Source organism: Pecten maximus, chromosome 13 (genome assembly GCF_902652985.1).
Source record: "Pecten maximus chromosome 13, xPecMax1.1, whole genome shotgun sequence".
In the NCBI taxonomy this organism is placed as follows: domain Eukaryota; kingdom Metazoa; phylum Mollusca; class Bivalvia; order Pectinida; family Pectinidae; genus Pecten; species Pecten maximus.
The window spans coordinates 18393556-18537734 of NC_047027.1; the positions used below are offsets into that span (position 1 = coordinate 18393556).

Sequence of the window (144179 nt, forward strand, 5' to 3'; positions counted from 1 at the left end):
ATATCCCTAATTCCTCGACTCCATCCTGTCACACTTCTTTCCCCTTGAGATCTGTTAATGTCCCCTTGAACGACTCCATACAACAAAATTTGTTAATGATATGCTACCACATAACACACGTGATGTGCTAGAAATATGCACATATGTAGTTAAGAACAAAATATCGAATTATCATGTAACATACTGTATAATTTCAGACTTTATGCTATAATACTACGCTCAGTTAAATATTATGGTAAGGAAGACTATAGTTAACTGAGATGAAATATATATATATTAATTAGCTGGCAATATTTAACTCCCTGTCATTTTGATAAAGATATTGTAATTATAGGATATATAATGAACGAAGTTATACAGAATGTTTTATAATACAATATTCAATATAGCGAAGAAGTCTATTTGTTCTCTTTGATGGACTTGGATCTTTCCCTTTTAGGTTCGGCCAGAAGCAGGTCTTACGTATTCTCAATCCTTCTGTCATCTCTTTATATCATGCAGGTCGCGTAATAGTTCTAAGTTCTATCAGTTGATCGTTGTGTTATCAGTAATATGTCTTTGTTCTAGGATTGTATAAAAACCGACCTGATAGAACTTACTCAGTTAGAGTCTCAAAATATGTCTCGGTCTGCCTGTTGTCCTATTTGACTGGCTCACATAAACCAAATAATCAAAGGTCAGTGTCCTCCAAGACAGGCCTTTTAATAGCTTGTGTACCGACTAATGGAGCCGAAAGTACCTTTTGCGGCTCATCGCTGTGTTCCCTCTTAATCTGCATCCATATTACCTCTGAGGCTTGTTTGGAGAGTTTCCGTAGGTTTGATTTCGTTTATTTTGTGTAACGTCCTATTAACAACTGAGATCATATAAGGACGGCCTCCCGTGCGTGCGACATACATGCGTGTGGTGAGTGCGTATGTGTGTTTTGTGAGGCTGCGGTCCCCCGAGTTAAAGGTGCAACTGATATTGAGCTGGTTTGATAAAAACCGTGCTGAATCAGAGTTATCGCCCCTCACTTCACTTCACTCTTTCTGTGACACCCCTTTATGTGTATTCTGGAGCTAGGGTTTAATGTTTATATTTTGAAAGTTTTAAGATTAATATTCAAATCCTCCATTTTTAATAACAATGACATTAAGTGCAGTCTTCATCCATTCAGATTTGTCCCCAATGTACAACTTTAATTTGCTATGATTCTGATTCTGGATATCTCGTCTCCTAATGTAACATCTGTTATCTGCTGTGTAATGACACCTGGCTCAATGTGAGCAAGTTTTGATGATGTGCAATGATGATGTTCCGTTTTTCATTTAAACACCATACTGGATCTCCAATATTATACGAGATGTAGCTCATACATGTATCTGATGCAACCAACTTTAACTTTCTGAATTCACTCTGTCAATTTATTGTTTAATTATAACTTATATCATGTTATAGATTAGCTCCATGGTTTGACTCAAGCAATAGTTGTTTTCCATTTATAATGTTTAAGTTCTGAGGGGTATTTGAGTGTACATTTTGTTTGGTATATATTCAGTTATACTTTGAAGGGGAAAAATAATATTAGTGGTACTTGATAATCACGAGATATGGAAAATTGTGTATGTTGACATAGATATAAATTTAGGTGGAGTACACAGGTTTTAATGTAAGGAACCTGAGCAAGGGACTTTTATATCCAACAACGTATATAACGTGGTTATCATAGTTTGAATTTGTTCTATAGTAAATAGGAACAGTGGTCTAGTGTTATATTTGGTTGTCTGTAGTGGGAAATAGTCGTGTTTGTCCCATCTACTGTGTTTTCGTGTTTATTAATGTTCTTTAAACATACATCGCGGCCCTATATGTATATACTGGCTTAACGGGTTATTGGTGGTATCTAGTGTGACAGTCTAAGACCGGACCTCTGATGTGTTACACATTCACCTCCATAATTATTGGGCACACGAAAATGAAAATACCGGAACAGGTATAAGTGTTAAATTTGATTTTTTTTAACCCAAAACACCTCTCCCATTAAGAACCCGGATCATAGTCAGAGATCCATTTAGGCCTTTAACCAAGTAACCTTTATTTGATTTTAGGATAGTCGACTTCTTGTTTTATTCTGACCAACTTTGCTTAACAAATTGAACATCTTGACAAAGTGTTATGCCATTCCTTTATAAATTCCGGCCTATCACAAGGAGATTTAACACAGCCTGCCAAAACACACATACGCTCTCACCACACGCATGCATGTCGCACGCACGGGAGGCCGTCCTTAAATGACCTTAGCTGTTAATAGGACATTAAACAAAATGAACCAAACTGAACCAATCCTTTATAAATCCTAAAGCTAGGACCACAATTTGTGGACGGATGGACGGTCATACAGAGATGGAGACTGTCCTTAAATGATCAAAACTGTTGCAAGGACGATAAACGATACAAAACCAAAACATTTGCATTGATTTAATCTTCGAAATTTTGAGCAGAATGTGGATGATTATCTTTATAATTTGAAACCACACAATGAGTTGTATCACGTGTACTTCCTAACAATGGACACGATCTATAGCCTTTGAAAATATGTCATGCGACATTGCTCAAGCGATATCCCGTAGAAGCTTAAGGGAAAAAAACATCGCCTGAGAGCTTCAGACAGAAATACACCATAACAATTATAATAAGTAACTTAAGACTGCGGTGTTTAAAATTAGACATTGCGTAGTGCGTGATGCACGTATATTCTATCAACCTTTTCTGTGAATAACTATTATTAAAAATATGATTGAAGACATTGCCATTACAAAGCCATGACTATCCGAATGTGCAATGAATATAATACATAATTCGTTCCGTATTTGTAATTAAGTATGTTATTGCTCAATAAAGAAAGCCTGGTCGTCGGTATTTCATTAAGGCAGATGTCGTACTAAGCACCTGTTGGTTTATCATTTTCGTCAGGTAGAGAACTGTTAAAGCAATCTGATTAGAACGTTCTAACTATAGGTGAAACAGAGCGTTGAACAATATAATATTTGTTTGATATATATTCAAATGATTGGTTTGAACTACATCGATATAATGCTGATATCCTCATTCATAGAGGTCTAATATCAAAACCAACTATCTATAATATTTATCTGAAATGTCAAATGAATGCCTAAAATATATCTACATTCGAATGACTACATTAATAAACACAAAGCAAAAGTTTAAATGTATTTGTATTGTTTCATCAATAGGGTATTCACACTAAATACGTGACCTTGTCTTAAATGTGCTTGCATCAATTTAAAAACTTGCGTAGGCAGTTGAAACATGATATTTAACTGAAATTAGTGAACAGCTGCATATTACATATGCAAATTAGCACTGCCCATTGAAATTACTTGCAAGATTACCTTGAAGATTTCACATGTTCCTACATATATGGCAAACAAGGAAGTATGGTTGTTACGGTACACAAACACAAAACAAGAACAAATTGGCTTTATCATTGTCATGTGTAAATGTCATTCTAATACCCCGTGTTGAGCGCGATATATTGCTCGAGCAATATCCCGTAAAAACCGGTAAAAAATATTAGTCATGTGCAATTTTTTCTATGTTATCATGCTTCGGTATGGAATATGTATCTAAACATTTTACAGCGTTAATGGTGCCACACATTGATTGACCAGGATGAATAAGAAAAGTAATTAATAACCTTGATTAACAATATATAAATGATGAATATTTAAATGATCAATTCAGAACATCAAAAACAAAACTAAGGCTATGTTTTTGAAAGAAAGATCTTTTGTATGGGATAAAATGTTCTAGAAATTCTGTTAACCATTCCTAGCTACCAAACTGAGTATCTAATCATATGTCTATATGTATACATAAAGAACAGGGGTTAGAACCGTGAATTACCCGACTGAATTTGAAATGTAGGCAACACTGTATACTTTGTTTGGTATATTGTTAAAAATAGATATGACGACTACGTTAAGCATGTCGGTAATAAACCTTGTATAGAAAGTCCATTAAACAGGTTTTTTTTTTATTAAGATGGGAAAACACATGCCTAACATGGAATTAGTATATCATGATATACAATTAATTTAGCAAAACACCGTTCTTTCATAAATACAATTTCAGTTCGGTCCGCCTCTATGTAACTAGTAACCGGTGCAGGAGCGGATCATATCATTTGTTAACGCATTTGTGTTATATCACGTAACATTGGCCGTGGTCCAATGTCTTTGAAAATCTGTTATGCGACATATTGCTTAAGAAATATTCTGTACACTCTTTTTAGAAATCACGGCCTCCCAAGGCACACGCAGGGATCTTACACACAGGTGAAGCCGTCATTGAATTGCCCTGGCTGTTGATAGGAATTTTATAATATAAATACAAATTAGCACGTATGTTTGTGTTTCTGGAGTTGAAGGAAGGTTTTAAAAGCTAAATCAAAATAAAGCCAAAACACTGTCGGTGAAACCCAAATCGCCTGCATAATAAATGCAGTTGTTTTCATCGGTGTTTTCGAGATCACATAGCGTCACCAGATAAAGGGGGATTCCTGAATGTTGTTTGTGTCAACTATGTCAAACTGTTAGTTACCCGACTGAAATTGGATTTTTGGTAACCATGATACTTGTACATGCATGCTTTTGATATATCGACGATATTAAAAATAGATTTGATGTATGACGTTAGGTATGTTGGTAATACACCAAGAATAGATAGCCCATTCATCATTTTTTTATTAATAGCAGGAACACACACGAGTCTACTTAAATCGAATCGTGTTGTCTTAAGGGTAATCTATATAGCAGAATAATGTTGAAATTCAATCACGAATAAATATAATAAAAATGCACAAAAATAGTCAATATGTAATATGCCAAAATGTTTGTTATGACATGTAGTTTCTTAAAATTACCAAGAATCTGCTGAAGGTGCTTTCAGTTTCTTCTATTGAGTTTGGTTTGGTTTGTTGTTTTTGTTTAACGTCCTATTAACAGCCAGGTTCATTTAAGGACGTGCCAGGTTTTAGAGGTGGTGGAAAGCCGGAATACCCGGAGAAAAACCAACGGCCTACGGTCAGTACCAGTTAAAGTGTCGGTACACCTTAACCACTCGGCCACCGCAGCCCCTGTTCTATTGAGTTACTTTGTGGTGAGATGAAGCATGGAATAATTCTGAGAAAAATTACTAAACCTGAAAAATAGCCAAGCACTTATGCTTACAACTGTCTTTAGCACAGGATAGGAGCATTTGTTTGACCAGAGGTTAAATAGGTAACTTAAGTAAGAATTGGTGTTCAATATCAAGAAACTGTGGAGAACGACATATTTCAATTAATTTTATTAGTATTTTAGAAAGCACCATCTAATTATGGCTGCCCTGCAGGTAGGGCGTAAGGCCTTCAGTTGAGCGTTCGCCGCTCTGAGGAAGGCTTTGGGCTCTGTCCCCTAGCCGAGACATACCAGAGTCTTTAAAAATGGTAGTTGATGCTCCTGCTTAGCGCTCAGCATATTAGGAGTGGGACGACTGTAACCGGGTGGGGTCTGCTGCTGGGTGTCTTCGGCAGTATGCTTCAGTGAGATAGCACTGTAAATCGGCAAAAGTTCCGGCCTATCACTAGGAGACTTAACATGAACATACTGCAGCCTCCCAAAACACACATGCATGCATGTCGCACGCACGGGAGGCCGTCCTTAAATGACCTTAGCTGTTAACAGGGCGTTAAATTAAATAAACAAAAAACTAAACCATCTACACAATGTAATTATGGACACACCTGAATAAGATTTATTAGTATCTTATATACGTCCCCTCAATTTATCTTCGTCTGCAGGGGCTTTGTTTATTTTACAATCAGTGTTTACCAGGTAGGTACTGTTAATATGGTCATAACGACAATAGTGAGTATTTTGATCATGTGAATTGGAAATACGCCATGAAATGTTTTGTTAGACCAGGATCCAAATTGCTTGAGCAAGATTGTATTTAAAATGAAATAATATGAATCACGTGACACCTAACGGATTTTTAAAGGCTGCCGATCGGCTGGGAAGACCATTTCTGAACTGGGAATTCAACTTTCAACAGAATACGTGTTTGAAGGAGCAGGAAAACAAAACCCACTGTCGTCCAATATTGGCGGAAAGGTTGGTAGTGAAAAGCACGTCTTTCTGAACTTGGGATTTAACTTTTTATAGAATACCTTTGAAGGATAAGGAAACTGTGAGTAGATTTAGTTTGGTTTAATTTGTTTAACGTCCTATTAACAGCTAAGGTAATTTAAGGACGGCTTCCCGTGTGTGCGACATGTATGAGTGTGGTCAGTGCGTATGTGTTTTGGGAGGCTGCGGTATGTTCGTGTTTAGTCTCCTTGTGATAGGTCGGAACTTTTGCCGATTTAGAGTGCTACCTCACTGAAGCATACTGCCGAAGACACCCAGCAGCACACCCCATCCGGTCACATTATACTGACAACGGGCGAACCAGCCGTCCCACTCCTAATATGCTGAGCGCTAAGCAGGAGCAACTACCATTTTAATGACTCCGATATGTATCGGCTAGGGGACAGAACCAAGAGCCTTCCTAACAGCGGCGAACGCTCGACTAAAGGCCAAAAGTGAGGCATTGTCAAGTTAGACATTAGGAAGAAGAAAGTTGTTTAGAAAGAAGAGAAAAGATAGGATCCCAAATCTAATCGCCGCTTACGCATTGGGGGCAGCAGGTACAATTCTTACGCCCTACCTGCAGGGCAGACGGTAAATTAGTCAAATGTACATATATACCAGCCAATGAAAAGGCGCTTCATGATATATTTTCTATCGAGATATGCAAACATATTACGCTGGTTTATTCAGCGGTATCTTAATGCTATATTAAAAGCATATCTAGAAATATAAAGCTTGGTCCACCCGTGCCCTACTCTCGAGTGCCTTATAAGTGTTTATATGGGGGATGTTGGAATGTTAAACATGTAATTTAAGGGCCATACAATTTTTTTTCCTTCAGATGTTATACTTATAGATTTATAACAGAATTGGACTGATTGCACAGAAAATACTATACACTTTATCAAACCTACCTACCGTCTCCCCCTTCTTACATTACACATTCATATTTACTGAAGCGGGAGCGGAGGATAATCCTCAGTGCATAGCATGCTACGAGCCATTTACAATAAAATCCGTTTTAATGGCCTGAATTAACTTACAACCAATTTAAATCAAATCTCAGATCTCTACTTTCGACAACTAGCATTAACGATTTTTTTCTTGAAGAATGTTGGCGTGTTATTTAACCAATGCCACTTGCTTTTACTCTATCTGAGCGTGTTGATCTCCGTTTTCTGCATGTTTTGTGATAATGTACGAGTGTTTGTCGATATTGGTTTTCATCATTTTTGATGGTCTTGATTTAAATTGATTATATTTATTAGCCCTGATTACCTTTACCGGTGTTGATGGGCCGTTAAGGGTAGTATATAACAGTAAAAAAATTGCTTGTATGTTTCCTGCATGGCGACATAGTGTTGAAATAGTTTATTATAATAAATAGTAATTAAGAAATTACAATATAAATTGATATTTGATGTTTCACAATTTTGTTGATAAAAATGTGATGCATTGAAAACTTTAAACGATCTGTAACTTCTCATTATCATTTGTAAATTCTGTCTAAGTATTACAATGATCAGGTTTGTACAAAATCATTTTCTTTTTAATATTATCTATTCAAGTAACTAATAAATTCAAATAATAATCTCGTTTTTAATATTGCGGCGCAAAACAAGTTAAAAGGAATGAATAGCGCTTCTTATCTTATTAAAGATACTGGTCACGTACTTATTAAAATGTTATTGCTGAGATGAATGTAGTTCGGCCACTGCAGGTAAGGTAGAGGTGCAAGGTGATTTTTAACTATATCACACATTGTGTGCACCAAGCCCCAGTCGGATTTTTTTAATACAGGTAAGTGGTTCTTTAAATTGACACAGGATTATTCTATCAGTTAGTGTTACCAGACTTTATTGATACATACCCTTTATTGAGCTTGTACAGGGTGTACATAGGCCTAATATCTATACAATGACGGCCAAAATGTGCAGTCGTACGTCAAAGGTGTTTGCGTATTTGACCCGAAGTTTCGGGTTAATGAACGTCTTGTATATCAAATACTACTAATATATCAAAACCAACCAGCTTTTTTAATACCGGTATCCTGGACGGTTTGGTTTGGTTTGGTTTATTTTGTTTAATATCCTATTAAACTGGGACAACTGGTTCGCCCGTTGTCAGTATAATGTGACCGAGGTGGGGATGTGCTGCTGGGTGTCTTCGGCAGTATGCTTCAGTGAACACACATACGCACTTGCCACACGCCTGCAAGTGAATTATAGAAAACTACTTGACAAAATTAAAGAATTACCAATATGTTGTTATAGCTATTTTACAAAATAGTTTTTCTTCAAAATGTCATCTGCACACATGTAGCAATTAGTAACTTTTGAAATATCTTTGCTTTAAATACTACACCAACATATTTTGTCCTTTCCCTTACATATACCATATAAAACATTGTACAAGAAACCAATTCTGACAAATCTATGCTAAAACATTTTGAACTTGTATGTATTTATTGTGTCGCACTAAGTTCAGATTCAATCATATTGGGGTGGGGAACCATGTAGTTTATTTTTTATTTTTATCTTTTGAACTTATTTCAACTTATTGCTTAAGGTATTATATACAATTATTTGACAAATAATGACGAGGATTTAATTATTGCAATTCTACAAAATAGTCTTCTAAATGCCATCTGCACACAGGTACAGGGACTAGTGGAAATAGTTTATGTTTCTATTTTTTGGGGGTAACGCCCTCATAGGCAAATATTTACATTAGGAAGCATGTTCTAAATAGCTGGCCAAAGACCGCCGTTAATTTCCATCCAATTCTATTGAAGAAACAAATTCAGAATTTTGAAACTGCATAAAATATGGGTTAAATTTCATATTGTAGAATTATTCTATCAATTTCAAGACATTTAAGGGGGCCGCGGTGGCCGAATGGTTAAGGTGTACCGACACTTTATCACTAGCCCTTCGCCACTGGGTTGCGTGTTCGAAACCTAGGTGGGGCAGTTGCCAGGTACTGGCCGTCGGCCGGTAGATTTTCTCCGGTTACTCCGGCTTTCTGTCCTCCACCTTCAAAACCTGGCACGTCCTTAAATGACCTGGCTGTTAATAGGACGTTAAACAAAAACAAACCAAACCAAAAAGCAAGCCATTTCGAAATAAAGAAACACATTTTCCAATAATTTTCACTTCTTTGTTACAGACCCGTGTACGCTCGCAGTTCCGATTTAAGCGTAGCGTTTACGTAACAATTCCGTAACATTTCCGTAGCGTTACAGTATAGCACTTCCATACCATTTCCGTAGCATTTCCGTACCGTTTGCGTCCACTCACCGTAGCATTACCGTAGCATTTGCGTTTACCTATTTTCACTCGCAGACCGTTTCATAACCGTTCGGTAGAACATTTTGCGGAATGTATTTTTTATCGAAACGAAATTTAGTTAAATATACTTACCGAACGTCAAAAAAGAAATGTAGCGACAGCAAATGATTTTTATAAGGAATTAAATTAATGAATTAAAGAATGAAATAGATACGGCTGTAAATCTGTCTGTATCTTTGTATAGAAAAAAATAACACTCTCACAAAAAAACAACTCAATTCACATGGTTCATCGATCTTAGTGTGATAAAAAATGGCGGATCCTAGTAGTAGTCGACGCATTACGATGGAAACCAAGATGAAGATCGTGTCAAATAAACAATATTACCTTTACTGTGCTATAGTCTAACCTTTAAAACAGTTGCATGTAATATGCAATGGTCAGGCTACATGTATAGGGTACAAATGGTCCAGACAGTATCACACAGGTAAACTAGGGTAGTTAGACTTAATTGTCAGCAATGATACTAGTGGGGTGACACCTAAAGGAGTGTCACAGAAAGAATGAAGTGTAGTGAGGGGCGATAACTCTATTTGAGCATGAAAGACAGATAAATACAAATAAATTCCCTTCCTTTAGCATTAATACCTTCACTTGCACCGATTTTCCTCACTTCCACTGAATTTCCTCATTTGCACTTAATTGACACACGCGACATTTATCTAAGTTTAAAATTCATACTGGCCTGAGGAAATTGAAAGTTATGGGGGTTACCAGTGCAATAATTCTCACACATTCTACAGTTTTTTTTAGAATATCACACTTTAATTGATTATGAGACATCAATTCGCATCTATCCAAGCATAAGTTCAGGGTCTCTGGTGTGTTGTTCAATGAGGTAGTCACCTCTTATACAAATATATACCTCCGATACAGTAATATATTACTGGTACCTCCTATATAATAATTATTCTCAAAATTCTACAGTTTTCTAGAATATGACACTTTAATTGATTATGAGACATCAATATTGGCATCTATCCAAGCATAAGTTCAGGGTCTTTTGTCTGTTGTCAGGGTTCTAGTGTGTTGTTCAATGAGGTAGTCACCAACTACTACAAGGAGACCAAGTCTCAAAATGATCTTGCATGACTGAACCATATGTGTGGTGATAAAACCAGCAGACAAACCAAACTAAGTTCAGCTCAGGAACAAATGCACTTGCAGTATTCTAAGTTTTAAAAATGTCATGCATCATTTGAGGTAAAAATCATCCAGATCAATAAGGGTAAAGTGGTCTTGCCCAAAGACACAACAACAACAGCACATACCGGCCTGATTGTCAGCTTCCCTTTTCTTCTGCAGGATAACTGTTCAAACTTTTCTATACTTTTTCTATAAATATAATATTAACAGACTTGGTGTATTTGGTTAAACGTCCTATTAACAGCCAGGGTCATTTAAGGACGTCCCAGGTTTAGAGGTGGAGGAAAGCGGGAGTACCGGGAGAAACACTACCAGCCTACAGTCAGTACCAGTTAACTTCCCCACATAGGTTTCGAACTAGCAACCTAGAGATGGAGGGCTAGTGATAAAGTGTTGCGACACCTTAACCACTCGGCCAAATCGGCCCCTCAATAATAAATAATAAATAATTAATAAACTTTCTTACAGTGGCAATAATACCAAAGAAGTGAAAACTATGGAAAATGTGTTTCTTAATATATAAATGCCTTGAAATTGAGAGAATAGTTATACAAAATGAATTTTTTTAAAGTAGAACATAGAGGGTAATTACTTGCGGTCTAAGGCCTCGTTTACAGTAACTGTTTAAAACTTTTTAATTCTTATTTGTCACAGTTGCAATTGTAAAAGATGTGAAAATTAAAGAAAATGGTGTTATCCCAATATCAAAAAAGTTTTATATTAAGAGAATAGTTCTAAAATGTGAAATTAAAACCAGATTCCATGTAAAGTTTCAAAATTCTGAATTTGTTTCTTCAGTACAAAATAGAGGGAAATTAACTGCGGTCTTTGGCCAACTATTTAGAACATCCTTAAGCTTCCTAATGTAAATATTTGATTACATGTATAGTGGTGTTGGCCTAAAAAAGAAAAATATACACTTTTTACATGTACCCTAGTCCCTGTGTTACTGTATTTTACCTGTGTGAAGATGACATTATGAAGAAGACTATTTTGTAGAATTGTTATCATAAAATCATGGTCATTTTTTGAATATATCGAATAATTTTCTATAATATACCTTTAGATAAGTAAACATTAAATTCAAAAGATAAAAAAAAACAACTACATGGTTCCCCAACATTGAATTTAACTTTGTGCGACACAATAAATACATGATAGTTCAAAAAACTTAAGTATAAATTGGTCAGAATTGGTTTCTTGCACATTGTTTTCTTTGGTATATGTAAGTGAAAGGTTGAAATATGTTGGTATGGTATTAAAGCAAAGATATTTCAAAATTTACCAATTGCTACCTGTGGGCAGATGACATTTTGAAAAATAACTATCTTACAAAATAGTGATAACAAAATATTGGTAATTATTTAATAACTGATTAAAAATTAAGATAAAACAAAAATACAACATGGTTCCACACCCTAAATTAGTTAATTAACTATATATAATGTGATATAACGGTTGACATAATTTTAGTAACATTTTGTGTGAACAGGTTTCTCGCACATGGTTTATTTGTCACATGTAAGCAAAGGGTTGAAATATGTTGAATATGTCAATTATGGAAGTGATGATAAAGCAACTTATAGATACTTGAAAATTTACTAATTCATGAAATTTCAAAGTCAACTATTTTGTAAAATTGTTATAGCTAAAACTTGGTAACTCTTTGATTTTGTCAAATAATTTCCCATCTTATACTTTTTTTGTAATAAGTTGAAATTAACTTAATTTCAAAAGATAAAAGATGCATGACATCTTTCTATACACCAAAAACAACTGAATTTTACTTAATGTGACATAATAATTGACAATATTTTAGCTTCAAATTGTCAGAACAGCTTTTTTGCATGTTGTTTTCTTTGGTGCATAAAAGTGAAAGGTTTAAATATATTTGGAAATTTATTTCATTATGTAATAATGCAAAAGATGTTATAATTTGTCACTGTCCTAACAACCATCTCAATAAAGGACAGGTCAGAGACTTCAAAATTTAAAGCATTACTATAGATATTTCATTAAAAATTTGAAAAAAAATTCTATTACTGAAAAAGAATTGTTCAGTATACTGCTAGGGTGTACGGAAGTATATGTATAGTAGTTTCTTGAAAGTTCGTGTCATTGTAAGCTGATATGTATGAGATATGATTCGTGGCTCCTCAACATAAACAAATATCAGCTGATCAAGACATCAAAAGCATCAACTAACGACACAGTAATTTCATTAAACAAACAAACAATAAAGAAATTAAATAATTACATATTCAAACGTCGCCTGTCTCTAAAACGTTAATGAGCATGTAGCTTTTACACTAGGCCTGCTGCCAGTACTGGAACGGAAGCCTACGACTAAGTACGAGTTTAGATTTGTTATCGAACGCTGGTCTGGGTCGACGATGAATACTGATCCTGGAAAGTAACTAATATGGTCATAGTAGAACAACTGTAACCTCCAATGTCACATTTAATATGATAGAATATCAAAAAGTCCTGGTCCTGACGGGAAAATGTAATACAACTCACTTAGACTGCAGCTAAAGCCTGGAGTTGAACGAGTAAGCGGCGTGAAGTCCCAGGTGTTGTTCCATCCGGAACTCCTCGGGGAATCATTTCAGAGATAATACCCGATGAGTTCAGGATGGCTTTATTTCTATAGTCGTCCTTTATATATATGTGGTCAAGCTGACCATTCCAAGTGTGTTAATGTTTTCTATTACATATAAACTTCATACGTCAATTTTAACGGACCTGTTGATGTTAATGCAGGCTTTAAAAGACATCATCAAGATGATTAGCGCAAAACAAATATAAACAAATATAAAACCAGTTGATTCGTAATGATTTTAATGCTTATAACTGTGTATGCCGACCCGGTCTATCTGTTCAAACCGTGCTAAACGGAAAGGAAACGCCGGTCTAGCGTCATCAAAACTGGCAGCCTATTTATAGGTAAATACCCCAGTCGAGTGGAAAAATACTGAGAAGGTCGAAAAAATAGGCCATTTTCAAAACAATCTTGTAATCGTTCTGCTGAAGATATCGAAAAACTAAACAGATAGTTTTCTTCAGGAAACATTTATCTCTTTGTATGTGCATTGTATATATATATGGATTTCTTTCTGAATTTTGAGGGCGATTTAAGCAGAACCTCTTGGTCAAAATGTCGATTTTGGCATGTTTGACCCAAAATATGTCATAAATAACAATTTCCACAGGGATACCAGATACATCCAGACCTAGATCGAGTCGATTTTTACGATGGTTCAAAAAACCATAAAGATTGTATGTGCCATTTTTTCCACCCTCAAATCGCTACAATAGCCGGCAAAATGGGTGAATTAGCCAATACCTTCATTTCGCTCCGCAAGGAGCGATAACTGAGTTATCGCCCCTTACTACACTTCATTCTTTACAAACAACACAGCATGTTGTACACGGGTTAACTAAAAATAAGGTATTGTGTGGACCAAGTGATACTAGGTGTGAAAAGAAGAACAATAAGAGATAATTATGGCCTACAGGTAAGGCTATAGACTGCTTCATAAAACTTCCAACTTTAATGAGAATGTCATCGTGATCTATGGAGTTATTCATTATTTATTTCAATTTTAAAACCCAAAGGTCTAATCACAGAATTGATAGCAAATTGATAAAATCAGAGACGTATTTATCACATATAAATATGTGATATATATATATACGTCTCTGATAAAGTATAACAAGAGTAAATTATTTACATAGTAAGAGCAAATACGGTATATAAAGTGCATACACATGTGAGGTAAGAATTGTACCTGCTGCCCCCATTGCATGGTCGTAAGAGGCGACTAAACTTGGGATCTTATCTTTTCTCTTCTTTCTGAACAACTTTCTTCTTCCTAATGTCTCCCTTGACAATGCCTCACTTTTGGCCTTTAGTTGAGCGTTCGCCGCTGTGAGGAATGCTTTGGGTTTTGTCCCCCTGGCCGGGACATACCAGTCTTTAAAAATGGTAGTTGCTGCTCCAGCTTAGCGCTCAGCAAATAAGGAGTGGGACAACTGGTTCGCCCGTTGTCAGTATAATGGGACCGAGTGGGGTGTGCTGCTGGGTGTCTTCGGCAGTATGCTTCAGTGAACACACATACGCACTTGCCACACGCCTGCAAGTGAATTATAGAAAACTACTTGACAAAATTAAAGAATTACCAATATGTTGTTATAGCTATTTTACAAAATAGTTTTTCTTCAAAATGTCATCTGCACACATGTAGCAATTAGTAACTTTTGAAATATCTTTGGCAGTATGCTTCAGTGAGGTAGCACTCTAAATCAGCAAAAGATCCGGCCTATCACAAGGAGACTTAACACGAACATACCGCAGCCTCCCAAAACACACATACGCACTAGCTACACGCATACGTGTCGCACGCACGGGAGGCCGTCCTTAAATGACCTTAGCTGTTAAAAGGACGTTAAACAAAATAAACCAAACCAAACTAAATAGAAATCATCCAGACAATCAATTATGTCTTGTTATCAACAGTAAAGAAGGGACCTAATTCTGGAAAAAAATCTGTGTCCGACATAAATCTCTCAAGTGAGACGTTAAAAAACTGTCAGGAACATGACGAAGGAAGTTAAAATTAATTAGGACTCTTTTAAGAACATTACAATTCCTTACAATAATCCAGCATTTACAGGGATAAAGCAGGGTTGAGCTACTCGACCTAGTCAAAAAAAGATGTGGAACTAAAAATTTAAATTATCCTATTAAAGTTCGATCAAGTAGGCTAGATACAGATTTGAATAACAATATATGTATCAATGCCTACATTCCAGACTAGGTAAGTTGAATTGTTGCAAATTTACATGTAATATAGACTATTATCGTTAAATTTTGATTTAAAATACAGAAATAAAAAAAATAAAAAAAATGTACAACTTCAATCTGGTGTACGAGTGTTGCTTGAATTGGTGACCATATTTCAGAGCAGCAATCTAACTGACTGCACTAATGTACAGAGAGCGAATAACATTTTCAAAATCCAGATATGTAGATTGGCATGACCTTACCAACCACTTATCTAACATGTAATAAAAAGTTAAGATTCGGAGTGAGCCATACACCCAAGTATTTAGCATGTGTTTCTTTCTTTGGAGATTCCTCACCCAAGCTGTCGGGATACTCAGTTGTATATCTTTTGTTGCTAAACGTTATATATTAATATTTCTTTATATTAAACGTACATTTTTAAGTTTTACACCAGTCGTAGACTCTGTCAATATCGGATAGGAGTTCACCACAGTCTTGAATATAACGTGCTGCTTTACAAAATTTGCCATTATCGGCAAAAAGGAAAGTTTTGAAAAAATGTAAAAGAGAGGGCGAATCATTTTAATCGAGTAGTTTCAGGACTGATATCATACAGATATGTTTTGTATTATCACACTAACATGATCATCAAAGTCCCTATCGCGGAGTTCGCCGAATACCTCGTCAAAGTTGGAATAGGGAAAACTTTTCTTCGTGGCAACGTTGCTTTACTTCGTTAAGAAACACATCCGCTGCTAGTTTGATAGAATTTTATAATTATTGGTATGCACAAAAATATTTCCTTCGGTGTCTTTTCTAAAAGTGTTATTAAAAAATTAAAAAATAACACACACACCCTCACACATATACACATATTTAAATAACAACCATTAAAGACACTTGTAAATACTTCTATTATTAAAAGCATACATTTGTAGGTTAAACTCTTGAGGTGATGGTTCATGATATATGTAGACTTAATAAATTTCGGTTTTTACCGTGAATATCTAAGATTTGTTATGATAAGTAGCCTACATAAATTCATTTGAATCATTATTTTATTTTATAAGTCATATTCAACTTGACATTTTCATATTTTCTTTCATGAAAGTAAGAACAGGCTACTGCTATAGTTTAAAACTCACTCAGGTGTAATATTTGACATGTTGGCCAGGTAATACAGGTAAATTTCTGTATGTTGGCTAAGTGAGAATGGGCCATAATTGGGGACAGGTCACCTGGCCAGGTATACCATGTGCCAGACACATTGGCAACAGGCCTTTTCTAGATGTTTGGCTTCAACGTAATGTACATGTAGTCTGGACATGTACATGTCTCAAGATCTGTCGTCAGAACATACAATGTATGATATCATATAGATGACATGTAGTGTAAAATACAATTTTAAGTTTAGAATAACAATGTAAAAGAAACTTTAGTAAATTAACATTCAATAAAAATTTAAAATATTAATATTTTGTCTGACAAAATATTTACATGAAGTACATGTACACCTGAGTCAGCCATTATTAGGCCTCTGAGACAAAATGATGTGTTATAATAGAAGCATGTAAATGATTAAAATGATCGCAAACAGGATCAAAATTAATTTTAAAAGTAGATTCTTCACTCTTCACTGTTGAAGTCTATATATAGTGTAACAATGTATTACCGGGTTATGTCCTTTGTGATAATAAGTTTTAAAAAACCTGTTGTGCACTAATTAATGTTTACTTCAGTACCTTAAATCTCGTGCACTCCTCACTTCTCCTAGGGTGTAAAGGTTAACTGATTGTCACTCTACGGAAGGTTAGATAATAAAACATGTCCATTAATAAAGACTTTCAGCGTGTTATCCATTATCACGTAAACACAAAGAGTCTGCTCCATTGCAGACGTGTGATATACACGTATCTGATTGCACATGTACATTGTGTAATTATATAATTATTGATGCCTTGTTTTTAGTTGTTATCCCTCAGCAAGAGCTTCCTCTGATCCGACATCAGACTTTTAAACAAATCCTCAATGCTTACACACCAGTAATATGTACCAGTGATTGTTATATATAGACTTGCCAGACATGTGTACATGTACTTGACTTAATTGCCCCCCTAACTTGTTGCCATGGGTACTAATCCCACCTCCCCACCACCACCAACTTCACCTGATGGCCATGGATATCCACTTGATTAGGAGTCATCGGGATCAGGTGTGTAAGTCATCATCACACCTGGTCAGTTTCTCCTTTTTACAATTAGCCCTATAGGGGGTCTATTCATAGCCTGGTCAATCTGTGTTCAGAATTCTTGATCTGTTTACCTGTACCTAAATTAACACTTTGATTATAAGTTTTTCAATTAAATTAGTTTATTACTTAAAACTTACGGTTTATCGGTACAAATGCAGTGAATAAATGCAGTGAAAATATAGATAAATACATAAAAACAAAACAATAAAGTAAAGTAAAGAGAGTGATTTTATTTTAAAATTAAATGCTATCGTTTTTTGATGCCGAGAATAATAAATTTTCCTAAATTTGAAAGATCCTTATATGACCTTAATATTTCCGGTTTCTAAAAGTTTTTAAAAAATTTTGCATACTGAGGTTTTCTATAGTAGTACAGCTTGATAAAACGTTCTTCCACTTCCCGATACAACATTCACTCCATCAGACACCATTTCACTGTCGTTCTACGTGTTCGCTTCGCCGAGGATCCGCTTTTTATAAGAACCAGACAATTTATTCAGAAACGGTCGATTATTTGTGAGCGTCAACCGTAGCATTACCGTACCATTTCCGTACCATTTCCGTAGCATTACCGTACCATTTCCGTACCATTTCCGTACCATTACCGTACCATTTCCGTTACACTTCCGTAGCATTACCGTGGCATTACCGTAGTACTTCCGTAGCGTTTGCGTTTAAGACGGAACAGCGAACGTACACGGGTCTGTACTATTCTTGCTTTGAGATAATTTTTTTTTTTTTTTTTTTTTTTAAATATATATTTTATAATTGATTTTTTTATATTAGATATTTATCACTAGCCCTCCACTTCTGGGTTGCTAGTTCAAAAGCTGTGGTGGGCAGTTGCCTGGTACTGACCGCAGACCGGTGGTTTTTAGGTCACCTGAGACGAAGTCTCAAGTGACCTATTCTAATCGCCTTTTGTCCGTCGTCGTCCGTCGTGCGGTGTGCGTCGTGCGTCGTGCGTCGTCCGTCGTGCGTCGTGCGTCGTGCGTCCGTAAACTTTTTACATTTTTGACTTCTCCAAAACCACTTAACAAAATTCAATGAAATTTGGCAGAAAGGTTCTATGGCTGAAGGTCAACCAAAATTGTGAATTATATGGTCCCCATCCCCCAGGAGCCTGAGGGGTGGGGCCAAAAAGGTCAAATTGACTAAAACTTCAAAAATCTTCTTCTCTACTCTCAGATATGTTGGAGTCAAACACTCTTTATAGATGAAAGGGTCTTGTGGTGCTTTACCAAAATTGTGAATTGCATGACCCTGGGGTCTCACGTTTGCCCCTGGGGAGGGGGTAAACTTTACTATAGTTTATATAGGGAAATCACATTTTTGACTATTATTTGTTGGATTTGTATTGGAATTCATTCTAACTTGTATCAAATTATCAGCATGGGATGACACTTTGATGGTATGTACATGTTGGCCCTAGTTGACTCCCAGGGGCTCGTGGGCGGGGCTAAAAAGGGTCAAATTGACTAAAATTTCAAAAATCTTCTTCTCTACTCTCAGATATGGTAGAATCAAATACTCTTCATAGATGGAAGGGTCTTCAGGTGCTTTACCAAAATTGTGAATTTCATGACCCTGGGGTCTCATGTTTGCCCCTGGGTAGGGGGTAAACTTTACTATAGTTTATATAGGGAAATCACATTTTTGACTATTATTTGTTGGATTTGTATTGGAATTCATTCTAACTTGTATCAAATTATCAGCATGGGATGACACTTTGATGGTATGTACATGTTGGCCCTGGTTGACCCCCAGGGGCTGGTGGGCGGGGCCAAAAAAGGGTCAAATTGACTGAAGTTTCAAAAATCTTCTGCTCTACTCTCAGATATGTAAGAATCAAATACTCTTCATAGATGCAAGGGTCTTCATGTGCTTACCAAAATTGTGAATTTCATGACCCTGGGGTCTCACGTTTGCCCCTGGGGAGGGGGTAAACTTTACTATAGTTTATATAGGGAAATCACATTTTTGACTATTATTTGTTGGATTTGTATTGGAATTCATTCTAACTTGTATCAAATTATCAGCATGGGATGACATTTTGATGGTATGTACATGTTGGCCCTGGTTGAACCCCAGGGGCTGGTGGGCGGGGCCAAAAAAGGTCAAATTGACTGAAGTTTCAAAAATCTTCTGCTCTACTCTCAGATATGTAAGAATCAAATACTCTTCATAGATGCAAGGGTCTTCATGTGCTTACCAAAATTGTGAATTTCATGACCCTGGGGTCTCACGTTTGCCCCTGGGGAGGGGGTAAACTTTACTATAGTTTATATAGGGAAATCACATTTTTGACTATTATTTGTTGGATTTGTATTGGAATTCATTCTAACTTGGTTCAAATTATCAGCATGGGATTATAGTTTGATGTTATGTACATGTTGGCCCTGGTTGACCCCCAGGGGCTGGTGGGCGGGGCCAAAAAGGGTCAAATTGACTGAAATTTCAAAAATCTTCTTATCTACTATATGTTAGAATCAAATACTCTTCATAGACTGACCCCATTAGGACTGATGGGTGGGGCCAAAAAGGGTCAATTTAGTTGACCGAAATATTTCAAATCTCAGGTTACCGTTAAGGCCCTTTGGGCCTCTTGTTCTCCGAGTACTCCGGCTTTCCTCCACCTCCAAAACAATACACATCTGTAAATGACCCTGTCTGTTAATGGGACTTTAAACCAAATACACCAGGTTTATTGATATTCTATATATATAAGAAGCATAGAAATGTTTGAACAGTTATCCCACAGAAGAAAAGGGAAGCTAACAGCCAAGCCGGTATGTGCTGCCGTGGTTGTGTCTTTGGGCAAGACCACTTTATCTTCATTGTTTTTGATGGTATGCGACAAGCCTCTTGCATGTTGTTCGGTGAGGTAGACACCAACTGCTACAAGGTGACTCTGCCTCAAAATGACCCTGGCTGTTCATTTGGTGATACACAAAGCAATAATAATAAAACCCAACATATATAAGAGTAAGACATGCTTCCATAATTATAAGAGGTTGAAGAATGTACTGAAAATAGGATTATTTATGCCTGATTAAACTTCATTTATATTAACTGTTGCTCAAAAGCACATAACAATAACTCAAAACTATTAAACACGTATTTTGTCATCTGTGATGAATAAAGGTTGATGATTCACTCATATCTGGTCATGATATTAAGATTGATTATAATGAAATGACAATTTTTTTTATAACAAATCCAAAATAGCTTATTGAGTCTGCCCTGCAGGTAGGGCGTAAGAATTGTACCTGCTGTCCCCATTGCATGATCGTAAGAGGCGACTAAACTTGGGATCTTATCTTTTCTCTTCTTTCTTAACAACTTTCTTCTTCCTAATGTCTCCCTTGACAATGCCTCACTTTTGGCCTTTAGTTGAGCGTTCGCCGCTGTGAGGAATGCTTTGGGTTTTGTCCCCCTGGCCGGGACATACCAGTCTTTAAAAATGGTAGTTGCTGCTCCAGCTTAGCGCTCAGCAAATAAGGAGTGGGACAACTGGTTCGCCCGTTGTCAGTATAATGGGACCGAGTGGGGTGTGCTGCTGGGTGTCTTCGGCAGTATGCTTCAGTGAACACGCATACGCACTTGCCACACGCCTGCAAGTGAATTATAGAAAACTACTTGACAAAATTAAAGAATTACCAATATGTTGTTAGACTTAACACAAACATACCGCAGCCTCCCAAAACACACATACGCACTCATCACACGCATACATGTCGCACGCACGGGAGGCCGTCCTTAAATGACCTAAGCTGTTAATAGGACGTTAAATAAAATAAACCAAACCAAACCAAAGCTTATTGAGTATCGCACAAATCCCTATAGACTTAATCCTGGTGTATTTTACCCGCTCTGTTAACCAGTAACAGTATCGATAGAAACTCAAAATTTGGTGTGTGCCTACCCTGAAAATTGTTTTCCTTTTCAAGGAAGGAATTTAAAGTCAAGATTAATTGTCTGTATAATTTCAGAAATAAAAAAAAAATCCCTACCTTCCTACCCATTTTAGGTCATCTGACCCAAAGGGATCATGATCTATAGCCATCGTGTTTCCTTCGTCGTCGTTCGCCCTCCGTAAACTTCATCTTGCACTCTTAGGATTGAGGTGAAACTTGCCTGAAATGATCCTGATATGATCTCGACCAAGTGTTGCTATTTTTTTCGACGGGTGCGAAACCCATGATCATTGGCGCTTGAAAATCACATTTTTAACTTCTTCCCAAGTTTCACCTATGCTATTGAGCTGAAACTTACCTGAAATTACCCTGAGATGATGTGTTGTTATCTTTTGGATCGGTGTGAAATCCAAGTTGACCTTCATCTTGAAACACACATTTTAAACTTCTTCTCCAGTTCCACTGGTGCCACTGAACAGGACATTGGTGAGGATGTTAAGGAAGGGGGGCTACTACGCGTTGTTATATTTCGGCCATATTGTAACGGCATGTCGTCCTTAAATGAGCTTAGTTGTTAACGGGACGTTAAACAAATACAATTGTAAAACCAAACCAAACAATTTGGTCAATTTTATATGTAAATGCAACCTCATGGATATTATTGCCATAGAACCACGTTGAGGCTCCTTATTGGTCGAAATATTGAGCGATTTTGATGAAAAACAGGACTCGTGCGTGAAAGCTCTGAAATCAAGACGGACTTTCTTATATCATTTTGAGTATTTATTTTTATCCGTCTTTCGTACTCAAAGTTATCGCCCCTCACCCTACTTCATTCTTTCTGTGACACTCATTTAGGTATCACCCTACTAGTTAAGAGAGTCGTTTTACTTTATATAACATATACCATGCTTTTGGAAATGTATCATCTGTGTTTTGACATTCTTTATTCTATAGATCCAGATATGGATATATTCCAGGATAACCTGGCTTGGGATCCGGATCAGGATTCGTTTGGAAAAGGAGCAATTGAATGCAAGGTAAATATATGAGTGTTATATCCCAGAGTTAATCTTATTGATATGTATCCTGCATTCTGTAGTTAATATCCGCGAATTATCAAACATTACCTGGCGTTAATGGAATATCTTTTTATGGCTTTAAAAACTACAAGTTTGTCAATAAATAAACGACAGTGCCCTTGTTGATATATCATTGATCCAGTTAAAACATATTTGCCATCAATCATCATTGGAAACAAAATATCAGTTAAAGCAACTATTTTGACTCGCACATATGGTACTGAGAAGGGAAAACAAAAAATTAAATTGATGTATGCTGAGATACAATTATCTGCATTAGTGATTCAGTCATTATGTGTCGTTCCGTTGAAAATTTGAAATGACTGATTAATGATCAATTCTTACAGACATACCTGATACAAATATATACATAGTGAAAATAGCAGTAACTGGTTCGTATGGTTTCACCGAACCTTACTAATTCATATCACACAGTGGCATTATGATGAAGAGGAGCATGATCAGGATTACGACTATTTTGGTGAGGCTTATGGCAGCGATGATGATACTGATGACGAAAGTGGCGATGATGATATTGATGACGAAGGCAGCGATGATGATATTGATGACGAAGGCAGCGATGATGATATTGATGACGAAGGCAGCGATGATGATATTGATGACGAAGGCAGCGATGATGATATTGATGACGAAGGCAGCGATGATGATATTGATGATCAGAAGGATGTGAGTGACATAGTTTTCGTGTTTACGTTGTCATATTCCCATTTCAGCTTTCGAAGTGTTAAACGTCCTTTTAACAGGGCAGGTGTGATGAAATGGGCATTAAAAAAGAAACCTTTTTATATACGTGTCACATGTTTGACTATATAGGCATCAGTCATATTTAACTGATGATCATTAATAAAATACGGTTACAACTGTGGAATTGACAGCAGTCACAGATATACATTCAGTTACTTAATATCAAGTCTAATGTTCAAAGGGGGTCGATATATCAAGTACATTCGTTTGTGTTTACCCGAGTCTGACGTTTGGTGTCTACTTTTGCCCTCTCTTAGATTATTGCACCTTTGCAACACTTTTGACCTTAAATCTTTCCTTTTTCTCTGGGTAGTATACATTATATATCGCCAAGGTAAATCGACTACGACGTATAAGTTGTCAGTACGAATTAACTATATTAAGGATTGGATAGGAAATGGAAGGACGCTGCTTATCGTGCGTTTTGTTACGAAACTACTTATATGATATCAATTGCTTTTACCTGTCAGAGCAATACATGAAATAACTTTAATGATATGAGCCATCGAACGTTTGATATACCGAAGTGTTACACAGTTGTACATATTATCAATATTTAATCAAAAGCTACAACATTGTGATAATTTACATTTTGATACATTGTAATTTAACTAAATAATTGTTCATCTTTCGCCTTCAGCGCCTACATAAACAATCGATGCAATTTTTGGCGACTTTTATTTGACGATGAATAATGTTTGGTTGAATTTCATTCAAATTCAGTAACCGATACCCTTAATTGGTAGTTTTACATTTTGATGTGCTATCATCGATATAAAGAGAAGCGATAAATTCATGAATATTGAAAGTGGATAAAAGCTTGAAAATAATTTTGATAAAGTATATCAGTACATATATTTCGTCCCCTTGTTCGAATAAGATATCGGCGACTTTCACCTGTCAGAGCAATAACACGACCATTTATCATTATATTATACATGTCATCACTTTCAATGCTTGGCGGGTATAATTTCTCAGGGAGATTCGGAATTTTTGAAGGTAACCGTTGAGTGGGACTAAACATTTTGAACTTGATTCGAGTTCGATAACCTAAACTCTAAATGACTGGCTTTCCTAATTGATGGGCTATAATCGATATAAAAAGATAGAATGTCATTCATAAATTCATTAATGTTAAAGGTGGATTAAGTTTGAAAAAGAATCTGATGAGTATATCGTTACATATTTCGTCGCCTTCATCGATTATGATATCGGTTGTTTTTACCTGTCAGAGCAATACATGTAATAACTTTAATGATATGAGTCATCGAACGTTAGATATACCGAAATGTTACACAGTTGTACTTATTATCAATATTTAATCAAAAGCTACAACATTGTGATCATTTACATTTTGATACATTGTAAATTAACTAAATAATTGTTCATCTTTCGCCTTCAGAGCCCACACGAACAATCGATGCATGGTCTGGTGAGTAAGCGTGGGGTGTAATTAAATTTTACTTGACGATGAATAATGTTTTGTTGAATTTCATTCAAATTCAGTAACCGATACTCTAAATTGCTAGTTTTACATTTTGATGTCCTATCATCGATATCAAGAGAAGCGATAAATTCACGAATATTGAAAGTGGATTAAAGCTTGAAAATAATTTTGATAAAGTATATCAGTATATATATTTCGTTGCGTTCATCGAATAAGATATCGGCGACTTTTACCTCTCAGAGCAATAACACAATCATGAATTATCATAGTATACATCTCATGATATCAAAACAGAATTTCTGCAAATTATGCAAATTATATAGTCCAAATGGATTCCATTGTTTACACGATGATATTAAATGTATTCCAAAAATACAATAATTGTCCTACCTTTAGTTTCAGAACAGGCACACGGAAAGATCAAAACGACATTTGGAAATATATGAGGTAACCGTTGAGTGGAACTAAATATTTGAATTTGATTTGAGTTCACTAACCTAAACTCTAAATGACTGCCTTTCCTACTTGATGAGCTATAATCGATATAAAAAGATAGAATGTCATTAATAAATTAATGAATGTTAAAGGTGGATTAAAGTTTGAAAAAGAATCTGATGAGTATATCGTAACATATTTCATCGCCTTCATCGATTATGATATCGGTTGTTTTTACCTGTCAGAGCAATACATGTAATAACTTTAATGATATGAGTCATCGAACGTTTGATATACCAAAATGTTACACAGTTGTACTTATTATAAATATTTAATCAAAAGCTACAACATTGTGATCATTTACGTTTTGATACATTGTAAATTAACTAAATAATTGTTCATCTTTCGCCTTCAGAGCCCACACGAACAATCGATGCATGGTCTGGTGAGTAAGCGTGGGGTGTAATTAAATTTTACTTGACGATGAATAATGTTTTGTTGAATTTCATTCAAATTCAGTAACCGATACTCTAAATTGCTAGTTTTACATTTTGATGTGCTACCATCGATATCAAGAGAAGCGATAAATTCACGAATATTGAAAGTGGATTAAAGCTTGAAAATAATTTTGATAAAGTATATCAGTATATATATTTCGTTGCGTTCATCGAATAAGATATCGGCGACTATCACCTTTCAGAGCAATAACACGACCATTTATCATTATATTATACATGTCATCATGTCAAAATATAATTTCTGCAAATTATATAGTCCAAATGGATTCCATTGTTTACACGATGATATTAAATGTATTACAAAAATACAATAATTGTCCTACCTTTAATTTCAGAACAGGCACATGGAAAGATCAAAACGACATTTGGAAATCTTTGAGGTAACCGTTGAGTGGAACTAAATATTTGAATTTGATTTGAGTTCACTAACCTAAACTCTAAATGACTGGCTTTCCTACTTGATGGGCTATAATCGATATAAAAAGATAGAATGTCATTCATAAATCCATGAATGTTAAAGGTGGATTAAGTTTGAAAAAGAATCTGATGAGTATATCGTTACATATTTCGTCGCCTTCATCGATTATGATATCGGTTGTTTTACCTGTCAGAGCAATACATGTAATAACTTTAATGATATGAGTCATCGAACGTTTGATATACCAAAATGTTACACAGTTGTACTTATTATAAATATTTAATCAAAAGCTACAACATTGTGATCATTTACGTTTTGATACATTGTAAATTAACTAAATAATTGTTCATCTTTCGCCTTCAGAGCCCACACGAACAATCGAAGCATGGTCTGGTGAGTAAGAGTAGAGTGTAATTAAATTTTACTTGACCATGAATAATGTTTTGTTGAATTTCTTTCAAATTCAGTAACCGATACTCTGAATTGCTAGTTTTACATTTTGATGTGCTATCATCGATATCAAGAGAAGCGATAAATTCACGAATATTGAAAGTGGATTAAAGCTTGAAAATAATTTTGATAAAGTATATATATCAGTATATATATTTCGTCGCCTTCTTCGAATAAGATATCGGCGACTATCACCTGTCAGAGTAATAACACGACCATTTATCATTATATTATACATGTCATCACTTACAATGCTTGGCGGGTGTAATTTCTCAGGGAGATTCGGAATTTTTGAAGGTAACCGTTGAGTGGGACTAAACATTTTGAACTTGATTCGAGTTCGATAACCTAAACTCTAAATGACTGGCTTTCCTAATTGATGGGCTGTAATCGATATGAAAAGATAGAATGTTATTCATAAATCCATGAATGTTAAAGGTGGATTAAAGGTTTGAAAAAGGATATGATGAGTATATCATTACATATTTCGTCGCTTTCATCGATTATGATATCGGTTGTTTTTACCTGTCAGAACAATACATGCAATTGTTTATATTATACTATACATGTCTTGATATCAAAACAGATTTTATGCAAATTATATAGTCCAAATTGAGTCCATTGCTTACACGATGATATTAAATTATAAGAAAAATACAATAATTGTCCTACATTCACTTTCAGAACATGTCCACGGAAAGATTACAAGGATATCCGGAAATCTTGAAGGTAACCGTTGAGGGGAACTAAATATTTGAACTTGATTCGAGTTCACTAACCTAAACTCTAAATGACTGGCTTTCCTAATTGATGGGCTGTAATCGATATAAAAAGATAGAATGTCATTCATGGATTCATTAATATTAAAGGTGGATGAAAATTTGAAAAAGAATCTGATGATTATATCATTACATATTTCGTCGCCTTCATCGATTATGATATCGGTTGTTTTACCTGTCAGAGCAATACATGCAATAACTTTAATGATATGAGTCATCGAACGTTTGATATACCGAAATTTTACACAGTTGTACTTATTGTAATTCTTTAATCAAACGCTACAACATTGTGATAATTTACATTTTGATACATTGTAAATCAACTAAATAATTGTTCATCTTTCGCCTTCAGGGCCGACACGAACAACCGATGCTTGATCTGGTGAGTAAGCGTAGAGTGTAATTAAATTTTACTTGACGATGAATAATGTTTTGTTGAATTTCTTTCAAATTCAGTAACCGATACTCTGAATTGCTAGTTTTACATTTTGATGTGCTATCATCGATATCAAGAGAAGCGATAAATTCACGAATATTTTCTCAGGGAGATTCGGAATTTTTGAAGGTAACCGTTGAGTGGGACTAAACATTTTGAACTTGATTCGAGTTCGATAACCTTAACTCTAAATGACTGGCTTTCCTAATTGATGGGCTGTAATCGATATGAAAAGATAGAATGTTATTCATAAATCCATGAATGTTAAAGGTGGATTAAGGTTTGAAAAAGGATATGATGAGTATATCATTACATATTTCGTCGCTTTCATCGATTATGATATCGGTTGTTTTTACCTGTCAGAACAATACATGCAATTGTTTATATTATACTATACATGTCTTGATATCAAAACAGATTTTATGCAAATTATATAGTCCAAATTGAGTCCATTGCTTACACGATGATATTAAATTATAAGAAAAATACAATAATTGTCCTACATTCACTTTCAGAACATGTCCACGGAAAGATTACAAAGGACATCCGGAAATATTGAAGGTAACCGTTGAGTGGAGCTAAATATTTGAACTTTATTCGAGTTCACTCACCTAAACTGCATATGGCTTGTTTTCCTAGAGAAGGTGCTATGATAGATATTACCCCTTCGGGCAGGTGAGCTTTTGCAGTGGTGCGGTGTCCATTGTTCATTCAAGGTCACATGGGTCAAATAGGCTATAATCTTCAACAAACTTCTCCATAACCAAAAGGCCAAGGACTTGATATTGGGCCTGTAGCATGCTTTGGTGAAGGGCTACCAAATTTGTTCAAATAAATGACATTGACCTTCATCATTTAAGGTCATATGGATCAAATAAGCTCATATCTTTGAATGACTTCTTCTCAATAACCAAAAGGCCCAGGGACTTGATGTTAGGCCTGTAATATCCTTGGAAGAAGAGCTACCAATTTATTTAATGAATGACCTTGACTTTCATTCAAGTTTACAATGGTCAAATAGGCTATGATCTTTAAATGACTTCTTCTAAATAACCAAGATACCCAGGGACTTGATGTTAGGCCTGTAGCATCCTGGGAAGGACTACCAAATTTGTTCAAATGAATGTCCTTAACCTTTATTCAAGGTCACAAAGGTAAATAGGCTATAATTTTCGAACGACTTCCCCTCGATAACCAAAAGGCCCAGGGTCTTGATACATGTATGTAGGCCTGTAGCATCCTGGAGTGAGGACTACCATGTTTGTTCAAATAAATGACTTTAACCTTCATTCAAGGTAACAAAGGTCAAGTAGGCTATAGCCTTTAAACAACTTCTCAATAACCATGAGCCCCCCGGGATTTGATATTTGGCTTGTAGCATGCTAGGGTGAAGGGCTACCAAGTTTGTTCAAATAAATTACCTTTACCTTCATTCAAGGTCACAATGGTAAAATAGGCTATACTTTTAAACAACTTCTCAATAACCAAAAGGCCAAGTGACTTGATATTTGGCTTGTAGCATGCTAGGGTGAAGGACTACCAAGTTTGTTCAAAAGAATGACATTGACCTCCATTCAAGGTCACATGGATCAAATTATCTATAACCAAGAGGCCCTTAGACTTGATATTGGGCCTGTGGCATGCTGGGGTTAAAGCCTACCAAGTTTGTTTAAATGAATGACCTTGACCTTCATTCAAGATCACAGGGTAAAATAGGCTTAAATCTTTAAACAATGATTATGCGATATACTGGAATGAAGGACTAGAAAATGTATCGATATAAATAAACCTATCTTACACCGATATCTTGATAAAGTGGTAATCAGTATAGTTTCTGTAGAAATTACCTCAATCAACTTCAAATTTGCTGTAGATCCAAATGAACGATACAGGCCCATTGGACCTCTTGGTGTTTTTTAGAAGCATCAATTTGGTGAAATCAAACAAAAATCATTGTATTGTTCATGTTATTAATGCGTATTTGTCATTTTAGTCGCGTCTTGAAAGATTAAATATACTTTTCACATTTCAGATGCATATCATATATCTTCTATCTTAGAATTGATCAGTTTCTTATTTCATTTAAAAATAGTTCGACATCATGAACAGTGCAACTACAAGAAGGAAAAGGTCAGAATGTGAAATATGGACGTTAACCGAAGGAATTTTATTTTCATTTTTTTTTCTGGCGACTGCCCATAGGACAGTCGAAACAATTCAACAATCCGGACAAACAGTCAAGAAGCTAGTTAGTGGAGAAGTCTACTCAGTGTTCAGCTTCGTTCCGTTTCGGTCAACGTTGATCTTTACTCTCTGTGACTACACAGAAAACATTTTACTGAGTCAACATGGCGGCTGGTGTGTCTGCTTCTGCAGTGGACTCAGCATTACGAAAACTTATATGTTTTAATGTCGGAATGTTGTGTAATCACACATCATCCGATAACGGGAATAACAAGGTAGGATTTCAACTCACAAAGATTGACTGGAACAAGTACCCAACTTCCTGGCCAGAACATATATGCTTTAAAAACCCCAATAAAGCTACTAAAATGAACAAAGTGACAACTTCAGAAAAATGGGCGATGCTTTTCGCATCTTTGTCATGTCTTCTGAGAAAAGATATCGACAAACTCTTAGGGAAATATGATTATTTCACTTTGTGTGTCGAACTTATGGCATTAGAAAATAGTAAAGTAGACATTATGCATACTTGTAATGTTCTTCGCGCACTCATGAAACAGGACCTTAACGTGTTAAAAACACCCTGGGCGAAGGAAACGTATTCCAATGGACTGCACATGATTGGATTATCATTGGTGGAATCGGCTGATAAGAATCACTCCAATTTCCTTACATTATATGACGACCTGGAAAAGGTATACATATTCTGTAAATAAATGTTATTTATTTTATGTTTCCTGCGTTCGTCTTCATGTATAATTCCATTATATGCGAGTTTTTTTTTTTAATTAATGTTGGTTTGTGCTTACGTTGTAATTTAATTTTGATATTTTGATTAATTTTGGGAGATTATTTCAAAAAATAAAAAGATTTGCTGTGGAAAGTGAGATCATATGATGAATTAATAATAATAGATATTAACAGGCATTGATATTGTCTCGATAAATCTTACAAATTTCATGTTTTTTAAATTTGTTTTTAATATCCTGTTTTAAGCGGCGTCTGTTCATAATTTTACGGTCACCTTGTTTATTTTTTCAGGAATGCGAGAATGGGCAACTTCCAGACTTTTTAAGACATTTGAAAACGTTTTCTTCTATGAAGTCATTAGATGCGGTAGGTAGTTATAAACATTTTAGGCAAAGAATATATAGAGAATTAATTAATAAAGTATGGTAACAACCAGTTTTCCTCTGCATGTAGGGCGGAAGCTTTCGTTTGTTTGCTCAGTTTTTTCGGCCCATCGACAGCCATGGTCATTTAGGGTCAAACAAAATATTGTGGATGTAGATGTATATTTTCTTTCTAAAAAAATCCCTTTTCTAATGTCTCCCTTGACAACTTTTGACCTTTAGTTGAACGTTCTCCCCTGTGAGGAAGGCATTGGGTTCTGTCCCCTGGCCGAGACATAAGAGTCATGAAAAATGGTCGTTGCTACTCTTGCTTAGCGCTTAGCAAATTAGAAGTGGGACGACTGGTTCACCCGTTGTCAGTAAAATGTGACCGGGTGAGTTGTCCTGCTGGATGTCTTCAGTAGTATGCCTCAGTGAGGTAGCACTGTAAATCGGTAAACGTTTCGGCCTATCATAAGGAGAGTTCATGTAAACATACCGCAGCCTCTCAAAACACTTGCACATTATTGATAGGACATTAAACAAACAAACCAAACCAATCTATGTGCCAATTGTAATATATATATAATACTGGTATGTATATCGACGATAAACATAAACTTTGTCAAAAATTAAAACATTTTTTGCATCTGGGTATTTCATCTACGACGTATTGTTAAAATATGTTGTTCTTCTTCCTGGTGATTATAAGGGGCCGCGGTGGCCGAGTGGTTAAGGTGTCCCGACACTTTATCACTAGCCCTCCACCTCTGGGTTGCGAGTTCGAAACCTACGTGGGGCAATTGCCAGGTACCGACCGTAGCCCGGTGGTTTTTCTCTGGGTACTCCGACTTTCCTCCACCTCCAAAACCTGGCACATCCTTAAATGACCTTGACTGTTAATAGGACGTTAAACAAAAACAAACCAAACCTATAGCTAGTGATTATACAAGCAAGTCATGTATATACTACTGTATACATATGTAACATGAAGGTACAGCTTACTATCTTAATCATATATTCTCTTGTAGAGTGAGATACGTAATTCGCATACTTTCGGTATGTATTTAAGTATTTTAATTTCGTTTCCAACCTCAAAAGATTGTGTAGCCGAATATGCGCATGCGTATCATTGCACATGTGGCCTGTTAACTTTTATTATTTCTCATTGAATTATCATATTATTTAAACTTTATTAGAGAAAGCAAGCCAATGAATTGCGAGGCGCCGACAGCGTCGAGACATGATATTCTAGTATAAGAATGGTACATGCAATTCTGATTAAGGTTATGTTTTTATAGGAATCCGCTCTAGCAGTTGCGAAGGAGTGCTTAGAACAAGAAGCTAAAGCGACAGCAAATGCCACTTCAAATCAAGGTCAACAAAACAGTCGTAAGGTGAGTTAAATGTACCTTTACTTCTATCACCTTTATATCATATTTGTGAAACTAATGGGAAGTCAACAATGTGTTGTTATTTTTCGGGCTCGTAAAATGTTTCACACGGCAACCATGACGCCAATTTTGTAAGATGGTTGCACAATCATGGTTTTCCTGAGCAATGACTGTTTCAGTCAGAAATCTAAGATGGCCGCCATCAACACATTTTGACCTTTTTTAAAGTGCCACCAGTGGGATTAAACTTTCTTGACATGATCTTGAGATGGCCATAGCCAAGTTTGTTATTTTTCAGCTAGGTCTGATATCCAAGACGGCTTCTTTGGCCACCATTTTGAAAAACTACTTCTCAAATTCCTACAATTGATTTGAAATCAAACTCGCCTGATATGATTTTCAGATTGTTCTTATATTTTTCGGGTTGCCTAGTAATCAAAGATGTCCGTCAAGTAAACAACAATAGTACTAAGTTTTTAAGCTAGGTGACTGCTAATGTCCATGGGTCACTTGTTATTCCTTTAAATCTAGGAGCAACTGACATTAATGTTCTATTAGTCTTGATCTAGATATTATTTTATAAATACATTGTAAGCTGTTCTATTAGCTTTCAAGGTGTATAATAATTGAGCAAGCTTCAGTTTTAAAAGTAGTTTCCGATTTTTCGATTTTGTGTTACTGAGTTTTTAAACGACTCGGTTTGTTCACAGAGGCCGACTTCATCTTCAAAAGCTCCAAAAAAGACGAAAAGAACGAAAGTGACGTGTCAAAAATTAAATGTGCCATCAATACCGACTTCAAAGTGCCCAATTCCACAAAAGAACGCGCCATTTACATCAACTACCCAGTGTCCAATTCAACAAAAGAACGCGCCATTTACATCAACTTTACAGTGTCCAATTCCACAACCTATTGCGTCACTTACATCAACTTCACAGTGTCCAATTCCACAAACGAACGTGCCATTTACAAGCATGTCACCAATATCAAGTAGAGCGTGTCCAACCTCACACACGTCCACGTCATTGACAACATCTACAACGTGTTCATTGCTACAAACGAACGTATCATGGACGACATCAACCAAAACGAATGGGGCAAAAATACCGTTATTTGGGACAAGCGACCCTTTGCTTTCCAGGTCGGGTGCACATCAGTCGATTCTACCAACGATTACATCTGATATATCTTTACATGAGCAGGCTCAAAAAACATTCACCGATGGGTCCATGTTGGACCAGGATTCCTCTTGGAGACCTAGCCAGGGGTACTGTGATACAGTCGATAATCTATTTCCATTACCTGATCCTTTCTAACTAAATTTAGGCAGACTGATTGTGTTCCTACCTTGTTATCCCCTATTAGAAAAAAAAGGGAGAGTGACTCTTAATCCCTATGTGTAAATGACTTCCAAGAAGCTTTTACGATGGATTTATCCTCAAAAGGATGTTTTTGCGTAATTTGGACTACTGGCTAGCAATTACGACAAAGATCACTATTATTCCTGTAATTCAGGATTGTTTTCACTTACTTGTGTATATTTAGTGTATTATTAACCATATTGATGCTTTGTTTTTCCTAATCAAAATATATATTGATACTAAAATTATAAAAACAAAAAACAAAAACAAAAACAAAACAAAACAAAAAAATTAAAAAAAAATAATAATTAAAAAAAAAATATAAAAAAAAAAAAAAAAAACACAAAAGAGAAAAAAGTACTTTAGAAAGATTTTATAAACAAAAATACGATTACAAAGTAATATATTATCTTATCAATTTATATAAATGTGTGTAATTCCTCATACCCATATTTATGAATTTTGTGCTATGTATGACCATTATTTTTAGAATGTATTGTTCAAATGTTGCTTATGTCTGAAAATCACTTAAATAATCTGTCCATATAGAAAAAATGTAGAAAGTCAATTAACGTAGAAAATCTGTCCATGTAAAAAATCGTTTGAAAATGTAGAAAGTCAATGACTATTGAAAAATTTAAGTAGAATCTACCAAAGAATACACAATTAGCAGTTTGGGAAAAATTATTTTACTTAAACCTAAACAAAAGTGTACATTTCGGATGTTTGTAGATTTGAATGAGAATAGTATGTTCATATCACTAATTCATTAAAACTCTTTTTTAAAATGACAATTGAATTTAAAATAATTTGTAACAAAGGCTGATTTATATTGATGAAGTTCTAGTACAAAACGAAAACTAAGATACACTTTTTACGAGGGGACATCACGGTCAGTCACGTAGATATTTACGAAATAATGACAATGTCATCTTTAAAGGAAATGATTCTTCAAAAATACTTAATACAGTTTATATTGTAGCTTTTGGCATTCAAAGAAGAGCAATGCCATTAATAAAAAATAATTGACTGTTTAATTATCTCTCCAGAACCAGCAGGCCAATAATCTTCGAAATTAAGGAAACGCGATGTTTAGATGCCTTCAATATCAGCTGCATTTAAAATGAACACTTTACCTTATTTGCATCAGCCAGTCCGTCCGTCAGTCCGTGCGTCCGTCTGTCCGCTCGTCAGTCCCTCCGTTCGTCAGTATACCTGATTTGTCTCTGTCTATGCGTAAAACCTTGTTTGGTTTAGCTCATGGACTTGTTTTCTTTTCTCCTTTTAACATGAATTAAAGCCCGGTTGAAAGTATCAATATGAAGTCGTTTGGATACGTATTAAGTAATTCCTCAGTGATTAATTTCCTTTTCAATACTCATTGCCAAAATCAAATTTGGTTGTGGCCACTGAAATGATTTGTTTACTGCTTTATAACATAAATTATATTCCGTTTCGATAAAAACAATTATCTGATTATGCTTTCATTTATTTTTCAGCTTTTTGGAACAAAAAAAGCAAAACCAAAATAACAAAAACAAAAAACTTTTCTGGAAAATACCATGGCATCGTATTGAGGATTGTTTTCTTTTTCTAGCCTTTTCAGGTAGTAGTGTACAGTAAAAGTGCACAAATTCTGAAAATTAAAGCAAATATTTTTGATATGTAAACATAGCTAGTTAACCCTACATATTACCTATAATAAAGTATATAAATTGGTAGTTCATACAACATTTGCAATTTTGAAACAGCTGGAAAGGAAAAGTATTTTTACTTTTTTTTCAGACCCGTGAAACCATGGTCATCACTTCAAAAAACCTTGAAATTGTGTTTTGCTACCAAAAATGACACAATCCCTACACATTTTGTTTCAGAAACTTATTTGTAATTAAATATCTCAATCATAAAGACCGAATTAATCATGCTTTGGCATATGTTTATCATTAGAATTTTCTGCCATATTTACCTCGTCTACTACACACCATTTTTTGCCACAACTAAAATTAAATTTCCTGTGTAGACAAACTGATATCTAACGCAAAAATAGCATAACTTTTATAATATGAACTTTTACAGTGTTTCTGTATATTGAATTATTTCAAATTGTTTGTGTTTTTCTGTTAACTGGATGATTTAAGAAAATATTTTATGTCTATTACATGTAAATGATAATCCACCCATATGTAAATATTATTCTAATATTAATATTTTATAATAAACTGCTATAATACATACGGTGTTTATTGTTCCTTGAAGGTTCCACTAGATATTCAGATTATCTGGACAGGAAGGGTCAGAGTGACCTGTACCCATCTTGTTACGTCTGTCGTCTCGCCGTGTATATTTAGAACTTGTTGATGTGCAGTAATCGGATTGTAATCACACTTGGCCAGAACGTCCATTCAGGAAAAGAAAAGTTTTTAAAGTAAACATTCTTTAGAAATATAGAATTCTAAAAAGGTCATTCTGAATACTAGGGGCAATGATTCTGTTTAAAGACGCCAAAGGCTATATGTTCCTTGGTGCGTAATGCTCTGTTCAGCCCTAGTCCATTGTATCCCCTGTTTGTCCCCAAGAAGGGGTCATACTTCATGAAAGATAATGAACAAATCATATCTGCATATTATCTCAACATTTATTAACATTAAGTTCTCTTATTGGGTGTATTATTGCCCGAACCAATTATATATGTCGTAAAAAGAGATAAATTGTCATTTTCTTCGAAAATAACGTATTACAACAGAATAGAATTGTTGATAATTCCTAGGTTGGAAAGGAATTCCTACGCTGGACAGGAACTCCTAGGTTTGACAGGAATAACCGTTGTTAAAACAAAGTTTGTTGAATCGCCTCGTTGGGTGCCAATTTAGGCCCTTCTGCGACCCCTTATTGATAAGCATAATGGATTGTGGGCTTATAGAAATTTCGAATTTCAAATTTCAGGGGTAAAAAATGTAGATGTCATTAAGTTCATAAAAAATCAATATTGGAGTAAAAGTAATTGTTTTTTGCAGTTTTTGCTTGAGGCGTCGGGTTTAAAAGGATTCAGTTGCTAGTAGCAATGATACCTTGTAGTTTGGTAATAAAACGTAAATACACAGACAAAGACAAACTGATATATATACACACCTGAGGTGTGGGGTGCATTACAGTGTTAAAATGTGAAACGTTCTTTTTCAAGTATTCCCATATTTTTACGCATTTTACAAGAAAAACAGGAGGGATACCGTAGACATGTATGCCTTTCACAATTTATTTTATATATATACGTGTATATATATCTTACAGCTTCTAGCAACCAACCTGCTACATTTTCTCTCTCTTTTCTAATCATAGTGGATTGTTAAACCAGACTGAATATAAAACCGAAATGAGTATACATTTGTTCGCATGCTGGTAAAGGTAACTTCATTAATTATACGGGAGTGGACGTTTAGGTCATGATCCCCAGTACAGTGCCGCCTAATATTGCCTTTAAGTCATTATAAGTTTATACATGAATGTTTCAGTAGTTTTATTAAAGTAGTTGATGAAAAAGCGAATAGATGCTAAACTAGGTCACTGTGGACTATCCTTTTCAATTTTGACAGTTTTCACCTCTTTACTTGATACTTCAGTAGCACAAACTGCAAAAGCTATTATGTTTACTCCAATTGATTTTGTACGAACTGCCAAACTGAAACTTTCATTTTTCATCCTTCTGACCTTTGACCACCGGAATTTCTCACAAAAAATTGATGTTTTCAATAGCACACCATATGCACTGCAGTTGACCTTAAACTGTCTTCCTGCAAAAACAAACGCTAGACACTGAGGGGCAGCACAATGAAGTAACACCCTTCCTTGACCGATGATTTAAAGGTGAAACATTTATATTGTTATGCTAGAAGTTAAATTCTGGACAACATACTGTTTGATAGCTGGGTGAACTTCTAGTATCGGCCGCTATCGTTTCTATGTTAGGTTCTTTACACAGTGAGAGAAAGCTACGTCTGACGTTCCAGTTGAATAAGTGAGAATTGAGGTGTGTTTAATCGGCAATGTTAGGGCTACAACGCTTGCTCATCACCGGAACCAATACAAGCCATACTTAGGGAGGAGAAATCGTATATACAGGTACATGTGTATATATATATATATATATATAAGTAAAATAAAAAAAAACCTCTCCGTTAGCGCTTTCGTCGGAGAGTTGTTTTTTTATTTTACTTTTATAATTCGTCCGTAAGGATAAAAACAATTTATTATGTATATATCAAATTTGAAACAGCTGTACTATTTATGTATCTTAATCATTGATCTACTGTGTAATCAGTCAACCGGTTAAATATACTATGCCCACATATGACACCGCCATCAAAGTGAAACCATCGGGAGATCGCCGAACCGGTAAGGTACATTTAAACAACTCTCTCTCTCTCTCTCTCTCTCTGACAATCTTTTCTCGTGGATGTTTATTCCATGTCATTTCTTTCTTTTGCACGTTAATTTCCTGTTCTTCCATGTAATACGGCTTTTGTTACATTTATTCTAGTGAAATATTCATTCTTCAAAAGTGATATTTTCCACTTGTGAAAAAATCACCTTTTCTGATTTGACCAACCACAACACTGCTTACAAACGACAATAGGAGACCTTTAACAGAATATCCAACAGTATCTTCAATAATACCAAATAAATTTCACTCCTGTTACTAACCTTTTGATAATATATCGAAATATTACGCCCAATGTCGCTTGTAATGCTATGTCAATATATCATAAGCATTTTATATGGGTGGTACATGCACAATGGTTTTAATGTTATTCTATTCGGGGGGGGGGGGGGGGGGGGGGGGGGGGGGGGGTCAGCTCCTTCCTTTACACAATTTGGAATCCTTACCCCAAAAGGATGCTACCAGTCAAATACGAGCTATATTCCATGCCAAGTTTCAGAGAAGAAGCTGTTTTTATCAATAACTTCTTGTCGGTTCCCGTTCAATGCAGTGAAATTATTAGAAACGAAGAACCAAATAGATAATAAATAACTAATAAATGAACAAATCAAACATAGTTTTGATAAATAAAACGTGTTTTATCTTTTATTTTCTTTCTTGTTGGTAGATCTATTTTTCTGGTCGGCTCAATATTAACTGTCGCCAACATTACATTAGACAACAAAACAATCCAAATAGATAATAAATAACTAATAAATGAACAAATCAAACATAGTTTTGATAAATAAAACGTGTTTTATCTTTTATTTTCTTTCTTGTCGGTAATTGCAGCCTCTTGTCGGTAGATCTATTTTTCTTGTCGGCTCAATATTAACTGTCGCCAACATTACATTAGACAACAAAATATTCCTAAATAAAAAAAATCAACAAATCATAGATTGTTTTAATAAATAAAAACTATTTTATCTCTCATTTTCTTTCTTGTCGGCTTCTTGTCGGTAATTCTAACTTCTTGTCGGCTCTTGTCGGTAAATCTAGTTTCTTGTCGGCTCTTGTCGGCTCTTGTCGGTAACTAGTGAGACCGGTAGAATGAAGAGATAGACACATTCCACCTCCGTTTTATGGGGCCCCGTAAGGGGTAATTTATACGGGTTTTTTTTTATTGTTCGCATATCACAGCTATAGGCTATATTTATGCCACTATCATTTTAATTATGAAAAATTATAAATTGATGTATGACTGATGATTAATGTCAGACCTATCAAGCTTACTGTTTTCTTTATTAAATACAAAATGGTGTATGTGTAAAGTTCAGTAGGACTTTCCTGACGACTATCATATTACATGTAGGCATATAGGCCTATATGTTTCAGATATACAGTTGACTCATAATATAAACGATTTGCAAATAATATTGGTGTATGGCTTCAAATACAAGTGCTGTTTTGTTCCATTCTTTGAAATGTGGTAAAAATTACGATTTGTGGGGAAAAGATTATCATTATAACTTAGCATGCAGTACATAATTATTTTTATATTTTTCAAGTGCACTTCATTGACACAAGAAGTTCATGCAGGTGAAGACATCCCGACACCAGCTGAAACTTCTATGGGACCGCCATCACATGTGTGCACCCCTACACCAGTAACATCTACGCCTGCACATGCCCATAAAGAACCTATAGCTATAGATAGACCTCCGATGTCTCAGATATAGAGTAAGTTCTTGGATCTAACTATGTTGGATTTATAACCCCTCAAAATATACATTGATGTATCTTAATTTTTTTATTCAGTGTTCATCGTTCCGTGTTGAAGTAAACTGTAGCAGGTCACACATATATGACATTGTAATTCCATAAATGTTTTTACTATTTTGTTTTTTACAACATATTTTAACTGTTAGACCCAGCACCATATTGTATGGTAGGGTGAGCAGTCAAACATACTAAATTTATATTCTGTAATTATAAACATGCTCTGCTACTGCATGTCATGAATAAATAATACACCATTTCGGGCATATATATTTGTTTTTAAAAGAATTGTGTAATTTTTCATAATTTTAATATTTCAGAGCTCAGTCATCACACTCGTCTGATTTATCTTGTGTGGAGGCATTACAATCAGACTCCCAGAGTAACATTAATGCCAGCTTGCTTTCCCATTACCAACAGAAGGCTAAAGAGGATGACACCTCATTTATTGAGTAAGTATGTTGTGTTATTTTTGATGGTGTGTTCTTATTGCTATAATAATACATTTACTTGTATATATAGTAAAGAGGTATTGGTACGCCCAATTTCCCCGCAGGACATTATGTTCTGTCACCTGTCATCCTGCACACAGTCTGTAAATGGATGACCTTGCTGTCAATGTCATTCAAGGTCACACAGGTCTAACATCCTCAATAGTAAACTAAAAGGACATTTTTGTCAATAACCAAGAAACATATAATTATAACTGTAATATGCTGCTGTGGAGGAGTACTGGGGCGGCATCCGACGTCTGTCCCGCTGTCTTTCTGTCTGGCCATCCGGTGTCCACATTTTACTTTAAACAACTTTTTCTCAATAACCAAGAGGCACAAGGACTTGATATTAGGCCTGTAGCATGCTGGTGTAAAAGGCTACCAAGTTTGTTCAAAATGAATGACATTCATTCTATGTAATTTGGGTTAAATATAGGCTTAATCTTTAAAAAAAATGGTTTCTCACTAGCAGAGGCTCTGAAACCTAATTGTATGCTGGAAGTTAATTGTTATTGATAAACCTAGCCTACTGTGATTTTGATAAAGCGGTAATCTTCATAGTATCTTCAGAAATAACTGAGATAACTTCAAAGTTGCTGTATAGCCAAGTGAGCGATACAGGTTCATTGGGCCTCTTGTTTAAATGAATTACATTGTACATTATCTTTTACTATCCAGTATACCTCAGACACATCAACCTGAACACTTGCCAATGGCTGAAGATCCCATAGAAATTGAAGAGGTTGATGTTGATGATGAGCTTGCAGAGGATGAAGGAGACATTGTGGAAACAGACACTCAAAATGATAGTGCTGAAGAAAGGAAATCCATATGCTTCCAAAGTGCCCTGTTGTAACTCACGTCAGTTCGAATACCCACAGCTTGTCAAAGAAAAGCATGTGGTGCAAATATCATTCTCCAATGGAGATATGTTGGATGTGCAGTACAGTTGAAATGAATTGGAGGAGCAGCATTTGGTTCTAGTCCTGGATCCTCTGGTTCACCTACATTTTCGCAAAGGTCAAAAACTAGGCCTGGCTGACGATACACTAGCTGAAGAACTAAATTTATCAGTGGCTTTGGGTCCATCCTTCTGATTATATCCTAATACATAAAACAATTATTATAGAACAAATCCATGTGGGTGGGAGTACTGTAGCATTCTAATGTATAAAAATAACTGTTTTTCCTTATTTTTGGTTTTGAGTTGATAAATTTTAATGCACTTATTAACTTATCTATTTTCCCTCAAATTTCATCCCAAATTTTTAGCCCACCATCATCAGATGGTGGGCTGTTCAAATCGCCCTGCGTCCGTGGTCCGTCGTCCGTCCGTCCCTCCGTCCGTCCGTCCGTCCCTCCGTCCGAAACAATTCTTGTTATCGCTATTTCTCAGAAAGTACTGAAGGGATCTTTCTCAAATTTCATATGTAGGTTCCCCTTGGTGCCTAGTTATGCATATTGCGTTTTGAGACCAATCGGAAAACAACATGGCCGACAGGCAGCCATCTTGGATTTTGACAATTGAAGTTTGTTATCGCTATTTCTGAGAAAGCCCTGAAGGGATCTTTCTCAAATTGCATATGCAGGTTCCCCTTGGTGCCTAGTTATGCATATTGCGTTTTGAGACCAATCGGAAAACAAAATGGCCGACAGGCAGCCATCTTGGATTTTGACAATTGAAGTTTGTTATCGCTATTTCTGAGAAAGTACTGAATGGATCTTTCTCAAATTTCATATGTAGGTTCCCCTTGGTGCCTAGTTATGCATATTGCGATTTGAGACCAATCGGAAAACAACATGGCCGACAGGCAGCCATCTTGGATTTTGACAATTGAAGTTTGTTATCACTATTTCTGAGAATGTACTGAATGGATCTTTCTGAAATTTCATATATAGGTTTCCTTTGGTGCCTAGTTATGCATATTATGTTTTGAGACCAATCGGAAAACAACATGGCCGACAGGCAGCCATCTTGGATTTTGACAATTGAAGTTTATCACTATTTCTGAGAATGTTTTGAATGGATCTTTCTCAAATTGCATATGTAAGATTCCCTTGGTGCCTAGTTATGTATATTGTGTTTTGAGACCAATCTGAAAACAACATGGCCGACAGGCAGCCATCTTGGATTTTGACAATTGAAGTTTGTTATCACTATTTCTGAGAATGTTCTGAATGGATCTTTCTCAAATTGCATATGTAAGATTCCCTTGGTGCATAGTTATGCATATTGTGTTTTGAGACCAATCTGAAAACAACATGGCCGACAGGCAGCCATCTTGGATTTTGACAATTGAAGTTTGTTATCGCTATTTCTGAGAAAGTACTGAAGGGATCTTTCTCAAATTTCATAAGTAGGTTCCCCTTGTATTGCATTTTTGGACCAGTCTGTCCTGAAAACAACCTGGCAAACAAACAGCCATTATCGTTAAATCTCAAATTTCTTATATAGCTAGGATTCCCTTGTTTGAAAAGTACTGGAGGGATGTCTCAATTTGCACAGATTAGTAAAATGAAGGGAAAAGTAGAGAAAAGATCAATCTGACATGGAACCTATGAAGATCATTCAATGGTGGGCGCCAAGATCCCTCTGGGATCTCTTGTTCTACTAAGGTTTTATTTAAGGTATGTATGCGTTTTTTGATAATTGTTTGTGGAAGTAAGTATGGTGTAAATGTGGTGTTCAATTTCAGAACATGTAGGAGGTAGGTGTTCACTTAATGGTGTATTGCAGGTGTTTACATTTCAGTACTAGTGTGTGTTTGAGAGTGTTCACTTGACAGTAAATGCAGGTGTTCTTTCAACATTGTGTGTAGGAAGTGTTCAATTATCAGTTTGCAGGAAGTGTTCACTTATCAGTTTGTGTAGGAAGTGTTCACTAGCAGTGTGTGTAGGAATTATTCACTATCAGTTTGTAGGAAGTGTTCAATTATCAGTGTGTGTAGGAAGTGTTCACTATCAGTTTGTAGGAAGTGTTCAATTATCAGTGTTTATACGAAGTGTTCACTTGTGAGAATGTGTTTGAGGTGCACGTGTGTACTAACATTGTGTGTAGTTATTATTAACTTATAATAACATTGTGTTCATAGATGGTTCATTCTGATAAATGTGTTAATCAAGTGTCTAGTTGCATATTTTTTCAATATTCTGTGAACTAAAATGAAATACCCCCATGTGTAATGTAAATACCTACCTAGAGAAACAGGTCTTATAACCATACCATTCACTTGGTTGGTTAAAAATTAGGTGTTCATACACATATGGGAAGTATGTTTGATGTGTGAGAGGGTCTGTGCATTTTTGGTAAAATTTAACACTTTCAGTGAGTAATAGTATAAATTGTCTCTTGAATGCTTTGGTAAAATGTCTACTGTTCTTTTTGTCTGTGTACATGCCAAAGAAATATCAAAATAAAAAAGATATGAAAAGAAATAATACAGTACTTTGTAATTGATTATCAACTAGTCAAAATAACTTGAATGATGAAGTAAATTGTGGATAACATTCATAAAACAGTAGCATACAGAAAGTCACACTACTAATATTACAAAAATATGATTATTAGCTTTGTATGATAGGAGCGCAAGGTTCATGTAGATCCCTTCTCCTTTGCTGTTGCAATGTCAGTACCCTGGCCCGATCCTCCTGCTGCAGCACAGCAATTGCAACTGTACCACGTGCACCCCTTGGCCCCCTTCCTCTACCTCGCCCTCTCCATCCTTGGACTGCTGTCTGCCCCGAGACCCCTTCCTCGACCCCTTAGCCGTCCACAGGTTCCTCCCCTCCTCCTTAATCCCCTCCCCCTCCTTGGGGATGTATGGACTTGTGCATATTCATAATCTATCTGATGAGAAAGCAAGAAATTATTGTAAGAGCAAAACTGAAGGAAAAAGTTTACAATGCAATGCAACAGAAAAGTTTACTGATGAATTTTATATTGCTATGCATATCGAAGACAAAATATAAATACATTTGTATATACATGTATATTTGTATACATGTACATACTAATTCATTTATATATGTGTAACAATAGAAAACTAAAGAAATTTGCATGTTCAGCAACCAAAAGTAGGTATTCTAATACACTTCAGTTAACAAGATCACATAAGCCTGGTATGAAAATATGATTAGTCTATAGCTATATACGTATGCTCTATTTGGTATATTGATTATGTTTGGTGATCAATGACAGCAGCATTCCTTTAATGGTAATGATGGGGGTAAGACTTTGGTATCAAAAGAATTCTTCAAGTGCAAAATTTAAATAATGTTATACATACAGCAGTACTATGCAAACTATTACAACTTTCCATGGGGGAACTCATTATTCAAAATTAAACATAATTGAAATTTATTCAACATATAGAGACAAATAAAATAACAATATAAAATGGCATATTTTGAGTATTTCTTTTATAAAGAATCAATAGATCTTTAAATATACAAATAGTTTAGCTTTACTAATTGATAATAGTAAATTGAGCTGTCCAAAATTGGAAACTCCGTCCTAAACAGGGAGCTCGAGGTTGAATTGGCAATTCATTACATGAAGTTCTTCAAACTGATGAGAAAACAAAACACATATCGTCATGGAAGTAAGAATCTTGGAGCTAAGAGGCTTTGTCAATAGCCGTTATGTGCATGTGCATGTATACATGTATAACATATTGGTAATTGAAACGTTTCCCGAAGCTTCACTTCTGTCGAGAAATACATGTAGGTCTACATGCATGATATTTGATTGTTTAAATTACTGTAAGCATTCACCTCATCTACTCATATCCTGTTAAATCAATAACACTATATCTTGATTGTTTTCTAATATATATATGCCTACACAACTATTGATTTAGTGTAAATGAATTGATCACGATATCACCGGTGACGATGACGGTACTTGGACACCTCGGCCCTTGCGCATGTCGGTCGGGGCCGAGGTGACTAGACAATTTCGGCCTCTGTAAAAATCTATAATATACAGTGTACTGTATAAGTATCCATGTACGTATATATGTATTAAATATGTTAAAAAGGTTCATTTTACAGGGGAAAATGTTATTAAATATCAATTTTGAAATATGTTTTGCCTTTGTTTGATTTTTTATGAGACGTATAATGTCTTATGTTTATACGTTTCCGATATATTGTGTTATTCTTATTTTATCCTTAAGTGCTGTTTTAATTATTTATAATTTGAAATGACATCAATTCAAATGGTTAATCAATTAATTAATTAATATGAATTATCTTTATCCGGGCGGTTGGAGCTAAGGACGCAGGGGTTGTTGTTTTAATAGAGTACCTCTTATAAGAGTAGCTCAGTCAATTACCGCAAATCGATTAACCAATCAGTGAAAGGCACATGAGGTATATTAGTTAGTGAAAGTATAGAACAAATCACTTGATCATTTTCGATCAAATTATTATCTTTAATGATGTCTCGTCTGTGCCTCGCCTGTGCCAAGTCCGTTCGACCACGTCAGGAAGCCTTGCAGTGCCACGGTTGTAGAGGATGGCAGCATCGCATCTGCACTCCCGGTAAGTAGTACATTTACAATGATAAAGAAATATTGTTTCATATTAATGGTTAAGTCCGTATTAAATAAAAAATATAATCTTATATTTTCCTTTTGAAGTAATAAAACTATAACGGACATGACATTAAATGAAATCATGTTTCTTTATTATCTAATCATGATTATTGGTTTGCTTTTTTTTTATTTATTTTTTTGTTCATTTTCAAATTAGTTTACAATACATGTCATATACAAAATAAATAAAATGAACAAATAAACAAAATGAGTAACGACAATAGGGAAAAAACAAAAGGTCAGAGATGTTGTATATTTGTATTATTGTTTTAGATTTGTAGCCACTGTTGTAACCGTGTGTCCATATGTATTTTGTTTTTAATGTTACTTTTAGATATTACAATTTTATTCGTTTTTAATTGAAACTTAATATGATTTTTTAGACTGTTTATATTAAGTCCTAATTCCAGGCATTGGTATTTGTAAATATATTGTTTTGTTACGAGTAGTATCAGGTTATCTAGATTAAACTTAGTAAGTAAAAATATTAGTTTGTCTGCCAAAGATGAATTCCTGTTTATCAAATCTAAGACTCGGTTTTTTTTAGTGATAATAGTGTAATTGTTTCAGGATGACATTTACAAAATGTACATAAGTTATTTTTTTATTAAAGTATTCTATATGTCTTGAGCACCTTTTTTACATCTTAAAATTAATTTCAGGTTTATGGGTATATTGGGTAGTATAATATTTTTCTCTAAGTTTAAAGTTTGATGTTTTTTTTTCTGATAAATTGTTAAATGGCAGTTTTTATACTCTGATAGTTTAAAAAATTGATAGGAATGTTATGATGTTATGAATTAAGTATATACCTTTTTTTAACCATGCTTTAATGAAAATTATTTTTTTTATCTATTTTGATTTCACTATTATACCATATTGGATTTTCAAGAATGTTTGTTTTGTATATCTGTCCAAAATATATTCTTACAATATAAATGTTTTGATTCCTTCTTTAAATATTCAATTCCAAAATTTGCTAATTTCTGTTTATCTAATAATGATTCTAGAACAATATCCCAATTTCCTACTTTAATATATATACGATGACATACATTAGATTACCCCACATTGGGCCCCATCTCTGCATCGGATGCCGATTCACACCGATTTCAGTTTTTATTGTTATTATTGCATGTATTAAGTCATATGAAAACAATCTTTAGGCATAAGTCCCACACATGCATCATATATGACATGTTAATTAAGTGTTTACGTACCGTGTTACTGCTTTGACTGCTTGATGAATCGGACATCTCTAAAAATTCACGTGTTTCTGTTGACGTTTTCTCACTGCCTCGTTTTCGAAATACCACGTGACTTATAAAAATAGATATGTGTTATATTAGGACAGGGCTTTTCCCGAATTAAAGTGGTCAAAACTGGACAATGCAAGCAGAACTTGACCATCGCATTGCTGTGATAGAACTTTTGGAAGACCAGATAATGCATCTAGACTAAGTTTGTTTCCCCGAATAGTCGCTTTAAATCTATACTGAGAGAGTCATATACTTCTAGAAGTTGTTCTGCTATGTGTATATTTTCCTTAGAACTGGTCTCAACCAAACACCGAGTACAAGTAAGCGTCCGTAAAATAATGACGGTATGTGTTTATACTTGTAGGGAAGGTAACACGACGAAAAGTGGTGGTCATGACTTACATCCGGGGAACTGTATTGGCCGACCTCTCCGTGACCTGGGATATGCTACACAAATTGGGGAATCTTACAGGAAAATTAAACCTTCGTATGCAAGTTAGTAAATTGTAACTATGTCATAAATTCACACTGCAGTTTAAAATTATATTTTAAATGGATTTGTGTCTTGTAATTTATTCAGTAAATTATAAACAAAAGTAGCAGATCTACGAAATCGTTTGCCTTTGACAGAATGGTTTTGCTCTTTGCCTCAAGAGTATACATAATCACCTTGTCCATAGTAAACTTTTAAACAATGTTTTGTCAAGAAAAACTAATAATAAGCCCGTACTTCTTTCTCGGTTAACATGGTCTATATTAAATCTATACATCGACCTCGACGAAAGACTAATTGTTAATTATTTCCTAACCTCTACAATATATAATATATATCTATTCCTTAATATTTCACGGATCAAATGTTCGCCATTCTGTTAATATTTCGCGTAAAAGCGAAAATATCATATCCATGAAAATTAAGGAATGTATACAATTAATAACGAATAATGATCATCTAACTGTATCAAACAGCCGTATCCATCTTTAAACTCGTCGGTGACGTTAGGGATACCATTCAGCCGTGTCGTCTCTCTAGGTCTCGTCAGTGACATTAGGGACATTATACAGCTGTGTCGTCCTTCTAGGATTATACAGCTGTGTCGTCCATCTGGGTCTCGTTAGTGACGTTAGGGACATCATACGGCTATGTCGTCCTTCTAGATCTCGTCATTGACGTTAGGGACATCATACGGCTGTGTCGTCCTTCTAGATCTCGTCATTGACGTTAGGGATACCATACAACCGTGTCGTCCATCTAGGTCTCGTTATTGACGTTAGGGCATCATACAGCTGTGTCGTCCTTCTACTTCTTGTCAGTGACGTTATATTTATAAGAAGTGTGGAAATTCAACAGGAAAGAAAAATAGTTGTTTATTTTCTTTTTTTACCAGTGTTGTTTGTAACCACATTCATAAATATCGTATCTGGTGGTTATTGGTCATACTTGTATGTCCCACTTAATATCATTGCTTATTTACGAATTAAGATATTTAAACTGTTAAAATAAGTATGTAGACTATCAATTTGTTCATTTGGATGTTGCAGTCGTTCCCTAACACTGACAATCTTAACTACGACAGTATGTGGAAGCTGTCTGAGATTGGACAGCTCCTCGGCTTGGTACACTACGCCCCTAGTAAGAAACTCCAGGCCATCTCATTGGACATCATCACGGAATTTAACTCAAAGGTTGCCCCTAATATGCAGACATTCCAGACAGGTTTGTAGCCATATTTTACTATCTTAAGAAATGCGTTTCATGGTCGGTGGCATATAGTAGTTCCATTGATCGTATTTCCGTCATTCTGTCATTTTAGCAGATACAAATATAGAATTTTTATTTGACTTAAAGTTGTATAATGATAATATCTAGCCCAGATTCTTCTTTTCTGATGATCAGCTTATGTCCCAAATTGGAGAACCTTGTCTAACCCCATTTGGAATTTCAATTCAAAACATCAGACAAAAAGCAAAAAGCATAGTTACAGTGTAGGATGTTTTGTCTACCATACATCAATTGTACATTGTCCCAGTCATACATTAGCTAAAGTATGCAGGTTGGCTTAGAAGTTCTGCAGGAAGAATTTTATTAATTCAATATTAGTAATATAACGTTTATAATTTGCATAAATGTTCTTTCAATACTGTGCAATCAAACAGGATTTTTGTCCAAACCGAAACATAATTTTAACTTAGCTGAAGTTTGTAATTGGCTCCATTTTTGTAAAAAAAGAAGAAAAAAAAAAAAGTTTGCTATGACATACACAATTCGTAAAATGAAATTCCAATTATTTTATTTCGGTGTCCGATTGTTGTTTCATTTCGAGCACGATAATCATTTTATTTTGTGTGCGATGGTTATTTTCACCAACAGGGCTTATCCACCATGACATGGGGCCACAAAATATCGTTATGACACAGAACACCGACTCTACATGGAAAGTGGCAGCAGTTTTGGATTTCGGGGACGTCTGTACTTCCTGTTACGTATTTGAGGTAGCCATAATGCTTTCATCCATTTTTATGAACCAATCCTCACGTTCACTGAAATTATCTGAAATGGCCTTGACCCAGGACACGTTGTTTGAATCCTATACCGCAGTGATGCCTTTGTCGGAAATTGAAGAGTCGGTTTTAGACGTTTGTGTTAAGTCTCGTGTTCTACAATGTAGTCTTATTGGAGAAAAGACGCGAGAAACAGACCCAGAAAATAAGTATATTGGAAACTATATTTGCTGGGATGTCCTAGAAAAATTGGAATCGCTAGCAAGGAGAGACGGCAATGTAAAGTCCCGTCGGGAATGAAAACTATGAAACGACTAAATCGAATATACAGTGTATGTAATGGATATAGAACAGAGTTTGATAGATAGTCTAATTCATTGTGGGAGTAGATTTATCCTGTTACAACGTTTTATTTTGTTTCTAGCTTACCGAGAACTTTCGATGGCCATTGCCCAGCTGGATCATTCAAGTGTTTGACACTAGGTGGCGTCTTATTACAAAATCAAACGAACAAAGATAAAAAAAAAATCTTACTAGTTTTAATCTGTTGATTTAGCTGATGCGGAACGGGTTTAATAATATTTCCTCTTGATATTAATTAACATGTTGAACGATTAAACAGTTTTCACATTTTCGTGTTTGTCTCCCCTTGTGTGTTGGGTTGTCTCCCCTTGTGTATCCGTGTGCCTTATAATGTTTGGACCTAGCACGGTCTTTTCTCAAAATAGACACCCTTCTCTGTGTGTTCATGTTATATCTATGTGTTTTTATCTTCAATATCTTCATGTGAAGTGGCATATTTCGGCCTTTTGTTCAAAAATTTAATTGGAACCCTGGAAAATGTTAAGCCTCAACATACCGCTTGGCTAGAGAAAAATTGTCTTTAACTTGAACGGTTAAGAGTAGGACAAGTAATATAAGTGAGTGTTCATGCGTTCGATCCTGAGTGGGGATATTAAAATCAATATGATTTATAATGACCTTTGACACTGTCGTCCACGTATGGACCCGGGAGAGTATGGACCCGGGGGAGTATGGACCCGGGAGAGTATGGACCCGGGGGAGTATGGACCCGGGAGAGTATGGACCCGGGAGAGTATGGACCCGGGGGAGTATGGATCCGGGGGAGTATGGACCCGGGGGAGTATGGATCCGGGGGAGTATGGATCCGGGAGAACTCATAACCTTGGTCCACAGACATCGATTTTACTCCTGTTAACTCGAGGACCGTAGCGGTATACTGCGATCTGGGGCATGTTGACTTACGGCTTTGTGGTTCATGTATATGCGCGATCTATCTAATCAGGCATTGCACAAAAGAGGTAATGTGATACGTACCCTCTGCCCTCTGGTAAAAGACCCCCCCCCCCCCCTAAAAAAACCAAAACAAACAAACAAACAAACAACAACAACAACAACAAACAAACAAACAAACAAACAAAAACAGAAAACAAAACCAAACCAAAAAACAAAAAGGGAACAGGTGAGGTTTCTTGTTTCTTTTTATTTTACTTTACAATTTTAAGGAGAAACGAGATATATTTATTTTACGGCTGGCAATTTTGTTGTGTGGGAAATAAGTGATATGGATTTCATCCTCTTCCTGGTCGGCCATTGGAATGCGTGCATAGCTTCTGTCTGCAGCGTGGACTCGTTGTATGCTCTTTAAATCAAGGATTAAACAACGATATTTTATTATTTTATGATACGAAATGTGTATTTTAAACGACTTAAAACAATTATAGTGCTACAAAATATTGGCAACTCGCTGTAGCGGGGAACTATAACTTATCTTGGGTTGCCTCCCTTCGTCGACAAATAACTGAAATCTAAAGGTTGATTTTCTTGAATTCGTGTCAATTTACTTTTTAGTTAAGTCGGTTTAATGCAAGCATTACAACATTCTATTTATGGTGTGCCGACCCAGTTCACAAAATTAATTTTTAGCAAAACCCGTTTCAATATTGTCTCACTATATATATACATTGTATATATATATATATTAAGAGTTGTCGTTCCTTACTTCTGAAAGGCCCGAGTTGAGAGCATCCTCCTATGATGGGTATACGGAACAACAAATCTTCATGAACTTGCATAATACTTCCTCAATATTTTTTTATTTTGAAATTATTTCGCAACATCAATTTGATCAAACTTGAAATTGCCAACAGGTCATGCCTATCGAAATCCTTTCCTATAGATATACATTTTAAACATTAATAAGAGTAACTATCTACAGGATCTGATACTACAGCATCAATATACCAAGTGATATAAAACCGTATCAGATTGGGTTACTTTTGGTGTTACGTAAGCATCACGTGACCTGTGAGATCATGCATTTAAAACTCTTTTACCAAGTTAAGAGTATGCAATACATGGTTATACTGAATTTTAAGTGCAAGTTGAAATATTACAGAGGTGGAAATCCAAGTACTACTGCGCGCTCTTAGCAGGTCGTTAGACCGATTTTATGGCCTATACTATCAATCGGACATCTGCCCTTTTGAACAAGTATGGAAGAAACGAGAATATGTCTGTGGTGTTCCAATCGATACACTCACCTGCTCCGTCTATTCTTGCTCTTTATTTTCGCCAGCAGTTTAGGGGTGGCGCTGTCACTTCCCGTGGACACACTCGGGGAGCGGTAATCCAAGGTGGACCGACTCAGGGGAGGTAACTTCTCATTGGCATTCCACACACTCGGTCGACATACTGTGCTGAACGTTTTGACGTCGTTGAACTCCTTCAAAGACAAACACATTTATGTGTGTGAATGTTCTCATGAATTTATCAGAAAACAAGACAAAATAACAAGTTGGGATTGATTTGAGGAAAAGAAAACTCATTTATGTTATACGGGAAAAGACGGTTAAAAGTTTTATACTTGTGTCTAATACCATTTGTGTTTTGACAAATATAATACTATACATGTATATCTATTATCCGTATGATCATGGCACCCAAAACAAATCGCGAAGGAAACCTTCTAAATGTGAGAATTTTTTTTCCTGCATCGTGTCATCTTTTCCTTTTATTTTATTTTCATATGACGATTACTAGCTCACATTGACCTGACTTTTCAAAATCCACTGGGCCAAATTTGACCATTCTTGACATGAAACATCACTAGGAAAATATATCTGGATTAATGAAATTTATTGGGACTAGACTTTCAGGGGCCTGAGGGGTGAGACGAAATAGGTAAAGAAGAGGGTGTCTTTAAACAGTGCCCAATAGGGGAACATATAGCAAATTACTTAGTATGTATAATTCTTCTACTTCTATTGAAATGTAGAGTGTTTTCCATGCCCACTAGGCCTCTTGTTAACTAATGCAGATAAACTTATGTCGGTACACCAAACACCAGCGACCAAGCATGTATAACTCATGTATGTGCTGAAGAAATTTCTACAAATCAATGGCTAGCCTTTTAAATCATACAAGGTAGTTACTTCGTTTTTGACACAGAAATACATATAATAGGGCTATGAATGCAGTGGAAAAAAATACCTTCAGTGAACCGAAATAAGTCTCACGGTTGATATCACCGACATAGTTCAGGAAATCTCTCCGATTTGAAGACAGCCATTTTGCCTTTTCGTCACAGCGGTTCGAAGTTGGCAGCACCTAGGGATGAAGACAAAAAAGAATAGAGTCGATATCAAAAGATACTCACAAACCTATCTATATAACGACCGGAAACTTTCCTATTATATACCTGACTATACCGGTCACTAGTAGACTAGCCGAAACATTCGCCAGAGATGGTATACTACACATAAACCTGTCTATACCGGTCACTAGTAGGCTAGCGGAAACATTCGCCATGGTATACTGCATAAAACCCAACCAATATTGACACAAGGAAAACATATTCGTGGTACTTTGCATACTACACAAAAACTTGTTTATAACGGTAGGAAGTGAATAACGGAAAACTGTATCATGGTATACAATATAAAAACCAGTCTTAACGAGCAATAGTGACCAACAACAAGTATGTCCTGGTATGTTTATCATAAACTTGTCTTAAACGGCCATGAATGTATAACAGAAACATGCATCGTGGCAGTATACTCGCAAACCTGTCTAAAGCGGTCATGCGTGACTAATTGAAACATGTTCTGTGGCAGTATACTTACAAACCTGAATAAAAAGGTCAATGGTGACTAGCAGAAACCAGTTTCGTGGTGGTATACGCACAACTCTGTCTTAAACGGTCATAAGTGACTAACGGAAACATGCTTTGTGGAAGTATACCAACAAACCTGTCTCAATCGGTCATGACGACCAGAAACGTGTCTTGTGATATGTACTTCCCATATAAACCTGTCTATACAAGTCACAATTACGCTCACGGAAGCATTTCACATTGTAGATAGTGCACTCAGCCCAATCAATTGACAAAAGAAAAGATGCCTCTTGGAGTATAGTTTACTACACACAACAGTCATAATGGAAACAAGTCTCGCGGTAGGGTACTTATTACCTGTCTTTAACGACCAGTAGTAACTAAGAAAAACACATCTCTTGATTATACTAATAATAAACCTGTATAAAACGGCCATAAGTGACTACGGAAATATGTATCGTGGTACTATACCCACAAACCTGTATAAAACGGACATTAGTGACTAACGGAAGCAATTTTCGGGGTATTATACTCACAGACCAATATTAATAGAATATAAATGAACATTTAATATGAACTCAATATAAATTAATATAATGGAACTTAACAGTCTATGTCATGTTTATGTTGAATAGATTATTTCATTATTGTGTAGTTTGAGTCCGGGGAAAGGATTGTACTTAAAATCCTGTTTTGGAATAATTTACTTAACATACCTGGGCAGGCGATGGTGGCCTTAGAGGCTGCGGTCTGTAGGAAGATATCTGAGAAGGTCCGAAGTCCTGCAAATATGTAGACAATATTCTCCAATCGTCAGTTCCGAAAGAGTAGTGGGTCTTGTGAATATCGCTCATCTTTCATCAGTAAAGAAAGTGAACTATGACATCTGTTTACTAGGACTACATGTTACCAGTCGTAGGCAACATCGGGCATATGACGTAATGATCATTGTGACGTCATGTACATTATGACGCCATAATGAATGGAAACTGTGAAGGTCAGGAGGGTACATAGCCCGAATCAAGGTAACTGTTGATGTCTAGTTGCGATATTAAATCTCAACTTCATAAGTTTATCTTTATTAAGCAATTCAATATTATAATTTATTTTCTACAATGTTAAACAAAATGATTATTGAAAAAAACAAACAATGGAAACAGTAAAATGAAAATTTATAGTCCATTACGATGAGCTATGAAATATACATGTACATGTACATGTATATACATGTATACCTTAGGGTTTCCTGTGCGAGAGAAGAACAATGATCATAGAATATGTGAAAAGATTTCAAGTACTGACCATTTGATAAATAGTTTCTTTCTGTCGTTTATTTATTTATTTGTTTATTTATTATTTATTATTTATTTATTTATTTATATTAGATGTTAAAAATTCCGTCCTTGAGCCAAGCCCATTTTAAACATTGTCATTTTGTCATTTTCTGCAACCGGATGATCACAATATACTGTATTACCCATTTCTCTGGACGTCGTAAGTCCCCTATTGACAACACATTACAGAATGATAGTGTACTGGAGTTTTGTTTGTTTTTGTGTTTTTGAAAGAAATGACTGTTTATGGGACCAGATGTTTAAAAATTGATATATATATATATATTTAGTTTGTATTGAATAGTTTGATGTAATATTAATCACTCGCTCACATCAAAGCTGAACAACGCCTCGAAATGGATTACCTGTCAATTAAAATCGAGTGGTCGCAATGACTGGTGAGCATGCGTGAAATTGGAAAAAAATCATTTCAAGGTAAGATCGTGTGCACAAAAACGCAGCCATGTTTGAAAGTTTTGAATCGCCGAAGTTTGAATGAGAAAGCAGAAGAAAATGGCTCACAACCGGGAAAAACAAGGTATACAATCTAGTTTTAAGAGGAGGTAATGTATGGTATTGTGAACAATATCAATTGAAATGCAAACACGTTCTTCAGAATTCTCAAAACGACCCGTCTCGATCGTTGAGCTGACTATGTATATATGCAGGTGTACACGGTAATCGAATTTGTTTACAAGACTTTTATCCCGCCAATGTCCAACATGTCGACACAATAATATTGGGGTTCATATCCAATGACGATCGGTCGTTTCACAATAGGGATGCCTATCTTGTGACTTAAATTTTGCTCTATGATAATCGTCAGTTAAAGTTAAAGTTTGATGTTGACAGACTAGATACCTAAGTTAACTTCAAAATAATAATTAAAGAAAAAAAAATCTCTCGCATTCACTGTGCAAACCATTATGTGCAAATCATACCGCAGGGACTTGTCTCGAGCTCCCAACCCCAGGGTCCGTGTTTAGATATTTATAATACACACACGGACATTGGGGTTTGGAATTTGTGCCAAGTTCCTGTGCATGGTTCCTATAATTGATTGCAGCACACTACGTTACTGGTTTGGGTTTTAGCTTGCAATACTCAGGAAGCAGCGAGGAATGGGAGATGTCCACAAAAATGGATTCGTCCTTGAATATGGATATGTGTCCACTTGGCATTTACTCTGTTCAATCTAAAAAGCAAACAAACAAAATCGTATTCAGACGGTCAAATTAAAAAAAATAATTACAAGAATTTACCAGAATGTGCGAAAAATTTAATTCTGTAAGTTACATAAACCAGTTTTTTTCACGAGACTTGTATCTCGCCAATATCCAAAATACCGTTTTACAATAGCGATGCATGCCTTGTGCCTCAACCTTAATTTTATTTGGTTATAATGATGACGCTGACTATGTGACTATAGGGTGGTCGGATGGTACAGTGGTAAATCACTCGCCTTTCACCTAGGTAGCTTGGGTTCGATTCCCCGATCGGACGTGTAAAGATATAGGGTCATCTGCATGACCATGTGGGCTTTATCTGTTACTATAGTTTCCTCCAACAGTTAGACCCCTCACGCGCTTCCATCTGGGTCAACAAGAGCGATTGATATTACTTGTTTATATATAATATAACTACATATTGATATAACTTGTTTATATATAATATAACTACATATTGATACTACTTGTTTAAATATAATATAACTACATATTGATACAACTTGTTTATATATAATATAACTACATATTGATGCAACTTGTTTATATATAATATAACTACATATTGATATAACTTGTTTATATATAATATAACTACATATTGATGCAACTTGTTTATATATAATATAACTACATATTGATATAACTTGTTTATATATAATATAACTACATATTGATATAACTTGTTTATATATAATATAACTACATATTGATATAACTTGTTCATATATAATATAACTACATATCAATATAACTTGTTGATATATAATATAACTACATATCGATATAACTTGTTTATATATAATATAACTACATATCGATATAACTTGTTTATATATAATATAACTACATATTGATATAACTTGTTTATATATAATATAACTACATATTGATACAACTTGTTTATATATAATATAACTACATATTGATGCAACTTGTTTATATATAATATAACTACATATTGATATAACTTGTTTATATATAATATAACTACATATTGATATAACTTGTTTATATATAATATAACTACATATTGATATAACTTGTTTATATATAATATAACTACATATTGATATAACTTGTTCATATATAATATAACTACATATCGATATAACTTGTTGATATATAATATAACTACATATCGATATAACTTGTTTATATATAATATAACTACATATCGATATAACTTGTTTATATATAATATAACTACATATCGATATAACTTGTTTATATATGATATAACTACATATCGATATTACTTGTTTATATATAATATAACTACATATTGATATTACTTTGGTATTTATTTATGCATCGTAACTTCCGAATTTTTAAGTCTAAAACTTTGTGGACATATTCAGTAAATACAACATATATTATTTTTTTCAGTATGATTGTAAGTTAGTTTGACTTGATGTCAATGACTGTCATTGTCATGATTTCAGAATCATTCATTTTGTTGCAAACAAAATGCATGTCGAAAGTTTGAAAAGTTTCATCAAGGCTATTCATTTGATCAATCTTGATAAGGGTAGGTATACTTTTGGCATAATATCATTATCGTTGTTAGGCTTTTTGAATATTTGACCATTGTCGCCTTGAAAGTGGGTCAAGATAAGTAATTCTCAATCCAGGCATACAACTGAACCAATATTTGTTCCATGGTTTCAATCTAGATCAAGGTCATTCATTTGAACAAACTCAAAAGCCCCCTCATCCAAGCAAGCTTCTGACCAAATATAATGACTGCAGCCCTTTGTTATTGAGAAGTATTTTAAATTGACTCTTGCTGGACAAATTTCTACTAAGGCCTCTTCCACAGGTAGCTAAAAATTATACAGATGATCACTTCATTAGGGAATTTTATCATATTAATTATTTTTGGATGGGATCAAGGAAATGTTTTTTTGCCTCATGATCAGATATTTTTATCATCTTGTATTTTTTTTTTTTATCTCATTATCCATTTTTGGCAAAACTGGTTCAGAATTTATTTTACTTACTTGAAATCCTAGATTGCTCCCCCAGCCTTTTGTTCAAGATTTTTTTTTCTTTTCATGGTGATCGGAACTTTTATAGGACTTGAAGCTTACAAACATATCAATTGACTCAGACATTGTCAGCTTACCCAAGGACAGAGGTAAGCCAAACTAGATACATTGTATATATATGCATTCATAGATTGTATGAAATTTTCTCTCCATTCCTAATATGTAATAATAATCATAAAGAAACCAATTTCTGAGAAATTGTTCAGTGGTTATATGTTCAATAAAATACAAAACAAAGATGTTTTTAGTTGTTACACATAGTTTATTGAAGGTTTATACATCAGACATTAGGGAACTTTTCAGAGCCCACAAAGTTCCTGGCGACACCCCCGAGTGAGGTCTGTCATCAGAGAGCTGGTCTGTACACTGATGTATCTACATCATATCACAGATAGGGTTGCAATGCTATTTACATATGTACACACAATTTCGAAAAAAATATAAAAATATTTCCTGCTTGCGGACTACTATCATCACATTTAATGAATTTCATTTAAGTTGTTGACTGATCTAACCAAGTTGTACACTGATCTAACTTGACATGTGAAAAAAACAATCATGTATAAGGCTGGTTTAGTGTTGTGTTCAAAGTCATGAATAGATTACGGACAGAATCTATAAAGTCACAAGTATATTTAATTATGGACGGAATATGGTGACTCAGACCCTTATAGCAAGTATGCCCCAGGCTGATCATAGAGAATCTGGTGCAGTAGATTTGAACACACTTCATGACAAATGAAAATTGATACAAACATTTAAATAAATTAATCTCTTAAAATCCCTCCCTTCCCCTCCCCTCCAAGTATTATCATGCTTTTCAATTTTTATGTAATTTGCAATTTTGTTTCTTGAAAAATACACGAAATCTGTAGGTGATGTCATGAGCAACATCACAATTGGAATGTAGTTCAAAATGCACACAAACCATACCAGGGACAATATTAAGAATTCATCAAAACTTTCCAGTATTTATTCTGGGACAAGGATTTAGATAAGTCTCGGTCATACCAAATAATTGATAAAGGTTGATATATCGGTTTAACACAATAGTGATGACCTATGAATGTTCTGCTACATAGACATGACGAGTGCTGTGTGATTTTTTTTTCAAGTGCTGCATCAATGGCATTAAATGAATATTATATACCTATTGTATGTAAAAATACATCACAATTTGATGCAAGTTAGCCAACAGGATCTAAAGGGAGATAATCCACTTGTCTCCAATTTTCCCAACTTAATACTCCTCTGAAGTAACACCACTGTTTTCACAGAATGAAGGAATTTATCAGCCATAATTTCAAGAACATCATGATTTGAGCTGGCACTTCATTGTGGTTTTGTCATAACTTTTTATTTCTGTTCCTGCTGCGTCGGAGTGTCTGTGCTTGGGGCAGTTTTTGGTGGTTTGGCATTCATGTCAATAATTTCTTCTCCATCCTTCACAATTTCTTTGTGAGCGGCTAACAGATACCTTCTTTGATCTCTCCTCACTGTGTACAACATGAAACAGCCATTAAAAACTATAATTAGAAAATAACTTTGATACTGAATTACATTATTTTCATTCCAATTTCATTTATAACTATTCTAGCAAAATATCTTCCCAATGAGAGGAACCCACATTTATTCACAGGGGCTTGACACATCCCTAAGACCCAAAATGAAAAAGTAACCCCAGGGTTCAACCACTTAGTCTGTTAGAGTCTGACCTGGAATTATTCTTGGTTATATGAATGTACCAAGCCCCTGTGAGTTTATCAAATAAGAAACACCAGAAGAAGTGACTTACTAAATTACTTAAATCAGTATCATATAATAAGACTCATTTTCTCCCACACCAACCAGGCATATAATTTTTTTTTTTGGCATAGCCGTATAATATTCTTTTGGTTCCAGATATGACGTGACAGGTGGCGTTACTGGTCAAGATGATGTATGTGATTGGTCAATGTAGCGGTAAATGCAAAATGCAGATGTGTAGTTACAAATGTAAAAACGAAACGAAGTTAAGATTGAATGGAAGCTGAATAAGTAGGTGTATCTTTACAAATGACACATTGATAAAATTTTATTCCTGATTCAAATGCAGTCTTATTATCACCAAAAATGGTTCAAACTGATATAATTTTGTTATCCGTGCTGAAACGCAGTAGTTCGTCGATTTATTTCACTGGAAGTTTTACATTATAACCACCAGCATTAAAACTATGCCGTTTATCAAACTGATATAATTTTGTTATCTGTGCTGAAACGCAGTAGGTCGTCGATTTATTTCACCGGTAGTTTTACATTATAACCACCAGCATTAAAACTGTGCTGTTTATCAAACTGATATAATTTTGTTATCCGTGCTGAAACGCAGTAGTTCGTCGATTTATTTCACCGGTAGTTTTACATTATAACCACCAGCATTAAAACTATGCCGTTTATCAAACTGATATAATTTTGTTATCCGTGCTGAAACGCAGTAGTTCGTCGATTTATTTTACTGGAAGTTTTACATTATAACCACCAGCATTAAAACTATGCCGTTTATCAAACTGATATAATTTTGTTATCCGTGCTGAAACGCAGTAGGTCGTCGATTTATTTCACCGGTAGTTTTACATTATAACCACCAGCATTAAAACTGTGCTGTTTATCAAACTGATATAATTTTGTTATCCGTGCTGAAACGCAGTAGTTCGTCGATTTATTTCACCGGTAGTTTTACATTATAACCACCAGCATTAAAACTATGCCGTTTATCAAACTGATATAATTTTGTTATCCGTGCTGAAACGCAGTAGTTCGTCGATTTATTTTACTGGTAGTTTTACATTATAACCACCAGCATTAAAACTATGCCGTTTATCAAACTGATATAATTTTGTTATCCGTGCTGAAACGCAGTAGTTCGTCGATTTATTTCACTGGTAGTTTTACATTATAACCACCAGCATTAAAACTATGCCGTTTATCAAACTGATATAATTTTGTTATCCGTGCTGAAATGCAGTAGTTCGTCGATTTATTTCACTGGTAGCTTTACATTATAACCACAAGCATTAAAACTATGCCGTTTATCTTTTTTAAGATATTTCTTGTTATTTCTGGGGTCCTCTCATGGAATATATATTTTACTGGAATAGCCCTCACTTTTGGGATCCAGATCAGTCAATTTTCATTATTTGAAAAAAAGGCTTATCTATTGCAAACAATGTGGTAAATTATTCCTGTGCTATTCAAGTTTTAGTTATATTTACTATATTTGACAATGGACTACAACTTGTGAATGCCAAAATATATATGGCAGCCCGCCTACCTTTCTCTCTCATGTCTTTTTTCTGGACCTCGGGGATGAGGAAGCAATGAACCAAGTCAGCAACAATCTCCTCGGACTGGAGCTGTGTCCGCCTGTAAAAGTAGAACAGTGAAAATACAGTGGATCTTGAACGATGTTTATATAGATAGTATCATTTTTGTAAGGGACAAATTTCTTCGAGTTGATGTTAATATTTCAAGCATTTCTCTTCCGTTTATAGTTCATAAATGCAGAAAAAAATATACCAGGACGAGGGTCAAATTGAAAGATATTTACCTGTCAAATTGAAAGATTTCTAATGTTAAAGATTTTTTTCAAAAAGTGCCATATAAAAATAGAAGTGATTTATTTTATTAAGATCATGAATACTTGCAAGTGCTCGTCATGTTAGGGAATGAAACTGAACTAACACGAGGCTGAGAGTGTTGTATCTATTTGTGTCAGGAACGTCCCTAATGTTTCATACATGTACCAAAATAAATCACTTATCACTGTAATAACTTACTTGTCTTCCATCTCGTATGCAATGTCGTTAATAATGGTAGCCTTCTCGGTGATTTCACTGCGAGCCTGAAGGTCGGCAGTGTTGTCGATGGAGCCAAGAATGATATCTTCCAGATATGTATCAACACAGTTCTGGTGAACTTTGACGGCCTGGAAACATAACACAAAACAGAATTTCAGTTATTTTGAACAGAAAATTGCATCTGAAATCACATTTCATTTCCATCTTGTTGTATTTCGTATTTCAAACAATAAAAACAGTTAAATACTGCAAGTGATGCACTGATTAGTATCATTTCTATAAGAGTCTTTGTTGAATATTTGGATATACACTTTGGAAAATATAAGTCAGAGAAAAGGTCAGCTCAAACTTTAAAACCAGAATTCAAAACGACTGTATTTTTCAATTTGATTTGAATGCTAATTAAAGATAAGTATTTTAACTGGATTACTGAAAAGTAAAAGCTATTTTTATCAATACTTGTCACAATCTTTAAATAAATCTTTCCTCAACCAACCTGTTTAAAGACTTCATCTTCCTCTCTTCTTCGCCTCTCTTCCACTTGACGACGCCCGCTTTCCTCAGCCTCTCTGATTCTGCGTTGACGCTCAGCAAGCATGGAGAATGCATGGACTCTTCTCTCCTCCTGTAGACGAATCAACTCCTTGCTGAGGAAGTCATAGGTGTCTCCCATGCTTGAACCCTCCAGCTGGCTCATTGCCTCGTCCACCAAGAACTCCTGAGGAACACATCATTCATATCTATGTTATTATAAAATCATAATTTTTTTTCTAGAAATCAAAGATCACAGAATAATTTCTATCAATTTTTCCTATAACTATAGTTTGACTCATCTTAACAATTTTCTTCAGGCTTAAAAAAATTTCTATCCTTCCTTGTTTGAAATACAATGCAAAGTGAAATACATCAACATCAATTCGACAAAAACTTTTAAACATGTCACAAAACATTTCACAAAATGTCTGAATTTATTGTTTATTCTCATATTCTTTCTCCAAAAAATATATCTTATAAAATTCACAACTTCTGTATGCCTAAATCATTTCTAGAGTTAAAACTCAATAAGATGTCACTTGATGAATGCAGCACCTTTCAATCATATTTCAATTCCATCCTTCACTTTTACTTAGTATACCTACATTTTTATATTATGTCACCAAATTTCTATATAATTTCACAATAGACAAAAAGTGGCAGTTAAACAAGGTTTACTCTACCTGATAATTTTCACAATATCTGAAGTTTTGATATTATGTCAGAAAACATTTAGTTGAGTATCCATCCTCATTAAAACCATTGGATGCTAAACTGAATATGAAAAATCAAAGTGTTCTCCAAAAGAATCATCCTCACTGTTCAAATCCCAGGGAAAAATAAAACAGCAGCATAACCAATATACACAAACAGTAACATGCCCTTGTGCCTTTCCAATCAATGCTTTAATCATATTAAACCCCACGGAAAAAAGATTTGTTATCACAACAAAGCATCGCCAGTAAATAATCACATCGCAAACAATGAAAATTAATAAAACGGAAACATTATTTGTTCAGGACAAACAGAGATCAAGTACTGTACTTTCAAATACTTTGTAAACAAGTTCGAGTTAATTTTATTTCAATATTAAAAATTTAAATAAAAATGAAAGATGATTCTGTAAAGCTGACTAGCATATGTACTGTAGACTGTTGTTGGCCATAGCTGGTAGTAAGACTATGGCGAACTTATCAATTATGTACAATATGCATCAACCTGGTTCAAGAAACGGCTGTCTCCTAGTGTAATTAAAAACATCAAAGGAGAAAATACACAATCATTGTCTACCAATCTACAGGTAAGCAAATCAGGCAGGTCATTAGGAATAATGTGTTTAAATGGGACTTATAAAATTCAAGGGAAAAAAAATAAAAAAAAATATAACAATGTTGTTTCTTGGTGAGAAAGTCATTATTTGGTATTTTGCTGTTTAATAAGTGGGCTGTTCAACTTGATGAAAAAATAAAATTTGCAAAAATTATAAATATAAAATCACGCCAACTAAACAGCTCAGAAAGTCCAAAGGAAAAACATAAAAATACTCCCATATTTTGGAAGAATCACTAAAAATTATCTAATCTAAAATTCATTATCAAATATATGGAGCTTAATCTTCTTAAGTTCACCAACACAAGCTGAGTGTTAATATATATATTTGATAAAAATAACTAACAATATTGAATATTTTGTTGGAGTCTGGTTCACTAATCACTAGTTCCTGTCCCCACTTAGTTGCTTCCCATGAGTAATTTGGTTAAATTATGTGTTTATCAGCTGTTTGATGATTGTCTATGTTAAAGACAAATTCTTTAAATAATAGATCACAAGATGTTGGACATCATTACACATAGACACTCAGCGTATTGATCTATTTAAAACAACCTCAGGACAGGTAAAATTTGTGTTCAAAGGTCTCACAACAGGAAAAATTTTACATCATAGTCAACTTGATCTCTGTCTAAAATGTAGGAAACTATGTCAAGACATATACAATTTGTGTAATTATTTATAGAGGTTTCTGTCTATACTGTAATACAATTAATTTTTCTTTGTTTTCATGGTAAATACTCAAATGTGATTGGTCGAAAAATTCTTTTCATTCTTCTATGAAAGAAATTCCGAGAATGGCGCGAAAAATGTGACGTCACAATACGACAATTGACGTTGCGTATTGATTTGAGAAAACGAATCCCAAGTAAAACCCGTAAAATTGTACATAAAACATGTTTTGAAAATTTAGAAAAAGACAATTAACTGAAATTAATTATAAGATATATATATGAGAGTAAGATAAAAGCCAGACATGAAATGTCAAAGCACATGCATACATATTTTTGCTGTGCAAACTGGGAATGAACTATTACATTTTGAACTCTTGATATGAACTATTACACTCTGACCCCTTGACATGAACTATTACATTTTGAACTCTTGATATGAACTATTACACTCTGACCCCTTGACATGAACTGTTATACTTTGAACTCTTGATATGAACTATTACACTCTGACCCCTTGACATGTACTGTTATACTTTGACTCCTAGAAATGAACTACAATATTAAACTATGATCCCCTCAGCATGAACTTTCACACTTTAACTGCATGCTACAATTTTATCTTGGGGCCGGAACTTTAACATGCAACAAACCCACTGGCATTGTCTCTTTACTGCCCTAGTGTCCTATCTACACTAGTACTGAAGTATACACCTACCAAGTCAGCCCCACTCACCTTGTGTTCATGCAGCCTCCTCTGTCGCTGCAGGGCGAGGGTTGCTTGTTTCTCTTGGTGCTTGATGTTCTGTTCAGCCTCCTGTAGCGCATGTGTACTTCTCAATTCCTTTATCAATTCTGTTCTCTTCTCCTTTCCTTCGAATATCTGATAAACGAAACCAGCTCAATGTAAAACAATTTACAAAACGAACCTGAATATTATCAATGTTTTATTTTTCTTCGTATCATAATTTGTAAATCTTCAACCTCTGGAAGAATTACTCTACATTATCAAAAACAAGACAGCATGTGATTTTATACTGTACGGTGGTCGGGTGGCACATTGGTAACCCAGTTGCCTTTCACCAAGGCGGTTGGGGTTCGATTCTTCGATCAGAGGTGAAAAGGTACTGGGTCACATGCCCCACTACGTGGGTTATCTCCGGTTTCCTCCCATAGTATGACCCCTCGAGCACTTCTATCCAGGCCAACAAGCGTAATCAATATAAGCTGATATAACTTGTTTCACATTGAAATAAATAAAATTTACATTTTACATTTTCTATGCTGTATACTGTAAAATGACACTTTTGTAAAAAATGACTTACCATGTTTTGTATAGCACGACCTCGGATCACCTTCTGTAGGTAGATTATCGCTAGCTCCTTTTCTTCTTCCTCCTGAAACACAAAATACCCAGCAAACATTAGCTGATATATGGATAATTCTGATTATGAATAAAATAGGGAGGAGTACTCTGGCCCAGAGAAAAAGGTGATGGTCTGAAGTAAACACCCCCCCCCCACCCCCACCCCCTCTCTCTCTCTCTCCCAATTACCTTCCACACCTCATCTGGTTTATTTATCATAGGAACAAATTTTTATAGACCTATTGCTCAAAACTCCAAACAAGAGGCTGACTTAATTAGATTTGTGACTTTACCACTACAGTGGATTACCTCCCCTGTCACAACTACTACTTGTACATAATCACTTTAAACAAATGTTCAGTCTTTCAGTTTGAAAACATATTGTAGTAGACAACTACAGCCTTCTGCTGTGGTCAATACAGGGTGTATTTAACCTGGGAAAATTGACTTAACTGAGGATGAAGACAGTTTTATAACAATGAATCTGATAATGCAGATATTTTCAGGAAAAATGGTTCAAACTCCCATAAATCTTGAATTATAGCAATTAAGTCACTCACATATGTTTCCTCTTGCTTTATTTATCAATAACAACTTTTCAACCATCCCTTTTTATTTTACTTTTCATAATTCCAATGAAATCAGAACAAAGGGAGATAAGTGACTATAATCTTGTATACAAATCCTAACTGTAACTCAGAAACTAGTTGTTATTTCTACTAAATATATTCCAATATTTCTCTGTTAACATGCTAATTCAATCATCTAATTTAGAAATATTATACCGTAGTCAAAGCAATAATTTATTTTCCCCATTTTCTTAAAGTGATATCACCTGTAGATCACAGTATTATAACACACATAAATATATATAAAGTTCAACTGTTATGGTATAAAATAATATATTTACTGTCAAAGGATTAAAACGAAATGTGAGGAAAACAGAATACTATTAACACATTATCCTATAATTTCTTTAAAACTTGTAACATGCAATATATCCCTATAGCTGTAAGATAGATATATTAGAATAGAATCTCTCTATATATATACTGTAGTTAGGGGAAAACTGTCCACACAAAACAAAATCTGACGATTATTTTCCATGACTGCATGCATATGAAAGTGTGTATAAAATATGTATTGAACATACATGAATTCATAAATATATCTGAAGTGGTAGCATAACATTTTTTTTTTATTTCATTAAAAATTCCATGAAAAGCTTTTATAATCCTTTTTACCAATGTATATATTTTAAGATAAAAAATCGAAACAATCTAAGATGAACATGATGGAATGAATTATGATTTTGATATTAATGTATATTACTAATGAAAACCACAAGGCAGCACCAATTAGTATATACCTCCACCATCTTTTGTTGCTGAGAACAAAATCAATGTTACATTTAAAAATTTGTAAAGAAATAATTGAAGGAAAATTGTTTGAATTTCACTGAAAAAAGTTATTTATCATGTAAGGTCCACTCCTGCTCTAACAAATATGCCGACTGTTGACTATAAAATTTTATATTTGGTCCTAGCTAAGTCGATACCTTCCATTTTTTATTCAGTTTTTCTTCAAGAATTCTTCTTTTCATAATAAATTCTTAATAAATTGGAATTATTTGCAATTTTCTCATCTGTAAATATAGGCATTGTATTACCCAAAGCCTGTTGTCTGAGCTTACCTCTAGCGGGACCTCCACGGCTGGAGTTGGGGGTCGAGGAATGGGTTTCTCGATCTTCTGTAGGAATCGTAGTGGTTTGGGCTCTTCTTCTCCTTTAGCTTTTTCAGCTTTGATGGACTGAAAATATTTTAAATTGAATAACTCTTCAACTCTGATGTCAATCAGTACAAATACAGACAAACCTTGTTATCTTAAATTCAAAGACCCTGCTTAACTCCAAGTAAACATTCAGTTCCGACAGGAAAAAAATCTATGTAAAATAGACTCGATTACCTCAGGTACTGGAGAAATCTGAAAGTTTGTCCATGTCCCATTGTTTAGAGATAACGAGGTTTGAATGTACTGTGATAATATTTAAACATACAATTAATGCTTTAGCTGCTCCATAACTATTCTAACATTGTAAAATGGCAGTTATTGTCTCGATTTTGTAGATATATTTTTTCTAAGGAATTCAAATGTTTCAAGAAATTCTTTGACAGTGCATTTTGAAAATAATCTCCCAGAATGTTTCGTTTGAAAATTCAAGCATAAAAGTATTGTTTTTAAAACACAAAATTTATCCACAACATACAAATAACTTCACAATTTCAGTCCATGTACAGTAGAACTAAATCTATGCATGATTGGGTCAGTAAAGTTAAAGATACCTCGTGCATGTCCATAAGTTCACGCTGCTTCCTGTATTTGCGTTTGATGAAGCCGGCCTTGGTGACAGTTTTGGGTTTGGGTGCTTTGATCCTCGGGTTGAGGACAAAGTCAGGCAGGGACTGTTCTAGTTCCATCAGGCCTATAGAGAAAGGAAAAAATTAGCTCAACAATAAACTATACACCAAAGCTAACTAATAGCCACAACCAAAAAATGCTGTTTGGGAATCATTGAAGGGGAACAACTCCCTAGAAATTATTGGAATCTACAACTGGTTACTATAGTTACAGTTACAGACTGAAAAACAGACAGACAGATTCTTTAATTCTAGTAAAACTATCTCAGCCCGCCCAATTCCTCTTTCTTGGCTGTGTGGGGTACAAAACTCAATACGACAATATTGAAAGGAATCATTGCAAGACAGCAAACGTACGTGATATAACATAAAAATAACAAGTTCAAAACATCAACTGCAAAACGCCAGTCCATTTCTTCCACCAATGCCATCATTTGGAATATTTTTTGAGGAATGCTTGAAATTTTCAAAGAACTTTTTTTACCAACCTTGGTATGTGTTGATGTGGCGACTCCTGACAACATACTGCTCCGATCCTCGGTCCAGAAACATTCCAATACGTGTCAGAGGAGCATATGTTTGAGATCCATAGTTGGAGAAGTCCCCGATAACATCGCGACGTTCCAACTTTCCCTCAACCTTCTTCCTTTTACCAGTTAACTTTCTTATCGCTAAAAATAAAAATTTGGGAATCAAAGAGGATTTAAGACTTGCTCTAATAATAATCAAAATTTTCTGTCTTGTACTAGCTGTTTTTTTTTCCACCGGTGGTTTTAATAATATTTCATCGTAGACGAAAGTAATTTCTTTAGTAATAGACAATCAATGGCTAAATCATAATCAGAACTTAAGAACATTAACAGAACTAATTTGGAACTTTATCAGATAAATTTAGGTAGATTTATTTTACAATATATGATTGATTACACCAAAAGGTTTACACTGACATCTTGTGTACACCTTTACACCAGTGTATTTCATTTCACATATGCCTTTATGTTTTAAAATGTCTACTCACTTTTTATATGTTCATTCCTTATTTTTTTAATCTTTGACTCTTTTTCTTTCTGCTTCTTGGACCTGAAATTAAAAAAAAATCATCATAGAAAGTATCCTATAGAGGAAATGTCCCGTCGGTGAGCGATAATGCATGTATAGTGACCATTTTTTAGACGTACAGTCAGTTAAGAGCTTGACAAAGAGACCAGTCAGTCTTGAAACGTTTTTTTCCCCCTTTTTTGTAGAAGACTCAAGATATGTGACATTTATATCAGACAGAAATAAACTAATAAATAAAAAAAAAAATTCTTCATGATACTGGACATAGAAGAAAAAAGTCCACTTAATCTGCTAAAAAAGTTTCCAGTTTACAAAGCAAAATATGATTTTTAAGGTACTGTAAGAAAAGCTGCTGGAAATATTATGTAACCAGATAGGTGACTGTAAGAAAACCTGCTGGAAATATTACACTAACCAGATTTTGTCGAGACGTTTTATATTCAGCTCTTGATGGTTTTCTTCCCTCTTCTTCAACAGTTCCTTCAACACTTCAAGTCTTGCTTCTTGTAACCTTAAATTTGAAAAGATATTTTGAATGAATTCAAAATTTTGAATATTGAGAAACTATGAATGAGAGCCAAATAGGAAAAAATCCTTCTTTGTTTCATCACAAATTTCTGATAATTTTCAATCTGCAATTTCACAAACTTTTTAAGATTCAAGATAATTATTAAGAGCCTGTAATAAAGATATTTCAGTTATGATAATGTGTTAGAAAATCATGAACCAACTAAAACAAATTTGAATGCATTTTTTTTTTAATCAATAAAGATTTTTTTAACAATAGGAAAAAGCAGTGATCCATTTATAAGCATTGTGACTTACTTTTCAATTTCCTGTTCCCTTAAAGCCCATTCTTTCCTTTCCATCTCATCCATCATACGTCGACGCTTGTCAAGTTGGGATACATCGTTCAGAGGTGGTAGAGTTGCCTCCCATGCTCGTTTAGCTCGTGCTCGCTCAATCATCTCCACCTCGGCCAAACCTGCTGGTAATCCTCGCCCTGACGTATGGTGAACAAAATGTTTTGATATTCACATGCATTATGCTTACACCATTATTGGAACATTACAGTCATGGATATCTTATCTGCTAAAATGTATGTATTACACAGTTAAAATCCATATTCAGTGTCAATTTGTTGATTTGATGAAAAAGTCACTTCACTAATATATCAGAATGAGCTAATTCTCAAAACATTAATTGACACAAACTTCTGCACATACATTTTCTCAATAAAATAATAAAACCTCATCACAAAAATAATAAATTGATGACAAAATCAGATCTGAAGAAAACCTCTGGTCAAGAAAGAAGATTGTTTCTGCTATTACTTTCATCATTAAACATATTTTGATAATCAAAATTGAAGCTTTTGACAAATTTAATTATTGTTCCATATCAATGTCATGAAATTATTTTTTGCTATTAAACTCTCCACTGCATATTGATGAATGATAATAAGTATTTTCAACAATTCATCAAAAACAAAGAATACAATCAAAGTTGTTAGTTAAATTTTAGATTCACACACTATCTTTTGCCAATAATACTATCAGGAGCAGATAACTCTTACCGAAGGAGAGTGTTGCCAGAGTGAGGAGCTCGGGAGCTGATCCTGGTCTAACGACGTACTCTGGAGTGTAGGGGTCTGTCTGGGCCTCCGAGTCTCGGTAGTCGGTCTGGACCTCCACGGTCTTTGTGAGTGGTGTTGGGGGCCTCTCTACTTGAAGCTGATCCGGACCAGCCAGAGGGTCTTGTCTGGTCAATCAAAATTGCATACTTGTTTATATTTTTTTTCATAATTTACATATTTGTTAATTAATACCAGCCTTCGACACTAACGGTAGACCTGGTGCCCGAGTCCACCAAAATATTTGGAGGTCTCCAAAAACTGCACTTACCTGGAGACCGTCGGGCACTGAGATTTTTACATTGAGGTGTTCTTAAAATGTAGGAATTTTTAGTAAAATGTACCCAAAAAGTTGTTGATTTAATTTCAATATTCGTCAGTCGTTTATACCCATGTGTTGCACGCATGTAAAACTGCACTTGAGTACTCCCGTCTTTCCTGTCGCCAGAGTATTTGGAACGCTTGTAATTTTAGACAATAAACTAGTACTATTTCAAGCGTCTATATGACCAAGGTAAGTCGGCGCGAAGCGAAAGTGACCTTCACTTGCATTGACCTAGGGTAAACAACACACGTACATACAGAGATGCATCGGTGGTTGGGGCTGTCGCCTCCTCCGAAAAAAGCCAAGACATCGAAGGAATGATGGGTTCAACAGCATCAATACGAGAAAGAAAAGAAAGTTCCAGAACTCCTGGCAAACACAGTTTAATTGGTTGGGCTACGACGATGTACACATGTACTGTACACTGTGTCGTAAACATGGAGAAACCGGGTCGTTTACTACAGGAGGATAAACTGGCCAATAACCAGGACCTTATTGAACTTCAACGGAAGTCTTTTAAATTCCTCATGGAAATGATATAATAAAATATTTGAACAAATGAAATAAGCTTCTTTTTATAATTTTTTTTGTTGAAAATGTGGGCTCCAAGATTCTGTGGAGGGCACCAAGAATTTAAGTATCAGGAGACCATTGGTCTCCAAGGCCTGGAAAGTTAGTGTCAAAGGCTGAATACATATATGAAAAGCCTTGTTTGGCGGTTCAGACTCCAAGTGTGAAAAGCTATTTGCAAAGAAGTTATAATTTATGAAGGTGAAAACATGACCATATTTAAGAAAAACAAAAGTAAGAATTCTGGAACAGATGTGCTCCCTTCTTAAACTCTCTCGAATCTTCAAAACATCTACAATATATATTTGCAATAATAAAAAGATTGAAACAATATCATGATGTTGTACTTTATCTCAAACTGACATCTTAACTTATATTGATCAAGAAATGTGGACATTTTTACATTCTTACCTAGCAGTAGCCAGCATGACTTCTGGAGGAATCTGCTGCATGAATGGAATCATTGGTCTGTGAAGTAAAAGATAAACTTAATAGTGACAGGTATAGAAATATTCAGTTAGACTCACAGCCGATTTCACGAAAAATGAATTGAAAGGTTATCCAGTATATAAGCCTTCAGATTGTATTCTGTTTTTGTAGGTATGTATACAAGCATAACTGTCAAAACATATTTTAGAAACATAAATTTGAATCTAAATTTGAATGTGAAAAAAAAATGTGTCAAAAAAACAAGAAAAAAGTAATATAACAGAATATTTCACATTGTGAATATTTCTTTTTCAAAAGAATAATGAAAATAAACAATAGTTTATATTAAAATGTTGTGAACAAGCATATTACAAACCTCTTAAAAAATTTGTATCTATTTTGTCCGGCTACTTGTGCATCTGCAAACTGTTTAGGTGGAACAACAACTGATGGATCATAATTGAACCTGAAAATCATAAAGATAAACAGTGTATAAAAACAGAATCTATGCATAGTGAAAAGTTTGACCCAAAGGAATGTTCCATCTACTAATTTTAAAATGGTACTTATGACGTAGCTTTTGAAGAACTTTCTTAAATAATACCTTTTTGCATTTGGTGTTGCTTTTTTTTCACAATATTAATAAGAAATAAACGTAAAAGGATTTTCATTATGTATATGAAAGTGTTATTTTTTGGGGGGAAAAATTTTTTGTCTGATGGGTCTGAGCATTATTTATGCAATTTAAATCTAATTTCATAATTACATCAAATAAAAAGATGAAATGTAAATACTGTTCTAATCATATTGAGCTGTACTGCTATTTATGAATACTGCAGTGTAAATTTCTATAAAATCTATAATCTGCAAGATCTTGGGTTACATTAGGTCATCAGATCACACTACTAGGGACCAGCAAAATAAAAACAAACCATTTTTTTATTTATACACATTTTGTCAACTTTCACAATAGTCTTACGTTGTGTAGCGGATCATGGCCTCTCGCTGCTGTTCCCCATAGCCTCTCCATTGACGGGACATGAATTTTGGAACGGGGTCAGTGACATCCAGTCGCATTTGAAAACGTGGATGGTGACGGAGCTCGCTGAACATGGTGTTGTATATTGGCACACGTTTCTACAAACAAAAGTAAATAGTAAGGTTCTACATGTATCAGTTACATAAATTGTCTTAAATTTTTTGGAGTCTTTTTTGTTTTTGTTTTTTGGGGGGAGGGGGGGGGGGGGGGGGTCTTTTTGGGAAATTTATGCCGCCCTTTATCGGGGATAAAATTATGCTATACTTACAACCCTGTCCGTGCTGGTGTGGGCTTTGAAAGTAGCACGAGCATGATCCCTCTCACTGGACACAACAAAGTGATTATCTGTAATAATAAAATCGTTTATTTATTAATACATACTATCTTGCGATGCAGCACCATCAAAATATATGTAGGGATATGAGAATATTGTGAATCCTAGACCATATGTACATGTAGTCTTCAATCTTCAATATATCCTGGGTTTTCACTTCACTGTTGGTGACGACAGTTGGAAATAGGGGAGAAGTAAGGCGGCCCACCATTGAAAGGTGCACTATATTGAGTGTTTATTGCAAAGGAAAAGTAATGAACATCAAAACAGACAACACAGTGATCAGGCATGTCAGGTGATTATGTTTATTACTTGTTTGCACTATACTCGTGAGATTGAATCATTTGATATACACACAAGGAATATAGTTGTTTACAACTAATTCAATAGACATAAATGCATTGTTTCTATGAAAATGTCAGGCTAGTTAAAGATGTGATACGTATTACTCTCACATGCTTTCTGAAACCTATCAACATCGTAAGACTTTGACAGTTCGAGCTACCGTTTATGGGTCGATTACATACCATACAGATAATCGTGTGTCCTCGCGGCTTGCCGCTTGATAGTTTGTGTCTGTGTTGCCATTTTAATTCCTGTTTGAGGATCCTAAACTCTGTATTTATGTTGTTTTCCTTCCCATTCAACGAAGTTTGTGTTTCCAGTCCTCCATTACTAAAAACAATATGGCGTCTCCATTTACATTGTCGTCATGGTGATCATAAGAAGAACTTTAATCGATTATCTTTAATTGTAGCCTTTTCCTTGATTATATTGTAGTTTATTTTTAATTTAAATATCTTTTAAACGTGCTTTTACTCATTTACAAGGTAATGTAAATAATAGATTTTATTTTTATAATTCTAGACTAAGTTTGAAGCGGATTCCGGTAAATGTATCCGGAAAAGTCATAACCTAGCAGTAGTCCTAAGTACGGCCAAATTCTTTAATAAATTTATTAATTTTAATACTTTGATTTCAATTTAACTCTTCACAAGCAATAGGATGATTCATGAAAACTAATTAAGCGTTTGAATACATTTTCATTTTTTCACCAACCGATTCGTTTTGTAGTAAGGGAGATCACTCTTATCGCCTTAACGTTTTTGGAAGCAACTGAATTCCCGCCACCTGTCCAAGTTACAGGAGGTGTGTTTACTGTCAGCCCAACGCAGATGAAACCATCTCCAAATCCTAGCGTCCAGTAAACAGGTAAGCGTATGGCCATGTTTCATCATATACACTGTTATTTATTTATCACAGTCGCAGTTAGACAAAATATACCAACAAATCAAATCCGATAAGGAATCTCGCGTCATAAACCGTTGGCTTTGCTATTTTATCCTTGATGCTGGAAACTTTTAGACGAGCAATGAAGAAGACTTCAAATACTATTGAAATTGATATTAACATTTACAGGACTTTCAAAATTTAACCAATGCTTAAAATATTAAATTTGAAGAAAAAAATCAAAACTTTGTCCTCCTTCACATAAACTTGAAGGCTAATATGGCCCCAATTAAGATTTGAAAGTATATAAAAGTAACAAAACAAGAAAAACATAATGGCATAGATTCATGCCAAAGACATAATTATCAGGCATTTACATCAGCAGGTTTAAGATGGTCATAAGATGACTGTGGCAATAATTTTCGAGAGAAAATGAGCCATTGTTTGAGGTAACAATACTAATATGCAATTAGGCCTAGTTTAACATATCTTGGGTCGCATTTAATGTTTGATTTTTATTATTAATTACATTGTATATATGTATTTTCCATTTTTTAATCAATTTCCCTGACTTCATTCATAAAATGTCAATGAAATTTTGTGTGTTGAAAAATAAATGTATAGATTTCTAGAGTTTTCTGGCATACTTTGACTTGCGCAGTATGCTGGAAGAAATGAAAATTAACAAAACCAAATTACATGGCACCATGTTCCCTTCATCATCTTAATAAAGTATCATTGAAATGGTGTGGAAATAAGTTATGATTTACAACTGTTGACTTCTCTAAGTTGATGGCAAAGGGAAATTAATGAAAACGTTATAAATAGGAACTCTGAACCAATATCTTTCAGCATGAAAAGTTTGTTAAAATCGCCATATCAGTATTGAACAAATTCAGGAAAATTAATTGAAATGTATTCAGTCTGGAATATAAAATTAAGATTTGACTGAACTGCTAGGGTTATTCCCCATTACACACAGATATATGGTAAATTTGCAAATTAAATACACTGTATTGAGTGTCGATATGTTTGACAAGCAAACAGGTTTTAAAACATTTTATATACCTATTGAGTATTGAATCTTGACCAGTTCAACTGAAAATTACTATGTATGTCAATAAGACCTTGCTATATTCAGACCCTAATTAGCCTCAGCTGAAATGAAATTGTGCTGTCTCCCAGGAACAAATCATTTTTTACTCATTAATCAAACATCTGGATTGAAAAAAAAAAATTGTACGTGTAAAAACATCTTAGCACAATTTTTCATTGAAAAATCCTCAGGATATCTATAAAATGTGACACAGACATTGATGTTTTATTTCCAGGATCAGCGGAGATAACATTTTATTATTAGTATAGGCCTGTTGATGTGACACAATAGCAAGAATATTCATTACATTCCTTCCTGGGCTCACAGATTTAATAAAAGATTTCTAGAAAACACATCATCATTTACCAAAGGTATGAATGGGTTTGAAACACATTACCGTAATAATTTTACATTTAGAATTTGACTTTTTAGACTGTGGGGACTAATAAAGATATTTTATTTAAGCATCTATTCTAGGCTAAATTGCCATCTATGAGGCTAATGCATTGTCAAACTGAAAATTATAGATAATTTTGTCAACTTTGTTTTCATCTTCATTTACTTAGTTGTAAACCTTCAATTTGAGCTGTCTGTTATATTATGATAATCATCTGCACACACTGGAGTTGTGAACTTTTGAAAGCCCCTCACACTTTCTCCGTCCACAAATACTGTAGTTTAAAAAACATGTCAGAAATATAATACAATAAATATTTATATTTTGGCTGATAAAAACATTTGTCATTGACATTTTCTTGCACAAAACTTTCCATTAAAAAAATTCTTTTTATAAATATATCCAATATCAAAAAATCTTTTTAGGTTATCATAATTTTAAAAAGTCTGTATTACACCTGTGAAGATTCCATATGTACAGTATATATGTAGTTAAAGAGTTGAAGATGTGAAAACATCAATGTATAAATTTACATGTTTCTAATGCATGTGGTATTTTAACAAAATCACATTTTGATGTAAATTTTGATATAAACATGATACAGAAATTTCAAATAAGAGATAGCAGATGGATGGAAGATACCAGAATATATAATGGTGAAGTTATTGGGTGATGTGTCATCTTAAGATAAAATCTACTATGAATAAAAGGTTGAAACGTCATGTTTTCCCTGCTTCAAACATGTTGAAATGGATTTTAAAAGTATCTTTTTGGAGATTTTTCATCGCATGTTGCTTTAATTTAGTTTATTGAAATTGGTGTGTTTATCATGCCATGGTTTTGAAAATGTGAATATCTTGTTAATTCTAATGTAGAAAATGGATCGGGATTTTAAAAGTCATAAAAACTTTTAAATTCAAAATGGAAACTAGATATTATCAAAACTATGACTGTGAACAGTATTGTAATAAAACTTACTGATATGATTGATATATAAGGTATAAAATATCCTTACAACTTACAATTAGGCTCAACAAACATAATTTGAGGTTTCGGGATATGTTAAAAGTATAAAGTATTTTATGGTAATTCTTCATTTATTAATTCTACTTTATTTAGAGATTTTTTGACAATGGTGTAGAATGAATGATACAAGGGTATATAATATACAGGAATAAATGTAAAAATGAACATTTTGACAAAATATATAAAAAAAAAAAAACAGTATGAAAACACCTGAAAATATTTAACAGAATAGACAAGGACAAATATGAAATATGACAATTTTTGTATTTAGTCAGCTTACTTGGAACTTGAAGTGGTTGTCGATCATGATGGTTTTGAATGCAGGGATAATTATGGATGAAGATGTACATATATATTTTACACAAATATATGAGCCTGATGTATTTTGATGAAAATCTCAATAAAATTTTCATAAAGCATTTTATATATAGGAAAATGCCATCCACTTTAAAAGAAAAATTGTACCCCCATGTTCTTCCATAACATGTCATGACCTAAAATTGTGTGATCCTGAATGTTATCTACAACTCAGGCAGTAAAAATCACTCAAAGTTTTCTTGGTTTTCAACAATTCATACAGGACTTCCCTGTTGTCTTTTGGAAAGATGATAGGGTATTTAACCTAGACTGATTTTGAGGTAAAATGGTGGATATTGAAATTGTCGGAGAAGATGGCATTGTGATGATCGTAATGGTTTTAATTTGTATACAATTAAAGAGCTCCAATTGATTTTGAAATCCGACAGAGTTTAAAATTCTGGTATGTTTGTTTCCACATTGTGTTCCACAGTCATAATACTACTGTATTTATAGATCAATTTCAAATGCTGGATTTTAAATTTATGCAAAGATCTGGTGAGTTCAGACCTTGATCTTTAGTTATATCATTGTCTCTTAACATTTATAAGCTACACAAAATAAAGTGATCAGATTCTAAAGGGTCGTACTGATCCTTTGAAAGGCGGAATCTCGACCAGGTAAAGTGGAGATATTGACGATGTTTACATAGCTGTATTGATGATATTTACGTACCTGTGTTGTTGATATTTATCAAAGTACGAGAGAATTACTACCGGACTCTGACAACATTCCACAGGTGAGTGCTTCCGATAGTAAACCTTTATATTTTGAATTGTTTAATTTATTTACAGGATTTAAACAATGATTTTATAAAATCATAATAAAGTTATGAACACATGAATTAAATATGTTTAAGTTTATATTTAGGAATATTTCTTCTTTTATGTTTTGAAATATCTGAATGTTTTTGTTTTCAAGAATCAGGTTGAAATTTTTGTTGTTTTTGTATGGGATACGTTTCTGTGTTCATCTATGGATTCTGCGTGATGTCCATTTTGGACCAGAGATGGTTAAAATTTCATATTAAGGTCAAATTAAACATGTGTTTGTCCATGGTTTGACAATTTCATTTACAGAAGTTTGATCCAGGTTTTCCATTTATCAGGATTTTGTGTCTATAGATCAGTTTTTGTGTGTTCTTATAGCTAAATAACACTGGGAAGGTAGATTATAATTACTCTCAATACATCCATCATAGTGGACTCCGACAAGGTCACCTCATTACCCAATATATCTTATCAGAGATTGAAGGGACCAAGTCTACAAAGGCACCCCACCATGTCACACTTTGATTAATGTGCATATTTGTCAAATGATGTGTGACTTCAGACAAGGTCAAGGGTCATGGTTTGCATGATGACATTTGAAAAATCTGAGGTCATTAAGGGCATATATATAATTACCAGATTGTGGATTTTTCTATTTTTTTTCCCTGTAGAGACAAGAACTGGAATTTGATTAGTTTATTAGTAATCTGTTAATTTTGATAGAATATTTTATGTATATATATAGGTATATTGTACACATTAGAATATATTTACAATACAATTATGCATCAGATAGCACACAATATCCATCTTCATTACTATAAATTTCCAGTAATATTCTAATAAGCCCAAGTCTGCAGATCACATATCAACAAGCCCTTAACCCTTGGAATTGATGGCTACTCTCTATTGAATTTTAGTTAAAATGCTGTTTCCTTATCCAGCATGGCCACAGTTTCATGAAAATTTCTAAAATTCAAAGAAATTACTTAACTTAAGATTCTCCTTAGGAAAGCATTACTTAGATTTTTCCCATCTATAGACAATTTTTAGCTCACCTGGACCGAAGGTCCGGTGAGCTTATGTCATGGCGCATCGTCCGTCGTCCGAAATGGAAATTTTTTTGTTAAGGGATATTGATGAAACCTGGAGGATTGGGCCGAAATATTTGTTTGGACTTATTGTAATTGGGGAGGGTAAATAGAGGTTACACAACGAGTGATTGTTGGATATGGAATTTATTTTACATGAGTAAGTTATTTTTTAAAAGTTACAAAAGACACGAGCTTTAGCGAGTGTTTTTTGCAACTTTTAAAAAATAACTTACGAGTGTAAAATAATTTCCATATCCAACAATTTCGAGTCGTGTGACCTGTTTCTACCACAATAATATCGGCTTGAATCAAAGGGAAACGTGGCCAAGTATAATTTCGCGTATGCAAATAAAGTGTACCGGTGACGTCCGGGACCCGGTGATGTGACGTCATTAGATTATTGATGACGTCAATAACAATTGCAGTTTGGGTCAAAGTTCACCGAGTTAGCCAATCGAAATGCGTACAGAGTTTATACCACGTGTGGTATAAACAGATTGTTAATCAACAGCTGTAATGATTAACTGATGGTCTGAGAGTTGAATAACACAGGGTATTGTGGTAGAATACATTATACATTATTTTCAATCACATATCTGGTTGTCTTACCATCACTGTCATCAGCCCTTTAATGAAGAATTGTGGGATATTTTACTGCCCTCGTGCAAATTTCTCCTGTTCTTCAAGCCACTGCATTTGTTTCAAATTAATATTTTGACCTTTCAACAATTCCCAAATTCTTGTATGACCTTTTCACTCATTTTAATGTTTAACAATAGCTGAAGGAACATTGTGAAATTAAAATTGTTGGAAACATGTTTTTTAGATACATAAAGTTCATTTTTGAAGTATTAAGGTTTAAGCATAATGATAATTAAGATTAGTTTTATAAAGAGTTAAAATATATGTTAAAAAGAAGTATTTCTGTTTTACAGTCTCAGGTATAGCCCCTAGTAAGATGCTCACTTAGAAATTCACCCACATTTCATGTTGAAATGCTATTAAATATGTACCAGGACAAACGATATTGGATTACAATTTAGCGTGACTGCCATTAGCCTATAAACGCTGTTTTACCGACAGTGAAGTCTCACTATTACAAGAAAGATTGCGTGCCGTGTCATGATCTTAAATATTTCACCAGAAAAACATTGGGATTGGACAACAGAGAAATATGTTTTTTCGTGACACAGAAATTTATTATTGTGAAGTTGTCGCCACTGTAGCAGCTGATTAAGGCCCAGTTTTCACCTGTATCAAAAACACAGGTGATTATGTGGTTCATAGGTCATATAAGTACCTTGGCATCCTGTGTTTCCTGAAGCTCCATCACACGTGAATTTAAATTAATACTTGTAACACAAACCGATTGTTTTTGTGGAGCAACAGACAATATGCTGTTATAGAAAAAAGGAAATAGTTATTATATGTTTTGGAGGGGTGGGGGAAAAGAGAGGTGGAGCTGTGATAGGGGTCAAAATCCTGATTAACACAACAGTATGCATATTATAACAAAAAGGAAATAGTTCTTTAATGATTTCGAGTTTGGGCTTGGGCTAGTGGGCAAAAATGTAAGTGTATTAGTTTTTTTGGGGTGCTGGGTTGGGGAAGGTTGGGAGATGGTTCGAGATTGGGGAGTTGTGATTAGTGTTCAAAATCCTGGTTTAAAAATTTCAGCTTGCATACATGTAACTTTTGTGGAAAAAGGAAATGATGAATTCTGATCAGAGTAAACAAGTGTTTTTCACGTTATTTGTATCAAACAATTTTCTTAACATAAATCATCCCAAAAGGAAATTGAAATTTATCTGCTTGTTTCTTAGCAATGAAATAAAACCTTTAAGCTATGTTCTCTAAAAAACCCAATTAAGTATGAAAAATGACTTTTTCTTATCATAGGATCTGTGTCCAGCTATTCGGCCCACATATCCAATCTTATCATTGAACAATGACATGAGGGCTTACAGGTCTCATGGACCTGTTTTAACACCACAATCAATTATAGTAGTGTACGAGACTATTTACACCTTGGTATTGTATCGGTAATGATAGGCTCGAAGAATCGCCTGTGGCTGGGACACCATTGATTAGATAAGTTGAGCCTCAATAATCACTCTTGATAGGCCACAGCTTATGGAGGATCAAGGGATTTTCTGCCACTTTTCTCATTTCAATGGTATTCTTTTTGTCATAAAAGTCCCAGGTTGAAAAGACGATGGAATTAGTGTTTTGACAGTGTCGTTATACAGTATAGAAACACCAGGTTTTACAGTATTGGTAGAGATTTTGTGGTCATAAAGTTTAATTGTTGGTTTTGTATGATAAGAGGAACTTGGGGCGTTATTTGTTATATATAGTTATTTGATTTCCTGCTTCAGTTATAAACGTGATATATGTATCTAAATTTTGTAAATACGTGTATATCAATATATTTTGAATAATCATAATCATGGTTATTATGTAATGTTCATATATAAATCTTATCATAATATGCAGTCTTTATTATTATCCAGATTTTGGGGCCGAGTTTTGGGCATCATATTTCGTTCCCATTTCCAATGCAAAATAACATCTTTTTTTAATTGAACTTTCCCAATTTGAAAATGTGGAAAATAAAGCTATATTGAAGTTGGAATTGTATTGCGATAAGCATAAAAAAGATTGGCCAAATTATTTTGTTGACTTCTTATAAAATACAACAAAATCTCTTACCCTTAATTTACTGATTTCAAGGGCCTCAGCCCCATAACCAAGAAGGGTAAAAACATGCACACACTCACAAAATCTTAACCAGGGTTATATAGGAGGGTGATTGTGTCGTTAAAGAGTGCTGTATCCTCAGAGTATAGGCACTTATTTTAGGGCAGGTAGATAGCTGTATATTGCCTTAGGTACCTAGTTTGTAGTATGTTATACAATAAAGATCGTTGTCTAAAGATTGCCATTAAATTGTGTATTTACTATTTGTGTACGAGAATTCCTTCATGATTTCACTATGCTATAATTACGTAAATATTTGTAGGAGTTCGGAACCTATCAAAGGAAAATATTCTTTCGTTTATCCTGCAAGTGATGTCATGACAAAAGAGTTCTAATATCAACCGACAGGAAGTTCCTTCCATGACTGTGCTATATAAGCAACATCGAAGTGCTGGGAATGGTCAACTATCAATTCTTAACAAATTCTATGATTCAGAGTTTTGTAATTTTTCACAACGTCATGGTTTGGTTGGGAATCAGACGAAAAAAAAGAGCCGGGTGGAAAGTTGGGGTCTGAGGTCATCGATTTGATCAAAAGGACAGTTATCATGGATATGTTATAAACAAACAATGGCTGGTCAAGTATGGATTGGTCTGAAATGGAATGTTTACAAATAACACCACAACAAAGCTTGACCGGTACTGACCACTGCTGACCAATACAAAAGCATTTAAATTCCTTCAGTTAACGTATAGGGCGAATTTAAAACAAATATTACATTAACACCTTGTTTACCATAGAACACTGCTTATACCAGGAACAGGTAGGAAGCCGTTTCAGATCAGGGTTTAAGACTGACAGTCAACCTTAGGAATTTGGTCAGGTGTCTGTAGGGTCCTTGCAGTATTAGGGTCAAATCACAACTTGAAATTGGCCCTGTATTTTCCAAAATTTGACCTTAACTTTTCCGATTGGAAATATAGAAGACCAACAGTGACAAATTAACACTTAAATTTCTATTACTATTACTGAAAATAGAAATTATTTCTCCTAATTGTGATAACTCGGGTTCCTTTGGGCCCCTTGCATCATACTCATCTTTCAAGCAGTTTTTTCTTAACATAAATGCTTGCAGGAGATTGTTTTTTTCATGGGTCCATATAGGTCGAAGGTAAAAGGTCAAGATCACTGTTACTATTAATAGAAAATATGTTTCCATGCTTTAACTCCAGATCTCTTGGGCCAACCAAACTCATTTCCTTTCTGGCGACCAAACTCAAACTTCATGCAGGTCTTCCTTACAAAAAGTACTTGCTTGGGATAGCTTTTCAGGTCCAAAGGTTGAAGGTAAAGGTCACTGTGACTAAAAATAGAAAATCTGTTTCCATGCAATAACTCCAGTTCTCTTGGGTGGATCAAATTCAAACTTCATGAGGTGCTCTTTGTCAATTTTTTTCCCCACTTTAAAATTATTTCTTTAAGTGAAAGATCTATTTCCTAGTAATCGCCAAACTTTGCTGCTCAGGCGACACATCCACTTCCGGGGAATTCTTGTTTATTTCCATGATTCAAAATGCTATAGGGATGGCTTAATTAAGCGCAAACTCTGAAATACAAATGTACATAGTTCTGTTGAATATTTTCACTTACAGATTTAGCAGAGCTGTGTATTGCAAGGTGGGCAGCGATACGATTCATATTGCGATACAGGGGTCACGATACAATACTCATCACGATATATGAGAAGCTGATGATCCATCAGATATCTGGTATCCCATCGTACAGTAGTCATATTTTGTTTGTGGTATTTCTGGAATATTTGAGTCTTTGTCTACATTTGTTACAAAAAACATACGTTTTGTCCGTTTCCCCACAAGGCATTCTTCAATTTGGATAATTTTGATTTGAAAGAAGGCAGTTTTATAAGCCGCTAGCTGGAACAGCTTGTCAGCCATGTTGTTTACTACAAAACGTAAACTAACATTGGTCAAGGGAGATAACTACAAATTTATAGGTATTGCTATGCGAATCAAGGATAGACGATGCATTGATGCACCACACTGCCATCCAATACATCGATGCATCGGTGAATTGTTATACCACTAATATTTATGTATATATATTAATCTGCCAAACGTGTGGAATAAGCTCAGTTTAAATGAATTAATCACTGTTTTACGTATGTGGCATTCATGGATGATATATGATACAAGATTAAATATCTGCCGGTAATGTATATTTATACCTATACCAATGCAGCGAAATCATTACATGCAGTAAAAGCCATGACATCTCCAATTTAAAGAAAAAAATGTCAATTGACCTATAAAAACAGACATAATTATTATATAATTTATATATTATATTACCAGAAGGCAGCACACACCGGTATTTTAATCTACTTTCTGTAAGAATCCATCTGCAGTCTTTAACAAAATTTAAAAGACGTTGAAATGAATTCCAATTATCGTACCAAAGTTTGGAATATTTTTTTAGGTGTTTTATTGGAAGAAAACTTCATTCTGTTACGTCATACTGAAGAGGAGTTGAGCAATTATCGTACCAAAGTTTGGAATATTTTTTTAGGTGTTTTATTGGAAGAAAACTTCATTCTGTTACGTCATACTGAAGAGGAATTGAGCTTTTTGATGACATGAATAATGACAGCTTTTGTTGATTTTGTACATATTATAAAGAGCTCTGCAGCATTAAAAATAAATTTGAAAAAAAAAAGGAAAATCAAATTATTAATTATGAAATTCATTTTCCAGAGTTGAATCCATTCAGTGTCTTTTTATTGATCTGGATCATTAAGGATTCTAAATTAAACTGTTAAGAAAACTTAACATATTGAATAAGAAGTTTTATAGTTGATAACTATTCAGCTAACCATACAATCTTCAAATTGGAGAAGTGATTATGCATATGTGAACCAAATATGATAGTAGTCATTGTTAGATTTGCCTCCAATTATGTGTCAATATTTAATCTCACCCATTTCATTACAATCTAGTTATGTGTTTTTTTTCCAAATTGATTGAAATGTAAGAATTCATTTAATGATAAAAACAAGCTTTGTATGTAATTGACGGCAGACAAGTAAATAGATATGGGGATTATTTTGATCAAATCATGTTTGTTCAAAAATTGGTTAGTTTTCTATGAATGAGTTTTTCAAAATTTTGTGAAGGAATTAATACTGGGTATTATTATGATATTATTCTTGATTTTTGTCTTATATGACCTTTAGAGACCTGACCCCTTCAGTCAGTACAGTAGAACCTGTCCAGAGAGACCACCCCTTCTACTATAGTGTACAGTAGAACCTGTCCAGAGAGACCAACCCTTCTACTATTACAGTAGAACCTGTCCAGACAGACCACCCCTTCTACTATAGTGTATAGTAGAACCTGTCCAGAGAGACCACCCCTTCTACTATAGTGTACAGTAGAACCTGTCCAGAGACCACCCCTTCTACTATAGTGTACAGTAGAACCTGTCCAGAGAGACCAACCCTTCTACTATTACAGTAGAACCTGTCCAGAGAGACCACACCTTCTACTATAGTGTATAGTAGAACCTGTCCAGAGACCAACCCTTCTACTATTACAGTAGAACCTGTCCAGAGAGACCACCCTTCTGCTATAGTGTACAGTAGAACCTGTCCAGAGACCAACCCTTCTACTATAGTGTACAGTAGAACCTGTCCAGAGAGACCACCCCTTCTACTATAACAGTAGAACCTCTCCAGAGAGACCACCCTTCTGCTAGTGTACAGTAGAACCTGTCCAGAGAGACCACCCCTTCTACTATTACAGTAGAACCTCTCCAGAGAGACCACCCTTCTGCTATAGTGTACAGTAGAACCTGTCCAGAGAGACCACCCCTTCTACTATAGTGTACAGTAGAACCTGTCCAGAGAGACCACCCCTTCTACTATTACAGTAGAACCTGTCCAGAGAGACCACCCCTTCTACTATAGTGTATAGTAGAACCTGTCCAGAGAGACCACCCCTTCTACTATTACAGTAGAACCTCTCCAGAGAGACCACCCTTCTGCTATAGTGTACAGTAGAACCTGTCCAGAGAGACCAATCCTTCTACTATTACAGTAGAACCTGTCCAGAGAGACCAACCCTTCTACTATTACAGTAGAGCCTGTCCAGAGAGACCACACTTTCTACTATAGTGTATAGTAGAACCTGTCCAGAGAGACCACCCCTTCTACTATAACAGTAGAACCTGTCCAGAGAGACCACCCCTTCTAGTACAGTAGAACCTGTCTAGAAAGACCACCTCTACTGGCATTACAGTAAAACCTGTCAAAAGAGAATGTTTATTATATCACTATATTTGAATCTGTCCAGATTAAGACCATCCTTTCTACAAGTACAATAGAACCTGTCCAAAGAAATCATCCCTTCTACTAGTACAGTAGAACCTGTCCAGAGAGACTACCCCTTCTACTAGTACAGTAAAACCTGTCCAGACAGACCACATCTTCTACTAGTATAGTAGAACCTAACCAGAGACCACCTCTACACTGGGGGCCACAGGGGCTGAGTGGTTAAGGTGTCCCGACACTTTTAACACTAGACCTCCACCTCTGGGTTGTGAGTTCAAAACCTACGTGGGGCAGTTGCCAGGTACTGACCGTAGACCGGTGGTTTTTCTCTGGGTACTCTGGCTTTCCTCCACCTCCATACAGCCTTAACTCAACTTGATAGAGGGTATCATACAGCCTTAACTCAAGTTGATAGAGGGTATCATATAGCCTTAACTCAAGTTGATAGAAGGTATCATACAGCCTTAACTCAAGTTGATAGAAGGTATCATACAGCCTTAACTCAAGTTGATAGAAGGTACCATACAGCCTTAACTCAAGTTGATAGAGGGGACGTATCATACAGCCTTGACTCAAGTTGATAGAGGGTATCATACAGCCTTAACTCAAGTTGATAGAGGGTATCATACAGCCTTAACTCAAGTTGATAGAGGGTATCATACAGCCTTAACTCAAGTTGATAGAGGGTATCATACAGCCTTAACTCAAGTTGATAGAAGGTATCATACAGCCTTAACTCAAGTTGATAGAAGGTATCATACAGCCTTAACTCAAGTTGATAGAAGGTACCATACAGTCTGAACTCAAGTTGATAGAGGGGACGTATCATACAGCCTTAGCTCAAGTTGATGGAGGGAATCATACAGCCTTAACTCAAGTTGATAGAGGGTATCATACAGCCTTAACTCAAGTTGATAGAGGGTATCATATATACAGCCTTAACTCAAGTTGATAGAGGGTATCATATATACAGCCTTAACTCAAGTTGATAGAGGGTATCATACAGCCTCAACTCAAGTTGATAGAAGGTATCATACAGCCTTAACTCAAGTTGATAGAAGGTATCATACAGCCTTAACTCTAGTTGCTAGAAGGTATCATACAGATTTAACTCAAGTTGATAAAATTAAGGTATCATACAGCCTTAACTCAACTTGATAGAGGGTATCATACAGCCTTAACTCAACTTGATAGAGGGTATCATACAGCCTTAACTCAAGTTGATAGAGGGTATCATACAGCCTTAACTCAAGTTGCTAGAAGGTATCATACAGATTTAACTCAAGTTGATAAAATTAAGGTATCATACAGCCTTAACTCAAGTTGATAGAGGGTATCATACAGCCTTAACTCAAGTTGATAGAAGGTATCATACAGCCTTAACTCAAGTTGATAGAGGGTATCATACAGCCTTAACTCAACTTGATAGAGGGTATCATACAGCCTTAACTCAAGTTGATAGAGGGTATCATACAGCCTTAACTCAAGTTGATATAAGGTATCATACAGCCTTAACTCAAGTTGATAGAGGGTATCATACAGCCTTAACTCAAGTTGATATAAGGTATCATACAGCCTTAACTCAAGTTGATAGAGGGTATCATACAGCCTTAACTCAAGTTGATAGAAGGTACCATACAGCCTTAACTCAAGTTGATAGAAGGTATCATACAGCCTTAACTCAAGTTGATAGAAGGTATCATACAGCCTTAACTCAAGTTGATAGAAGGTATCATACAGCCTTAACTCAAGTTGATAAAGAAGGTATCATACAGTCTTAACTCTAGTTGATAGAAGGTATAATACAGCCTTAACTCAAGTTGATAGAAGGTATCATACAGTCTTAACTCAAGTTGATAGAAGGTATCATACAGTCTTAACTCTAGTTGATAGAAGGTATCATACAGCCTTAACTCAAGTTGATAGAAGGTATCATACAGTCTTAACTCAAGTTGATAGAAGGTATCATACAGTCTTAACTCTAGTTGATAGAAGGTATCATACAGCCTTAACTCAAGTTGATATAAGGTATCATACAGCCTTAACTCAAGTTGATAGAGGGTATCATACAGCCTTAACTCAAGTTGATAGAAGGTACCATACAGCCTTAACTCAAGTTGATAGAAGGTATCATACAGCCTTAACTCAAGTTGATAGAAGGTATCATACAGTCTTAACTCTAGTTGATAGAAGGTATCATACAGCCTTAACTCAAGTTGATAGAGGGTATCATACAGCCTTAACTCAAGTTGATAGAAGGTATCATACAGTCTTAACTCTAGTTGATAGAAGGTATCATACAGCCTTAACTCAAGTTGATAGAAGGTATCATACAGTCCTAACTCAAGTTGATAGAAGGTATCATACAGTCTTAACTCAAGTTGATAGAAGGTATCATACAGCCTTAACTCAAGTTGATAGAGGGAATCATACAGCCTTAACTTAAGTTGATAGAAGGTATCATACAGCCTTAACTCAAGTTGATAGAGGGTATGATACAGCCTTAACTCAAGTTGATGGAGGTATCAGACAGCCTTAACTCAAGTTGATAAAAGGTATCATACAGATTTAACTCAAGTTGATAGAAGGTATCATACAGCCTAAACTCAAGTTGATAGAAGGTATCATACAGCCTAAACTCAAGTTGATAGAAGGTACCATACAGATTTAACTCAAGTTGATAAAATTAAGGTATCATACAGCCTTAACTCAAGTTGATAGAAGGTATCATACAGATTTAACTCAAGTTGATAAAATTAAGGTATCATACAGCCTTAACTCAAGTTGATAGAGGGTATCATACAGCCTTAACTCAAGTTGATATAAGGTATCATACAGCCTTAACTCAAGTTGATAGAGGGTATCATACAGCCTTAACTCAAGTTGATAGAAGGTATCATACAGCCTTAACTCAAGTTGATAGAAGGTATCATACAGCCTTAACTCAAGTTGATAGAAGGTATCATACAGCCTTAACTCAAGTTGATAGAAGGTATCATACAGCCTTAACTCAAGTTGATAAAAGGTATCATACAGATTTAACTCAAGTTGATAGAAGGTATCATACAGCCTAAACTCAAGTTGATAGAAGGTATCATACAGCCTAAACTCAAGTTGATAGAAGGTATCATACAGATTTAACTCAAGTTGATAAAATTAAGGTATCATACAGCCTTAACTCAAGTTGATAGAAGGTATCATACAGCCTTAACTCAAGTTGATAGAAGGTATCATACAGCCTTAACTCAAGTTGATAGAAGGTATCATACAGCCTTAACTCAAGTTGATAGAAGGTATCATACAGCCTTGACTCAAGTTGATAGAAGGTATCATACAGTCTTAACTCTAGTTGATAGAAGGTATAATACAGCCTTAACTCAAGTTAATAGAAGGTATCATACAGCCTTAACTCAAGTTGATAGAAGGTATCATACAGCCTTGACTCAAGTTGATAGAGGGTATCATATACAGCCTTAACTCAACTTGATAGAGGGTATCATACAGCCTTAACTCAAGTTGATAGAGGGTATCATACAGTCTTAACTCTAGTTGATAGAAGGTATAATACAGCCTTAACTCAAGTTAATAGAAGGTATCATACAGCCTTAACTCAAGTTGATAGAAGGTATCATACAGCCTTAACTCAAGTTGATAGAAGGTATCATACAGCCTTAACTCAAGTTAATAGAAGGTATCATACAGCCTTAACTCAAGTTGATAGAAGGTATCATACAGTCTTAACTCAAGTTGATAGAAGGTATCATACAGCCTTAACTCAAGTTGATAGAAGGTATCATACTAGTGTTGGGAAATCGGTTGAAAATCATAATCGATCATCGGTTGGAATCGGATACCCTATTCGATCCGATAATCGGTGAAATAATCGGTTTGCTTTTCCAATGCATTTATAACTTTAATATCTTTAAAATTCCATTGAATATTAGTAACTTAGCATGGAAATAAACTGTTTTCAGTTATCTGCCTTTGTTTACTTTATTTTGTGTTGTATGTGTACTGTATGCTTCACCCCCTCTGTAGTATATGTGAAACATAACTTCCTGTTGAACATGATAAAGTCTCTAATATGTTAATGCCACTTAATGAATCACTTAACCAGTTCCTTTAAGCACTATAGAAAAGGGGTGTTCCAACTTTATATGTTTTTGGGGATTTGAGGATTTCTCAAAATAATTTTAATTACTGATCATGAGGACACATCAATCACAAAAAGCTACAATCAAGAAAAACAATATTTTTATTAACAATGAAAACAGCTCAATTGAGCTATTAAACTGATAAACAATAACAATTTAGTATAACAGAGCAATAACTAAACATTCTTGACTAGACAATTGACAGTTTTTGACATTTTTGACACACCATTTTTTTCACTAGAAAATAATAGTAAACATTTATTGAACATGAACAAGGGTGAAAAACTCACAAATGCAAATACAATACATGCACTCTAATCTCCCTGGAAATGATTGTTTTTAATGTCTTTGCAATTTGGCTACTGGGGTAGCTAGATACTAGTGGATAGTAGATAAATTATGTTCTGTAAAATCCTGATACAACATCACATCTTTTGACAAATGCAGCCGATATTGTTGGTTGAACTAATTTTGTTTCAACTTTGTCTGATCGCGATTGTGTGGAATTTCCCGACGGTAATTTGTGTTCCCCGTCAATATGGGCTCTGAAATTCGTAGTATTTCCTGAAAACGACGGAAGAAAACATTAAGTTGATACTTGTTCAAAGATAATAAATATATAACTGACAAGCGTTCTAAACGGCTGATACAATTTTGAGTTTACAAATGAAACACATGTTAACGTCTGCCGTACGAGTTTGTTAGCTTGGTCTAGAACTTACCTGTATTTCTGTAAATCTTGCGGCATAGACGGCAAACAGCTTGCGTTGTATCCAAATTCTTTTTTGATGGTGGTTCATTATCATTAATTTTATAAAATCCGAAGAATTTCCAAACATCTGATTTCGTTTTGGAGCCTGGGTTTGGGTATATTTCCCTTAGATTTTCTTCAGCGGCCGCCATCTTTGTACGGGCGCGTTCGATTACATATACTGAGGTTCGTTCGTTTCGGTACCTTTTTATATTTGCCGATGATCGATTGTTGATGTTTGCCATCGATCATCGGCATCTAGATGCTATAAACGATCGCTAATCGATCTTTACCGATCATCGTCCCAACACTATATCATACAGCCTTAACTCAAGTTGATAGAAGGTATCATACAGCCTTAACTCAAGTTGATAGAGGGTATCATACAGCCTTAACTCAAGTTGATAGAAGGTATCATACAGCCTTAACTCAAGTTGATAGAATTAAGGTATCATACAGCCTTAACTCAACTTGATAGAGGGTATCATACAGCCTTAACTCAAGTTGATAGAAGGTATCATACAGCCTTAACTCAAGTTGATAGAAGGTATCATACAACCTTAACTCAAGTTGATAGAGGGTATCATACAGCCTTAACTCAAGTTGATAGAAGGTATCATACAGCCTTAACTCAAGTTAATAGAAGGTATCATACAGCCTTAACTCAAGTTGATAGAAGGTATCATACAGTCTTAACTCAAGTTGATAGAAGGTATCATACAGCCTTAACTCAAGTTGATAGAAGGTATCATACTAGTGTTGGGAAATCGGTTGAAAATCATAATCGATCATCGGTTGGAATCGGATACCCTATTCGATCCGATAATCGGTGAAATAATCGGTTTGCTTTTCCAATGCATTTATAACTTTAATATCTTTAAAATTCCATTGAATATTAGTAACTTAGCATGGAAATAAACTGTTTTCAGTTATCTGCCTTTGTTTACTTTATTTTGTGTTGTATGTGTACTGTATGCTTCACCCCCTCTGTAGTATATGTGAAACATAACTTCCTGTTGAACATGATAAAGTCTCTAATATGTTAATGCCACTTAATGAATCACTTAACCAGTTCCTTTAAGCACTATAGAAAAGGGGTGTTCCAACTTTATATGTTTTTGGGGATTTGAGGATTTCTCAAAATAATTTTAATTACTGATCATGAGGACACATCAATCACAAAAAGCTACAATCAAGAAAAACAATATTTTTATTAACAATGAAAACAGCTCAATTGAGCTATTAAACTGATAAACAATAACAATTTAGTATAACAGAGCAATAACTAAACATTCTTGACTAGACAATTGACAGTTTTTGACATTTTTGACACACCATTTTTTTCACTAGAAAATAATAGTAAACATTTATTGAACATGAACAAGGGTGAAAAACTCACAAATGCAAATACAATACATGCACTCTAATCTCCCTGGAAATGATTGTTTTTAATGTCTTTGCAATTTGGCTACTGGGGTAGCTAGATACTAGTGGATAGTAGATAAATTATGTTCTGTAAAATCCTGATACAACATCACATCTTTTGACAAATGCAGCCGATATTGTTGGTTGAACTAATTTTGTTTCAACTTTGTCTGATCGCGATTGTGTGGAATTTCCCGACGGTAATTTGTGTTCCCCGTCAATATGGGCTCTGAAATTCGTAGTATTTCCTGAAAACGACGGAAGAAAACATTAAGTTGATACTTGTTCAAAGATAATAAATATATAACTGACAAGCGTTCTAAACGGCTGATACAATTTTGAGTTTACAAATGAAACACATGTTAACGTCTGCCGTACGAGTTTGTTAGCTTGGTCTAGAACTTACCTGTATTTCTGTAAATCTTGCGGCATAGACGGCAAACAGCTTGCGTTGTATCCAAATTCTTTTTTGATGGTGGTTCATTATCATTAATTTTATAAAATCCGAAGAATTTCCAAACATCTGATTTCGTTTTGGAGCCTGGGTTTGGGTATATTTCCCTTAGATTTTCTTCAGCGGCCGCCATCTTTGTACGGGCGCGTTCGATTACATATACTGAGGTTCGTTCGTTTCGGTACCTTTTTATATTTGCCGATGATCGATTGTTGATGTTTGCCATCGATCATCGGCATCTAGATGCTATAAACGATCGCTAATCGATCTTTACCGATCATCGTCCCAACACTATATCATACAGCCTTAACTCAAGTTGATAGAAGGTATCATACAGCCTTAACTCAAGTTGATAGAGGGTATCATACAGCCTTAACTCAAGTTGATAGAAGGTATCATACAGCCTTAACTCAAGTTGATAGAATTAAGGTATCATACAGCCTTAACTCAACTTGATAGAGGGTATCATACAGCCTTAACTCAAGTTGATAGAAGGTATCATACAGCCTTAACTCAAGTTGATAGAAGGTATCATACAACCTTAACTCAAGTTGATAGAGGGTATCATACAGCCTTAACTCAAGTTGATAGAAGGTATCATACAGCCTTAACTCAACTTGATAGAGGGTATCATACAGCCTTAACTAAAGTTGATAGAAGGTATCATACAGCCTTAACTCAAGTTGATAGAATTAAGGTATCATACAGCCTTAACTCAAGTTGATAGAGGGTATCATACAGCCTTAACTCAAGTTGATAGAGGGTATCATACAGCCTTAACTCAAGTTGATAGAAGGTATCATACAGCCTTAACTCAAGTTGATAGAAGGTATCATACAGCCTTAACTCAAGTTGATAGAAGGTATCATATATACAGCCTTAACTCAAGTCGATAGAGGGAATCATTCAGCCTTAACTCAAGTTGATAGAGCGTATCATACAGCCTTAACTCCAAGTTGCTAGAAGGTATCATACAGATTTAACTCAAGTTGATAAAATTAAGGTATCATACAGCCTTAACTCAACTTGATAGAGGGTATCATACAGCCTTAACTCAAGTTGATAGAAGGTATCATACAGCCTTAACTCAAGTTGATAGAAGGTATCATACAGCCTTAACTCAAGTTGATAGAGGGTATCATACAGCCTTAACTCAAGTTGATAGAGAGGACGTATCATACAGCCTTAACTCAAGTTGATAGAAGGTATCATACAGCCTTAACTCAAGTTGATAGAGGGTACCATACAGCCTTAACTCAAGTTGATAGAGGGTATCATACAGTCTTAACTCAAGTTGATAGAAGGTATCATACAGCCTTAACTTAAGTTGATAGAGGGTATCATACAGCCTTAACTCAAGTTGATAGAAGGTATCATACAGCCTTAACTCAACTTGATAGAAGGTATCATACAGCCTTAACTCAAGTTGATAGAAGGTATCATACAGCCTTAACTCAAGTTGATAGAAGGTATCATACAGCCTTAACTCAAGTTGATGGAGGGAATAGAAGGTATCATACAGCCTTAACTCAAGTTGATATAAGGTATCTTACAGCCTTAACTCAAGTTAGTAGAAGGTACCATACAGCTTTAACTCAAGTTGATAGAAAGTACCATACAGCCTTAACTCAGGTGGTTAGATGGTACTATACAAATTTAACTCTAACTGTTGGGTGAGATGTTACAGCTTTAACTTAATGTGATAAAAAATACCATACAGCCTTAACTAGAATATAAGGCACTGTGATAGAGCATGCAGAAGTAGCTCTAGATAATAATTACAAGCAGCAATTAAATGTACATCTTTAGCTCTGCATCTGTATCACAAAAACTTGTACATAAACATATATACTACATATTTACTAGTGACTCTGCACCAAAACTAAAAACACCAGGAGAAACGGTAATTTGATCTATGTACATTTAAAAGTTTAGCTTAAACAATAAGTAATAAAAGTAGGAGGGTTAACAGAGAGAGCAGTAGAAAGATCCAATCTGGTGAAAATCACTGATCCATGTAAGGATAAGTTGATGTTCGTTGACCCGTGTAAAAGGTTCGAGTGACTTTGGTTTTTATCTTGTCATCAAGTGCCTCATAGTTCACATTTTATCAGGACTGTTGATATTTTATATGGTATAGGTACGAACTGTCTTCTATTTGTTGTATCAAATTCTTAAATTGTTGGCTGGAATTCTTTTGAAGTTATTACACAAAATTTTTAATTAAATTTTTAAGAAATTTTGCTATATTTTCGTAGGCAGTCATTGGTAAAAAAGCTCTTCTCCAGTACATGTAACTTCTCCAGTACATGTAACTTCTCCAGTACATGTAACATAGGAGGCATAGTCAGTTTAGAGTCATATGACAAATGCCTTAAACTGCAGAGTACCATCAGGGTTTTTCCGCCCTGGTTTGAGATGGCGTCTTTTTGTCTCATTTATGGAAGAAAATTCATGGATTGGGTAAGATTTTTGTAGGAGTAAACTGGCTTTGTGAATTCGGCTTGAAAATGAAATAATTTCAGTTGAGAATGGGGCTCATGAAGAGCCCCAAAAAAAGCCGTAAGAAAAAGGCCCGACTTTCAAAATATTTTTACATTGATGTCTATACATACTATGGGGTTCTGGAACATGTTTTTCAAGCTGGTTGATCTAAAACCGTACCTCACAAGCACTTAATGGACATTGTATTAAATATTTTCACTATCTTAACTTGAATTTTTGTTGTTTTTATTGTTCCATCGTACATTTTTTGAGTTCATATTTTTGTATGGCTAACATAAGTGACAAAGTCATCTATGATGTCATAGAAGATAATTGGCTGACAAGTGATGATGTCATATATGATGTCAGAAGATAATTGGCTGACAAGTGATGATGTCATATATGTCATAGAAGATAATTGGCTGACAAGTGATGATGTCATATATGACATCATAGGAGATAATTGGCTGACAAGTGATGATGTCATATATGATGTCATTGAAGATAATTGGCTGACAAGTGATGATGTCATATATGATGTCATTGAAGATAATTGGCTGACAAGTGATGATGTCATAGAAGATAATTGGCTGACAAGTTATGATGTCATAGAAGATAATTGGCTGACAAGTTATGATGTCATATATGATGTCATTGAAGATAATTGGCTGACAAGTGATTATGTCATAGAAGATAATTGGCTGACAAGTTATGATGTCATATATGATGGTGTTATATCATTTCCCAAACTTTCTAAATATTGTGAAAATTTGAATAAAAAGCTTGTGTGATACAAATTTACCATTTAAACATATCTGTATAGAAGAAGGGCAGAAGTGAAGAAACACCCCATATACAGGAGAGAAATAGTGTTGACAGTTTTTGTGGTTTCGTACCTGTTTTCTTCTATACTACAGCATCTTACGACTGTTGATGCCATAAATAAGTTAATGACTCTGATGTAAACAATTGGAATGTTGATTCAAATTTATTTTCCCATGGCATACATTTCATCTGGATATATTAAGTAAGTGACTTTAGTATTGAGGTACCTGGAATGTAGGTAAGTACAGGGTATAGTTACGGTCGCTAAGGAATGTAGTGTTACTCTACCCGGCCACTTTCATGTGGATTTGTAAAGATGGATCTGTTGATGGTGTCTGTTGTCTTTGTCTGTCTGTTTATGTTTTCTTGTAGACAAAACAGGGAGATTCCAGACAGATAGATATCAGTGATACCAAAGTAACAAAATTTTATTGTAATTACATGTATTTTTTTTGAGAGAGAGAAATTGATCTTAGTTCTAAATTTATTTTTTTCAGCGCACCTTGCAGAAAGGATTGAATTGTGATAAGGAGAGATTTGTTTTGTATTTTGTTTATTTGTTGTTTTCTGCTTCTTTTTTTTTGAGAAGTCTGTCTTAAGTTTGGAATTAATTTTGTTTTGGTGTGACTTTTAGAAAGAATGTGATATTGTGATACTCTAATCAAGATTTTTCAACCTGAGTCTTTGTTATGAGGATGTAAAGCAGGTGTATTGTTACCTCATCAAAAGTAGGATTAGTTACAGGGTTCTAATTTGCTCAAAATGATCCAAAGACTGGGAATACACTGTAAATACACATGTTACATGTGACAAGACAAAGAAAGCAAGTTAGCTTATGCCAGGGCTTGCTATTTTTCACCATTTCAGTTAATTTAAAAAAGAAAATGTTTAAAATGACCTTTTTCTAAATAGAAGCAAAAATTCCAGGCATTTAGTTTGTCCATATAATGTGGTCAAAATGTTGTTTGAAGTTTAAGGGTGAAACAGGTTCAAGGTCATTACATCTTGGTACTACTGTATTATCGGGCCATGATGAAGGACCATCAATTTTGTTGATATTAATTACCTTGACCCAATTTCAATGTATCAAGAGGTCAAGGGTCATGATATTTTTGTCAAGTAGAATATGGCAATTGATTTACAAAGGGATTATCAAAAACATTTTCGACCAAACAATTTAAAACGACATCACATGACCAATATTCCGAATGATATTGTGCCACATTAATTTCATATTAAGCCAAATTCACAAAATTTTTTTAGTCATTTTCCTACCATTTCTAAAAAAGGCAAAAAAAAGTCCTGATATTTCAGATCTTACACATTATACTATATGGTGTTGAACCTTGAAATGAGATTTGTGTCATCTTAACTGTCTTTTGCCGCCAATGACAACAATGTTATGATAAACACGATGAACATCTGATTCGGAATCTCCTCACCATGCAGGAAGATGACCCAAAATTTCCCCCTACTTGAGTGGGATCTTGTACCCAGAATTTGACATCCCTCCCCAAAATTAATCAGGCAGCTAAGAGGATTGAGGTTGGACAGTGTTGGTCAGAGGTGCTTGATGGCCGTCGAGGAGAAAGATGAAGTATCAGATATTTATTTTATTGATCCATAAGTGGATTTAGTGCAATTTTGTCATATTAATGTAATAATTGGCCTAGATTTTTATCATTGAGACAATTACTAGCCTAGTTGTGATGAAAATGTACAAATTTTGACCTGAATTTCGGGCACAGCTATTTGTTTGAGTCCTGGACTACACATGAAAGACAGCTTAGAAATTGCTGAAATTTTAACAAGTTTCCTGTCTCAGATTATGTTGTTGTGGCTTCCGGTACTATGTTTTTGCATGTTTTATCATTTTGGCATCTCAGGTTTGGTTGTGGTCTTATGTTTATTTGTTGCATCTTAATTGTGTTTGGTAGTGGCATCTTGTATATGGTAGTGGGATCTTATATATGGTAGTGGGATCTTGTATATTGTAGTGGCATCTTGTAAATGGTTTTGGCATCTTGTATATGGTTGAGGCATCTTGTATATGGTTGTGGGATCTTGTATATGGTTGTGGCATCTTGTAAATGGTTTTGGCATCTTGTATATGGTAGTGGCATCTGGTATATGGCAGTGGCATCTTGAATATGGTAGTGGCATCTGGTATATGGTAGTGGCATCTGGTATATGGTTGTGGCATCTGGTATATGGCAGTGGCATCTTGAATATTGTAGTGGCATCTTGTATATGGTTGTGGCATCTTGTATATGGTTGTGGCATCTGGTATATGGTTGTGGCATCTGGTATATGGTTGTGGCATCTGGTAGATGGTTGTGGCATCTGGTATATGGTAGTGGCATCTGGTATATTGCTGTGGCATCTGGTATATGGTAGTGGCATCTGGTATATGGTAGTGGGATCTTGTATATGGTAGTGGCATCTTGAATATGGTAGTGGCATCTGGTATATGGTTGTGGCATCTGGTAGATGGTTGTGGCATCTGGTATATTGCTGTGGCATCTGGTATATGGTAGTGGCATCTGGTATATTGATGTGGCATCTGGTATATGGTAGTGGCATATTGTATGTAGTTGTGGCATCTGGTATATAGTTGTGGCATCTTGTATGGATGTGGTGCTTTGTATATGTTTGTGGCTGGTTATGTTTGGTTGTGAAATCAGGTAAAATATGGTTGTGGCATCTTGTATATGGTTGTGGCATCTGGTATATGGTAGTTGCATCTGGTATATGGTAGTGGGATCTTGTATATGGTAGTGGCATCTTGAATATGGGTGTGGTATATGGTATATGGTAGTGGTATATTGTATATGGTAGTGGCATCTTGTATATGGTAGTGGCATGTTGTATATGGTTGTGGCATCGTTAATATGGTAGTGGAATCTTGTATATGGTAGTGGCATCTTGTATATGGTTGTGGCATCGTGTATGGATGTGGTGCTTTTTATATATGTTTGTGGAATCAGGTAAAATATGGTAGTGGCATCTTGTATATGGTAGTGGCATCTGGTATATGGTAGTGGCATCTTGTATGTGGTTGTGGCATCTGGTATATGGTTGTGGCATCTTGTATGGATGTGGTGCTTTGTATATGTTTGTGGCATGTTATGTTTGGTTGTGGCATCAGGTAATATATGGTTGTGGTATTTTGTGTTTGGTTGTAACATCTGATATATTGTGGCATCTTGTACTGTTTAGTTGTGGCTTCTTGTATCCATGGTATGGCATCTTATACCACTTATAGGCCACTTATCTATAGTTGTGGCATCTTTTATATGGTTGTAACATCATGTATATTGTGGTGGCATCTTGATGATATGGTTATGGCATCTAATATTTGGTTGTGGCATCAGATATATTGTGGAATGTAAATATGTATAGTTAAATAAAGAAAATATAGATTAATCCAACTGGTTATGGGTATTTGATCAAATTACAAATGTTGTGAGTGTAAATTTAATGTAGTTAACTTTATATAGATATTTAGTGACATTTGACATAAATACAAAATTGAGACCCCCATTATTAGTGAGAATATATACACCGATACACAACACCTGCCTTTTGCCTTGTAACAGCTGTTTAAGTTTTTAATTTTGTGAATGAAGCATGTGAATTTGGTCCTGACTACACATCAACAACATCAATAATCTACAGGTCAGGTCGTCAAATTGGCAGGTTTGTTTATACTGCTAATGTATTCTCTGTACTGGGAATTTGTTCTGGACAGAAAAATTCATTGGAAATGTCTCCAAAATCCATTTATTTCTCCTTCCAACCAATAATTAATTATCTCCTGACCCTAAACAAACCAGGTCAAACCTTAAGTGGATATTTGAAAAGTCTAAGAAATTGATGATTGCCAAATTAGTTTTGGGTCATTTACTGTAAACGAAAAATGTGTCCATGCTTAGAATAATTTCTTCACTTGATTTAATTTTGTTTTATCTAAAAAGAAGTTTCATAAATCAATTTTAGTTTCTTTGTGCCTTTTATTAAATGTTTTGACCAAGATAACAGAAAACTAAAGAAAAAGATACATTTGAATGCAGAAATTCATTAACAAACTTGTTATTGCTAAAAGTTTTCTTTGGAACATTTTCTTTTGATTAATTCATTGGAAATGTTTTAATTATTTTGTTATTCCTTGATCATGTTGTTTTTGATTATCATTGATTTGAATTATTAAACTTGAGCAGGGCCATCCAACTGAATTCAGTAACAGTGTAAAGTATTGTTATCTTACAGCGTAAAGTTTTTAAATTCATAAAATCATAAATCATATTTTAGATATTTATTAGAGAAATATTTTCTCTGTATTTATCACCTTTGACTCCTTGTGAAAAAATGTTGCCACAGGATGTTGATTTAACTATTTCTTAAAATTTATGTTTCCTGTAGAAGTTGTATTTTAAGATGCTAAGAGGTTTCCCTCGATTCCATTTGGATATTTTCAAAAAGAGTTTTGTTATGCATTTTGTATACAATTTTCTTTAAATTTAATTTTGAAATTGTGTTCTAGATCAAGGTGAAAATATAAGACACTGTCTTTGTAAGTAGGGTTGGGATGTGGTATTTCTTTCAATGAATCCTCCATCTTCATATCTTATAATGTTTCAAGTTTGAGAAAAATTTCGAACTCATGCAAAGACAATATATAGTGTTGAAATATCTATGAGTTATAGTCATTAATAATAAAACTTGATGTGTGTTTAACTTAAAGTTCTGACAAGTCATTGTTAAAACTGCCTATCTGGTCCACTTCTGTCAAATGTTTCACCTTGATAAGAAATCATAGCTGTTAATGGGAATTCTTTAGTTGTTTGAGTTGTCACAGCTAATTTAGCTGATGGGAGTGACCATAGGAGGGGGGGGGTGGCAGGGGGGCATCTCCTTCTCCTCACAAGGGATTGGAAAGGTCCATCTCCCCTCCAGGGGTGTGAGAACTGTCCCCACAGTCCCTACCAAGAGTGGATGGGGAACATAGCTCTCCCTCCCAGGGATACCGTAATTAGGGGATTGGTCCTGGGAAGATGTGGATTGTGACCTTTCCCCTCCAGGTATAGTGATGGAGGAGGCAGTGAAAGATGCTAACGAGGGGGGGGGGGGGGGGGGGGGGGCAGTAGTGGGACTATGTAGGGGTTCCTAGCTGTAATGGTGAGGGACAGGAAGGCTATTACTGGACAATGAACCATGAGATTAAAGCTAGACATTATACAGACAGGACAAGGTACCAATGGCAGTGGGGGGTAACCAATTAAAAATTAAATTAAGCAAGGTCCATTTCTCAAATGTCTGATGCTGGAGTTCTGACATTCCTATTTGATACCACTGATGGGGACTTAGTAGTGCATAGAGAAAAAAGGAGGAGGTTGAATTTTAAAATTTCAATAAAAATTGTAAATAGACAATAATTATCATGGTGATGCATATGAGCAATGGTCAGTGCTCCAGATAGCCTGCGTGAATGCGTTTTTACGCGCTATTTTATGCAAAAAACGCAAGAAAAAAACATGAACTTGCGTCATTAACGTAATAAAATCCGGATAATTGCGTCAGTTACCAGCTCTATTTTTCAACTGTTTAGAATGTATGTGTAGCATGTCACAGAGACGCTTGTAAACTTAGCGTATTTTTACCGTTCATAGAAAGCGCTTTAAAGATCGTGATTATAAACAATGGCGCTATCAAAAAACCAGTCATCGTTGTTTGAAATGGGCTTTTCGAAGAAAGAAAAACGCCCAGATCGTAATACCGAAACATTCATCAGAGAAGTACTAGACAAAATTATTCAAGGAATAGGTAGAAAGCATCACAGGACGTTGTCAAAACGAGGAACGATCGATTCATGGACTAAATGTTACGAATGGTTGAAGGTAGAGATTGTGGGCCAGTCGGACTCAGAGGGATGTAATGTTCTGAACTTGAAATGCTCGTTGTGTTTAAAATGTAAAAAAGACAGTGCTTTTACAAGAGGCTGTTCGAATATTCAGAGAAGTGCGCTTAGGCGTCATGAAATGTCGGAAGACCATGCTAGTGCAATGGATACTCAAAGTCGTAAAAAAAATCGCGATAATCATAATGTAATGTTCAACCTCTGAAGATGTCGAAGATGTTGATGATAATGACGACATATGCGAAAACAAATCAGATTAAAAGTTAATAAAATAGTACCTATTAATTTTCAAGTAAAATATTAACTTCAGCATAAAATTCACATGAAAAAAATTTCTTCAATGAATGAGTTCAATGAATTGTATTAAACAAACAGCAACAAGTCAAATGTACTGTGCATGTTTTAACATTAAGTAAATAAAACCTTGGCACCAATTTACTACGGGTCTTTTTTGTTTTGGTATGTTTCCTCTTGTTGAATCCAATATGTATACGGTATTTTTGAACATAGTTTAAAAAGTTGTAAACTGAAGAAATACTCTTCACTTTGTGACATGAGGGGTAAAAAACCCCTTTGCTTTGTGGGGGTTGGAGTGAAAACCCCTCATGTCAAAAAGTTATCTGGAACACTGAATGGTGATGTATGAGCTTAGAGAAAAAAGGAGTAGTTTGGATTTTAAGATTTCAAAAAAAAAAAATGTGAATAGAATAGAATTATTATGGTGATGTATTAAATTAGAATTAACAACATGTGGTATAATTAAACAAAGAATTAAATTCAAACCCCAGATTGCAAAATTTCAACAAACTCAAAATTTGGATCCACCAATATACTGCTCTATGTGTTATTACTCTGTGTGAAGAGTCATTAATATTTCATGTATACGTGTAACTAATCAACAAAGTGCAAACACAATGTCCTAAAATATAACTTTTGACAATTATTATTTTATACTGTATTGTTGGACGTCTGGTGAGAAATGTTTTAGGCGGAGATTGTCATGTCCGGTCCATCACAAGTCCACTCTGGCAGATGTCACTACAATAAATGTATCGGTGCAGACTAGAGTAGGAATGTCTAGAGGTCATCATTAAAATGACCAGTGGCAGCAGCATGTGTCTGAAGCTGGTACCAAGGTCAGCTGACCTGTCTGACATGGAAATTATAGTCATTCTTACTTTATATCACATATTTCTCAGCATTGGTTTATATCAGAGGGAGATTTATAGGATCACTGAGGGGGGCGCAGTGGCCGAGTGGTTAAAGTGTCCTCAGATATTATCACTAACCCTCCACCTCTGGGTTACAAGTTGGAAACCCACGTGGGTCAGTTGCTAGGTACTGACCATATACGCCTGTGGTTTTTCTCCGGCTTCTCCAGCTTCCCTTCATCTCCAAAACCTGGCATATACTTAAATGACCCTGGCTGTTAATAGGATGTTAAACGAAAATAAACCAAAATGGAATCATTGTCGTAATATGCAGTACGTAGAAATGAAAATATACTGACATCATTCCTTACCCTACTACTATAGGTTAAGGAAAATATCACAAAGCTGATATACCACAGAGGTGAAAAACTTTTTTGCTACTCTTTGTAGTTTGGCTAACAGTTCCTAAGTATTTGTGATTAACTGCCCAGCTAAATTTTTACACTTGATTATCTCCCCCTAGTTTGAAACTTAGTAACTAGAATCGGACATACCCTAGAGACCAAAATTATAAAGCTCAATTTTATTCATCATTTTAAATATTCTAGGGAGAGGGGCCATTAGTCTTTATTCTCTTCTTCACTAATTAGTCTTTGACCCAAAAGATCACTAAAGATATTTTTGTGAACAAAGGCACCAAATCTGTAAGGAGTAACAAGAAATATCCTCTTGTCCCCTCTGGAGCCTTTTTTTAGGCCATCTGACCAGAAGGTCAGCGTGCTTCCTCCGTTGTTGTCTGTTTCACATTTCTATCTTCTTCTAACAATCCACTAGTTGGATTCAAATTACTCAAAATGATCCTGAGATGGTCCTGATCAAGTGTTGCTACTTTTTGGGTCTGTCTGAAATCCAAGATGGCCACCATGGCCAACAGAATCACGTCTTCCTTTGAGTATGTACACAATAGTACAAGGGTCTTTAGAATCAGATGACCGTTAAGGCCCATGGGACTCTTGTCTTAGCTTCAACACAATTTCTCAGTCTCCTATAGTTTATTTTTTGTGTGGTCAAGGGCACCAAATCTGTAAGGAGAAATGGGAAATATCCTTTCCCCTCTGGACCTCAGTATTCTGTCATCAGAGACTTCTTGTTAAAGAAACAGATGCCTTTTGACTACATTATGGGTAGATTCCTTCTAGCCGACACTTACAGTAAGGCAGCCAGTAAGTTATCAACTTTTATGATATTACAGACCAAAGTCTATGCTTTAGAGTAAACGGTCACTAGGACTATTGTGGGAATATAACTTTGTAATATGGCATAGATTGAATTCAGCAATTTTTTTCTAGTTATGTCAAAGTCAGATTTACTGGAAACATTCTTTCTCAATGTTGCTGCAAACTTTGTCCTTCAGTGTACACGCTCCCATTAGTGGCTCAAAGATGTGAAATCAGGAAAGATAACTCTGGTATCTGCAGTTATCACTTGGCTATACTGACACGAGCTGGATGAATAGAGGAATAACGGGAAGGTTAGTGGCTTTTGAATTACTTTTACAAAATATGTAATATTATATATGGTAATTCTGTGTGGTCTTGCCAACAACTTTGACACTGAAAGTGAAATTTATGAGAATAAAATATTTCAGTCAAATAAGAAGAGTTTTATGCAGCAACCACAACTGTGCATGTTTATTTTATTGAAATTCTGCCTATCATCTAGTGAAGTTAATGATGTTGGTGTAGTCAGTTAAATTATGTTCTTATTTTGGAGAAAAATATAACTTTTCTTCAGTAGAAAAAATCACTTTGCAGAAGAAAAAAGATGTGCTTCAATTGCTTTGGCAAAATTTTGTTTGAAAACTTTTATATTTTACTAATTCGTTAATTGAATAATCAAAATTAGATAGAAGAAAATATGGTAAACATACAGAATTATCAACAGATCAAAGAAAACAGCCGGTAGATCTTCTTAAAATCATGACTTAAAACTTATTGTAAATAGACAATTTTGCCAACTTCACTACAACTTTTTTCCAGAGTGGATTTATATGCTATCAAGAAAAGGTTTAGGAAGTTCTAACTCCGTGAAGATAAGTCTAGTACAAGTTTATAGTACTGTAATCGTGAACATGTAATAGGCAAATTGACCGTGAAATGATTTGTATAAGGTCCACTTAACGTAGGGGAGCTACACAGATAGCTCTTGTCTAGAGGGCTAAATATTTCCTTCCTGAAGAAGAAATGATCTGTCCAAAACTTCCTATAGGTACAGATAATTCTATTTGACATCTTTACATTAAAACATTCTCAAAACAAATCATCACTTCATTTTCAATTTCATTACTGCATTTGGTGTCTCTTGAAATCAATTGATATTTCATGGTATAAGAAAATAATGACCTTGATACACTTAAGACATATGAAAATATAACAGATGTATTATCAAAACAGCTTTTGTGGGAGGATTTTATCTATGCCTGGGAGAGATTTGACCTTGAACTGTCAGAGTGGATTATAAAGTTAGAGGTCAATGATTTGTTCTAATATGGAAACTCACTTATTGTTATAAATTGAAGTAAAATATCAATGTAATTTACAAAAGATGTTTAAAAGTTGAATACACTGTATGCTGACAATTCTCTCGAAAAATATCAGGCTGTGATATTTCATACAGGGAGCCCCATGCCCTGGACACCTAGTGATGGATAACTTCACAGCAGGTCGACACAAAATCAGGGGTCACAATAGTTAGACCCTTTTATCCAACTTCAAATTTTGACAAAATTATTCATGAATAATTTGACCTGTAGCAATGGGGTGGCTTCAAGGATAGTGGTCAACAGGTCTTGACCATACATGGATTCTTACACCTTTACTTGTATCAGTGTCAATGTGATTTATGAAAAAGTCAGACTGGTCAATTTTGAGTTATTGCAGTTTAAAGTTTCATTCTATTGGACCGTTTTAAGTTTTCTTGTTGTGGCTATAGACAGCCCAGCATGGCCTTCAGAACCTTTTGTAAAGTTTCAGAAATTGTCATTTGTTTACCTGTACATTTGGACAGATTATTGATTGGTTCGGCCCTCATCAGACGTGGATGTCGAGACATCTCATTCAGTAACACTATGACAGTGTCAGGGTCTAAATGGCCACCAACTGTTTCTTAATGTTTAAAACTGGATTTGGCAGACAATGAAGCAGTATATGTTTCCTTATACAACTTGAAAATTATACTTCTTGAATTTAAAACAATATTTGGTCGTTATTGGATGTTAGTTTTCACTACACAATCAATTGAAATTGAAATACACTGTTATTTTGTGTCCAAAACTTCAAAGTATTATATATTTTCAAAGTGTCATTATTTTTGCAATATTTTCTAAATTCCTCAGTTAAAGATTGAAAGAACTCCATGGAACATAACAAAATTCAGACGAACTTCAAATCCATATATGACCTTTTACCCACTCTTGGAAGATCCTCTTTTAATCATCCAATTTCAATTACCTGGTAATGTCACATGAACAAAAAGTTGGATGCTTGATAAGTAATCAATAAAAACAAAATTGAGATAAAGTCTTATACACCAGAGGTTTTATGTCGGCAGTCGTTCTTCTTTTACACCCTCAAAATGACACACAAGTATTGTTTTAATTTGTTCCTGTTGAACTTTGACCTAAAAAATAACATAATTTACTTGTTTGTTGCTTTGCCTGATAGAAACAGAATGAGATGAGAGTGTTTTTATCCAAACTTGGTCCTTCATTGATCTCGAAAGTTTGGATTTAAGTGCACAAACACATCAGCCATGTTGTTTTGCTATAATCCGATGTTAGAGGATCTGGCTACCTTAATAAGTGGCAACAGAACCTCAAGTGTCGGACTGGAGACTTTGTATCAGACAGTCGTCTCCCATTCAGGGCCATGATTTGTAGATGAATAAATAATACTGTCGAACATTTTGACATGCTGTATTTGGATATAGAACCTGGGTAATACTAAAGTATAGGGTTTAACAAAAATTGAATTTATAGTGAAACTGAAGTCTGTGTTAATCTTTGTGAATAGTACTTGACAAAAGTGTAAAATTTATTCTGACAGATTTATTGACATTGTGAAGGACACGTTTATCTGAAAGTGTGACACTTATTTAGTATTATAGATTTTAAAGACATGTGTACATTTGCTGGAAGCAACTTGAGACAAGTTTTGAAAAAATTATTTGAACTTTTAATACAGACAAATGACATCAGCAGGCAATGAAGGTATTTGTTCGTAATAAGAGTTTACTTAATCAATAATAGGAAAGTTGTAGTCAATTTCCAGGCCCCGGTTTCATGAACGCTCCTTAACTTAAGGAGATTCCTTCACTTAAAAATGCCCATAGGAAAGCACTTCAGAATTTAAGGGGAAAATCGCAGTAAAAACCTTCTTTAAATTCTGTAATGCTTTCCTGTGGAGAATTTTAAGTTAGAAACGTTGATGATACTGGCCCCAAGTGTGTAGTCTGAGTTTGTGTCCCCTTGGAAAGTCAGTTACAACTTTTAACTTATGCTCAAAGTAGCAACATTATTGCCAGACATGTATCAAAAGTAGGTCACTTTGACCTACATTTTGACACATGACCTACATTAAAGAAAAAATGGTTTTTACTGGCACTACTTGTCATTAACACTTCTTGGGGCATGGGTTCAATTCCATTGAACATTTGATATATAGCTTACTAGAATTAGTGATATTGCTAAATCTATTACCCAAAGACAATTATTGAATTATTTAGTGTGTAAACTTATTTCCTATGTGAATTCATCATCTGTACAATGTTTATTCTTTGCATATATTTTGGGCTGTAATTTGTTGGATTGTCTTTCTTAATAAAATGGTTGGTTGGTTGACTGGTTTAACGTCTCCTTCCACTGCGTGTGCTATGTTCAGGTAACGTGAGGGGGTCAGTGGTCACGTACCTCTGGTGCCTGTGTCCCCTTCGTGTGAGTCTTGTCCTATCCATCCGGTACGTCCACAGGGCCGGACATCTCCCTGGGACGGACATGGGCGCGGCTAAGGGGTCCTAATCTCAGTCTGATGTTGAACTCCATATCTAAATAAAGTATGGCACACTGTCCTTATATAATAAACTAATACAGAGTACACAGTCCCTCTCAGTGAGAGTATCACTCCCTGGGAGGAAGTTTTATGATATTTGATACAATGAGTATAAAATTTATATTGTCTGGTCAACAGGCATATGTAAATACTATCAACATCATTGGGAATTAAACAAGTCCTGTTTTATGGTCCAGCCGTCAGGTGGTCAAGCTTTGATCTTAAACTGGACATGAGTTTATAGACATTTTAAGGGTATAGATGGTCAGTGTGAACTTCAGTGACATGGAAAGGGAGGCTGCTATCTAAACACTGGACAATTATTTGTATTGACAGGGAGACTTCAGGAAGGCAGATTTCGCCCATAGTTGTGAGTACATTGTAAATGAAATTTTAAAATTCAACAATTAATGTCAAGTACCCATGGAAATTTATCTTAAATAAATTGAATTTCTATATCATTGAAAAAATCATAAAATACAGTAAATATAGTCATTGAATCAGTGTATGAGAAAATGTGATTTGTAATCTATTGGAATGTGGAAAATCTGTTCTACTTTGGACACCTTCACTATAGCTAGTCCCTAAGCCCATCTTGAGAAATGGGAAGGGGGGGGGGGGGGTGGGTGTGTGTCATAAATAAATCATTACTCTAAACCACTGCATTCAGCATGACTGAAAAATACAGTTGTTATGGTTGCAGCTTGACTATTTTAAGTTAAGACTTAGTTTGACCTTGATGTTGAACTATGAGTTGTGACATTTGATACAGCTTTTAATGAGGTTCCTTATGAGTTTGACCTTGACATTAGTTTGACCTTGATGTTGAACCATGAGTTGTAATATTGGGTACAGCTTTAAATAAGGTTTCTTATAAGTTTGACCTTGACATTATAGTTTGACCTTGATGTTGAACCATGAGTTGTGACATTTGGTACAGCTTTTAATGAGGTTCCTTATGATTTCCTTGTTTTGAGATATAATACTTTCTGTGAAGATTCCAGCTTCTGTAACTGAACTTTCCTTTCCTGCTTTAACTTCATTTCTATGAAGATGCACAGAATTCATTTCTTAATAATTGATAGGGAAGTCTGACTACATGTAGATATAATTACTCATCACAGAAACTGAAGTTAAAACTAAATTAAACTAGCTAGCTAAACTAATATATCACATTGAAAGTGTTTTTTATAGATCTTGGAAAAGTAAATAAGAATTTTTCTATTGAAAAAAAAATTATCTCTGTATTGATTCAAAAATAATATTGTCTGTTTCAAAAAGCAAATTCTTGAAATCGATTCAGATATAATGTTGGACCAAGGAAGAAAAAGAAATAAAATGTTATAATTACAAAATCATAGATGTGTGAATTTAAAAACTTTTCTCCTGCTAGAGTTAGTTTTTCGGGAAAAAAGGAAGAAAAACACTAATTACAAACTTAAATAGATGTGAATTCATAAGATACATCATGTTTGATCTTTAAGTTAAACTTGTCTCTCTGTTATTGGTGATAGTTTGTTAATTCTGATTACCAAGGCAGAGATAAATCAAGACTTAGTATAGACCTCCGACACTTATGTCATGTAACAATAATTATCATTACTGTATTTAGAGGGACATTAAAAGTATCATTACTGTATATAGACGGATATTTAAGTAGACGGACATTACAGTAGTTGTAGATTTGGTGATTATCATATCTGTCATATTTACCCTTTAACATTTACCGTTACACCATTAAACCATACACAAATCTTATAATAATGGATTCTGACTTCACAGAGGTCACAAATTGGTCATTAATTAAGTGTGTTTATAGACAGGAAGATGTTGTGTGTGTGGTGTATGTTATGATTTGATATACTGGTTCTACATGCTTTCATCAGGAGAGTACTGGCCACTAATCTCAGCTGAAGATCTGAGGTGCTTAATTAGTTCCACGCCCCCAACCCATGCCAATGATTGATGCTTAATTTGAACTTTTTGTGCTAATTACCAAGTATAAAATACACATATTAGTAGAAGCCACTTTGATATCTTTTTTAAACAAAATTCAATTTGAAATCATAATTTGTATGAAAGATTGAGGTACATGTAAAATCTACCAACTTATTTGTTATCTAAGTATATAGGTCTTTCTGCAGGTGCTTGGCCGAGTGTTGAAGGTGTCCCGACACTTTATCACTAGCCCTCCACCTCTGGGATGCGAGTTCGAAACCCACGTGAGGCAGTTGCCAGGTATACTGACCGTAGGGGGGTGGTTTTTCTCCGGGTACTATGGCTTTCCTCCACCTCCAAAACCATCCTTATATGACCCTGGCTGTTAATAGGATGTTAAAAAATGAACCAATCCAAACCAACTGATTTGTTTATTATAGGTCTTTCTGCATCTACCTTTGAAAGTTACACCAGGAATTGTATTTAGAATATCAAAATTTAGTCTCATATTCAATATACAGTGGACCCTCGATAATCCGAACACCTTCGTTCCCAGTCCAAACCGTCCGGATTACGAGTTTTCCGGACTGCCGAATTTCGTCTACCAGGTCAAAAAAAAATTGTCGTGTAAGAGTTATCTCCCTTGATTATATACAATCCGGGACGTTTCATAAACACGTCTAATTGTCAGACATTTTAACAATAAATATACTTATGTTTCTGATATGATTCTTGTTTTGTTTTGTAGAAAGTAAAAAATTAACTATGTTCTTAAAAGAACATGTAAAGTGAAAGTTGTTTTATTTATAGCGGGCATATGTGACCTACAAACAACACACATGTGTCACGTCCCGGAGGTTCACAATCTAGTAGAAATTACAAACGTTAAATACCTTAAATAAAAGACCCGGATTTTACAACTTACCGTCAGTCCATGATTTTTTATGATTTGTATGTACCAGAAACCCCAAGCTATCTATTTAAAAGTACGCGACACCAGCGAGAACTACCCAAGATGTCCGATAATTATTAAACCCGTATTCACTTAACAATGTGACGCTTAGTTAAGTATCAGACGACTATTGACTAATTTGTGTGTAATCAACCCAGTTCTTGTGATCACTGCTTAATACGTAAATGTGTATGTAATTAATAACATGCATCTTTCAATGAGTCGTCGTTTCACGTAACGGTGTTACAAAGCCGATATCCGTGTTTACCCAATACAAGTGTTAATGATGTTAATTACCGATCATAAATTTATTACATGTATTTGAGATTGATTAATTATCGTATCACGTACTGTATGTTTGTGCATAAATTCTGTAACATTTAGGTCGTAGAGAAAAAGCAATGTACCGTTATAAAAACAAAAGCTACACATTGTAACACAGGTAAACACCCGGGGCTATGACCTGGCAGCGGTCGCTATGACTACGCACAGTGTCAAGCGATAGTCTGTACAGCTGTCGACACGGGTGACTTGCCCCGACATTTTTTTTTCTCCTCGTGGTGAAAAAATCGTCCGGATTATTGAGGGAAATTTACTAATGAAAAGTACGTTCCGTTCCCAAAATGGGCTTCCGGAATCGGAAACCGAATTTCCGGACTGGTGAGTACAAATAACGTTACGGAAATCCGTTCCCGTGCATTTCCGTCCGGACTGTGAGTTTTCCGGACTATCGGCGTCCGGATTATCGCGGGTCCACTGTAAATACCAATATCTCTGCAGCTTTTCACTGTTAGACAGGGGGTGATGTTATTTTATCAATAGTCCTTAAATCTAGAAAATTCCTTTTTATATTTTGTGGAAAAAATCTGTGTTAAGGAAATTTCCTAAGATTATGTAACACTTTTCTGTGGACAATTTTCAGTTGAGTATTTTTGATGAGACTGGGGCCAGGGCACATCAGATTGAGTTACAAAAGTACACATAAGTTTTAACGGAATCTTCACTGTAACATTTGGTACCATTTAGATATTAGGTAGACTCAATGTTGACCTAGCATTGTTATCATTAGGACCAGTCTGCTAACACTGTAGCTTTAGATGGTTAGTGTCCAGTCTGTTAACACTGTAGCTTTAGATGGTTAGTGTCCAGTCTGTTAACACTGTAGCTTTAGATGGTTAGTGTCCAGTTTGTTAACACTTTACCTATAGGAGGTTAGTGTCCAGTCTCACAGCTGTCCAGTCTGAGTTGTGTCAATCTAGTACCAGTTTAAATCTAGGCTAGTGTCCAGTCTCAAAAGCTATGTCTAGCAAGACCTGTATCAAGTCAGACCAGTGCCCGACCTACAACTGTCCAGTCTTTACAGCTCTGTCAAAAGCCAGACCAGTATCTACCTAGACTTGTGTCCAGTACGTATAACAGCTGTGTCCAGTCAGACCAGTGTCCAGTATAACAGCTGTGTCCAGTCAGACCAGTGTCCAGTATAACAGCTGTGTATAGCCAGACCTGTGTCTAGACCAGTGTTCAGTATAAAAGCTTTGTCCAGTCAGTTTGGTTTGGTTTATTTTGTTTAACGTCCTATTAACAGCTAAGGTCATTCAAGGACGGCATCCTGTGCATGCGACATGCATGTGTGTGGTGAGTGCGTATGTGTGTTTTGGGAGGCTGTGGTATGTTCGTGTTAAGTCTCCTTGTGATAGGCCGGATTTTTGCCTATTTATAGTGCTACCTCACTGAAGCATACTGCCGAAGACCCCCAGCAGGACACCCCACCCGGTCGCATTATACTGACAACGGGCGAACCAATCGTCCCACTCCTAATATGCTGAGCGCTAAGCAGGAGTAGAAACTACCATTTTTAAAGACTCTGGTATGTCTTGGCCAGGGGACAGAACCCAAAGCCTTCCTCACAGGGGCGAATGCTCAACTAAATGCCAAAAGTGAGGCATTGTCAAGGGAGACATTAGGAAGAAGAAAGTTGTTAAGAAAGAAGAGAAAAGATAAGATCCCAAATTTAGTCGCCTCTTACGATCATGCAATGGGGACAGCAGGTACAATTCTTACGCCCTACCTGCAGGGCAATTGTCCAGTCAGACCAGCTGTGTCCAGTATAACAGTTGTGTCCAGCCAGACAAATGTTCAGACAGACCAGTGTTTAGTATTAGTAACAGCTTTGTCCATCCAGACCGGTGTCCAGTCAGACCAGCGTTTCGTATGACAGCTGTGTCCAGCCAGACCTGTGTCCAGTCAGACCAGTGTCCAGTATAACAGCTTTGTCCAGCCAGACTTATGTCCAGTCAGACCAGTGTCCAGTATAACTGTGTAGAGCCAGACCTATGTCCAGTCAGACCAGTATCCAGTCCTTTGCCTTATGAGGCTAAACAGCTGCTTGTCCAATCAGACACTAAGAAATAAGGGCTGATTTTGTCAGGATTTCAATCAAATCAGTAATTATATCAAGATGATGATACATGTCATTGATCATTAATGATGTACCATGATAAAACATCAATGTAAAATGAAAGTATTGATGCAACAGCTTTTGCATAACTGTCATGTTGAGCTGAATAATAGATATATGGAAAATGAAAGTACATGTACTAGGACTTCGATAATTGTCAGATTGTGCTATACAATAGATATATGGAAGATGAAAGTAGAAATTATGGCACTCAATCTAAAATGTCATGCTGACTATTACAACAGCTATAGGAAAATGAAAGTAGAAGTGTTAGGTTCCCTGTTGATCTTGAGTGTGAAGTAAATATAAAGGGAGGTAGCTTCTGTCACTCCCTAGAGATCCACACAATAACTTCACTGACAATGAAGGTATTGATGTAGGTGACATAATAACTATGTGGAAAGTGAAAGTAGGATTAGAGTGAAAGCCATTAGCGCCTCTTGTTACATCTGTTATTCGTATCAGTAAAGGTTAATTGTACAAGCTGTGATTGTGAACTGTTTCCTTATTGATTTTACTCACTGTGATCAGTGACTAAACTCTCTAAGCTCTGTAAATGTTCATTGTATTGGCTACAAACGAAGCCAGGTGACAAATATAGCTATGACTTGTCAACATCCAGAATCACCATCTGTACAAAGGTTCCTATTCGATAACTCTCCAGGGCTTCTTCTGACTGCTTTTTTGGGACAATAATGGCCCTAATTCCCATTTAAATTACTTTTTTTCATATCTAAAGCCAAATATTTCAAGTTTATAATTTTTCTACTGAAAATTTCCTTCACAATTTCCTAATTTTCTTTCAAAATGGGGGACAGAAAAAAAACATGTTCTTTAGTTTTTCATGAAACTTGTTACAAAATATTATAGTATTGATTTCTTTTTCAAGTTCAATTTTGATCGGGATCTGATATTTAATATTGCTGCCAAGGCCATCTTGGGTTCTGGCACAAGTGACACATCCATTTCTTTGGAATTTCTATCTGAGCATTACTGTAGCAATACAGTGAAAACATATTCCCTTATAGAAAATTTAATAAAACAAAAAAAAACAATATTATAGGTAAAGAGATTTAAAGTGATAATGTAAACTCTACGTGGTTGGTTTGGTTACAGATTTTGGCCTCCAATTTATGATCTAACCTTGGAGACTTCAAAGTAAGTGCTATTAGTCCAGTGCAGCAGATGTTGACAGCTGGTGATCCCTTCCCTCAGAGTTTTAAAATCTAGCCACACTGGTGTCCTGAAGGTGATGCCAGTCCAGGCCCTAAGATCATATATTACACCGGGATGTTACTTTTCTCTCCTCCATGTCGGAGTTCCAGTTTACAAGTATAAACCTTTGGAGGTGGGGATCAAAGGTCCTAAAGTAAACTTCCCATACTGTTATATTGTTTTATAGCTTCCTAAATCTATATCTGTCTCAATTTCTGTTTGATCTCCTGTCTCAGGGACAGACCATCAACAGGCACAGGGTCATATTGATTTGGGAGCGTTCACAACATAACTTTTTTTTTCATTTTCTATAGAAGAGAAGGCATTCAATATATGTAGATAGTGGGGAAAATTTTAAGAATCATGAAAAAAAGAATTGAAAAAAAAAATCAAACAATTATAATAAAGAAATGCAATATAAGAAATTAAATAAAATCAAAACAATTTATTTTTGTTAGGCTGTATGTAGGCCCTAAAAATTAATGTCAAAAATGAAAGAAATCAAAACAATAAAGTTTTGTTAGTCTGGCCCCTGTCTTAAGAATTCACAAATTGTAGATACATTCAGGCTTATATGTCCCTTTCATATGTATGATTCCAAAGTTCAAACTTGGAAAGATAGACTATAGTGAAAACTAAGGCATATACTATATATAGCTAGTTATACATACCCAAAAGACCAAATCATAAAGCTCAATTTTATTTATAGTTTTGATATTCTAGTGACACTACATGTGGCTAGGGTCTAGTATTTTAGTGTGCAGCCATATTTTCATTTTGAAATGACTTGGAAATGAGGATAGGTATTCTCTAATATGTTATCTATCTGCTACACAGTATAAAATATACCCCCTCCCCATATATACGACAATAAAACTACTATATACCCTTGTGTACACACACTCTCAGATCTTCATTTTAACAATACAATAACTTGTGCCTACACAACTTTAATCTATGACCACAAATTTACAAAATAAATATATCATCCTTGGTTGTAAAATGTTCAACTCCTCACTCCCTTGATAAGAGACCTGGTGACTATTAGTTTTATGGCCCCTGTGTGAGCTAACTACATGTGAGGTCATTTATGATCATCAGTATGAACCCTTGGCTAATGTTAGGCAGGATAAAACAGGTCCCTGGGGAGGGGGGTTGGATAAGGATACCACTGTCATAACATTCTGACCCCAGTTGGAGGGAGGGGAGGGGGGGGGGGGGGGGGGGGGGGGTAGTAGGGATCCATTATCAGTTTATGGGGATCATTGAGTGGTGATGTGCTTTCAAACATCGGTAAGTCTTCTTGTATTTTTGGAGTCACTTGTCCATTTTCTTTAGCTTTCTGCAAGTTTTAATTTTCAGTAATTAAATAAGCATGTGTTTAATGGTAGCATTTAAAGATTTTCACAGGTTAAAGATGAAGAATTATTGATGGATGCTGATGTAGTGAAAGATCTATTCTATTTATGTATTTCACTGCCTTGGATAGGGATTGACCTCTGGCTCTCTACTAAATGAGCTAAAGAGAAGTTATCTAACAGAACAGTGTATTGCATATTACAGATTGTAAATTTTACCAGGGCTACACTAAATTATCATGGGCTTGAAGGTGAATATTTGATTTGATTCATCATTGTAAGATTTTAAATTGATATATCATGACCTTCATTAGCTTAATTACAAAACCTCCACTGCAATGGCTAGTCTGAGTATTCTTGATTTCAGAAGATTTAAATCTTAATCTGTTTAGCAATAAATGGTTACCACTGTTTAATCTGTTTAACATTAAATTGACAACACAGAAACTGTTTTCTTTGCTCTATATATTTTCAAGTCTTCTACTAGACTGGCCACCAGACCCGTAAATGTTTAATTAAGAATTGCCAAGCTATTTAACATTCTAATTCTAGATTATCTGCCCCTAGTTTGAAACTTAGAATCAGACATATCCTAGGGATCAAAATCATAAAGCTATATTTTATTTATAATGTTAATATTCTAGAGACACGGGGCCAGTCTAGTCTTCTACTTGTAATATAAAACTCCCCAGGAAGGGACATTATCAACCCCTCAACCCCCTCTACATCCAATATTCTGTGTCCCCCAGCTGGGGACAAAATCATTTCCTACCCCTGAGACAGATCAAAGGCAGATCCCATTGGGTGAGAACAATTTTCACTTCTTACCACACCATTCAAATTCTCATCAAAATCTGGTGGAAGTTTTGTGTGAATTGTTATAGGGTGGGTGAGAAATTGATTATCAGGGTAGGTAACAATGTCCCAAATACCTGGCTGGTGACCATATTCACCTGGCCTTAATTAAGGCTCCTTTGTCCAGGTAAGAAAGGGAGGTAACACTTGTATATAGCTTTATTAGCCCCTGACCACAGTGGAAATTTTAGGGGGTGAGTGGACAGGTATTTCATTAGGGAGTTCCAGCTAATATACAGTACAGTAGGGTGTTGGTAATACAAAGGGCTTCCTGACCCTATACTTTGTGAACCATGGCCATACAGTTCCTGGTTAGCTTAGAACGTCAAGTTTACTCAAATTTTATGAATATCACCGGGCTTTTTTTAGGGCTTTTTGGGGCTGTTAATGGGCCCCATAGCCAATTGAAATTATCTCATTTAAGCGAAATTCTCCAAATTTACAATTTACCCTGGAAAAATCTTGTCCAATTCATCAATTTTCTTCCCGAAATGAGACAAAAAGGCCCAATCCCGAACAAGTGGGGAAAAGCCCTGTATCAAAAAGTGTTCTCTTAAAGTCTTCATTTATTATACCTAAGGAAACCCTTTACTAAAATTTTCCATAGGAAAGCAATACTAGATTTACGGACACTTATTTAAGTCAAGGATTTTTTAGCCCACCATCATCAGATGGTGGGCTATTCAAATCGCCCTGCGTCCGTGGTCCGTCGTCCGTCCGTCCGTCCGTCCCTCCGTCCGTCCGTCCGTAAACAATTCTTGTTATCGCTATTTCTCAGAAAGTACTGAAGGGATCTTTCTCAAATTTCATATGTGGGTTCCCCTTGGTGCCTAGTTATGCATATTGCATTTTGAGACCAATCGGAAAACAACATGGCCGACAGGCAGCCATCTTGGATTTTGACAATTGAAGTTTGTTATCGCTATTTCTGAGAAAGTACTGAAGGGATCTTTCTCAAATTTCATATGTAGGCTCCCCTTGGTGCCTAGTTATGCATATTGCATTTTGAGACCAATCGGAAAACAACATGGCCGACAGGCAGCCATCTTGGATTTTGACAATTGAAGTTTGTTATCGCTATTTCTTAGAAAGTACTGAAGGGATCTTTCTCAAATTTCATATGTAGACTCCCCATGGTGTCTAGTTATGCATATTGCATTTTGAGACCAATCGGAAAATAACATGGCCGACAGGCAGCCATCTTGGATTTTGATAATTGAAGTTTGTTATCGCTATTTCTGAGAAAGTACTGAAGGGATCTTTCTCAAATTTCATATGTAGGCTCCCCTTGGTGCCTAGTTATGCATATTGCATTTGAGACCAATCGGAAAACAACATGGCCGACAGGCAGCCATCTTGGATTTTGACAATTGAAGTTTGTTATCGCTATTTATGAGAAAGTACTGAAGGGATCTTTCTCAAATTTCATATGTAGATTCCCCTTGGTGCCTAGTTATGCATATTGCATTTTGAGACCTATCGGAAAACAACATGGCCGACAGGCAGCCATCTTGTATTTTGACAATTGAAACTTATTATCGCTATTTCTAAGAAAGTGCTGAAGGGATCTTTCTCAAATTTCATATGTAGGTTCCCCTCGGTGCCTAGTTATGCATATTGCATTTTGAGACCAATCGGAAAACAACATGGCCGACAGTCAGCCATCTTGGATTTTGACAATTGAAGTTTGTTATCGCTATTTCTGAGAAAGTACTGAAGGGATCTTTCTCAAACATTTTTGTAAGTTCCCCTTGGTCTGTAGTTATGCATATTGCATCTTGGGACCAATCGTAAAACAACATGGCCGACAGGCAGCCATCTTGGATTTTGACAATTGAAGTTTGTTATCGCTATTTATCAGAAATTGCTGAAGGGATCTTTCTGAAATTTCATTTGTAGGTTGCCCTCTGTGCCTAGTTATGCATGTTGGATTTTGAGACCAGTCAGAAAACAACCTGCCCAACAGGCAGCCATCTTGTATTTTGACAATTGAAGTTTGTTATCGCTATTTTACAGAAGGTACTGAAGGGATCTTTCTCAAATTTCATATGTAGGTTCCCCTTGGTCCCTGGTGTTGCATTTTGGGACCAATCCGAAAACAACAGACAGCCATTATTGCTAAATCTTAAATCTTATATATAGGTTCCCCTTGTTTGAAAAGTACTAGAGGGCTGTTTCTGAATTTACACAGATTAGTAAGACTTAGAGGAAGGGAAAAGTAGAGAAAAGATCAATCTGACATGGAACCTATAAAGATCATTCAATGGTGGGCGCCAAGATCCCTCTGGGATCTCTTGTTCTTAAATTCTTTAATGCTTTCATCTGTGGATCTTCGTAAAGGGACTTTCCATGAATGCTTTCCAACGAAAAATGTTAAGTTTTAAGGAATTTCCTTGGGTAAAGAGGACATTGATGAAGCTGGAGCCTGGTGTTATAAATATTTAATTTTAAAAGTATTATAAATGTTAGAATTGTTTTATGGGGTAATCTATATAAAATAGTTAAACTTGAGTTCAAGCTGAGTAGGCTCAGAACTGTGTGGAAAACTGAAGGAGTACATTTATTGTAACTATAGCTAATAATCACCATAAATTTGTGTTGTTTGTTTCGGACACCCACCTGTGTTTGTTGGACAGGTGACATCCGTTAACGAGTGACATCTCAGTGGGCTTTACAGGTAAACAAAGTCTAGAAGTCCAGTAGGTTCAGGTAAACAAGGAAAGGAAGAGATGGAAACGTTACTCAGATTAGAAATTTACGACAAACTGTTAAACTTTTGTCGCTGAAAAGTTAAATCTTGAGTATTTTTCACAACTTGAACATGTTTTTGCAACTGCATGCTTCAAAAGCTGCCACTGAGATTTAGATTTATACTCATTATTTTTTCTTTTTCTTAACTTGAAATTTAAAATGCAATGAAACAGTGTAACACCTGTAAAGTTTTTATTCTTTTTTTTTTTTCAAATTAAACACCTGAAATTATTTTTGCCATTCGATATCTCTTTTGTTGAGTTTGTTTACCGACATTAGGATAAATTTGAAATAAAAAATTTGAATTTCAAATTAAAAGTGCAATGGAGCATAGAAATAAACTACAGGTGTAAGGAGGAGAGCTTAGAGGTGTGATATGTGTAGACAGTATGGCTGTGAGATACTCATTTGATTCACTAGCAAATCTTTTTATTAAAAAAGTTAGGACATGGATTGCTTGTAAAGTACATTTGAAATTTAATTTGTATTAAAAATCACTTTAAAAGAAGAAAACCGATTTCATGAGATTGGAAATCCTGTATGCAAAAATGCAGTTTTTTATTATTTATGTAAATTTTGTGAAAATTTGGCTGAATAGAAATTGATGGATTTTTGAATTTGAGGTTTTTTAAACAAATTAAAAAAAATATTTTAATTGGATGAACATTTGAAAATTTTACCTTGATGATAGCATTTCCTTTACCACATTCTTCAATTTTTTAATTTAGTCAAGCTTAATTTTTGAATGGAATAAAGTACAAAAAAAGTGTAGTTTAAAGATTTATTTAGATATCTTTTTGATTTATGTAAAGGACATTACTTTGGATTTAACATTAGTTGGGTAGGAAAAGTTCCCCAATTTGGAAAAACTTTACAGGTGAAGTACCAATATGAATTATATATGGATAAGATCGGAAACACATGGCCCGACGGCAGCCATCTTGGATTTTGACAATTTGAGTTTGTTACGTATTTCTTAGAAAGACTGAAGGGATCTTTCTAAAATTTCATATGTAGACTCCCCATGGTGTCTAGTTATGCATATTGCATTTTGAGACCAATCGGAAAATAACATGGCCGACAGGCAGCCATCTTGGATTTTGATAATTGAAGTTTGTTATCGCTATTTCTGAGAAAGTACTGAAGGGATCTTTCTCAAATTTCATATGTAGGCTCCCCTTGGTGCCTAGTTATGCATATTGCATTTGAGACCAATCGGAAAACAACATGGCCGACAGGCAGCCATCTTGGATTTTGACAATTGAAGTTTGTTATCGCTATTTATGAGAAAGTACTGAAGGGATCTTTCTCAAATTTCATATGTAGATTCCCCTTGGTGCCTAGTTATGCATATTGCATTTTGAGACCTATCGGAAAACAACATGGCCGACAGGCAGCCATCTTGTATTTTGACAATTGAAACTTATTATCGCTATTTCTAAGAAAGTGCTGAAGGGATCTTTCTCAAATTTCATATGTAGGTTCCCCTCGGTGCCTAGTTATGCATATTGCATTTTGAGACCAATCGGAAAACAACATGGCCGACAGTCAGCCATCTTGGATTTTGACAATTGAAGTTTGTTATCGCTATTTCTGAGAAAGTACTGAAGGGATCTTTCTCAAACATTTTTGTAAGTTCCCCTTGGTCTGTAGTTATGCATATTGCATCTTGGGACCAATCGTAAAACAACATGGCCGACAGGCAGCCATCTTGGATTTTGACAATTGAAGTTTGTTATCGCTATTTATCAGAAATTGCTGAAGGGATCTTTCTGAAATTTCATTTGTAGGTTGCCCTCTGTGCCTAGTTATGCATGTTGGATTTTGAGACCAGTCAGAAAACAACCTGCCCAACAGGCAGCCATCTTGTATTTTGACAATTGAAGTTTGTTATCGCTATTTTACAGAAGGTACTGAAGGGATCTTTCTCAAATTTCATATGTAGGTTCCCCTTGGTCCCTGGTGTTGCATTTTGGGACCAATCCGAAAACAACAGACAGCCATTATTGCTAAATCTTAAATCTTATATATAGGTTCCCCTTGTTTGAAAAGTACTAGAGGGCTGTTTCTGAATTTACACAGATTAGTAAGACTTAGAGGAAGGGAAAAGTAGAGAAAAGATCAATCTGACATGGAACCTATAAAGATCATTCAATGGTGGGCGCCAAGATCCCTCTGGGATCTCTTGTTCTTAAATTCTTTAATGCTTTCATCTGTGGATCTTCGTAAAGGGACTTTCCATGAATGCTTTCCAACGAAAAATGTTAAGTTTTAAGGAATTTCCTTGGGTAAAGAGGACATTGATGAAGCTGGAGCCTGGTGTTATAAATATTTAATTTTAAAAGTATTATAAATGTTAGAATTGTTTTATGGGGTAATCTATATAAAATAGTTAAACTTGAGTTCAAGCTGAGTAGGCTCAGAACTGTGTGGAAAACTGAAGGAGTACATTTATTGTAACTATAGCTAATAATCACCATAAATTTGTGTTGTTTGTTTCGGACACCCACCTGTGTTTGTTGGACAGGTGACATCCGTTAACGAGTGACATCTCAGTGGGCTTTACAGGTAAACAAAGTCTAGAAGTCCAGTAGGTTCAGGTAAACAAGGAAAGGAAGAGATGGAAACGTTACTCAGATTAGAAATTTACGACAAACTGTTAAACTTTTGTCGCTGAAAAGTTAAATCTTGAGTATTTTTCACAACTTGAACATGTTTTTGCAACTGCATGCTTCAAAAGCTGCCACTGAGATTTAGATTTATACTCATTATTTTTTCTTTTTCTTAACTTGAAATTTAAAATGCAATGAAACAGTGTAACACCTGTAAAGTTTTTATTCTTTTTTTTTTTTCAAATTAAACACCTGAAATTATTTTTGCCATTCGATATCTCTTTTGTTGAGTTTGTTTACCGACATTAGGATAAATTTGAAATAAAAAATTTGAATTTCAAATTAAAAGTGCAATGGAGCATAGAAATAAACTACAGGTGTAAGGAGGAGAGCTTAGAGGTGTGATATGTGTAGACAGTATGGCTGTGAGATACTCATTTGATTCACTAGCAAATCTTTTTATTAAAAAAGTTAGGACATGGATTGCTTGTAAAGTACATTTGAAATTTAATTTGTATTAAAAATCACTTTAAAAGAATGAAAACCGATTCTTCATGAGATTGGAATCCTGTATTCAATATAACTGCAGTGTTTCTTATTTTTTATTTAACTTTTGTGAAAATTTGCTGTCAAAGAAATTGATGGATTTTGATTCTGAGGTTTAAACAAAATTAAAAAGAAATAATTGTTTAATTGATGAACCATTTGAAAATCTTTTTACCTTGATGATAGCATTTCCTACCACATTTCAATTTCTTTTTTAAAGTTTAGTCAAAGATGTCATTAAAATTATCTTGGAAGTGATTACAAGTACATAAATTAACATCAGAAGTTTAACAGATTTATTTAGATATCTTTTTTGATTTTCATGTTGAACTAACTTTCATTTCACTTTTGGGTACTGATAAACCATTGTAAGAGTAAGAGATGTAGGAAGAGTGGTTCCCCCAATTCAGGGGATGAAATGTCATCTGTTCACAGGTGATGCAACAATATGAAATTATGGAAATAGGAATGATGTATTGAAATAAATATAAAACTCAGTCGGAGATCACTAGATTATGCAGCAACTGAGTATAAAGGGGAGATAACTAGGCAGTGACTGAGTGTAGGGGAGATCACTGCAATATGTAGGCTGAGTACGTATTATAAAAGGGAGATAATTACATTTCATAGTGGCTGAGTATAAAGGGAGATAACTACAATATGTAGGTATAGTATGTATTATAAAAGGGAGATAACTACATTATATAATGGCGGAGTATAAAGGGAGATTACTTCATGATGTAGGCATAGTATATATTATAAAATGGAGATAACTACATTATATAGTGGCTGAGTATAAAGGGAGATAACTACATTATATAGTGGTGGAGTATAAAGGGAGATAACTACATTATGTAGGTATGGTATGTATTATAAAAGGGAGATAACTACATCATATAATGGCTGAGTATAAAGGGAGATTCCTACATTATATAGTAGCTGAGTATAAAGGGGAGGTAACTACATTATACTATGTTGTATAAAAGAAAATTACTACATTTCATAGTGACTGAGTATAAAGGGCGATAACTTTGTTACGCAGCAGGACGCAAGTTAATGAGAGATGGTTTGAATTTTAACTGGATTTTCTGAAGTTATCTATATGCTACTGTACAAAGAGATCTCTACTGGTAAAGAACATTACACGGTCTCCTTGATATACCTTTGAAGTGTTAACCATCTGCTACATTGACACAAAGGTGGGACATAAAACCCCACTGAACCCATTAAGTTGTTCTGGGCTAACAGTTTGTCACAAATCAGAAGTATTCTTTAATGGCTTGAATATGTTATAATGTGACTTTGAATTAACGGCCCTGTTCACGATTGGATAGTTGTGTTTATTTTTTCAGTTTTGTTTATAAAGAACCAACACTTTTCCTCCACTGTTATTGACTCCCTGAATGATATTTTTTATTTTAGAAAAAAAAAAAAATGAAACTCAGCATATCAAACAGGCAGCAAAAATATTTGATAGAAAAAAGCAAGAAATGAATAATTAGGGAATGTATAAAATTTAAAAAATTAGAATAACTGCATTTTTAGGGGACTGAAATTTGAAGATATCTTTCGTAATAATCCTTCCTTTTCATGCTAGGTCAGAGTTCAAGGTCATTATATCCTGCCACTGGTGGTAATTCATGATAGCTGGACCGGTATTATTCACATGTATATAAATGATTTAACAGGTAAAATATCAGACTCGAAGTATGACTGTATCAATAATATTGATTTATAAAGAGAACAGCGAAAAGTCCATTACATTCTAATGATTTATACCCAATAATTAGTTGTGCTACAGATTTAGTGTTGCAGTATTATTTTTTATTTCAGCCAAGTTGATTTTATTAACCTTGTCAGCTTGAAAAGTTCTTCTTTAATTGTAATTTTTTTTTGCAAAAAGAAATGGAAAAAAGAGAAATACCTTTTAGGAATTCAATATAATGATCATAAGGGGGGAAAAGTTTGCTTTTAAAGCATGTCTAGATGGAATTTAATTCAAAATTTGTTTATATCGTCATATTCTAAGCTAACAGGTGATTTTAAGATTTGACTCCTGAAACATTTTTGTTAATAATCAGTATTTTTATGGTTATTTTGACAGGTGAAGTACATTACAAATAGTTACTAATGTTTTCTATTCACAAATAACATAGAGGAATAATATCTGGCCAGGGGTCAAATTTGATACATTGCTTTATCGGGGATATTAAATTGTTACAAAATTGGTTCATTGCTTGAACATCAAACAGCTGTTTACTTTGAGTGTGTAATCTCATCTGGCCTTACATTAATAATTGGTATAGACAGATATCCATTTTGATTGGCTGAAAAGAACCATAAATCAAAATTTTCAAATAGCTGTTTTTGAGGATTACGTAGAATGTTGGTACTAAAAGTACAAAATTGGATCACCTTTTTGAATATTTATTGTGTCTGCACAGAAAGTCAAACAAATACCCCAGAATGTGCTTATTTAATCTGTGTCTATTGTACAGGTATGTAATGTCAATGAAGATGATGCAAATCCATGTTTTAAATATTCTGAAAGATAATATGTAAAAACAATTTACCATCATTTTGAAGCTGAATCGATGATGTGCTACATTTCAATTTTGATCTGGGATATGCCAAGGGAGTCCAACTTAGACTTGCTAATTCTTACTTTAAAAGCGTGATTGGCACATGACATGCATATTTAGAAAGTAGGGTTCAACTGGATTTACATGCTCCTGGGTCTGACAAACTTGTTCTGAATTTTCTCGATCTTTTGATAGATAAAGCAGATGAAAAATTAAATTTAAACCTTGTCAATATCCTAAATTGAGTTTGTTAAACTCAGCTCTTCCTTCTTAGATCAGTGATCTTTTTTAAACTTTTTTATTAAAACTGTATGAGAAATTGTACTAAGCTTCCATTATTTTCTATGAAATTTTGATTTAATGAAAGTGTGTGAGCTGTCTGTCTATGTTGTATATTTAAATTCCTGATACAACTGACCTATATAGTGTCGGTTTAAATACAGATTTCTCGGCTCATTACTTGTGAAATGAAGAACACCAATGTTTAAATACCTATCTGCTATCAGTTGACCGTCTACAAGTCTCGTTATGTTCCTAAAATCAAGCATTTAACCTATAATCAAGCCGTACAGTATAGGGCTATCAGATCATGATTTACGCTTTTAAATAAAAAATTTAATAAGAAAGTTTCTCCCATCCTTTTATCTATATTGGCGTCCAATTGGGACAAGATTTTATCTTACTGTCGTACTTTCTGATCGTGTCCGGGGCTTGTCCTTGCTAATATCAATCCGGTACTTAGAAAGGAAATATATATAATGACTGACGCACTAGCTTCTATCTGGATCGGGTGTCAATATTTTTTCGCTTTCATGAAATCCTTGAACGATTTAAATCTTACGGGTTGGTAAGCTTGCTTTAATTTTGATGGTAGATATTGACATAAAATAACATAATAATCACATAAAATTGAATTGAGATAAAAATATTTGAAGTGAAGAACTGAATATATTAAATTGTCTTGTTGAATCTTTTTTGAAGTTTTTTAATGTTTTTACCTAGTAAATTTAGACTCTGAAAGTTTGTTCCTGATACTAAATTGGAAACTTATACTCTATGATCTATAATAGATTGTTGTTTCACTGATGTGTATACATATAAACTCAGAAAACAATAGGTCTACTTTGTAGTGAAGTGAAACAAAGTCTCATCCCCTGATTTGTCTTTAAGCCCCGCCCCCTTTGGCTTTTTACAGGATAAATATATGTCAATTATTGCTAGAATTGATAAAACTAAAGAACAGCTACTTCAGAAAATTTACCGTAACGATAAATTTGACATCAGATATTCAATCATTGGCTGAAATGAAAAAAATGTCTGTTATTGATCGCTGTCTATATGACATATAATGTCTATCAGACGTTCAAATTTAATCGCAGTAGATGATACGATAAAATTATATCTTTTGATATGTCAGATCAGATTTATCAGAAAAGTCTATCATTTTCCAGTGTGTGTTAAAATTAGATTGATGACGCAGCAATTTAATGTGAGACGCTAATCAATTCTGCATTACGGAGGATCCTGCCGTGGAAATCGTATGCTGGTTTAGATCGGTTTTATCGGTAACAGGAAATGAGATCAATTCAATACGATAATAATGGTTTTGTTATCGTATCAAACTCTTGGAGATAGCATCTGTGTAATTGCACAGGAAATTAATTTTACATATTTTTTTTCAATATAAAATCATTAGGGGTTAGATTGCTGATTGCAGTCATACAAAAATTACCATATAAATAAGTTAGTTCAATTAACTACACAAAATATTAATACAAAAAATTAAATGCACATTAGGGTTTACAATATTTCATAAAAAAAAAATTGTTTTCAATTGATATGAAACTTAGTTTCTTTTATCTTGAATTTTTTCATGAAAAATGCAATTTTTGTATTTAAAAAAAAACTAACGTAAGTAATTATTATCGATATTGTAATAATGATAAGTTGGAGAAAAATAATCATTAATATTCCTATTTATGATTATGACAGTGGAAACTAATTAATGTAAGGCATTTTAAAAAATTTCTTTTATTCAACTTGAGAGTTGTTTCTCTGAAAGTCCCTATTTTCAAGGCACTAGAAAATACTTCACTTACAATAATATACCAGGCTTCCCTGTAGTAGCTGGTGGCTACCTCGCTGAACCACATAGGGAAGCCGCTTATGTGCCACCGCAGAGAGCAATTATGGGAAAGTGTCTTGCTCAAGGATACAACCAGGTGAGCACAGTTTGGTTTGTTTGTCAGCTTTCTGAGAAACACCAACCACCAGGGAAAGGGTTTGTTGTACCTTCTCCGGTCGTCACCTGAGGTCAGACACACAGGCTGAGCTATTGCAGCCCCTTAAAATCTTGTAACATTTAAATTAATATTATGTCTCATACATCTGGAGTATTCTGAAAGTTAATGATTCCTTTTCATGTTAATTTGTAATTAACAGAGGCGTACACTTCATTAGGTGGGTGTCAGCTGACAATGTCGTTGTTTTATAGTAACATTGCATGGTAAGCCTTACTCAGACGCCACACTCTAGGGGAATGGTCCTACCTATACTACCGGTGTAGAAATTATAATTTGATATGTCAAAGGAAGTTTTTATTTACTGGAGTAGGTGTGTGAATTGATTGATTTTGATGACGGAAATGTTTTAAATTAAACTTTTCATTAAAATTTTGGCATGTTGTATTTGTCATTTACCTGCTTTATTTTGAAACAATAATTGTCAACTGTACATGTGTTAAGATGTTTTTTGAAATTTTGAAGCTTTGATAATGGGGATTGCCTGATAATTTTTAAACAAACTAGCTGCAATTTCAGCACTTGTATTGTTAATTTTTGAGGGGTGGTTTGCACTCGTTGAACCATGGGTGTAAATCTGATTCAGACAGGTAATTTTGTACTCGTAACTTTACACTGAAGTATTGATTGTAAGGACATTTTAAAGAGGGAAATGACAACATCAAAAATGTTTTCAGCTTTGACAAATAACCCTAACATCACTTTGGACCCATTGGAATTATGCATGGATGTTGATAAATTTGGTTGCCATGGAAATGCTGCTATACAAAATGGTGGCCGACAGACAGCTGTCCTCGTGTTTATATATTGTGTAGATTTTATAGCTTATTGACTGAAGTTTTTTTTGTGACAACTTTATGTCAGATTTATGTCCAGTGAATGTCAAGATTCTAAAGGCCAGCTTCCCTCCATGTTCTAAAGAGTGCCATTATGTAAGGCCAAGCAAATGAAAATATGTTTCCTTTAAAGATTTAGGGAAGGTAGGAAGGAAGGAAAAACTGATATTTGAAAATAGATACAATAAAATTGCTGTTATTTTACCAGTATTTCCTTGAAAATTAAAAAGAGCTAAAATCTATGGTAACACTGGAAAATAGCACTATTTTTGATCATGCCAAAATGTAGCTGACTAATACAGGGATTCTGTTCAATGTGGGAGTCATCTAAATACAACTATTTACTTTATGTTGTTTAATTTTGTTAATTTGATATCTACCTTCAAAATTTAATTGATTGTTTGTAATTAACAAATTTTAACTCGTTTTCTTCACAAATTTGTATAAGAGAGTTTTAACTCATTTTCCTCACAAATTTGTATAAGAGAACTTTGTGCAAAACAAAAGCATCAAATCTTTATATTCTTTTAAGCATTGAACGGCTTTCAGTTGGCATTCATATTGACTATGAATGCCAACTGAAAGCCGTTCAATGCTTATTTTTACCATCTGCGATTTTTTATTTGTCGTGCGATTTTTTTTTTGAAATTTTCAAATTCAAATTTCAGTTGGCAGTTCATAAGCTGGTGAACTCGCAACTGAATTGGTAGGGTTATATAATGGCAGTGCCATACAATGGTAAATATAGAAGTATGAATTGAACAGTTAAAACGACAGCCTTGTAATACTTGGATGACGGTAGAACCGCTGCGACATGAACGTTTATTTCGCCACAAGATGTCACCAAGACTAGAAGCCATGTGGGAGAAGTATTTCTAATCCAATAAAATATTTAATGTTTGGGTTTTAATTTCTTGATCTTTCTAAAGCACCTGATGTTTATATCAATAGATGTTTGATGTTTGATGACTCTGTATAAGAGACGTGTGGCCACTGTTGTGATGTGTGTATTTTGTGTTGTCATCTTGTTGTTTATATTTGTGTAACAGGAAAGCGAGTAGGATCAAACCTGCAACCTTGAGCCACCGCTCTACTTTAACAGCTATAGGGACACCCTGGCCTCTCCCTTAATTGTGCTAAGCTACAAGGTGACCAGTGTCACTGTTTATACTACCTCGTTTCGGAGGGTGACATGTTAAATCTGTAATTTGAATTGGAGCTACGTACCTCTCTTGGAAATCAGCCTTTTTCTAATTGATCAAAAGTTCCTGACTATTGTCGACAAATTTTTTGCAACATTCAAAGTTTGCCCTGAATTAATTCACAAAGTACATATCAATCTTTCTGAAATGGGTATATTTAATTAAAGTTTTTTTTTTGAACTCTTTTGAAAAGAAGTTCAATTAGGTAGCATGCGTCCTTAAATCATACTTAATTTTACATATATACTGGTAGATATGTATATATGTTCTACCTGAGAAGATTTGGCCAGTCAGGTCAAGAGACTAGGTGATATGATCTGTTGGTAATTGGGTGTTAAAATCTGGAGGACAAAGCTAGAACAGAAAATGATAACATTTAACTCTCTCAGGAACTCTACCCAATATGGATATTTTGAGATTGAATCAGACAATCCAGCTGATTTTTAGGTCACCTGAAATCACATTTCTGATGATCATTTTCTTGAATTTTTATTAGTGTAAGATAATTCTAACTTGGTTAGAAATTATTAATAAGGGATTGAAGTTCGATCAGGTTTACTCATGTTGGCTCTGACTGACTCCAGTGCTTATTTGCGGGGCCAAAAAGGTTAAGGCCCATGGGCCTCTTGTTGCAATTGCAGAACTTCCCTCAAAGAACGAGATTGTTTGATTTATGATTACCCCTGTAGCTTGGAAATTTTTTTAATCGTTTGAGAAATCATATTGATATAATTTGTAAAATATACTGCTACAGATACTGTTCTACAGAAAAGTGTTCATATAAAACATTTACTCTTCATTTAGTTCCTAACTGAAAATAAATCCCTTTATTTTGAATTTCTTATTTCTTAACGCCCCTTTTGTACTTCCTATATTATGTTTAGTACTTCATGTTGGGAGTTTTTTGGAACAGCTTCATCGAAAAACTAGTTCAGTGTCAACAAATATAGCTTCATCCAAGCCAAACTGCGAAATCGGAAGGAATTTTCTTATCGTGGAAGAAATATATCAATAAAGCAGAATATTTTAACAGTAAATCGGAAGGCGGAAGATCTGTCTAAAAAGCAGTAGACTGGAATCGGTAGAGCCAACATGCCTTGACTTCGATATCTTTGGCCCATGCGTATATGTATTATTGGTGAGTCGAGGATAATTCATTATTCAGTATTAACAGTATCTGTTACTAAATCAACATATAGGGTGTGTCATTGTATAATCAAAATAACTGAATATTCAAGGTTACCGAGTTTACATATTTTCAATCAATTTTACAGTTGAAACTGAATGTTTACTTCGCTTTGTTTCTTCGAGTTATCAGAGTTCGAAATAATGAGGTTTTTAATAAAAATGATTTAAATTTCATGTTTTAATGGAATCTTAAATTCATGAAAACCATACTGTAGCATTTTCTGTTCAAAGCACTTGTCAAGAGAGATAATAATGCTCAAATATTTGAGGAAACTGAGAATATCTTAAATGGAATTTTTACTGATGGAAATAATGTTACTTCGAGTTAAGTCTTTTATTAATCTGAGTTCGCGATAATGAGGTTGACTGTATCGCTTAAAAAAATTCAAATTTTATGTTTTATTGGAATTTGAAATTCATGATGACCATACTGTAGCAATTTTCAGTTAAAACCACTTGTTAGGTATAAAGTATAATGGTCATCTGGTCAATAGAGAAGTGGACAATAAATTGTAGACACAGTCACAGCCGGTGGTCAAGGATTAGGGCCAACCCTGGACAAATAAAAATGTTTTAAATGTTTTAAGTAGATCCTGGTATGGTGACAGATAGTTATATTACCGATCGCTAACAATGGCTGAATAGTCGTTCACCAAGATACAGACCCAATACCACTAGGCCGTGTCAAAATATCGTAAAAATTAAATACAGAAAGCAAGAATTTCACCTGTCGTTGCCACGACTACTTCAGGTGTCGATTAGCAAAACTGACAGGAGCAGAATTCTTTTGCGGTTTTTATGTGGCTATCATAGGACGTAATTACGTATCTACCGACGTGGCATGATATTTTAAGCGTACACGCCGTATGATTCGCCAGCAGGATAGAGATTATCCGCTTACCAAGTCTAGTTGAAAATTTTTTGTAGTTTCAGCTTTATAAAAGATTTGCTCTGATTTTCGTATGGCTGTAAACTTAAACCAAACAATTATATGTTTTTCATGTATTAAGATCATTATCGTGAAAAAGTCAAATCAGTATTGTTCTGTAAAGACACAATGTTTCAGGTTGTATGAAAAGAAATGAAATACGAGTAATTAATAAAATTTATGTACTTTCCTGAAATGTATCTTCTTTCCTGATTTGAATCAGCCATCTTGAGGTGATCGCATGGCAAATGATAGCTTTTGTGGTGATTTTGCAAATTTGAAAAGAAGCTTTATGACTTTAAGTATAGAGACTGTGAACTAAGAAGGGATTTGTGCATTTAAAGTTATTATGGGATAGCAAGATAAAATTGAAAAAGAAAACGATAAAATCTGCTCTCGGTATTTTCATCACGACTGAAGAATAAGATGTTGATTCATTTTTGGTTTGTATTCATGATTGATAGTCTATTGGATAATAGAAAAGGTGTTTATGTCTAATGGAAAAGACATCTGTATTCTAGTATTTCTTCTGATGTCGTGACGCCGGTCAATATCGGTATTTATATTATACCTTTTCTGAGAGCTTTGTGACTAATGGTACTATAAGCCTAGTTTATATTTATATATATATAAAACCTTCACTGTCCAGATTCTGGTTTTGGTGTTGATTTCAGAAAAATGGTGACAGCTGATTGAGACAGGAAGGTTGGTAGTACAAATACCAGTGTTTCATTACTGAAATAAATTGTGACTATTATCATTAAGTGGTGGACTGCTGTGGGTCATTTCAATACATAGCTGATATTTTCCTAATTTTAATCTGTTACTGATAGGAGGAAATATGTATCAATTATGACAAATTAAAGGATGTGAATGAGGACATGGGGGAGGAAGAAAGGAACAAGGAAGTGAAGGAAGACATGGGGACATATAAGGAGGATGTGGTGTTTGGGTGGGAGGAGGGGCTGGGGTTTTATACAGGGAGGGACACAAAAAGAATATGATGGTGGGCTGTGGATGGTGTTGGGATAGGTGATAGTGTTTGATGGAAGAATATGAGTTGGCAAGGTTTGTTTGTTTGGTTTTATCACACCGTTAACAGCCAGGGTAATTTTGAAGTGGGGTTTCCTTGTAGTAGCTGGTGGCTACCTCACTGAACAACATACGGGTGGCCCGTTAAATGCCATTCAGAGCAATTTTGGTAAAAAGTCTTGCCCAACAGACACAACCACAATAGCACAGACCGGTCTGTTTCTCAGCTGGCCGGCGCTCTAATGACTGAGATATCAACCATAGAACGAGAGATGTTCTGTAGAGGCTGTTTTATTTTTAAAATCTTTTAGAACAATTTTCATTAGTCCTATGAAATCATAGCTAATGATTGGGAGTGGCGGGACGGGAGGGGGAACTATATACTAGATTGTAGACATCCTTTTTGCTATGTTTACTTTTAAAATGGTTTCAGTTTTAACAAGATTCTGTTCCAATTAGCCACATTTAAATGTTTACTGTAAACAAACCATGTATAATACCTTTAGAGTCAGTTTCCAGTCTTGGCGGATTAAGTGACACTATTCAAACAGGTTCAAAATAGAAAATTTAATATTGAAATTAGAAAAAAGATATAAATACTTATTTTTTGTATTTATATAACATTATATATATAGGGTGTAAGTTGTCTTGGTGAAAAGTGCTTGTCACGTTTTTAAAAGAATTTGAAGTTCAATATGTACATTGGAGTGGTGATAGTCTGTAAATTATGTGTAAATATGTGTCCATAATATGTCTTAGACATTGTCATTGTGGGGTATTTTAGATCAACGTCCACTTGGACAATACAACTTGGCCTAAGTACTGTTTGGTTTAACCTTGCATGACCTTGTTGATACGAGATAGCCCCATCTTGACCCAGATGTAACAATACTTCTGTATGGACCATTCGAGAGAATTTAGAAACACTTGAGATTTCTAATCGCGCGTAATGGATTTGAAGTTTTTTGTAACATTGTACTGGTAGTCCTTGTATAAGATGTTTATAGGAATGTATGATGATTAAACACGCTATATACAGTCATAGGCCGAGTACTCAGGGTACCTTTAGGTGGTTCAGAGAGGAACAAATAGACCATGGTGCATCTGATCTGTTGTAACAATTTGGAGGCACGTTGGTCTAGTGGTAGGATGAAGGGCTATGTGACTGAAGGGTCGCTAGTTCGAGTCCTAGACCGATGGTGTAGTGGTAGGATGAAGGGCTATGTGACTGAATGGTCGCTAGTTCGAGTCCTAGACTGATGGTCTAGTGGTAGGATGAAGGGCTATGTGACTGAATGGTCGCTAGTTCGCGTCCTAGGCGGATGGTCTAGTGGTAGGATGGAGGGCTATGTGACTGAATGGTCGCTAGTTCGAGTCCTAGGCGGATGGTCTAGTGGTAGGATGAAGGGCTATGTGACTGAAGGGTCGCTATTTCGAGTCCTAGGCGGATGGTCTAGTGGTAGAATGCAGGGCTATGTGACTGAAGGGTCGCTAGTTCGAGTCCTAGGCGGATGGTCTAGTGGTAGGATGAAGGCTATGTGACTGAAGAGTCGCTAGTTCGAGTCCTTGGCGGATGGTCTAGTGGTAGGATGAAGGCTATGTGACTGAAGAGTCGCTAGTTCGAGTCCTCGGCGGATGGTCTAATGGTAGGATGAAGGGCTATGTGACTGAAGGGTCGCTAGTTCGAGTCCTAGGCGGATGGTCTAGTGGTAGGATGAAGGGCTATGTGACTGAAGGGTCGCTAGTTCGAGTCCTCGGCGGATGGTCTAGTGGTAGGATGAAGGGCTATGTGACTGAAGGGTCGCTAGTTCGAGTCCTAGGCAGATGGTCTAGTGGTAGGATGAAGGGCTATGTGACTGAAGGGTCGCTAGTTCGAGTCCTAGACTGATGGTGTAGTGGTAGGATGAAGGGCTATGTGACTGAAGGGTCGCTAGTTTGAGTCCTAGGCTGATGGTCTAGTGGTAGGATGAAGGGCTATGTGACTGAAGGGTCGCTAGTTCGAGTCCTAGGCCAATGGTCTAGTGGTAGGATGAAGGGCTATGTGACTGAAGGGTTGCTAGTTTGAGTCCTAGACTGATGGTGTAGTGGTAGGATGAAGGGCTATGTGACTGAAGGGTCGCTAGTTCGAGTCCTAGGCGGATGGTCTAGTGGTAGGATGAAGGGCTATGTGACTCAAGGGTCGCTAGTTCGAGTCCTAGACTGATGGTGTAGTGGTAGGATGAAGGGCTATGTGACTGAAGGGTCACTAGTTTGAGTCCTATAACGGGCAATGTGTTATGTATCCTTGAACAAGGTACTTTACTCTGTTGTGTTCAAGTGAACTCAGCTTTAAATTAGTGCATGGTAGGGCAGTGCAAGAAAAACTTATGTGTAAGCTGTTAACACAGAAATGGTAGCTCCTGCTGTATGGTCCCCTGGGAGTACAGAAAGACATCAGCTGGTTGGTAAAGGCCCAATAACCATGGATATTAGTTTATGAACCACTTTGAGACCAATATGTTACTGCAATATAGGAGTACATAAAACTCCAAGTTATTATTATGATTATTAACGAAAGCATGATGAGGATTCCAACCCATGACCTCTAAACCTCAGAGGAACACTAACGAATTGAGCTACCTTCATGGCCATGTTTGATTTGAGTTCTGCTACAATCTCCATCCATGTTTGTAGTCTGGAGCAAACAGTCCATGGTATATTATGGTATATACATGATAAAGTGAGGTGAGACCAGATTCGAACCCAGGATCTCCAAACTCTAGCCAGACAATCTAACAAGGTATCGGTTGTTTACCCAGTCTAGAGAAGGGGAACTTGACTTGGCTGAGCCCTAGTGGCCAGGTAGCTGATATGGTTAGAGCATTAGTCTAGAGTTCAGAGGTCCGGGGTTGAAGTTTCGGTCTGATTGTTGCATTTTCCCTCTGTTGTTACATTTTGTGCCCAACTAAATACCTACATGGGTGGTATAAGGTCTCATGCGTGTCTTCCGGGTTGAAAACTTCGTTAAAGGAGGGAGGGGTGAAGTGGAACTGGACTGGCAGGGGGAAGCCTTCTTGACCAGATTATACTAAGCTCAAGTGGTAAGAACATCCACTTAGAGTTTGAAAGTGAATTTTGAGGTCGTATCGTGGTTCCAAATTCTGAAAATATTTATTTTTTATTTTTCAGAAATTATGTTTATTACAAAATTCATTTACTAATTTTAAATCAGTTTATGGCCATTTTTTTTTGGACTCAGGTCTTGTGAATTTATTAAGAAAAGAAGAAAGATAGATTTTTTGGGGTCATTGTTTGGTGGTAAGAGGGGACTGTATGAGGGTGCTACATTCCCAACTTGGTTTACAGACTGGAACACTGACCCAGACAATTGTGTTGACTGTGACACTATAATCCTTATAGAAACAAAACCAGATAAGGTCAGGATGTTTCTTGTATGTTAAGATTGGCCTAATCTTGTCCAGTTTCTCTCCAATGACCGCTTAAAACATCTGAAGAATTCACACACTGATCAAAAACACAATGGATATTAAATAAAACCTATCACACTTCATTGTCTTCCGAGTGACATTTTTATCCTAGAAATAATAACTTTGTTTTTATTTCCAGTGGAAACATGACTGTTGGAAGTTGATAATTCTGGAGAAAGGATATCTTTTATTTGGGGAGGCTACTGTAATAGTTTAATTCTCTGATGTTCTCACCTGCCATTACAATGTAAAGTATTTCAGAAAATTTTGTTGCTTTTATTTGCAGTTTGAAAATTAGATAAACAATTCTGAAATTATAAAATGCCCCCCTATGCCCCCTTTCCGAAAAAAGAAAGAAAAGAAAGTTGTTTTGATTGTATATAATTCATAGGGCAAAGAATATTTCTGCTCCCTGTCTTAAATCCTATTCCATATAACCCTAAGGAAGGTAATCGCCCAGTAAAATCCTTCTCTCCAGATACCCTTTAATTGAGAGTGATTGCCCAGCCACAGGTTTTTTGCCTTCTCTAATAGAGTACGTGTGAAGTATGGATGTCTTCGTTTTAACAGATGCTGGTGTTGATGTCTTCAGGTGGCCTGGCATTTTTAAGTGAAGGAAACTTTCATCAAACCCTTATCTTTCGATTTGACAATTATTCTCTCTAGAAATAGACCTACATAGTTACAGAAATCCTTAAACATTTCTTTTAATTTCCTTCCAAATGATAATCCTTTGATAAGCTCTTCATTTTTTGCTTCACTCTAAAAAAATACTGTGAAGAAGTAGAAGCATTAAAAGTTTGGGTGTCCGTGAATTTAATATATAAAATCCCTCCAATACAAACAGAGGGCAGACCCTCCGATACAAAGAAGGTTGATTTAGACTCCGGAACAGAATCCTAAGTAAACATCTTTTGTTGTCCTTTCACCTGTGCCTGTCATCTCATCTTGTCAGATTCGGCAATCGTTACGAACTTAATTCTGCACTATTAAGTCGAAGGGCTTCTCCGGTGTGAATTCAAAGAGGGAGTGTCAACAGCTTCCAGTGATTCAATTGAGAGCACACTTCTGTTTAATTCGACGATCCCCGAGTAAATAATATCGGAGTAAGTCTTTTATTTATGTCCAGTAAAGATAGGCGGTAAAGGAGAATTCCTTTTCTTATGTCAGGTTTAAACAGACCGTATCTCTGATTCAAGGATATGAAATTGACATACTTAAGGGTGTATGTTTGAAATATATTCCCTCAGTGTTGTAACTGATTATTCAGCCCCCATGATGGATGTCAATGTTCTCTGAAGGTGTATATATCAAAGCCAAGCGAAATTTGATTTCTGTTTTTACTATAGGAAAGTTTCCAATATAAACTGTATTAGCTATTTTAACTTAGCTATATAGAAATATTTTGACTCTGACTAAACTTTTTTGTCAAATGTATATCATTAGACTTAATATTGAGATTTCCTAATATATATTCTTTTTCTAATTTGATGAGTTTAATGATTTTTGTGAAGTGATAATAATTATTTCCATATTTCTTTTTCTTGTATTGAATAACATTATATAGGTATTGGAATTTCTAGTCTGACAACTGATCAAGTGATTGAAGAGAAGACGTCTCTAGCTAGCAGTATATTACACTAGTATTTACCAAGGTTACATATTAACCCCTCCAGGGAAGAACTTGTTTTCGAGTTTTCCAGGGGTGACAGCAATGCTTGTGGAGCAAGGTTGAGTATGTGTGTCCCTACCGGGTGCTAATGTAACGTAGCACATGGTTAATTCAATTTAATTTACTGCCTCGGCTAGGGCTCGAACACCAGACCTCTGCAGTTTTTCTGGTCTGACTGAACAAGCTGAAGAGAAGTTCTCTATATAGCTAAATGGTAAAATGATCTCTAATATTTACCAGGATTACATTTATTTTCTGATACAACCTTTTTGTTTATTTCTGTAAGCATTAATTTTTTTTTTTTAATTTCAGGATACTATCATATTATGTCACAAAGATAAAGAACAAGTAAACAGGAAGATTATTTATGGGGGATGAGTTATCTCCCCTTAGCTTAAGCTGATCTCCCTTTATCCCTTTGTTTTGTCAACACTATGAAGACACTTAAGATATTAATCCTCCTTTGCCCCACCTACTAATAACACAAACTGTCACTGAAACACTAAACAAAGTATAGCGGAATCAACTCAGCAGCATAGTTAAACATGACTTCTACACATATTAACACATATTAGCTGAATCTACTTGTCACTGGAGCTGAATCAACTTGTCACCAGAGTAGCTAAGTTGACTTCTACACATATTAGCTGAATCAATTTGTTGAAAGAGTTACCAAATTGACCTACACATAGTAGCCAAATCTACTTCTCCTCAGAGTAGCCAAATCAATGTGTATATTATCTCAATGTAGATAGATAATATAGACAGGGGACCTGTTGATTTGATGTAGTCACCAAAACATCATGAAACGTCACGCTCAAATCCTACACTGGTTGTGATATACCAAAGTCTACTACTGGTCACTTGTCTGATGAAGGTGACAGTGTAGTCACCCAAACGTCACGCTCAAATCCTACACTGGTTGTGATATACCAAAGTCTACTACTGGTCACTTGTCTGATGAAGGTGACAGTGTAGTCACCCAAACGTCACGCTCAAATCATACACTGGTTGTGATATACCAAAGTCTATTACTGGTCATTTGTCTGATGAAGGTAACAGTGTAGTCACCCAAACGTCACGCTCAAATCATACACTGGTTGTGATATACCAAAGTCTATTACTGGTCACTTGTCTGATGAAGGTGACAGTGTAGTCACCCAAACGTCACTCTCAAATCCTACATACCAAAGTCCATTACTGATCATTTGTCTGAAGAAGGTGACAGTGTAGTCACTAAAATGAAACGTCACATTTTGATCTGGCAGGTATATGGTATGATTTTTTGAGGGGGAGAAAGATCTTTTGTTTGGTTGCTGGATTTATCACCCCGTGAACAGCCACTGTCATTTTGAGGCAGGGTCTCCCTGTAGTAGCTGGTGATTACCTCTCTGAACAACATATGGGCGGCCCATTGTATGCCATCTAGACCTATAAGGGTGAAGTGACTTGCCCATGTACACATCCATTGCAGCACAGAGCGGCCAGTTTCTCAACTCCTTGAGAAACACAAACTGAAACAGGTAGGGAGTGTCGAACCAAGTACCTCCAACCTTTTACTGAGGTTGTGTGGCTGGTGTCCTACTGAGATGGAAGGCATGGGAAAAAATTAGAGTTTTTGTCCCTTGTACTTTAGTCATTTGTCTTGAAACAAGATGAAATATAAATTTCTACTTAGTCATTCAGTTTGTGTTTGGGTTACAGTGTAATTTTTTATTCCCATATCATTAAATCTTAAAAAGATGAAATTTGAGACCAGAAATTGTTTATGCCTACAAGGAAAATTTGACCTGAGGAAAATATCAATGTCCTTTTAAAAGAAAAGACACAAGGACTGAAATTGAACCCTGGGATGGATATAAAAGGGGTTCTCCCTTGTAAGACGTCAGGAAATATAAAATTCAATATGGCTGTTTTGTGCCAATAAACAGACAGCCTTAAAGATAGAAAACCGATATATCTGTGTTTAAAACATGAATATATGAAATACGACTAAAGCATATTATATTATTAAAAATCAATGAATTTTTTTAAGGAAATACTGATATATAGATTTCTAAAAAAGGCTATCTGTGTAATCAGAAATCAGATCGGATACAAGACTAGAAAATCTTCATCAAAATTTATTTATCTAAATCTTTGTGTGGCTTTAAGTTTGAAAAGAAAATCTGAAAAAGTTCTTTTAAAGGTGTGGATTTGATGTTATGCCTTTTATGTCGATTTGTGTGAGAATGGTGCCGGTGTCACAAGATAACATCTCGTAGATCCGAGACATATATACAATTTAATGTCCTTATATATCGGCAAACATGCAGTGTAGATTTGATTCATAGCCAAATCGTCGCCACCAACTGAATTAATTCCATAGCCATATGTATTATCAGATTTTCATGTTTATATTGATGATTTTTTTCTTATAATCAACTAAATCAGTTAAAATAGGAAAAAACAAATTGTACAGAGATCCAGATAAAGGTGAAGGGACACGTTGGCCTGTTTTATATATATGTGTTGATATGAAAATTTATCAAAAAGCATTGGAATGTGAAATTTCGGTAGTTATGTAAATAGAATATTACCATATCGCTATGCATGCTATGTATAAACCTATTTCTATGAATAGTGGTATAGATTCATGATATACAAACTCATTTCATATTTTTCAAAAATTATCCAAAAAATATTAGATTTGTTAAATTATATAGGGTTTAGTGCACCATTTACAAGTTCACATTAGTTTTAAAATAGGTTAATACTAGATTTTGACACTTTTAGCCCCAACATCAATCTTGAGAAATAGGACCACATAGCTGTAGGGAGCGTTAATGCTGCTGTGAAGCTTCTGTCAGTTTTTCTTTGGATGATTAAAATCCAATGGGCCTATAGAATCACAATTTATGGCTGGTAGGTTCCTTAGGGATGACTTTGACCTATATTCAAGGTCACTGGAGTCAAATTTATAAAAAAAACATTCAAATGATCTTGATCCAGCTTGACAAAATAAAAACAAACGAAATTGACACAAACTGATATTCAAGGTCAAAGAGAGGTCAATTAATGGAATATGACAACTTTCTTTAGATTTACTGAAAGGCAGAGAATTATCAAAGAGGTAAATACTAGATGAGTATTGCAGGCCAGTTGGGCCTCTTGTTCGTTAGTTGGCTGGTAGCCACTAGCCATAGTACTGATATGTTTATTGATTAAGAAAACCACCAGTGATCTCATATAAAAATTGAATTGTTTCTAGGACTGGTTTTTTCGTTTCCATGCAAATTGTTTTTCAGATGTTTTGATATTGAGTTGAGTTTATTTTTTTCTTTCAGGTGATTTGACAGAAGCTTAACTCTCAAACAGACTTTCTTAATGACATACAAGGTAAGTGTTCTTAGTGCAATTTTCACCTGAAAACTTTTGATGCTGGAAAATTTTGACCAATAGTGGTTGACCTGTCAATAATGTTGTCTTGAAGAAGAAACACTTTAAAATTTGTAAAGGGAGGGAGATATGTTGAGAAGAAGTTTGATTGGCAGTGACATCATCAGTATACAAAGCTTGGGTTGAATGGAGTGCCACTCGGAATGAGTGAGGTTCGTTGCCATCTGCCTGAATTCACGAGATGAGTTGAATGAGACCATGGGTTCAAATCATGGTTTGACCTTCTTAACATGTATACTATATATCTTAATGATGCTTGCTATTAAAAATTGTATTAAACCAAAAAATTGAATAAATGAGGACCCAAAGAATACACCATGAAATTGGGGGGGAGGGGGGCATATATTAATTGTTATGAATGTCTGTCCCGTCCCGTCCCGTCCTGTCTACATGATGTTGCCTTATGGGAAAAAAATGTGTCAACCCAACCCCGCTGTTTTAATAAGGTCAAATCGTTAGGTGAATACTGTAAAACCGTTACATCATAATAGATGATCAGATATCACTAATGTTGTGTTTGGATAATTATCTATTTCATCGACTAACCACATGTGTTTTAGTTTAATGTCGATTTTGAATGTTGATACCAAGTGTCACAAACACAGGCCTGTATACTTTCTGTCCTCTAAGTGAGTTTAAAGATAGAAATGTTTCTAATCTAAACACAGTTGGTAAAATTCCTTATCTAGCGAGAGGCATTTTGAATCTTAGATCTTCATAGCAGATGAAAATATGAGAAAATCGGGCAGTAGAAATTCTGTCTTCTTTGTGTGAATCGGTTACCCAGTAAACACAGTTGGATACAAACAGGCATGGCAGGACACACGGGAAGATCAGATATTTGGATAGTTGATCAAAAACAGGACACAAACTTTATCTGATGTTGTGATATTGTGTTAACACTGCGTCACCTGGCTTGGTTTGAAATTTGTTTGATGATGAAAATCAACATGGGGTCAACTTAAGCTGACATTAAATGCATAGAACCACAAACTAGGTTAAAAACTGACTTTTTAAATCGAGAGCAAGTCATTGTAACTTGGGGACAAAAAAAACTTTAGAATTAATTTATTTTACTACATTTGTGAAACAAGTTATATTCAACTTAATTTATTTTACAACAATTGTGAAACAAGTTATATTCAACTTAATTTATTTTACAACAATTGTGAAACAAGTTATATTCAACTTAATTTATTTTACAACAATTGTGAAACAAGTTA

At 35.1% G+C, this 144179-nt stretch overlaps 6 protein-coding genes and 4 long non-coding RNA genes across 11 annotated transcripts; 5 read left to right on the top strand and 5 right to left on the bottom strand.

Moving 5' to 3' along the window:
* Positions 1-6176: 6176 nt before the first annotated feature.
* On the top strand, positions 6177-23210 carry LOC117340327. Its single transcript, XR_004535435.1, has 3 exons — positions 6177-6234; positions 22587-22669; positions 23147-23210. It is a non-coding gene; the product is annotated as an uncharacterized LOC117340327 (long non-coding RNA).
* A 4213-nt stretch (positions 23211-27423) lies between these two features.
* On the top strand, positions 27424-28573 carry LOC117340328. Its single transcript, XR_004535436.1, has 3 exons — positions 27424-27473; positions 27876-27905; positions 28475-28573. It is a non-coding gene; the product is annotated as an uncharacterized LOC117340328 (long non-coding RNA).
* Positions 28574-30193: 1620 nt separating this feature from the next.
* On the top strand, positions 30194-34283 carry LOC117340329 (flocculation protein FLO11-like). 2 transcript variants are annotated; one of them, XM_033902094.1, is made up of 4 exons: positions 30194-30838; positions 31185-31259; positions 32557-32652; positions 33360-34283. In XM_033902094.1, the coding sequence occupies exons 1-4, from the start codon at positions 30308-30310 to the stop codon at positions 33963-33965; spliced, it is 1308 nt and encodes a 435-aa protein (XP_033757985.1). In that variant the 5' UTR covers positions 30194-30307; the 3' UTR covers positions 33966-34283. The 2 variants fall into 2 exon arrangements, with proteins under 2 accessions (XP_033757985.1, XP_033757986.1); XM_033902095.1 differs by having other exon boundaries at positions 30194-30418.
* Positions 34284-39616: 5333 nt separating this feature from the next.
* Positions 39617-41986, top strand: LOC117340330. The gene is made up of 3 exons (XR_004535437.1): positions 39617-40164; positions 40524-40655; positions 41376-41986. It is a non-coding gene; the product is annotated as an uncharacterized LOC117340330 (long non-coding RNA).
* Positions 41987-44132: 2146 nt separating this feature from the next.
* Positions 44133-47625, bottom strand: LOC117340332. Its single transcript, XR_004535438.1, has 2 exons — positions 47515-47625; positions 44133-44544 (listed from the first exon to the last, which is right to left on the bottom strand). It is a non-coding gene; the product is annotated as an uncharacterized LOC117340332 (long non-coding RNA).
* A 12-nt stretch (positions 47626-47637) lies between these two features.
* LOC117340331 (hydroxylysine kinase-like) lies at positions 47638-50689 on the top strand. Its single transcript, XM_033902096.1, has 4 exons — positions 47638-47755; positions 47918-48048; positions 49096-49270; positions 49925-50689. Exons 2-4 carry the CDS (start codon positions 47947-47949, stop codon positions 50353-50355), a joined length of 708 nt encoding a protein of 235 aa, XP_033757987.1. The 5' UTR covers positions 47638-47755; positions 47918-47946; the 3' UTR covers positions 50356-50689.
* Positions 50690-51542: 853 nt separating this feature from the next.
* LOC117340333 lies at positions 51543-55151 on the bottom strand. The gene is made up of 4 exons (XM_033902097.1): positions 54907-55151; positions 53569-53685; positions 52620-52801; positions 51543-51718 (listed from the first exon to the last, which is right to left on the bottom strand). The coding sequence occupies exons 1-4, from the start codon at positions 55042-55044 to the stop codon at positions 51598-51600; spliced, it is 558 nt and encodes a 185-aa protein (XP_033757988.1). The 5' UTR covers positions 55045-55151; the 3' UTR covers positions 51543-51597.
* A 3891-nt stretch (positions 55152-59042) lies between these two features.
* On the bottom strand, positions 59043-75058 carry LOC117340915 (cilia- and flagella-associated protein 91-like). Its single transcript, XM_033902698.1, has 18 exons — positions 74872-75058; positions 74279-74355; positions 73951-74108; positions 73348-73437; positions 72954-73010; positions 71591-71775; positions 70840-71017; positions 70430-70525; positions 69974-70035; positions 69444-69626; positions 68881-69020; positions 68231-68347; positions 66497-66568; positions 65908-66054; positions 63134-63355; positions 62617-62765; positions 62112-62203; positions 59043-60297 (listed from the first exon to the last, which is right to left on the bottom strand). The coding sequence occupies exons 1-18, from the start codon at positions 74930-74932 to the stop codon at positions 60158-60160; spliced, it is 2226 nt and encodes a 741-aa protein (XP_033758589.1). The 5' UTR covers positions 74933-75058; the 3' UTR covers positions 59043-60157.
* A 16853-nt stretch (positions 75059-91911) lies between these two features.
* On the bottom strand, positions 91912-92493 carry LOC117340515. The gene is made up of 2 exons (XM_033902275.1): positions 92237-92493; positions 91912-92078 (listed from the first exon to the last, which is right to left on the bottom strand). Exons 1-2 carry the CDS (start codon positions 92415-92417, stop codon positions 91912-91914), a joined length of 348 nt encoding a protein of 115 aa, XP_033758166.1. The 5' UTR covers positions 92418-92493.
* Positions 92494-93771: 1278 nt separating this feature from the next.
* On the bottom strand, positions 93772-94354 carry LOC117340516. The gene is made up of 2 exons (XM_033902276.1): positions 94097-94354; positions 93772-93938 (listed from the first exon to the last, which is right to left on the bottom strand). Exons 1-2 carry the CDS (start codon positions 94275-94277, stop codon positions 93772-93774), a joined length of 348 nt encoding a protein of 115 aa, XP_033758167.1. The 5' UTR covers positions 94278-94354.
* Between the last annotated feature and the right edge of the window lie 49825 nt (positions 94355-144179).

Coding starts and splice junctions, on each gene's coding strand:
- LOC117340333 (XM_033902097.1), bottom strand. CDS start 55,044: ATGAGCGATATTCACAAGACCCACTACTCTTTCGGAACTGACGATTGG. Junction 53,686..54,906: donor GGCCACCATCGCCTGCCCAG/GTATGTTAAGTA, acceptor CTTCATCCCTAG/GTGCTGCCAACTTCGAACCG. Junction 51,719..52,619: donor AGCAAGAATAGACGGAGCAG/GTGAGTGTATCG, acceptor CTTGATTTAAAG/AGCATACAACGAGTCCACGC.
- LOC117340915 (XM_033902698.1), bottom strand. CDS start 74,932: ATGGCAACACAGACACAAACTATCAAGCGGCAAGCCGCGAGGACACAC. Junction 74,356..74,871: donor GACACACGATTATCTGTATG/GTATGTAATCGA, acceptor TTATTATTACAG/ATAATCACTTTGTTGTGTCC. Junction 71,776..72,953: donor GTCATGCTGGCTACTGCTAG/GTAAGAATGTAA, acceptor TTGATTGACCAG/ACAAGACCCTCTGGCTGGTC.
- LOC117340329 (XM_033902094.1), top strand. CDS start 30,308: ATGGCGGCTGGTGTGTCTGCTTCTGCAGTGGACTCAGCATTACGAAAA. Junction 30,839..31,184: donor TATATGACGACCTGGAAAAG/GTATACATATTC, acceptor TTATTTTTTCAG/GAATGCGAGAATGGGCAACT. Junction 31,260..32,556: donor CTATGAAGTCATTAGATGCG/GTAGGTAGTTAT, acceptor ATGTTTTTATAG/GAATCCGCTCTAGCAGTTGC.
- LOC117340515 (XM_033902275.1), bottom strand. CDS start 92,417: ATGGCGGCCGCTGAAGAAAATCTAAGGGAAATATACCCAAACCCAGGC. Junction 92,079..92,236: donor CAAGATTTACAGAAATACAG/GTAAGTTCTAGA, acceptor CGTCGTTTTCAG/GAAATACTACGAATTTCAGA.
- LOC117340516 (XM_033902276.1), bottom strand. CDS start 94,277: ATGGCGGCCGCTGAAGAAAATCTAAGGGAAATATACCCAAACCCAGGC. Junction 93,939..94,096: donor CAAGATTTACAGAAATACAG/GTAAGTTCTAGA, acceptor CGTCGTTTTCAG/GAAATACTACGAATTTCAGA.
- LOC117340331 (XM_033902096.1), top strand. CDS start 47,947: ATGACTTACATCCGGGGAACTGTATTGGCCGACCTCTCCGTGACCTGG. Junction 48,049..49,095: donor AATTAAACCTTCGTATGCAA/GTTAGTAAATTG, acceptor TGGATGTTGCAG/TCGTTCCCTAACACTGACAA. Junction 49,271..49,924: donor TATGCAGACATTCCAGACAG/GTTTGTAGCCAT, acceptor TTTCACCAACAG/GGCTTATCCACCATGACATG.